At 42.8% G+C, this 144,179-nt stretch overlaps 1 protein-coding gene across 2 annotated transcripts; it reads right to left on the reverse strand.

Annotated features, from left to right (window-relative positions):
- Positions 1–6,933: 6,933 nt before the first annotated feature.
- LOC122561834 (uncharacterized) lies at positions 6,934–105,295 on the reverse strand. Of its 2 annotated transcripts, XM_043714057.2 has the most exons (9): positions 104,831–105,291; positions 56,365–56,562; positions 38,122–38,229; positions 31,526–31,666; positions 31,258–31,407; positions 30,810–30,914; positions 21,243–21,290; positions 16,687–16,762; positions 6,934–9,845 (listed from the first exon to the last, which is right to left on the reverse strand). In XM_043714057.2, the coding sequence occupies exons 1-9, from the start codon at positions 104,892–104,894 to the stop codon at positions 9,743–9,745; spliced, it is 993 nt and encodes a 330-aa protein (XP_043569992.2). In that variant the 5' UTR covers positions 104,895–105,291; the 3' UTR covers positions 6,934–9,742. The 2 variants fall into 2 exon arrangements, with proteins under 2 accessions (XP_043569992.2, XP_043569993.2); XM_043714058.2 differs by lacking the exon at positions 38,122–38,229 and having other exon boundaries at positions 104,831–105,295.
- Positions 105,296–144,179: the final 38,884 nt, after the last annotated feature.

The following is a 144,179-nucleotide window of genomic DNA, read 5'->3' on the forward strand; positions in this document are numbered from 1 at the left end:
GGCTTAGCAGGATTTCTTACACTGACTTCCCCAGCCTGCCTCATTAACTACTCCTCTTGTCCAATAGATTTCTCCCACTTGTCGTAGGAAGTACCCGCCATTGATGGAACATTCTGGGCTCTCTGGCACCGGTGTCATCTTTAACAACTCATTGTGCACTTATCAAGCACTGGCAGTCTGTGGTTACCCTGCGTGGTTTGTGACATTTACCCCAGCCACGGTAGATCACGTTCTCCGCTTTGAGGACAGGGTCCTGGTGGATAGGGTGATGCATAGGAAGTGCAGCCTTTCCCTCAGGATTGGCAGAAGCCACTCACCAGGTTACCACCCTGCTCAGTGCACTCAGCTCTTTGGCGAAATGCCCATCACTTTCTGCTCTGTGAAGGTAAGTGCCATCAGCATCATTTTTCTATATCTTGGAACTCACTATATCTTTGGTGGGAGGTGGATACAGTCGCAATGTCACTACTGCCACCAACATCTCCCCCCACTTGCTTGCTCTCTCACCCACTTTATCATCACTAACCCTTCATGTCATCTGAACTACCTACTCACTCACTCAGGACATCTCTCAGCCCACAATATGGCAGAAAGAGCCAGAATGGGCAGTGGGCTACCTAACATTCTGCTCCAGGGAGAAGATCCTGACCAGAGCAGCTGACTGAATGTGAGAAAACCCCTGGCCTGATATTGGAGGCTCCCCTTTCCAGGAGGTCAAGGCCAGGCAGAGACGCTGTCAGCATTGAAGTGAGCAAAGTTTGTAAGCACTAAGAAGCCATCATTCAACCTCGAGATGCAACCCTGGTCCAACCCATGAGCAGGGTGACTGCCTCTGCATGCAGGATTGCTCTGAGAGATGCTGTACTGTAAGTGGATCATAGATGATGCAGAGAGGCCAGAATGTTTCAATGGATATCAATGTTCATGATCATGGGATGCATATGGTCACTGCCCATGGAGTGTGCACTCTAATGTTGGTGTGCTGTCTCCAAGATGGAAGTCTGGACAAGCAAGCTGAAGTCACCAGGTTCCTGCTCCAACTTCCGTTTTTGGGAATTTTCATCATCCGGTTTCTTTTTTGTCTTTTATTTCTTGTTTTTCTTTTTCATTTCCTTTTTTAAAAGTCCCCCACACCCTACTGCAGAACAGCAGAAGTGCTTATTTCTCCCCATGTCCTGGTGTCGGTGCAGAAAACCTTATTTCATAATCCACCAACAGGAAGAAAAAAAAATCACCCGAGTGGCCAGTGACAAGCAGTGCCCTTCCTTTAGGGGCACTGCCACATGAATTAAACAGTGATGGGAATGGCAGGGATTAAATCAAAATAAGATCAGAGGGGGAAATAAAACACTCAACACCCTGTGGTGTCCACTTCTCCCTCAAAACCTCAAGGCTGGTGGTAGACACCACATGAGATACCTGGGCTCAAGTGTAACCATGGAAGAGGGGCAGGCAATTGGCCCTAATGACCCCCTCTACAGCCCACTGTCTGGACCTGTTAATGGCCAGCCTGGTTAGGAACATCCAGATTTTTCTCTTTTTTTTTGTTTTCCCCCACACTACTGCCTGACAGCGATAGTGCTTATATTTTCCCAGCACCCATGTTGTGTGTGAGCAGGTGTTGGACACAGTGAAAAACAACAGGTGTGTAAATCTTTATTTAAATTCCACCACCAGGAAGAAAGGAATCACCTGAGTGGTCAGTGACAAGCAGTGCCCTTCTCATCAAAGGGCAATGCTACCTGAACAAAAAGGTGAAGGGGAGGGCAGGGATTAAATTGGAGTTGGATGGGGAACTAATACATTCCACTCCCTGTAGGGGCCACCTCTCCCAGAACAGCTCAAGAGTGTTGGTGGATACCGCATGCTCATTCTCCAGAGACACCCGGGCTCTAACGTAACCGCAGAAGAGGGGCAGGCCTAACGACCCCCACCACGGCCCACTGCCTGGACCTGTTTATGGCCAGTTAGGCCAGGCCCAGGAGCAGACCCACGAGGAGGTCTTCAGACCTGCCCTCCCTCCTCCGTACCAGGTGCTCAAAGATCAGGAGCGTGGGACTGAACTGCAACCAAAAACAGAGAAGGAGGTTTTTGAGGAAATCAAAAGGGGAGTGCAAACGTCCACACCCAATATGTACTTGGTCCACGGACTCCTCAGCACCACAGATCAAGCAGTTGGGCTGGGAGTCCGTGCACCACCGCAATCTGGTTGCAGGGAACTGCTGCCTGCAGCACCCTCCACTCCAGATCCCTGAGAGAAAGGGGGAGGACCCCTGCATAGAGAGTCCTCCTCTGGGGAAATATCCAGTTTTTTTTAAAATTATTTTTAAAATTTTTTTTTATTAACCCCCACACAACCGCCTAACTGTGGTAGTGCTTATTTTTTCCCCATCACCCATGTTGGGTGTGTGCAGGTGTGAGACACAGTGAGAGATGCAAGGTGTACGAATCTTTATTCAATTTCCACCACCAGGAAGAAAGGAAACACCCGGGTGGCCAGTGACAAACACTGCCCTTCACATCAAAGGGCAGTGCTGTGTGATCAAACAGTGAAGGGGAGGGTAGGGACTAAATCAAAATAGAGTTGGCGGGGGAAATAATGCACTCCACTCCCTGCGGCGCCCACCTCCCCCTGAACAACTCCAGGGTGTTGGTGGACACCGCGTGCTCCTTCTCCAAGGACACCCGGGCTCTAACGTAACCGCGGCAGAGGGGCAGGCAGTCGGCCCTAACGACCCACTCCACAGCCCGCTGCCTGGACCTGTTTATGGTCAGTTTGGCCAGGCCCAGGAGCAGACCCACGAGGAGGTCTTCAGACCTGCCCTCCCTCCTCCGTACTGGGTGCCCGAAGATCAGGAGCATGGGACTGAAGTGCAACCAAAAGCAGAGGAGGAGGTTTTTAAGAAAATGAAAAAGGGAGTGCAAACGCCCACACCCAATATATACATGGTCCACGGACTCCACAGCGCCACAGAACAAGCAGTTGAGCTGGGAGTCTATGAGGACCCCTGCATAGAAAGTCCTCCTCTGGGGAAATATCCAGTTTTTAATCTGGAAGGTGGGAGACTGTGTGTTATTGAGGTTGGATTAAATGGTACTGAGCAATTCATTCCAGATAATAAGTCTCTGACTGCTCTAACCATAGAATCCCTACAGTGTGGAAACAGGTCAGTTGGCTCAACAAGTCCATGCTGGCCCTCCAAAGAGTAACTTATCCTGACCTATTCCCCTATTACTCTACATTTATCCTTAACTAACGCAGCTAACCTACACATCCCTGAATACTCTGGGGAATTCACCTAACCTGCACATCTTTTGACTGTGGGAGGAAACTCATACAGACATGGGGAAAATGTACAAACTGCACAACAGACAGTCACCCAAGGCTGGAACTGAACCCAGGTCCTTGGCACTATGCAGCAGCAGTGCTAACCAATGGGCCATTGTGCTACTGAGAATCATTTCTCAGCACCCAAGACGGTTGGAGAATATGACTCTGTCGAGAAGGACCTTGCTGGATGTTTAGCCTGGTTTTCCCAAATTTCTCACCAAAGCTCACGTTGTTCAGGATCAGGGAAGATTCTGCCCTATGCTTCTGTCTGAAGGAGTTTGCTAGGCTGACATTTTCCGACATTGCTTGGAGGTGTCGGTGTTGGACTGGGGTGGGCAAAGTCAAAAATCACACAACACCAGGTTATTGTCCAACAGGTTTATTTGGAAGCACTAGCTTTCGGAGTATCCATAACCACCTGATGAAGGAGCAGCGCTCCGAAAGTTAATGCTTCCAAATAAACTTGTTGGACTATAACCTGGTGTGTGTTTTTTTAACTTCCTACATTATAACGGTGACTTCACTTTGCAGCCTAATTTAGTACTACTTTGAAGGGCAATGGGCTGCCCTGACATTGTGACTGGCTCTACAACTGCAAGTTGTTTTTTCAGTGCGTGTGCCTCCCTGATTCCCTTGCGAATTATTTAATTCTTCGCTGTTTGAGAAATGAGGAAATATTCTGCTGCTGAGAGGCAGTGTTTTAACATCACGGACAGCATTGGTTTTTACTGACAGACGTGAGGCCTTTTCCTGAAATGGGAGAGTGGTCCCTTGCAAAGTCAAAGACCCAACTGTTTATTGCAGTTTGTACTCAGGTGGAGTTACATACCATAGAAACAGACACTTTGGTCCAACTAATCCACGCTGACCAGATATCATAAACTGATCTAGTCCCAGCTGCCAGCATTTAGCCCATATCCCTCTAAACCCTTCCGATTCATATACCCATCCAGATGCCTTTTAAATGTTGTAATTGTACCAGCCTCCACCACTTCCTCTGGCAGTTCATTCCATACACACACCACCCGCTGTGTTAAAAAGTTGCCCCTTAGGTCCCTTTTATATCTTTCCCCTCGCACCCTAAATCTATGCACTCTAGTTCCGGACCAAGGAAAAGACCATGACTGTTTACCCTATCCATGCCCCTCAAGATTTTATAAACCTCTATGAGGTCACCCCCTCAGCCTCATTTGATTCTCCCACCTGTCTCCTTTGTTAACCTCCAAAGATAAAACCTGACCTTTCTGTACATCTTGACCATGGGCAAACACCACATATTTTCACAAATTGTCCAGGCAGTCATTTATGGTATTGTTCATTCAATTTACTTTCTGACTGTCTTTCTCTCTCTTCCATTACTGCAAGGGCTCTTGTTTTGCTACTGAGCGTGCTAAATGTGAATTTAATTTATTGTCACATGTACCGAGGCACAGTGAAAAGCTTTGTCTTGCGAGCAATACAGGCAGATCACAGAGTTAAGTAGCATAGTTAAGCAAATAATAGGTAAACAGCTTGAACTTTACTCTGGCTGGGGATGGCCAATATGTCTGTGACCCAAACACAATGCAGACATTTGGAGAGTGAGAGGCTGTACAATGGCAGGGGTTGGGGTGGTTGTGAGGAAGAGGGCTGTATTTTTTTGGGGGGGTGGAACGGGGAGTGGTGCAGAGAAAGATCCTGCAAAAGGCACATCAATGGAATGCTCAGCCAACTGGGATCCCGGAGAACTTATATAGTCACTGAAGTGATGAATTCCTTGCCAATGAATGTTCAGTTAGTTAGTTGAAGGCCACACAAGATCAGAAGCTTCTGCACAGTGGAAAAATATTGTGGATGTTAATGTAAGCACTCTGTGTCAGCTGAGTAATTCCATGTGGAACAGTCTTATTGCATAAGGATTTGCATTTGTGTGTTAACAAAGCATTTCACATACTGTGAATTACTTAAGATGCAAAAATTGTGTTAAAAGCCAAACTGTTTAATTTTACTAATCCATAGAATATAAGATTAGGCTGATGTCCTTTTGAAATGTGTGCTAGTTAATTTTTTAGAAAAAAAAAGCAACTGGTGCTCACATTTATGCCTGTTATGTTTAAGCACTGTGGTTGATAAAACAATTAAAGATTTCCTTTGTCCTTCGGTTTTACATTTAATAGAACTGAGATGGCAATTGAAGATATTGATGAATTCTTGAGATTCTGTTTCTGTGTTAGTGCAAACACCCCATAGGGAAATACAAGTACAGAACACAATGTTACTGCATCATACAGTGAGTGAATCACCAATAAAGGACAGAGTGAGATTGAAAAAGTAGTCTCTGCAAATAAAAAAAAAGACCTTGAGGAAATTTCAAGAGGAGCACTAAGAAAATATTCTATATGCTTTTTGGACCAACTTTTATTGAAAATCTCCATGCATCCCCCACATACACACACACACACACAACCTGGATTTACACACAATTTACAGCTGGATTATTATGATCAGCAAGGATGTTATTGGTTGTAAAAAATATTTTGAGTCTCTCCACATATATACCGAAAGACTTCACTTCAGAAACAATTTACAAGAACGGCTCCAGGAATGAGAAACTTTAGCAATGAGGATAGATTAAAGAGGTTGGGACTGTTCCTTAGGGTGAAGAAGACCGAGAGGAGTTTTGATTGAAGTTTTTGAAATCATGAGTAGGTTGGACAAAGTAGAGAAGGAGAAAATGTTCCTGTTTATAAAAGGAACTAGAATGAGACAGCATAGATCTAAAGTGATGTGCAAACATAGCAAGGATGTAGTGAAAAAAATCTTGTTCACAGAGTATGAAATGCACTAATGTCCAGGGAAGTGCAGGCTAGGTGGATTAGCCATGGTAAATTTAGAGTTATGGGGATGGGAGGTGGGTCTGCTTGAGATGTTCTTTGGAGGATCTGAGCAGACTCGATGGGCTGAATGGCCTGTTTCTGCACTGCTTGGATTCTGTGATTCACTACCTGGAAATGTTGTGCAGACAGGTTGCATTGAGGCATTCAAGTGGGCATCGGCTGACTACTTCAATAGAAAAGGCAGGAGTTAGGCACGGGGTAATAGAATGGGTGCAGGTATGATGGGCCAAATGGCCTGCTGTGCTGTAACCATTCAGTAGTAATTATATCTATATTCTCCCAGTCTACCTATAGATGCAGCCATCTTCGAAAGGCCAGACCACTTTTCATGAAAACAGTTTTTAAAATAATTTATTTCTCAGCAAAAAAAAAGTCTCTCAATTCCTCTGCTGGGAGTTGGAAGCTTCTGTAACCAGCTCGCTGCCAGGCTGGATATATTTGCACAGCAGAAAAGAGAGTGTGTATCACCTGGAAAAGTCAGGTGATACATTCCTGATGAAAGGCTCCTGCCCGAAACAGCGATTTTCCTGCTCCTCGGGTGCTGGCTAACCTGCTGTGCTTTTCCAGCACCACTCTATTCTTGCCACTAACACCTGGAAAAGTCAGGTACCCAATGGAGCTGGTCTATTCAGGAGTGAACGTCAACAGGTTAATACATATACAAATAGCCACCAGAGGGTGCTACTACAGAGTGATGAGGAAACTTGTGACACAATCATGTATCACTTAGTTTGAAACATTTATTATTGCTACAATACAAGGCAATGTTGTATCAGAATTCATACAATTGTAAATGTTAACCATGGATATCATAACATCTCACTATCACTGATGTTCATACGTACAATCAATTGTTTACTCCATAAAGCCCAGTTCTTATCATGATGTTCGACTAAATTTAGATCATAAGATATAGGAGCAAGAGTTTATCTGCTCTCTAACTCATAGATGTTGCTAAGCTTTGAGCTATAGGGAGAGGCTGAGGCTACATTCTCGAGAGCATCAGAAGATGAGATGGGCAGCACGGTGGCTCAGTGTTTAGCATTACTATCTCATAGTACCAGGGACCCAGGTTCAATCCCAGCCTTGGGTGACTGTGTGAGATTGTACATTTTCTCTGTATCTGCATGAGTTTCATCCGGGTGCTCTGGTTTCTCCCGTTGTCCAATTAGATTAGGTGGAGTGGCTGTACCAAATTGCCTGTCGTGTGTAGACTAGGTGGGTTTGCCATGGGAAATGCAAGGTTACAGAGATGGGGTGGGTGTGGATGGGATGCCCTTTGGAGGGCCAGTGTGGACTTTTGGGTCAAATGACCCCCTTCCACTGTATGGATTCTATGTTCTACAGTCATAGACATGTACAGTCAGTCCAACTCGTCCATGCTGATCAGATATTCTACATTTATGTAGTCTTATTTGCCAGCATTTGGCCCATATCGCTCTAAACCCCTCCGTATTCATATACCCATCCAGATGCCTTTTCAATGTTGCAATTGTACCAGCCTCCACCACTTCCTCTGGCTGTTCATTCCATACATGCACTGCCTTCTGCTTGAAAACGTTACCCCTTAGATCCCTTTTACATCTTTCCCATCTCAGCTTAAACCTATGCCCTGTAGTTTTGGACTCCTCTATTCCTGGGAAAAGACCTTGTCTATTTACCCTATCCATGCCCCTCATGATTTCATAAGCCTCCATAAGGTCACCCCTCAGCCTCTGATACTCCACGGAAAATAGCTCCATCCTATTCAACCTCTCCCTATAGCTAAAATCCTCCAACCCTGGCAACATCCTTGTAAATCTTTTCTGAACTCCTTCAAGCTTCACAAGATCTTTCCTATAGCAAGGAGACCAGACAATCAAACGTGGCCTAACTAATGTCCTGTATGGCCAGAACATGAACTCCCAACTCCTATGCTCAATGCACTGACCAATAAAGGCAAGTGTACCAAATGCCTTCCTCAGTACCCTGGCTATTTGTGACTCTGCATGCAAGGAACTATGAACCTGCATGCCAAGGTCCCTTTGTTTGGCAACACTCCCCAGGACCTTACCATTAAGTATATAAGTCATGCCCTGATTTGCAACTCCTGACAAATTAACAAGATCTTACTAATTAGCTCTGCTGCTTGATACTTTGTATTCCTTTTTAAAATTCAATTAAATTCATGTTTAATCTTGTGTTAAACTTTCTTTCTGAGGTTTGCTGAACAGCTCCTTGAATGAGAAATAAATTGACAAGTCGCTCTTATGAAAAGGCTGAACAAACCGAAAAGGTTCAGCTTTCTATTAACATGAATCGAATCAGCTTTATATTCCAATGAAAGCTTTTTTAAAAAAAAGAGCTCTTAGTTACCCATGGAAACAAACTTAAGAGGCTTCATATTTTGCCAGAAAACCGTTTGAAGCATCTGCTTTTAATCACTTAGACGCCGATTCCAATTCATGTCAACTTATTTTATATAGCATTGTTGAATAATAACTTAGCAGTTTTGGGCCAATTGTAAAACTAATGATAAGAATGGCAAGACATAAGCCCAGCCTTCTCATACATTAAACACCAATTTTACATCAAAAATAAACAAGATGCAAACTAAGATCAGAAAACAAACCTACTTGATCTACCAAAAAAAAGATCTGATGACAAACAATGCCCTTTAAAAGTAAGAGCAGCTATTGGTATTCCACAGAACGTTCCATGAAAATTAAATAAAAATATTTTGAAGAAAACATCTTTTAGGAAACAGCTTTTAGAAAAATACATATAAAAACACAAATATTCAGAAGTGGCTCAAAGTTTCCTTCAGGTAAGTTTAGTAGAAATATATATATATCTGTATATAATATTTATAAAAAATTAATTTCAAAGCATTGATCATCTGCTCACCTCTTTGGCACCAATCTGGTGGAAAGTCTGTATTTCATTATTGAACAAGACATTAATTATACATCTTAAGAGTCGAACACAATTTCTCTCTGTTGGCCCCACCACATACAAGATGGAGGTTTGTGGAGCAAGTAATTATAAAGTCTTTAAGAATTGTACAGACTATTTGGTCAACTCCAAGACCAGATATCCTAATCTAGTCCCATTTGCCAGCATTTGGCCCATATCCCTCTCAACCCTTCTTGATCATGTATCCATCCAGATGCCTTTTAAATGTTGTACCAGCCTCCACCACTTCCCCTGGCAGCTAATTTTATACAGGCACCACCTTCTGTGTGAAAACGTTGTCCCTTGGATTCCTTTTGTATCTTTCTCTTTTCATCTTAAATCTATGCCTTCTAGTTTTGGACTCCCCTACCCTGGGGGACACACTTTGTTTCTATGGCCCATGGTGATGGGGATGGAGTGGATCTAAGTGTTTCAGAAAGAGGCGCATATTGATAGTAATAACAAAAGAAAGGAATGGCTCAGTTTAGTGAACAAACATCTCTTGACATGTTCATTCTTTGCTCCATGTTGGACTTGTTTCAATATTTCCTCTTGCTGGCAATGGATGACATTGATCCTCTTTAACATTGAGTGATGAGGGTCAGCTTTCTGTTTCCTGATGTAAAGGCACTGTTTCATTGACACTTGTCACTGTCTGTACCTCGATTGGTGTTGGGTGATATTCTTGTGATCTTCTGCAACTACTGAATAAAAAGGAAAGGACAAAAGGGTTTAGCAAAGCCAAATAAAAGTACTTTCGATAAACTCTGTCAATCAGAAGAATTCAACAAGCCTTTTTTCCAGAATTTTCCAGGACATCCTGTTTACAGAATTTTATTTATTTATTATTGTCACACATAATGAGATAGTGAAAAATATTGTTTTACATGCGAACCAGACAACTTAGCGTTGTCTGATGTACCTGGTTTTACATGACAACCAGGTACACCAGAGTAATAGCACAGAATGCAGAATGAGTTGATGGATTTAAGAAGGAGAGGTATATATTTGGGAATGATAGATATTATTAAAGGATTGTAGAGCCAGGGCCAGGATTTAGAAATGATGACTACAGTTCCTATGGCTAACAAAATATTGCAACAAACTTGATAACTTTCAGTGTTTGTGGACGACCTCATATAGTTCTCTGTTCCATATTTTCTTAGTTTCTGTAAACAGGCCACAGAATTCTAGGAAATAATCTCGAAAATAGAGTTAGGCTATTGACGAACAAAGTCATGGAACAACATATCAGACAAATGGCATCGGAAATCTGGAACACCCCTTCCCTACGGAAAGGTTCTCGATGTGGGATGTTATACATAGATCAAAATTAGAGTGGTGCTGGAAAAGCACAGCAGGTTAGGCAGCATCCGAGGAGCAGGAAATTGCTGTTTTGGGCAAAAGCCCTTTATCAGGAATGCTCATTACTGATGAAGGACTTTTGCCCAAAATGTCGATTTTCCTGCTCCTCGGATGCTGCCTGACCTGCTGTGCTTTTCCAGTACCACTCTAATCTAGATTCTGATCTCCAGCATCTGCAGTCCCCATCTCCGCTGGGGTGTTATACAGTCATACAACATAGATTTGGAGATGCCGGTGTTGGATTGGGGTGTACAACGTTAAAAATCACACAACACCAGGTTATAGTCCTAAAGGTTTAATTGGAAGCACTAGTTTTCGGAGCGCCGCTCGACAACCATCTGATGAAGGAGCTCGTGCTTCCAATTAAACATGTTGGACTATAACCTGGTGTTGTGTGATTTTTAACTTTATACAACACAGGAACAGACCTTTCAGCCCAACTTGTCCATGCCAACTGGTTTCCTAAACTGAATTAATCCCATTTGCCGACATTTGGCCCATATCCTTCTAAACCTTTCCTATCCATGTACCTTTTCAAATGTCTTTTACATGCTGCAATTGTACCTGCCACTACCACTTCCTCTGGCAGCTTGGTCCATGTACACACCACCCTTGATGTGAAAAAGGTACCCCTCAGGTTCCTTCTAAATCTTTAACCTCTCATCTTATACCTATGCCTTCTACTTTTGGACACCCCTACCCTGGAAAAAGACCTTTGCTAATCAGTATATTTATGCCCCTCATGATTTTGTAAATCTCTATAAGGTCACCCCTCAGCATCATAGAGATTCACAGCATGAAAATAGATCCTTTAGTCCAACTCGTCCATGTCGACCAGGTATCCTATATGAATCTAATCCCAGTTGCCAGCATTCAGCCATTATCCCTCTAAACCCTTCCTATTCGTATACCCATCCAAATACCTTTTCAGTGTTGTAATTCTATCAGCCTCCACCACCTCCTCTGGCAGGTCATTCCATATACGCACCACCCTCTGCGTGAAAAGGTTGCACTTTAGGTCTCCTCTACACCTTTCCCCTCTCACCTTAAACCCAAACCCTCTGGTTTTGGATTCCCTCACCCCGGGGAAAATACCTTATTTATTTACCCTATCCTTGTCTTTCATGATCTTATAAACCTCTATCAGGTCACCCCTCAGTCTCTGATGGTCCACAGAAAATAGCCCCAGTCTATTCAGCCTCCTTATTTACCCTACCTATGCCCCTCATGAATTTATAAACCTCTATAAGGTCACCCCTCAGCCTCCAGTGCTCCAGGGAAAACAGCCCTATTCAGCCTCTCCCTATAGCTCAAATCCTCCAAATCTGGCAGCATCATTGTAAATCTTTTCCGAACTCTTTCTAGTTTTGCAACATCCGTTCTGCGTGGGTTTCCTCCGGGTGCTCCGGTTTCCTCCCACAGTCCAAAGATATGCAGGTCAGGTGAATTGGCCATGCTAAATTGCCCGTAGTGTTAGGTAAGGGGTAAATGTAGGGGTATGGGTGGGTTACGCTTCGGCGGGTCGGTGTGGACTTGTTGGGCCGAAGGGCCTGTTTCCACACTGTAATGTAATCTAATCTAATCTAAAATCCTTCCTATAGGAGGGAGACCAGAATTTCGTGCAATAGTCCAAAAATGGCCCAACCAATTTCCTGTACAGCTGCAACATGACCTCCCAACTCCTGTACTCTATGCACTGACCAATAAAGGCAAGCCTACCAAATGCCTTCCTCATTATCCTATCTACCTGCAGCTCCACTTTCAAGGAACTATGAACCTGTACTCCAAGGTCTCTTTAGAACATAGAACATAGAACATTACAGGGCAGTACAGGCCCTTTGGCCCTCGATGTTGCGCCGCCCTGTCATACTAATCTGAAGGCCATCCCACCTACACTATTCCATGTACGTCCATTTGCCTGTCCAATGATGACTTAAATGCACTTAGACTTGGCGAATCTACTACCGATGCAGGCAAAGCATTCCATACTCTTACTATTCTCTGAGTAAAGAAACTACCTCTGACATCTGTCTTAGATCTATCTCCCCTCACTTTAAAGTTGTGTTCCCTCGTGTTTGCCATCCCCATACTTGGAAAAAGGCTCTCCCTGTCCATCCTATCTAACCCTCTGATTATCTTGTATGTCTCTATTAAGTCACCTCTCAACCTTCTTCTCTCTAACGAGAACAGCCTCAAGTCCCTCAGCCTTTCCTCGTAAGACATTCCTTCCATACCAGGCAACATCCTAGTAAATCTCCCCTGTACCCTTTCCAAAGCTTCCACATCCTTCTTATAATGCGGTGACCAGAACTGTACACAATACTCCAAGTGTGGCCGTACCAGAGCTTTGTACAGCTGTAGCATAACCTCCTGGTTCCGGAACTCAATCCCCCTATTAATAAAGGCCAAAACACTGTATGCCTTCTTAACAATCCTGTCAATCTGGGTGGCAACTTGCAGGAATCTGTATACATGGACACCGAGATCTCTCTGCTCATCTGCATTCCCAAGAATCCTACCATTAGCCCAGTACTTTGTATTCCGATTACTCCAGCCAAAGTGTATCACCTCTCACTTGTCCACATTAAACTCCATTTGCCACCTCTCAGCCCAGCTCTGCATCCCATCTATGTCTCTCTGCAACCTACTACATCCTTCGTCACTATCCACAGCTCCACCGACCTTAGTGTCGTCCGCAAATTTACTAACCCACCCTTCTGAGCCCTCATCCAGGTCATTTATAAAAATGATGAACAGCAGTGGACCCAACACCGACCCTTGCGGTACGCCGCTAGTAACTGGACACCAAGATGAACATGTTCCATCAACTACAACCCACTGTTTTCTTTCAGCAAACCAATTACTGATCCAAACTGCAATGTCTCCCACAAACCCATTCCTCCGCATTTTGTATAATAGCCTACTGTGGGGAACCTTATCGAACGCCTTGCTGAAATCCATATACACCACATCAACCGGTTTACTCTCATCTACCTGTTTGGTCACTATGTCAAAAAACTCAATGTGATTCGTTAGGCATGACCTACCCTTCACAAAACCGTGCTGACTGTCCTTGATCAGATTATTCTTTTCTAGATGGTTATAAATCCTATCTCTTATAACCTTTTCCAACACTTTACCAACAATTGAAGTGAGACTCACTGGTCTGTAATTACCAGGGTTGTCTCTGCCACCCTTTTTCAATAAGGGAACCATATTTGCTATCCTCCAGTCCTCAGGTGCTATTCCTGTAGATAGTGATGATTTGAAGATCAATGCCAAAGGCTCGGCAATCTCTTCCCTTGCTTCCCAGAGGATCCGAGGATTGATCCCGTCTGGCCGAGGGGACTTGTCTATTTTCACACTCTGCAGTATTTCTAATACCTCTTCTTTGTGAACTTCAATCTCTTCTAGTCTAGATGCAAGTATCTCTGTATCTTCCTCACCAACATTTTCATTTTCTATAGTGAACACTGTCGAAAAATATTTATTTAGTGCTTCCCCTATCTCCTCTGACTCCACACACAACTTCCCACTATTATCCTTGATTGGTCCTAATTTAACTCTCGTCATTCTTTTATTCCTGACATACCTGTGGAAAGCCTTAGGGTTAACCCTGATCCTATCCGCCAACAACTTCTCATGTCCCCTCCTGGCTCTTCTGAGCTCTCCTTTTAGGTCTTTCCTGACTTCCTTTGTTCCCGACTCCTGTTACACTCCCCAGGACCTTAGCATTAAATGTATAAGTCCTGGCCTGGTTCGCCTCCTATCCTCCCAGATAGGAGTCCCAGCCTATCAACCTCTCCTTATAACTCAAACCCTCTCGTACTGCAACATCCTTGTTAATCTTTTTTGCATTCTTTCCAGATTAATAACACCCTTTCTTAGACTGTGATAGTTAAATCTTTGTTAGGTACAGGTATCAACAGGTTAATGGAGCTTTTCGTAGAATTGCACAGAACTTACAGCATGGACCAGGCTATTCAGTAAAAAGCACTGGGACATGGATCAGCGAAGATTTAAATGAATGGACTAGGAAGTTCAAGGAACTAAACAGTCTACTCCATCCCAATCTTTGGCAAGACTGAAATAGCTGGATTTGTAATAAAGCAAATAACAATGGATATTGGAGATCTGAAGCCAAAACAAAAGAAATGCTGGAGAAACTAAGCAGGTCTGGCAGCATTTGTGGAGAGAAAGCAGAGCTAATGTTCTGAGTCCAATGGTCCTTCCAATGGACTCAAAATGTTAACTGTGTTTTATCTCCAGATAGATTTGTGCTTTATAACACTGTCAAGGCACTGTGGAGCCAAAGTGTGCATATATGTTATTGGAGACAGTGGGAACATCATGGCAACACCACAGTGTGGAAGCAGGCCAATCAGCCCATCAACTCACACTGACCCTTAGAATCTTAGGATCCCTACAGTGTGGAAACAGACCCTTTGGCCCAACAAGTCCACACTGACCCTCTGAAGAGTATCCCACCCAAAACCATTCCCCATTACTCTATATTTACCCATGACTACACCTAACCTACACATCCGTGAACACTATGGGCAATTTAGTATGGCCAATTCACCTAACCTGTACATCACTGGATTGTGGGAGGAAACCCCCGCAGACATGGGGAGAATGTGCAAAGTCCACACAATCACCTGAGGCTGGAAATGAACCCAGGTCCCTGGTGCTATAAAGCAGCAGTGCTAGACACTGAGCCACACCAAAAGAAAAATGGTACCCTCTGAAGAACATCCCACTCAGACCCATCCTATCCCTGTAACTTTGCATTTCCCATGGCTAACCCATCTAGCTTGCACATCCATAAGACCATAAGACATAGGAGCAGAAATTAGGCCATTCAGCCCATTGAGTCTGCTCTGCCATTCAATCATGGCTGATAAGTTTCTTAACTTCATTCTCCCACTTTCTCCCTGTAACCCTTGATCCCCTTGACAATCAAGAACCTATCTATCTCCATCTTAAATATACTCAATGACCTGGCCTCCACAGGAGCAGTGAATTCCACAGATTCACCACTCTCTGGCTGAAGAAGTTTCTCCTTATCTCCGTTCTAAAAGGCTGTGCCTTTACTCTAAGGCTGTGCCCTCGGGTCCTAGTTTCTCCTACCAATGCAAACATCTGCATCTTTGGGCAATTTAGCACCTTTGAACTGTGGAAGGAAACTGGAGCACCCAGAGGAAACCCACACAGATACAGGAAGAATGTGCAATCTCCACACAGACAGTCACCCAAGGGTGGAATCGAACCCAGGTCACTGGAGTTGCGAGGCAGCAGTGCTAACCACTGAGCCACTGATCAGCAACAGTGGCTTGAAGGGCAGAGTATCCCATTCCTGCTTCTAATTCATATGTTTATCAATGAAATTGAGGTACAGACTAGCCATGATTCTGATGAATAACAGAATAGGTTTGCACAGTTTTATCTTGGTGCCACTTTCAAATGAGACTTGAGTAGATGAGATATTGTTACATCATCCCAAAAACCATGATAATGAGATGAATAATGGCAAAAATGTTAACTATTTCCCTCTCCACATGTGCTGAGTTTTTTATTTCTGCTTCCAGTTACTCAGTTTGAAGCTGATTAATACCAAAGATGTTAAAACAGTTCACTGTGCCATTCCTTGGCTCATACTTGGATTAAATCTGTGCTGTTCCAACATCTAATAGTGGAGGGTTCAATGTTTGAGCTTTGTACTGCGCTATTGTAATATATTATCATTATTTGAGAATTGGATTCTAAAGTAGAGGCAAATGGGGTTTTGGCTTTCATTTCTGTGAAGGTGACAATCATCATTTCAACTGAGAAGAAAAGATTCAGACCAATGGAAAGACAATGTATTTGTGGCAGTCTCCAGGCGATCAGAGCTGGGAAAAGGTCAGTGTCCAGGTGAGGCAAAGAGAAGTCTCCAGGGTGCAATAAATCTTGATGTTTGTTTTGAAGTATATTGACTGCCATGTGAAAATGCATTCATCGACTGTCCACCGTGACAATCAAATTACAAGAAAACAACAGGCTTTTATCTACAAACTAAGTGTTACTCTGGGATTTGTCTTGTCCAATTCTACCATCAGCTGGGATTATAACAACATTTATTCTGAGGCAGCTGCACTCCTATAAAAAAGGCAATTCAACAAAGCAATTTTTTATACTTACATTTTCTTTCTGTAAACAAATATCCAAAGAAAGAATAATGCACACAGTGCAATGGTAAAGCTGCTTGTACTGGTACCTTTGGTTGAGAGAATGAAAGACAATGTTGTTAGATAAACAGGAATGAACATAAAATTACATGAAGAAATCACATTCTGTAGGAAGTATGTCATGGGCGAAGATTAATTTTGCTGTGAATTGGGTTGAGGCTGAAAAATAAGATGTCCTGAATGCAAAAGGGAGGATGAAGCATGGGAGATGCAAAATGACAGAGGTTTATGTCCCATTAGATTCCCTGAGAATTTCTGGATTTTTTCTGATGGGGATAGGTGCAAAGCTAATGAGGCTTCGTGTTCCTGCTCCGACCACCTTATTCTCTGGCAGCAGTGCAATATTGGAAAGATTTCAGTGCAACTAACCGCCCTCCATTTGGAAGGTCAGACTGGAGTAAACCACTATGTGTTTTTATTTGGAGCAAGGGATTGCTTTGGAAGATCTATCTATCAGGGCCTGCCTGAGGCAGTAGAAGTGGCCTCTTTGCCTCTGCTGCTCAGATCCTGCCAAAAGATGGTCCTGTTCTAAGGCCAGCTGTATATCTGGGTCATTTAAGTTTGCAACTCCGAATACCATTGTCTTCAAATGGTTGGAGTCCAGGGAATTGCAGGCACAGCACACTCTGCTTGGAGAACACAGGCATAGAACATATGGAAAAATTGACTTTTTGTTTTTAAGTATAGTATCACACTGGTAGGAGATTATTGAGCATTGGAGAATACAGAATCACAGCTAAGATTAGATTCCCTACAGTGTGGAAACAGACTCTTCGGCCCAACAAGTCCACACCGACCCTCCGAAGAGCAACCCACCCAGACCCATTCCTCTACATTTTACCCCTGCACCTAACACTACGGACAATTTATCATGGCCAATTCACCTGGCCTGCACATCTTTGGACTGTGTGAGGAAACCGGAGCACCCGGAGGAAACCCACGCACACACAGGGAGAATGTGCAAACTCCACACAGACAGTTGCTTGAGGCAGGAATTGAACCTGAGTCCCTGGAGCTGTGAAGCAGCAGTGCTAACACTGAGCCACCGTGCTGCCTGCCCACAGAGTTGTTACACAACAGAAGGAAGCTATTCAGCCCATCTTTTGTCTGCACCAGCACTTCAAAAGGAGCCATATGCTTAGTGTTATTCTGCCACCTTTTCAGGTAAGTCTAATTCCCCTTTGAAAGCTTCAATTGAACCTACCTCTACCACACACTCCAGCAATGCACTCTAGAATCTAACTACTTGCTGTGAGATGTAAGCTTTTCCTTGTGTCACTTTTGACACTGATTTTAAACATGTGTCTTCTTGTCCTCAAGTCTTTCATGAGTGGGAACAGTTTCTCCAAATTCACTCTGTCCAGCCCCCTTGTGATTTTAAATACTTCTATCATATCTTCTCACAACCTTCTCTTCAAGGAAAGGTTTAGAAGGATATGGGACAAGAGCAGGGAAATGGGGTTAGCATGGATGGACATTTTGGTCAGCATGGACCAGTTTGGACCAAAGGGCCTGTCTCTGTGCTGTAGGACTCTATGACTTTATGAAACTGTCCTAACGTTTTCCATCTACCTTCATATTGATATTCCTCATCCTTAGAACCATTCCCATGAATCTTACCTGCACTGTGATGAGCATGGATACAATGTTTTAAAGACTAAAATCTGTGCTTACTGAGGTCCCACCCCTTTGAGGATGTAGATCAGATTTGACAATGTGGTCTAAATAGACATACTACAAAACCAGGTAATAAATTTATGTGAAGTAATGATTAGACCACAGTTAAAGGCCTGTGTGCAATTTTAAGAACATAAGAACTAGGAGCAGGAGTAGGCCGTCTGGCCCCTCGAGCCTGCTCCACCATTCAATAAGATCATGGCTGATCTTTTCATGGCCTCAGCTCCACTTACCCAGACTCTCACTGTATCCCTTAATTCCTTTACTGTTCAAAAAAATCTATCTTAGCTCTAAAAACATTTACTGAAGTAGCATCAACTATTTCAATGGGCAGGGAACTCCATAGATTCACAACCCCCTGGGTGAAGAAGTTCCTTTGCAATTCAGTCCTAAATTTGCTCTCCCTAATTTTGAGGCTATGCCCTCTTGTTCTAGTTTCACCTACCAGTGGAAACATCCTCTGTATGTCTAGCTTATGTTTTCCCTTCATAATTTTATATGTTTCTATAAGATCCCCCCTCACTCTTCTAAATTCCAGTGAATGTATTCCTAGTCTACTCAGTCTTTCCTCATAAGCCAACCCCCTCAACTCTGGAATTAACCTAGTGAATCTCCTCTGCAGCCCCTCCAGTGTCAGTACATCCTTTCTCAAGTAAGGAGACCAAAGCTGCACATAATACTCCAGTGCAGCCTTACCAGCACCCTATACAGCTGCAACATAACCTCCCTGCTTTTAAACTCAGTCCCTTTAGCAATGAAGGACAAAATTGTACTTGCAGACAAACCTTCAGTGATTCATGCACAAGGACACCCAGGTCCCTCTGCATAGCAGCATGCTGCAACTTTTTGCCATTCAAGTAATAATCCTTTTTACTGTTACTCCTATCAAAACGGATGACTCCACATTTATTAACATTGTATTCCATCTGCCAGACCTTTGCCGGCTCACTGAATGTATCAATGTTCCTCTGCAAACTTTCACAGTCCTCTGCACATTTTACTCTGCCACTTATCTTAGTGTCATCTGCAAACTTTGACACACTACACATGGTCCCCAACTCCAAATCATCTGTATAAATTGTAAATAATTGTGGTCTCAACATTGATCTCTGAGGCATACTACTAGTTACTGATTGCCAACCAGAATAGCACTCATTTATCCCCACTCTTTGCCTCCTGTTAGTCAACCAATCCTCTATCCATGCTAATACTTTACATCCATGCTAACACCATGCATCTTTACCTTATGCAGAAGCCTTTTGTGCAGCACCTTGTCAAAGGCCTTTTGGAAATCTAGCTACACTACATCAACCTTGCTCATACTGTCTTTGTAGAATTCTAAAAGATTAGTTTAGCACTACCAGCCCTTCATGAACCCATGCTGCATCTGCCCAATGGGACAATTTCTATCTAGATGCCTTGCTATTTCATCTTTGATAATAGACTCAAGCATCTTTCCCACTACAGAAGTTAAGCTAACCGATCTATAATTCCCCATCTTTTGTCTATTGCCCTTTTCAAACAGTATTGTAAGATAGGGTAGTAAAAGCTACCATATGCTATTAGGTAGACAAGGATCAGAAACTGCAGTTATTATGATCATGGACAAATAAGAAAAGCTTCGGAAATGCTGGTAATTAAAAAGCCATTCTGTCCATCCTGCCAAAGCCATCCATCGTCCACATATTTGACTCAATCATGGGGCATGTTACCTACTATATCACAGGAAGACCTAGAGTCACACAGCATGGAATCAGACCCTTTGGTACAATTCATTCTTGCCAACTAGGTTTCCCAAACTGAACTAGTCTCGTCTGCCTGCATTTGGCCCAAATCTGTCTAAACCTTTCCTATTCGTGCACCCGTCCAAATGTCTTTTAAATGTTGTAATTGTACTCACCTCTACCACTTCTTCTCGCAGTTCGTTCCACATATGAATCACCTTTTGTGTGAAAAGGTTGCCCCTCAGTTCTCTTTTAGATCTTTCCCCTCTTACCTTAAACCTATGCCCTCTAAGTCCCTTACCCTTGGGAAAAGACCTTTGCTATTCCCCTTATCTATGCTTCTCGCGGTTTTATAAACATCTGTAAGGTCACCCCCAACCACCCTCAACCTCCTCCAGTGAAAAGAAAAGCCCCCCAGCCTTTTCTTATAACTCAAACGCTCCCGTCCCAGTATCATCCCTGTCAATCCTTTCTGCACCCTCTCCAAATTAATAAAATCCTTCCTATCGCAGGGTGACCAGACCTTATACAGTACTCCCAAGTGACCTCATGAATGTTCTTCCAGCTGCAACATGACATCCCAACTCAATGCTCTGACCAATGAAGACTTGAGCTACAAACAAGAACACCAGCAACTCCAACAGGGAATGAGTTTGAACCAGCCAGCACCTGGTTGGTTTCTTTGGCAGGGGTGTCAGTAACCAGAGGATACTGATTTAAGAATCAGAGTCCAGATGAAGAGAAGCTTTACTTCAGGCAATGTGTTGTTCTAATGTCGAATGCATTTTAGGAAAGGGGAATAGAATAGCAGCCTTCATTCAGGGAGTTGTACAAACAGTCTACTTCCAAAAAAAAACTGTTGGTCAGGCCATGGTGAAAGAGAGGGGAGAGAGGACTAGCACAGGAATGATGGGCAGAATGGTCTCCTTCTACAATTTGCCCTGCCGAAATGACTTGTGGCATTTTACTTTATATGCAGCTACCTTGAGTGACATTGTTAACTCCAAATAAATTCTGGCTAGTTCATTGAGGTGGTGGTAATTCCCCCGATTATTTCAACTTCGACTCGTGATCCTCGAAAAATACACTGTTTTTACTTGCCCCTTACCGACAATTAGTCCGATGTTTCTGTCAGAGGTTACCAGTTGATTGATGTCTGTGAAGAAGAATAATAAAACAGATCTGCATTTATTACAATACTGATGGTCTACCTGATATATTTGCATGACATAGAAGATAAATAGAGCAAGCTGATGATCCAAGGGGGATATTCAGATAACCTGACACAATGATTCAGTTCATCAAATACAGACTTGGGCCTCATTTTGCACTGAGATATGAAGGTCAAAGCTCTTGGAGGTAACTTTCCTCAATAATTCTACTTTCAGGTTGCTGACTGTCAGGAAACTCAGAAAATGTTCTCAATACCCCTTGGGCTGGGTAAGAAGACAAACAAGACAGCTACAGTTTCCTCTCTCTGACTTGCTATTCAGTGAGCCTGGTAGAGTTGGCTGCTGTGGACTGTCAGTTGAGACTTGGTTGTAGTGAGGGCCATACAGGAACGGTCTGGCCGATCTCACTGGTTTAAGATTACAAACTAAAGATGACCACTCAGCAAAGCGTCAGTGCCCCTTGGCATTCCACACCAATATCACTCTGCGCCTTCGACAGCAAAGGATGGAGAAACAAATGCCTGAAGGGACAAAGCGTGGAGGGTTTGTAACAGAATCAAGGATTAATTTCCTGAGATACCCATCACCGTTTCCATCTGAGAAGAAAAATAAACTGGGAAATTGTAAAAAAAAATTGCAGTACTTAATCCATGATCAAAGAAGGAAATGGCTCATATTAGTTGCTCTCATGCACTGGTTGATTCTTGGTGTACTGTCACCTGGTTATCTCAGCATCCCACACCCATACAAATAATCACATCTATACAACCATAGGGATTAGCAGCTGCAGTAGACCATTCGGCCCCTCAGACCTGCACTACTGTTTGAGAAATTTGCAGCCTCAACTTGATTTTCCTGTCTACTCCACCAAAACCTTGGAATCCCTTGTCAATCAAGTAATTAATGACCAGACCTCCCTGAGGAAGAGAATTTTCCAGACTAGCAAGAAAAACAAAAGTCTCATTAGCTCCATTCTGAATTTTTAAAAATTCATTCATGGATGAGGGCATCGCCGTCTAGGCCAGCATTTATTGCCCGCCCCAGGGGCAGTTAAAAGGCAACCACATTGCTGTGGGTCTGGAGTCACATGCAGTGCAGACTAGGTGAGTACAGGAGTTACCTTCCATTAGTGAGCCACAGGGGCTTTTCCTGACAATTGACAATGGTTTCACGGTCATTGTTAGACACTTATTTCCAGATTTTATTAAATTTTACCATCTGCACGGCAGGATTTGAACCTCGGTCTCTAGCTTAACAGTCTAGTGATAACACCAGTAGGCTATTGCCTCCCCAGGTGACCTTGTATTTTTAAGTTGTGTCCCTCTCATTCTGGTTTCTCCCACAAAAGGAAATGTCCTTGCAGCATCCATTCTGTCAACTCCCCTCAGGATCCTGTGTGTTTCGATGAAAATTCCTTGCCTTCTCTTAACTCGAGTGGATATACACAGGAGAAAGTGAGGACTGCAGTTGCTGGAGATCAGAGCTGAAAATGTGTTGCTGGAAAAGCGCAGCAGGTCAGGCAGCATCCAAGGAACAGGAGAATCGACGTTTCGGGCAGAAGCCCTTCTTCAGGAATGAGGAAAGTGTGTCCAGCAGGCTAAGATAAAAGGTAGGGAGGAGGGACTTGGGGGAGGGGTGTTGGAAATGCGATAGGTGGAAGGAGGTCAAGGTGAGGGTGATAGGCCAGAGTGGGGTGGGGGCGGAGAGGTCAGGAAGAAGATTGCAGGTTAGGAAGGCGGTGCTGAGTTCGAGGGATTTGACTGAGACAAGGTGGGGGGAGGGGAAATGAGGAAACTGGAGAAATCTGAGTTCATCCCTTGTGGTTGGAGGGTTCCTAGGCGGAAGATGAGGCACTCTTCCTCCAACCGTTGTGTTGCTATGGTCTGGCGATGGAGGAGTCCAAGGACCTGCATGTCCTTGGTGGAGTGGGAGGGGGAGTTGAAGTGTTGGGCCACGGGGTGGTTGGGTTGGTTGATCCGGGTGTCCCAGAGGTGTTCTCTGAAACGTTCCGCAAGTAGGCGGCCTGTCTCCCCAATATAGAGGAGGCCACATTGGGTGCAGTGGATGCAATAAATGATGTGTGTGGAGGTGCAGGTGAATTTGTGGCGGATATGGAAGTATCCCTTGGGGCCTTGGAGGGAAGTAAGGGGGGAGGTGTGGCCGCAAGTTTTGCATTTCTTGCGGTTGCAGGGGAAGGTGCCGGGAGTGGAGGTTGGGTTGGTGGGGGGGTGTGGACCTGACGAGGGAGTCACAGATGGAGTGGTCTTTTCGGAATATACACAGCAAACATTAACTGTTCTCATCCACTGACTTCCAGTTGAAAATCAGTCTGGTGCGTATTTCAGAATGAGCACATTTCTCTGAAAGCTCTCCTGCAAATCTGGCCTCCTCACTCCACCATTTCTGGGCCTATCTTCAGTTACTAAGGCCCCAGGCTCTGTATCTCCAGAAACATTCTGCCCTTTTTCTCCTTTAGAAGGCCCACCAGGTCTGTCTTCAGCCTACTGCTCACACATCCAATACCTCCACCTCCCAGGAAGCAAGAATTGATCAACATTGAACCTAAACAGGGACAGAGATGACCAGCTTTTGCAGGCCCAAGGATGTTCAATTCGTGTCCTGTAAGGGTCAGGGTTAGGATTAAGGTTAACTCAGTAGAATTATCATCCACGCAGTCAAGTTATAAGCAGAACTCTGGTTTTGAATGTTACACTAGTTACTTCATGACTTTCTTGCGTTTAGTGAAATTTGCCTGAATTTCCAGTCAGGTAAATAACCCGTGGAGGTTACCTACTCAGATCTGTTGCAAATTTGAAGTAGCGCCAGAGCTTGGAGTACCTCCCAGTTCAGGAATGTCATGCCACTACACACTTGAAAACTCATGTGGATTACTCATGTCCTTTAAGGAAGGAAATCTGCCATCCTTACCTGGTCTGGCCTACTCTTCCAACTAGGTGATGTGGTCTTCTCTACACCAGGGAGACCGAACATAAACTTAGGGAACGGCTCTCTGAGCATCACAGCCAAGTCCACAGGGGCCAACCAGGCCTTCCAGTCTCCGCCTATTTCAATTCCCCCAATCACTCCCTTTCCAACATGACCATCCCCGGCCTCCTCCATTGCCAAAACAAACCACAGCTCCTATTGGAGGAACAGCCTTATCTTCCACCTGGGCACCCTACAGCCTGGAAGACTCAACACTGAGTTCACCAATTTGAAATAACCTCCCTCCCCATCCCCCAACTCCCTTCCCAGACCGTCCCCCTCCCTTCCACTGCTCCCTGCCACCAACCAGATTCATTCCTCCCATTGATCAACCAGGTTATACCCTCTACCTGTCTTCACGTACCCCCACTTCACCACCCTGCCCCCACTTCCCCATTTATCTGCAGCTCCAACCCACACCCACCCCCAGCTCTGAAGAAGGTTACACCCGAAATGTCAACTTCTGCACCTCCTGAAGCTGCCTAGCTTGTTGTGTTCTTACAGCCTCCTGCCTGTCTACATGTGACTCCAGACTCTCGGTAATGTGGTTAATCCTTAACTGCTTTCTGTGCAGTTAGGGATGGGCAATAAATGTTGTCCTAACCAATAATGCCTACATCCTGTGAACCAATAGACAGAAAACTGGCATATTTGTGGAGTTATGAAGACCAATCATTGCCCTCCTAGCCCAATGAAAATCAGTTGCCTAACTCTTTCCAGTTTTCTTCTTTCTGTGTCCTGTTGTGTTCCCTTTAAGGACACAGGGATCAGAGGAGGACAGTAACAGGAGGTCACTTCATTCCCTCTACCCTGTTCTGCGATTCAACCAGGTCAAGTTGATCAGGCAGTTCCACCTGCATGCAGACATGTAGACCATGAACATTGCTGTGCATTGTTCAACAGACCATGGAGGACCCCAGGTTAAATATTTGGTTAAGGCTCCAGTTGGTTTAAGAGATGCACAGACGACCTGTTGTGAGGCCGTGAAAATGGAGTCTGGCAGTCCAAGTGTTTAAAACAATCTGCTGGTTATCCTGGAAAATTATGTAAAATTACAGTCTGTGTGACAGATTAGCTTGCTAACTAACGTTTTCACATTTCTGTGTGCCCATTAGTACAATTCACCTAGCTTTGAATATGAATTTCATCAAATACTGTTGGATTCAAAGGACTTTGGTCTGCTTTTCCCTTTACAAAATGCTCCATATCGTGTCTTCTGAATCAAATTGTTTGAGTTCAGTTTCTGTCTAGCAGTGCATAATATAAGATTTGTATCAGATATCTTTGCATTCGTTTGGCCTTATTATTGGAAATTTATCACGTGGCATTTTCCCTCAATGAACCTGACATTGTTCATCCTCCTGAGAGAATCCCTTTTAATGACACTCACTGAGTTAATCGATAACATGTAACAACAACACAACGTAAAAAGCTAATGGTCGTATTACCCAACATTTCGACTGCCTGCCTTCCAAGGTTTCCACTTACAATTAAATCAATGGTTTGTAATAAAACTTTTTTAGGACACTGCACAGTCCCTGTCGTCATGTTACAAACCTGGATGTGAGATCATGCACAATATAATTGGAACATCAATCGCAGAGTACAGACTGGAATGTAAATCAATTTCAGCTTCAATTGTTTGTTGGCTACATCTCAGTCTTGTGTCACTTCTGCAGCTACACATTAGCACAGCAATCTGGACTTGGTTATTTGCAGTTCCTTTTTCTAAATACAGAATCTTAGTGTTTAGTGTCCGATTTTCTCCAATTTTCTCGAAGATGCTGAATTGGGTTATAATTTGAAGGGGCTCTATTTACGTCTGTCCCTCACACCAACAGGCATTCTTCACACATAAGTAACGACAACAGCTCATATTTACATAGCACATCAAAGGTTATGCAACATCCCAAGGCACTTTACATTCAATATTATGAAACAAATTTAAAGATTAGCAGATAAAGCTGTAACTGAACAATAAACTCTCTTTTAAAAAAAAAGAGACAGTTCAACTACAGTCAAGATATGTTGCCATGTGTGCAAATAGTAGGTGAAAGAAACCCAGAGCTCCTTGGATGACAGAAAAGATAGAAATGATGCGAAAGCAGATAAAGTACGCTTATGACAGGCTTCAGAGGAATAATTGAGAATCAGACAAATATAAAAAGTCCAGAAAGGAACTGAACAAGCAATTAAGAAGCAAAGGAAGTCGATGAGAAGAGACTGGCAGCTAAGATGAAAGGAAATCCAAAAGGTTTCTACAGGCACAAAGATGGCAGAAGGTTGGTAAGTGGATGAATATAGAAATTTAAAAAAAAACAAATTTGCAGGTGACACTAAATTAGGTGGTACATTAAGTTGCAATGGAGAAATGAGGAATTTACAAATAGATATGGATAGTTTTGGTGAATGTGCAAAATCTGCCAGCTGGAGTTCAATGTGGATAGTGTGAGTTTATCATTTTGGTTGGAGGATGAGAAAGGCATCTTATTGTTTAAATGGAGAGAAAGTTCAGGGTGGTCCATTATAGTAGGATCTGTGTATCCTGTGCATGAATTGCAGAAAATTAGTATGCATGTGCAGGAGGTATTAAGGAAAGCAAATGGAATTTTGGCATTTATTGCTAAAGGAATGGAGTATAAAAGTATGGAAGTGTTGCTGCAACTGTACAAGGCGTTAGTGAGACCACAGCTGGAGTACTGCATATAATTTTCATCCTCTTACCCAACAAGGGATGGAGTTACATTGGAGGCAGTTCAGAGGAGGTCCACTGGATAGATTCCAGAGATGAGGAGTTTATCTTATGAAGAAAGATTGCATAACTTAGGCCTATACTCTCTGGGATTTTAGAAGAATGACAGGAGATCTAATTGTGGTATAAAAGATGCATAAAGGGATTGACAAAGCAGATGTAGAATGGGTCGTGTGGGGCAAACTAGAACAAGAGACGACAGTTTTAGGAGAAGGGGTGACAGATTTAAAACAGAGATAATGAGAAATTACTTCTCTCAAAAGGGCCGTGAATCTGTGGAATTCACCACCCCAGAGTATGATGGATGTTGGGACAAACACTGAATAAATTTAAGGGAGAAATGGACAGAATTTTAATTAGTAACAGGCTGAAGCATTGTGGGGAGTGGGCAGGAAAGTGGAGTTGAGGCCGAGGTGAGATCAGCCATGAGCATATTGAATAACAGAGTAGGCTCGAGGGGCTGAATTGCCTACTCCTGCTTTTAACTCTTATTTTCTTATTAGGAAACAAAATTGGGGATGTATTCATGGAGGTGGGGGCATGGTTAAGGTATGAAGTGAACCCTTTGCATGTTTCAAAACTAAAAGGTTGCCTGAGTCATGGTGAAAGAGGATGCAGCTCAGATTCTTAAAGAGTTTAAGATTGATTACAATTAAGTATTAAAGTTGATATGGCATTGGAACAAATAAGGTACATCAATAATAATGAAGGAAGTGAGAATGGAAATAATCGAGAGGCTGGCCATAGTATTCCAATCTTCCTTAGAGTAGAGGGTGAAGCCAAAGGCTAGAGAATTGCAAATGTCACTCCCTTGTTCAAAAAAGGGTGTAAAAAAAAGGCCCAGTGACGACTGCTCAGTCAGTTTAACCTCAACGGTGGGACAGCTTCTAGAGATGATCATTTGAGATAACATTAATAATCACATGGACAATTGTGGGTTAGCCAGTGCAGAATTTTTAATGAGGTGACACAGTATTGATGAAGGTAAAATTATCAATGTGCAGTACTTGAACTTCCAAAGGCACTTGGCGAAGAGTAAACAACGAACTTGCAACCAAACATGGACTAAGGCTGATTGTAGCAACATGGATATGAAATGGAATAAATACTAGGAATTTGAATTTAGAGGTGAACAGTTGCTTTCCTGGACTGGAGAAAGGTTGGGGCCTGGCGGTTCCTGATATATATGAATGACCAAGACCTTGGTGTAAAAGGGCAAAATTTCAAAATTTGTGGATAATATGAAAGTTGGAAGGACTCTGAACAGGAGTAGGATAGTGCAGAACATCAAACAGATATGGAGAGGTTGGTTCAATGGGTGGATAAGTGGTTGATTAAATTTAATGGCAAGAAGTGTGAAGTGATTAATTTGGTAAGAAGAATTGAGAAAGACAGCATAAAATAAAGACTAAAATACTAATACTAACAGGACCAAAGGGATATGTATGTGTGTGTGTGTGTGTGGTGTGTGTCTGTGTGTGTGGTGTATGTGTGGTGTGTGTGTGTGTGTGTCTGTGTGTGTCCGTACACACAGATGATTGTAGATAAACTATTAGAGCACATGGTATCCTGAGCTTTATCAATCGGCTTTGAGTTCAAAAGAAAGCAGGCAATGTGAAACTGGTATAACTGGTGAAACTGGCCTCAATTTGTTTGGGCAGACACTTTAGAAAAAATATGAAGGCATTACAGAATATAAAGGTTCAGCAGTTAGCACTGCTGCCTCACAGTGCCAGGGACCTGGGTTCAATTCCAGCCTTGAGCGACTGTCTGTGTGGAGTTTCCACATTCTCCCCGTGTCTGCGTGGGTTTGCTCCGGTTTCCTCCTACAATCCAAAGATGTGCAGGGCAGGTGGATTAGCCATGGGAAATGCAGGGCTAAAGGGATGGACGGATAGGTCTGGGTGGAATGCTCTTCAGAGAGTCAGTGTGAACGTATTGGACTGAATAACCTGTTTCCACACTGTAGGGATTCTATGATTCTATGAGAATTTGCAAAACAAAAGATTCGTTAGAATGGTTCAAGGAAAGAGAGCCTCTCAGTAATGGAGAGAGGTTGGAGAAACTGGGACTATTCATCTTGCAGGAGCGAAGGCTGAGAGGGGACTTGACAGCAATAACTGTTCTCATTGGTGGAAGGATCATGAAGTGGAGGTCACACAAAAGAAACAATAGCAACATGAATGAAAACATGTTCTCACAGTGAGGGATTAGGATCTGGGAAACGCTGCCTGAAAAACTGTGATGGAGGCAGATGCACTTCAGGTGTTCAACAGGGAACTGGATTATTATCCAAAAAAGGGCAGATTTGCAGAAATAGTTGAAAAAGGCAGGAGTGGCAGGGGGTGAATTGCCCCTTCATAGGGGCAAAACTGGTTAGAGGCGAAAAAGAACTGCAGATGCTGGAATCCAAGGGGGCTGGAAGAACACATTAAACAAGGCAGCATCAGGAGGTGGAGAAGTCAACATTTTGGGTGTAACCCTTCTTCAGGACTGGGGGTGGGGGTGAGGGGGAGCTGCAAATAAAGGGGGGATGGGGTGGGGGGGTTGGTGAGTTAGGGATAGGTAGGGGCAAGAGAATCGATGTTTCAGGCATAAGCCCTTCATCAGGAGGGTGATTCTCCAGCTCTTCGGATGTTGCCTGACCTGCTGTGCTTTTTCTGCACCACACTCTCGACCCGTATCCTCTACTTGTGTTCACCTATCTCTACCTCACCATTCTGCCCCTCTCCACACCCAAAAACCTCCTTCCCGCTTTATCTGCAGCTCCCCTTACACCCACCACTTGACCTGATAAAGGATTACACCTGAAACATTGACTTCTCCACCTCCTGATGCTGCCTGGCTTGCTGTGTTCTTCCAGCCTCCTGCCTGTCTACCTTCATAGGTGCAGCACAGATATGACAAGCAGAATGGTCTCTTCAGTACTGTAACCATTCTATGATTCCTTAAAAATGACATTTAACCACTTAAGGAGATATTAGTTCAGATGATAAATTGTTTGGACAAGGAGGAAGGAACTAAGGAGCATCTTAAAGGAATAAAGAGCAATAGAGAGGTGGTGAGCTGTCAGGTGGGAAGTCCCCAGTTTACAGCCCAGGGAACTGTAAGCACAGTCAATAACAGTTGAGTGACGAAAATTGAGATTGCTCAGGAGGTCAGACTTCGAGGACCGCAGATATCTTGAGAGTCCTGAGATGGGAGGAGATTGCAGAAGTAGGGAAGGCCAAGGGAATGAAGAGATTTGAAAATAAGAATGAGAATTTTAAAGTCAAGATTTAGAAGTCACTATGGACAAACAAATCTAGTACTGGAGACAAATGGATCTTGTTCTGACTGAAGGCATGGGGAACAAAGTTTTAGAATGACCTCAAGCTTACCGGGGTAGAAGCAGGGCATTAGAACATTGAAGTTGAGAGGGAATTAAAAAACAGAAGAACTACAAAATGGGTATCAAAAAGATATTAGATGGTAGGTGCACTGGAGCCCAGTCTGGTCATGTCCTCACACTGTGTCTACACATCCACTTCCCACCAGGAATCATTGGGTGACCTAGCTAATCATCTTTCCCCTTCTCTTTTCTGGGGTCAACAAGATTAATTGTAGCATTGAAAACTTCTCCAGCACAGGCCAGGAAAATGGTGAAAAGGCTGAACCAAACAATAATATGTTGTAGCATATATGATAATCCTGAACATTTGGTACTAAATACACCCCAAAGGCTCAAATAGCAAGCTTGTAGGTAAAGGTGAAGGTTCTACCTGACCTGTGGTGCCAATAGAGCCAGTAACGTCAGAGGCTGTTTCTGATGCTGTAGAGGGATTTACTGTTCTTTCTGCCAGTGCTGTCTTGCTGGTTATTGGCTCCGTTCCTAAGTTGGCATTAATATAAGATGAAGAACGTTTACAATTAGCTAGCTTTCACTTTAAACTTCAAAAACGTATTTTCATGGCGTTACATGACCAACAGGGATTGTTCACATTTTATACAGTTTCCCAATACTGTACTGCACATCAGGATGCTATAGTGCTCCAATATCCTCTGAGCTATGTTGTAGTGACAGGCAGGAGATTTAACAGTCCAGCATAAATGGATTTGCAACCATAAAGATAGATTACCATCATCATTAGTAATCTATCATTATGACTGCAAATCCAAGCCCACCCTAGACTACCATAAGGAGCATGAACGTTTTATACACCATGTCTACTGACCTGTCGTCCCATTAGTACTGTAAGTGACTGCTGTTTCAGCTGCTGCTTTCTGAGTGCTGTCAGAGAGACCTGGTACTGGAAATTCTGTTTCAGCTGTTGAGGAACTTGATGGCCTTACTGCTGTCCATGTTGTAGCTAAGGGTCCCAGTCCTACGTTTTGATTAATATATAAATGGGCAATGTTTAGGCTCAACTGATATGCACACAACTTCCAATGAAATCTTCAACAACTTTTCATTTTCTAGACTGCATTTGATCAACAACAAACCTTTGGTGTCTGTACTGAGTGGAGGGCTGGCGGATGTTTGATTGCAGCCTGAAACTGACTCAGGTGGAGCAGTCAATGTTGTCGACTCAATCGGTGCAGTTAATGTTGTCAATGCTGATGATAAGTGGCTCGCTAGAGTTTCTGCCATGTAATAAAATACAACATATTTAGGGTGAGCTCACACTGTTATCTTCATTTTCTCTGTAAAATTGAACTCTGCATTGAATGCACAGGATGGGCTCCTTTCAAACAGGGATCAGGGTTTCCTGGGTAGATATAGACATATTTTAATTCAATTTCCATGCTTGTGCTCACTTGAGGATGGGAACATTCTGGAGGGTGGAATAACTTACAAAAAGCTCTTTAATGGCTTTTTATTTATTTATTAATTGGCAAGGTCAGCATTAATGCCCATCCCTAATTGTCCAGAGGCAGTTAAGGGTCAACTACATCGCTGTGAGTCTGGAGTTCACATTTCAGCCAGACCAGGTGAGGATGGCAGATTTCCTTCCCTAAAGTACATCAGTGAACCAGATAGTTCTTTTCCTGACAATTACCAATTGTTTCATTTGACCTTTTTTTCCTCAGATTATTATTGAATTCAAATTTCACCATCTGCCATGCTGGGATTTGAACACAGGTTCCCAGAATATTTCCTGGCTGTCTGGGTTAATAGTCCACCGATAAGCCACTCACCTTAAAACACCCCCAAACACAGTTATTGCTATGTCACATCTACAGCACAGAAACAGACTATGCAGCCTAACTAGTCCTGGTCAGCTCTTGTTCAGCACATGGGCCTCCTCCTCAACCCTCTTCATCTAACCCAATCATCACACCATTTTATTTTTCTTTCTTTGGTATTTGCTCATTCCACCTCACCTAAAATTGACCTATGCTACTTGTTTCAATTACTCTATGTAGTAGTGAGTTCACTTATCCATTGGATTTACTATGACTATCTTAAATTTACAGAGTTCGAATTCTGGTCTCCTTACAAGTTTTCCCCATAAAAGCCAAATACTGCAGATGCTGGAGATCTGAAACAAACAAGGAATTATGGAGAAACTCAACAGGTCTGGCAGCACCTGTGGAGTCAGAAAAGTAGAATTAATGTTTCGGTCCAGGACGAGTCTTCTTCAGAACAATTCTGAAACGCTAACGTGTGTGTGTGTGTGTGAGAGTGGACAGACCTGCTGAGTTTCCCCAGCAATTTCTGTTCAAGTTGATCACAAGTTGTTCCCTATAAGACACCATGGGAGTATGGCTGTGCAAATAATGTAAAGCATTGCACATTGAAATAATCAGGCTGCATATGACAATGAGAATTTAGAGGGAATACTTTACATATTCCTAGTCTAATACGCATTCTATCTGTTTATAATTGTTTTTCATTTCTTTGTATTCCTTGTTAATTTAATTTTGTACAAAGGCTTAGCTCCTTCATTTCTTTGCAGCAGAGAATGGAAACTAATGGAGAAAGTGAAGTCACATGGTGTGCAGGGTGTTCTTGCTAGGTGGACAAAGAACTGGTTGAGCAACAGGAGACAGAGAGTAGTAGTTGAAGCGAGTTTCTCGAAATGGAGAAAGGTGACCAGTGGTGTTCCACAGGGATCAGTGCTGGGGCCACTGTTATTTGTAATATACATAAATGATCTGGAAGATAGCATTGCTGGCCTGATCAGTAAGTTTGCAGATGATATGAAGATTGGTGGAGAGGCAGAAAGCGTAGGGGACTGACAAAGTATACAGGAGAATATAGATAGACTGACAGTTGGGCGGAGAAGTGGCAGATGGAGTTCAATTCAGGCAAATGTGAGGTGATGCATTTTGGGAAGTCTAATTCTAGAGCAAACTATACTGTAAATGGAAGAGCCTTGGGAAAAGTTGATGAACAGAGGGATCTGGGAAATCAGGTCCATTGTACCCTGAAGGTTGCTGCACAGGTGGATACAGTGGTCAAGAAGGCATATAGTATACTTGCTTTCATCGGACGGGATATTGAGTATAAGAGCTGGCAGGTCATGTTAAAATTGTACAAGACTTTAGTTCAGCTGCATTTAGAATACTGTGTAGAGTTCTGGTCGCCACATTACCAAAAGGATGTGGATGCTTTGGAGAGGGTGCAAAGAAGGTTTACGAGGATGTTGTCTCATAGGGAAGGTGCTAGCTATGAAGAGAGGTTGAGTAGGTTAGGATTGTTGCCTGAGGCAGGAATTGAACACGGGTCTCAGGCGCTGTGAGGCAGCAGTGCTAACCACTGTGCCACTGCATTCAAAACTTGTACAACTGATTTCATTTATTCCATCTATTTCATAGAAACACAGAGAACAGGAGCAGATGTAGGCTATTTGGCCCTTCAAACCTGCTTTACCACAGCTTTGAACAATTGCAGCAAGACATTCCTGCTCCTGTACATGAATTTTTTTGCTATGAAGACATGCCAGATGCTTCCTTCACCGCCTGCTGCAGTTGATGGTGAGGCCACTCAACACTGGAAGAGATATGCAGATTCTACACAATCCTCCTCCATTTCCTTCAAAACTACACTTGGCTGGCAACTGAATAAAAGAGAGGGTTGGGCTTGCAAAACGGAGGCTGGCGTGCTATCATTAAAGTCCCCTCTTTTAACTGCTTAAATTTTAATTTGGTAACTGAACCTGTTGCCACTAAAATATTCCTCTGGATCCACGTGGCTCATTTTGCCCTAGACCAGGTATTTACTCAGAGATGTTACTACTCCAAACACTAATGTTTCCATTAGTTTCCTTTAATGGGAAAGCTCGCTTACCCATTATCGTAGAATCCTTACAGTGTGAAAACAGGTCATTCGGCCTTACAAGATCCACACCGACCCTCCGAAGAGTGACCCATTCCCCTACTACTCTACATTCACCCCTAACTAATGCACCTAACCCACACCATCCCTGAACACTATGGGCAATTTTAGCACTGCCTAACCAGCACAGTTTTGGATTGTGGGAGGAAACCGGAGCACCCGGAGGAAACCCACACAGACATGGGAAGAATGCGCAAACTCCACACAGACAGTCACCTGAGGCAGGAATCGAACCCAGGTCCCTGGTGCTGTGAAGCAACACTGCTAACCACTGAGCCACCATGCCACCCCCCTGTGGGCACTAGCTGCCTGGCAAATTTATACCTGCAGACCAAAATCAATTCGAAGGAGTGCAATCTTGAAGTGGCAACAAATCTAAGAAAATTTCCAACTATAATCTGAAAATCTTCAATCAGTTGCCTTGAAACATTTTCATCCCACCAAAAGCTCAACAACCATTACCATTCTTACTAACTTTCAGCCCTAGTATTATGGAAAATAAAGAGCATGAAAGCATGGGAAAGATTAAAGCATGAAGACCACTGGCAATCTGTGGTCTGTGGAAGACAAGATGGGATAAGGCTAGTGGAATGTTCTTACACCAATTAACAGAGTAAGGTTAAGGCTGAAAGGTCACTATGGTGAGATGAGACAACAGCTAGTAGAGCTAGTTTTCCTGTTAAGTGTTATTATGACAGAATTGGGACCATAAATATTTGGAACATGACATTAAAATATCTAATTAATAGTTAGTAGAGTCAGCTTGAGACAGGAGACTACTGTAATAGATGGAATAGCTAAATATCTATCATGGCAGGTTAGACTGGAATGGAAGATCACTGTAGCAGAGGTGATAATAAATAAAGAGATAATGGGAGCTAACATTATTGTGTAGCTAGAGTGAGGTACTTTGATGAATATAGTTGGACATGCTGATAAGCTAACAGAAACATGATAAAAAAAATTAAAAACCACGGACCCTGAGGTTCGGGGGCATTCGAGAATCTGCTTTCTCTGTGTAACGGTTTTTTGTTTGCAAATAAAAGACCGGCTTCTTGAAGAACTCTCTGTGTCTCTGGTGATTCTCCACATTTTCTCCACGACAGTATCTAGCTCCATTTATGGTCAACTGCCTCTGATCCTTCAAGAGGCAAATTTCAATTTGAGAGGGAGAGGGTACAATCGGAAGTGATAATTTTTCAGTTGAACAAAAGGAACTATGGAGCTATGAGGGAGGAGCTGGCCAAAGTTCAATGGTGCAATACCTTAGCAGGGATGACCGTGGGGGAACAATGGTGGATATTTCTGTGTATAATGTAGAAGTTGCAGGATCAGTTCATTCCAAAAAGGAAGAAAGATCCCAGGAGGAGGCATGGGTGGCCGTGGCTGACGGGGGAAGTTAAGAAAAATATAAAGTTAAAAGAGAAAAAGTATAACATAGCAAAGATAAGTGGGAAAACGGAGGACTGGGAAGCTTTTAAAGAACAACAGAGGATTACTAAGAAGGAAACAGGCAGAGAGAAAATGAGGTACGAAGGTAAACTGGCCAATAATATAAAGGAGGATAGTAAAAGTTTTTTAGGTATGTGAAAGGCAAAAAAATGGTTAAGACTAAAATTGGGCCCTTGAAGACAGAAACAGGGGAATATATTACAGGGAACAAAGAAATGGCAGAAGAATTGAATTGGTACTTCAGATCTGTGTTCACTGGGGAAGACACAAGCAATCTCCCTGAGGTAACAGTGGCTGAAGGACCTGAACTGAAGGGAATTTTATATTTGCCAGGAATTGGTGTTGGAGAGACTGTTAGGTCTGAAGGTTGATAAATCCCCGGGGCCTGATGGTCTACATCCCAGGGTACTGAAGGAGGTGGCTCGAGAAATCGTGAATGCGTTGGTGATTACTTTCCAGAGTTCGATAGATTCGGGATCAGTTCCTGCAGATTGGAGGGTGGCTAATGTTATACCACTTTTTAAGAAAGGTGGAAGAGAGAAAGCAGGAAATTATAGACCAGTTAGTCTGACCTCAGTGGTGGGAAAGATGCTGGAGTCTATTATAAAGGATGAAATTACGACACATCTGGATAGTAGTAACAGGATAGGTCAGAGTCAGCATGGATTTATGAAGGGGAAATCATGCTTGACTAATCTTCTGGAATTTTTTGAGGATGTAACGCTGAAGATGGATGAGGGAGATCCAGTAGATGTAGTGTACCTGGACTTTCAGAAAGCTTTTGATAAAGTCCCATATAGGAGGTTAGTGAGCAAAATTAGGGCGCATGGTACTGGGGGCAAAGTACTAACTTGGATTGAAAGTTGGTTGGCTGATAGGAAACAAAGAGTAGTGATAAACGGCTCCATTTCGGAATGGCAGGCAGTGACCAGTGGGGTACCGTAGGGATCAATACTGGGGCCGCAGGTTTTTACAATATATGTTAATCCTATAGAAAATGGTATTAGTTTTAACATTAGCAAATTTGCTGATGATACTAAGCTGGGTGGCAGGGTGAAATGTGATGAGGATGTTAGGAGATTACAGGGTGACCTGGACAAGTTAGGTGAGTGGTCAGATGCATGGCAGATGCAGTTTAATGTGGATAAATGTATGGTTATTCACTTTGGTGGCAAGAACAGGAAGGCAGATTACTACCTAAATGGAATCAATTTAGGTAAAGGGGCAGTACATAGAGATCTGGGTGTTCTTGTACACCAGTCAATGAAGGTAAGCATGCAGGTACAGCAGGTATGAAGAAGGGTAATAGCATGCTGGCCTTCATAACAAGAGGGATTGAGTATAGAAGCAAAGAGGTTCTTCTGCAGCTGTACAGGGCCCTGGTGAGACCACACCTGGAGTACTGTGTGCAGTTCTGGTCTCCAAATTTGAGGAAAGACATTCTGGCTATTGAGGGAGTGCAGCGTAGGTTCATGACGTCAATTCCTGGAATGGCGGGATTACCTTACACTGAAAGACTGAAACAACTGGGCTTGTATATCCTTGAGTTTAGAAGACTGAGAGGGGATATGATTGAGACATTTAAGATTATTAAAGGATCGGACACTCTGGAGGCAGGAAACATATTTCCGCTGATGGGTGAGTGCCGAACCAGAGGACACAGCTTAAAAATACGGGGTAGACCATTTAGGACAGAGATGAGGAGAAAGTTCTTCACCCAGAGAGTGGTGGCGGTGTGGAATGCTCTGCCCCAGAGGGCAGTGGAGGCCCAGTCTCTGGATTCATTTAAGAAAGAGTTGGATAGAGCTCTCAAGGATTGTGGACTCAAGCGTTATGGAGATAAAGCAGGAACAGGATACTGATTAAGGATGATCAGCCATGATCATATTGAATGGTGGTGCAGGCCCAAAGGGCAGAATGGCCTACTCCTGCACCTATTGTCTAAGACCATGCCTATGTATGTTGTATATCCCATCTCTCTCTCTCTCTCTCTCTCTCTCTCTCCAGGGATGTTATCTCTGTTGTAGGAAGACCCCTTGTCACCAGAGTTGAATCCCTCCAAGATTGCATCAAGGCAGAGTTCACATTTTATAGCTCTTTAAGGACATGTCATGCCAACATAAATTTGGTTCCGTATTAAATGTACGAAGAACAGTACAAAGAATAGTTTAAATCCAAAGTTAACTGATATTTAATATATTAAGGAACTATCTCTCAGTTAAATATTCACTGAATATTCCCCAAATACTGTTACATTTTTTTCTCAGAATTCTATGAATATCATTTGTGTTAAATAATAGCGCACCTGTGGCGATTTTAATGTCCATGGTTGATGCAGTGTAGTGGTCTGAGAATGCTCCTGGAGTAGCTGCCGATGTTGGTGGGTGTACAGATGTTGGCTCTACAGGCGTTGCTGCAAACAGACGACTTTCCAGATTTTCATTCATATAAAACTTGAAAGACGTCAAACAAACTCAGGCCACCCATAATTAGCTATGCATCCTTGCTTTATTAACACTCCCATAATTTCTTTTACTTGGAAAAAATGACAATAAAACAACAACTTTCCCTTGAGTGTCTCAGTTATTTTCCTAGAACAATTTATTCTTCATGAATCCACCAAGTTCTGGCTGGTGGGGGGGGGGGGGGGGGGGGGGGGGGAACTGGAGAAAGGCGCGAGGTCCGGTCTTTTAATACAGAGAGTCTGTCAGTGTTCCTCCTTACAAAAAAAAAGATGAATATGAATTTGGACCATAATATCCACTTGAAGAGACCTGGAATGACTGAAGCCCCTGCAAAAGGAATAGAAATGTCTACAATCACAGGAGAGTTCCAGCGCAGCGAGAGACCACTCAGGTCATGAAGGCCATGGCTCTGTGCAATTATACGTTATCTAGCTCTGAACATTTGCAATCACTTTCTCTTTGAATATTATCCAACACCCTTTTGAAAGCTACAACTGAATCTGTCTCCACCACAACCCTCAGGCAGTGCAGAACAGGTCCAAATCACTTGTGTAAACAAAAACTTTTTCCCTAGGTCAGCTTGAAACCTTTGACTGATCACTTTCAGTCACTGCTCTGTGATCCTCAAAACCTCTGCGAATAGGATCTCCCTATCTACTCGATCCAGATCTCTCATGATTGCAATTTCTTGTTCTTTATTTAATGTTTTGAGAAGGAAATGTTAATTGTTGTAATGTACATCAGGAGGAACCAGGTAATAGTATTGCAGCAACAGTCATTCACAAGTAATATATCCATGCTGGGGAACAGGTGTCTATCAAATGGAACTTGTCATCTTTCAGTTAAAGAGCTACCAATGATTGAAGCATGTGATAGATTTTGCATCATACTGTGCAGTAAAACAAAGGCATAGCCTCTGAGTGGATTAATGTTTCAGTTTTGTTTCTGCAACCTCCATCTCCCCCCCATCCCACTCACCAACCCCCACCCCGCCACCACTCCCATCTCCTATTTCTCATCGACATGCTGCCCTCTGGTGATAACAGCCAGAAACACAGCTGATGAAAACCAGCTCCACCCTGTCGTCACCTTTCTCAACCTGCTCCATCCCCCTCCCACCTGCCTCTGAATTGGGGACTCTTTGTTGACATCCAGTATGAGATATTCCAGAATTTCATTCAATTAAATATTGGGAAAACTGAAGCTGTCATTATTGGTCACCTTGACAAGCTCTGATTCCTAGCCACTAACTCTCTTCCTCTCGCTGACAAAGGGTTGGAGATGAAACCCAGGCTCTTCACAATGCTGCTGTCACATCTGATCTTGAGATGAGCATCTGATACAGATGGTGACTTCCCCAAGACCACTTCTTTCTACCTCCATAACATCATCTGGTCATAAACATTCCTCAGCTCATCTGCTACTGAAATACTTATCCTTACCTTTGTTACTCTAATGTTCTCCTGGCTGATCTCCTACATTCTACTCCCTGTAAAGTCAATGTCATCCAAATATATCTACTGTCTATGTTCTAACTTGCACCAAATCTCATTCACACATCATCCCTTTCTATTGACTCATATTAGGTTCTGGTTTAAGAGCACTTGGATTTTAAAACTCTCATCTGTGTTTTTAAATCTCTCCAAGCCCCTCACTACTGCTGCAATCTCCTCTACCCCATAATTCTCTGAGGTGTGTACTTCCCTCTAATTCTGGCCTCTCGAATCTTCCCAATGTTAATGGCTTCATTATTGCTGCATCTTCTTTGAGTTACCAAGGCCTAAACTCTGAAATTTCCTTCCAAAACATCTTTATCTCTTCTTGTTTTGTCTTTTAAGGCATCCCTTAAAACCACCTCCTTTGACCAAGCTTATGATGAGCCAGCCTAATATCCCAATGTATGGTCCAGTGTCATATTTTGGGTATCAACATTCTTCTGATGCACCTCGAGATGTTTTGTTGTGTTAAAACTGCTACATAATTTCAAGTTGTAGTTGCAAAGGTCTAAAAGGCTTTCATGGTCTAAAGGATCAGAAACACTGCAAGGCTGCTCTTCAACGATTCAAGTGAGTCAAGCAAATTCCAGCCAGAAGGTTAAGGGCAAAAGGTGATGGTCAGGCAAGGGGTACAACAGTGACATCTTAACACAGGTATGGTAAACTCAGAATATTATATCAGGTTCGGAGAACCAGGGAGAAAATCAGGATAAATTAGTGAAAAATTAAATTTAGAAGCAAGCCTGTTCGGAAAAAAAGAACAAGCAACATTTGCAATAATAACCAAGCAGGTTTTTTAGGGGAGATTCCTCTGTGGGAGAACCTAGGACCAGGGTCACTGTTCCAAAATAAGGGGTTGTCCATTGAAGATAGAGATGGAGATTTTTTTTCTACGCAGGGCTGTGTGTCTTTGGAACTCTTCTTCCATTCGTAGCACAGTCTTTAGGTATTTAAGACCAATTCCAAAATAGCCAGAGGTGAAAGGTTATTCGGGGTAGATCTCAGATCAGCCATGACCTTACTGAATGGCAAAGCAGAGTTGAGGGTTGAGGGTTTGACTTGTCTGCACCTGCTCCTAATTCATCTGGAAGCTTGATCAAATATCTTTTCCCCATATCTTTTCTGGTAGATTCCACATTTGAATAGCTAACTATATCACCCATGTTGTAATATTTAAGAGTTGTTCTTTTGTTGGAAGCCTACCATTCGAATGAACACTAGGCAAAAGTGAGGACTGCAGCTGCTGGAGATTAGAATCGAGAGAGTGGTGTCGGAAAAGCGCAGCAGGTCAGGCAGCATCCGAGTAGCAGGAGAATCAACATGTTGGGCAGAAGCCCTACATTTCTTTTGACTCTCCTGCTCCTCGGATGTTGCCTGACCAGCCGTGCTTTTCCAGCACCACACTCTCGATTCTAAAGAGCATGTCATTCCATCAATAATCTGCACTGGGTAACAACTTGCAAAGTCTGACAGGGTATGATGATACATGGTGTGCTTAGTGCAGAAAACACTTTCTGCATATTCCAGCCATTTTTTAGTGTCATTATGTTTCTTGTTCAAATTTAAATATGTTCAGTAACTTGCTGGAGCGGTGACATAGAGAAATACTTCTTGCAGTGCTCTGGTTTACCTGTGAAAGTCAACACACGCCATAATTTTATCAAACATCTATTGAAAACATATCAATGGTTTCACTTCCGGTTTCATGCTTCAGCCACCATCTCTCTGGCTTTCCTTGCTTCCAAAGATTGGGCCACAGACTCCCACTGAATTGATGCACACAATGAACAAAGCACTGCAGTGGATTTCCCAATGCCTTCTGGTGCCATGGCTGACCAGGAGATGTTTATCACTTGCCATCAGAAACAGGTTGGCACTCAACCTGCTCGCCAACATTACCAACACCTCCCATGGCCAACAGGACCTTGAACTCAGAGCTTCTGGACCAGAGGTTGGGGCACTACCCCTGTGCCACAAGACCTATACAGCCACTAATGGGTGATGAATAACAAATATGAAATTTTAAGTGTCATTTATACAATTATTACAAAGTTATAGAAATCGGTAATATGCAATCTTTCTCTCATAATGTAATGGTATTTGACTTGTAAATATATGCAGAATCATTGAATGACAGAACACAGAAAGAAACCTATTTGGCTTGCATTTCCTCCAACAGTTCTTTGAATGAATCAGTGCCTGTCATCTCCTCATTCCCCGCAATATTATTCCCTCCTCCAAGTATTTATCTGATTCCCTTTTTCAAAAATGAGTTACTATTGAACCTACCCTTTTCAAACAGCGTCTTCCAGATCATTAACAATTTCTAAAGTCTGGTTCAAATCTGGATGCAACTTTTAAGTGTGATGCCCAATATAGGCTATGAAATGGTCAAAAGAACAGTCAACAGGAGATGGTGAAGTGGAATGTGAAAACTGCAGCATTTATAGCATGGAAGAAAGTCATTCAGCTCATTGAGTCTATGCTGGTTCTCAGTCCTGTCAACTAGGCATAAGTGGGTACTGCAGATGCTGGAGATTAGAGTCAAGATTAGAGAAAGGCACAGCAGGTCAGGCAGCTTCCAAAGAGCAGGAAAATCAATGTTTTGGGCAAAAACCACAGAACACACCAGATTGTCTCCTTCTTTAAAGACCAAAATTTCCCTTCCCACACGGTTGAAGATGCCCTCCAATGCATCACATCCACATCCCGCACCTCCGCCCTTGAACCCCACCCCTCCAACTGCAACAAGGACAGAACGCCCCCATTCCTCACCTCCCACCGCACCAACCTCCGCATAAACCGCATCATCACTGACATTTCTGCCGCCTACAAACGGACCCCACCACCAGGGATATACTTGCCTCCCTACCCCTATCTGCTTTCCGCAAAGACCGCTCCCTCTGCGACTATCTGTCCACACCCCCCAACAACCCACCCTCCCCTGCTGGCACCTTCCCCTGCCACCACAGGAATTGCAAAACTTGCGCCCACATCTCCACCCTGACCTCTGTCCAAGGCCCCAAAGGAGCCTTCCACATCCATCAAAGTTTCACCTGCACATCCACCAATATCATTTATTGTATCCATTGCTCCAAATGCAGTCTCCTTTACAAGGAGAGTGCTTCAGGGAACATCTCTGGGACACCAGCACCACTGAACTCCACTGCCCGTGGCCGAACATTTCAACTCCCCCTCCCACTCTGCTGAGGACATCCAGTTCCTGGGCCTCCTCCATCACCCCTCACTCACCACCCGACGCCTGAAGGAAGAACACCTCATCTCTGCCTCAGAACCCTTCAACCCCATGGCATCAATGTGGACTCCATCAGTTTCCTCATTTCCTCTCCCCCCACCTTACCCCAATTCCAACCTTCCAGCTCAGCACCACCCTCATGACTTGTCCCACCTGCCAATCTTCCTTCCTACCTATCCACTCCACCCTCCCTCAGACCTATCACCTTTACTCCCACCTCCAACCACCTATTGCACTCTCAGCTACCTTCTCCCCAGCCCCGCATTTTTCTCTCCACCCCTGAGGCTCCCAGCCTCATTCCTGATGAAGGGCTTCTGCCCGAAACGTCGATTTTCCTGCTCCTCTGCGCCCACACCTAGTTTTAGTGTGTTGTTGGGTTTGTGGGCTACCATGATGCCAAGGGATCTGAGTAGTATGGCAGTCATTTCCAAGATGTCTTTGATGTAGGGGAGAGTGGCTAGGGCTTCTGGACATATTTTTTCTGCTTGTTTGGGTTTATTGCTGAGAAATCGGCAGACTGTGTTCATTGGGTACCCATTCTTTTTGAATACATGGTATAGGTGATTTTCCTCTGCTCTGCATCGTTCCTTTATGCTGTAGTGTGTGTTGGCTCATTGAAACCCTAAAACAGCAGCTAATGAACTCGAAAGACCCTATATAGACAATGAGCAAAATACGGTGCAAGGAATGTAACAAACACTACATTGGACAAACAGGCAAAAAAACTAGACACCAGGATACATGAACACCCAACTAGCCACAAAAAGATATGACCCTCTCTCACTAGTATCCTCACATATGGATGAGGAAGGACACCACTTTGACTGGGACAATATATCCATCCTAGGACAAGCCAAACAAAGATATGCACGAGAATTCCTAGAAGCATGGCATTCCAATCATAACTATATGAACAAACACATTGAGTTAGACCCCATTTACCACCCTTTGAGAAAAGGAACAGGAAGTGACTTCACCATAGAAAATAACATCACCACAGGAAATGACATCACCAACCCAAAGAAACCCAAACATATAAATAGAAAGCAGGAATTTTCAGCATTGCTTTGCATAAGGTCCACTGAAGATGTTACCTCATAAGGTAATGAAACATCTGGAAATGAACATTTCAGCTCAGCGAGCAAACCTACATCCAAAACCTCAACCTGAGCTACAAATCTTCTCAAAACCCGATAAAAGTTTGTAGAAACAAATTTAAACAAAGCTTCTTTGACAGCACGGTGGCACAGTGGTTAGCACTGCTACCTCATAGTGCCAGAGACCTGGGTTCAATTCCCGCCTCAGGCAACTGTATGTGTGGAGTTTGCACATTCTCCCCATGTCTGTGTGGGTTTCCTCCAGGTGCTCTGGTTTCCTCCCACAGTCCAAAAAAAAATGTGCAGATTAGGTGAATTGGCCATGCTAAATTGCCCGTAGTGTTAGGTGAAGGGGTAAATGTAGAGGAATGGGTCTGGGTGGGTTGCTCTTCGGAGGGTTGGTGTGTACTTGTTGGGCTGAAGGGCCTGTTTCCACACTGTAAGTAATCTAGTCTATTCTTCTCTCCTGTTATCAGACTTTTGAAAGGACCTCTTTAATGTTAATGTTGATCTCTCTCTGTACCCTCCCAGCAGCTGTAACATTGTACCATGCATTCTGTTCGGTTACACTGATCCATTTGAATAGTACAATCTCTTTGTAAAACATGGTAAACACCACTCTTCGCTGTAACTCAGTACGTGTGACAGTAATAAATCATACCAAAAATGTTTACTGTGTTCTGTTACCACTGCAGCTACAGAGGCTGCCCTCCCTGCACAAGCAGTTGCAGTGCCTCATTAACTAGGAAGTGAGAGTCAGAGGCCAATGATGTGTGCACAATAGTAATAGCAGTGGCTGGAGAAACTGTGCATGTGCTGGCCGACAGAGTGCAGCAACACAGTTCCCATCGGAGGGGAGAATCATAGCATATTTTTCTTTCCCAGAGAGCAGGCCACAAACATCCTCTTAAACCCTGAACTCTAAACACTAAATAGTCAGAGTCTAGACACAGCTGATTTATGTGGATGATTATTTATTACTTTGAAGGGAAAATATGGGTTTGCCAAAAATCGAGAAACATGTCCATTAATTGCAATGGCTTTTCACTGATAACATCAATACACTTGGTGTGGGAGCCAATTTCACATTTAGTATTCAGTGATTTTCTTTTTGGACCCTTCAATTCTTCTGACAAGAGCTTCAGTCTGATCTCAATTGTCTTCTCATACCTAGTAACATTGTGAGACAGAGCTTATATCTGTTTTGGCTAATTTTACCCAAAACACGACTATAACTTGAGAGGTACAGCTCCATTTCAGGCTAACCAGGATGCTCTCTTGGTCATACAACTGCAGACATTAGTCATGGGTCTAGCTGTAGAATTTACAGGTGGGTACATCCTGGAGTGGGATTCAAGTCATGAGCTTCAGGCTCAGAGTTAGAGACTCAATGGCATGGACCCACCCTCTGACAACAGCAACAACCACCCAACGGCTAGTGACCAGGTACCTATAAACTGACCCACAAAACTCTCCATTAACAAAACGACAAGACTGGTTTATTTTTAGATGTTTTTAATTATTGATTCATTTGTCAGTGTCCAGCAACGGCTTCACTTACTCGCAATTGTGAAGAAAATGAGAAGAATAAAAATAGTCATTTGGCAGGACACAATTTGACCATTGCTGCAAAAAAAGGGACACTTTTCATGAAACTTTTTTATCTTGCATTGATCAGGAATTTCACAAGAATATCAACTGAGGATAAACCAACATTTATATTGTATGAGAGGAGAGTGCACCTTCTTGAATGTTGGTTTCCTCTTGAATTGGTATTTTTGCAAAATGTCCTGATGGGTGCAAGACACAAAAAATTGACAAGATGTGGTTTTTTTTAAAGTAAAACTCACAGCTAAAAATAATGACACCAAAATAAAATTGCTACTCAGCCAGAGATAATTACTTTTCAAATCAGTTATATTAACTGACTTGTTTGGAAATGCCATGACACATCTCTTGGGCAGTTGGAACTTGAATGCAGACGTTCTATGCTCAGAGGTAGGAAGGCTACCTCTGTGTTTCAACAATCTCTCTCTATCTTTTACATACAGGGATGGGGGGAGAAATTGAACCTGGGACATTATACCCAGAGGAGCAATAGCCTACTTTGGTAAGCCATTCGGACTTCTGATTGCATGAGATTGTAGTCTGTCCAAAGTGCCTCGTTTTCTGTAGGACATTCTCACCATGGGTTACTGGTATGGAGGGAACATCTGACCACTTTAGGAGATCAGGTATAGGTGTAACTCCCTGTTACACTTGATCTTTGGACAAAATATAAGGTTTGGGGATGGGTAAGGAATCAATTCCTTGGAGGGATCCCTGTGCTGAATACATCCAGTTACTCTATCAGTTTCTCAGCTGCTCATGTAGACACAAGTTGCATTTTTACAATTATATAAGTCAGTGTTGAACAAGAGAGGACATCATTTTAAATGGAAGAAGGTACAGCAAAAATTAATTTTTTGATTCATTCCTAATTGTCGAGAGGGCAATAAAACATCAACCATATTGCGTGCGTCTGCAGTTACGTGTAGGCCTGATCAGGCAAGGATAACAATTTCTTTCTCTAAGGGTAATGAGTGAACCAGATGGGTTGTTCTAATGATCAAGAATGGATTCAGGGTTCTCATTAGACTCCTCATTCTAATTCTTTTTAACTGAATTTAAATTCCACCATCTGCAATAGCAGGCTTTGAAACCATATCATCAGAACGGTACCTGGGTCTCAGGAATAACAGTCTAGCGACAATGCCACTACGCCATCATCTCCTCTGGATGATTGCTGCTTGAACCCCCTAGAATTATATAGTGTATAGTTGGGGAGCATTATATTTTGTAATATAATGAAAGACCTTTTCCATCTGTAACCTGGATCAATTTTCACTTCCTGCAGAGGCAGGAAATAGGCTATAGAGATCAGTGGGAGTCCATTCAACCTCTGAGTTTATTGGCTTCAACAGAGAAGAAAATTGCATGGATATATAATGGGTGATCACCAAAAGTGAAGATTTACCTGAGAGAAAGTGTTTGCAATCTGGTCGCTAACAGTGGTGTGCATTACATATTAATCCTATTCTTGTCACAAACAATGTACAATGCACACACGTAGAGTCATAGTGTCGTAGAGATATATAGCACGGAAACAGACCCTTCAGTCTAACTCGTCCATGCCGACCAGGTATCCCAATCTAATCTAGTCCCATTTGCCAGCACTTTACACCTATCCCTCTAACCCTTCTATTCATATACCCATCCAGATGTCTTTTAAATGTTGCAATTGTACCAGCCTCCATCACTTCCTCTGGCAGTTCATTCCATACACACATCACCCTCTGCATGAAAAAATTGCCCCTTAGGTCCCTTTTAAATCTTTCCCCTCTCACCCTAAACCTATGCCCTCTCTTTCTGGACTCCCCCACCCCAGGGTAAAGACCTTGTGTATTTACCCTATCAATGTCCCTCATGATTTTGTTAACCTCTATAAGGTCACCTCTCAGCCTCCAACACTCCAGGGATTTAGCCCCAGTCTATTCAGCTTCTCCCTCTAGCTCAAACCCTGCAACCCTGGCAACATCCTTTTTCCATTGAGAGCTAGGAATGAAAAATTTGGACAAATATTTCATACATTGTCCAAGAATGGTAAAGCGAACTATATTCATTTTGCACGTAGAGCTTTTTCAGCATTGATTGGGAATCAAGCTGGGTCTAAATCTCTTACGTAGGCACAGTGCCTTTTAATTTGTGGTAGCATACAGAAGTAAAGCTAGATACATTCCATCTACTGGGTTAAACTGGTTTATGCTATCTGTGACCTCTCGAAAAGAGCTTAGTCAATCAAGCCTTTACCTTTTGAAATCTTTGCTTACTATTCATTATGATACATATTTTTATAAGCAGAAATAAAATGCTCAGTAATATTACTTTACATAGGATAATCCAGGTAATGAGTACCATGTTAAAACACAACATTTAGTCATTTGCATATGAATAGGATTGGGTTCATGGGGGAAATGTGAGTCCAGTTTGCTTTGTCTCATTATTCAGTTTCTATAAAGAGGACAAAAAATATATACTGCACAGAAAATTACAATGTAACTGGAAGCTGTCAACTCAGCATGAGGCTAATCTTCAATGGAATTATATTGAATATAGAGCAAATGGGGCAGCACGGTGGCACAGTGGTTAGCACTGCTGCCTCACAGTGCCAGAGACCTGGGTTCAATTCCCACCTCAGGCGACTGACTGTGTGGAGTTTGCACATTCTCCCCGTGTCTTTGTGGGTTTCCTCCGGGTGCTCCGGTTTCCTCCCACAGTCCAAAAATGTGCAGGTTAGGTGAATTGGCCATGCTAAATTGCCCGTAATGTTAGGTGAAGGGGCAAATGTAGGGGAATGGGTCTGGATAGGTTGCTTTTCAGAGGGTCAGTGTGGACTTGTTTCCACACTGTAAGTAATCTAATCTAAAAGTGATGGAGCGGGCCTGATAATCTACATCCCCAGAGTACTTAAGGAAATGGCTCTAGAAATAGTGGATGCATTGGTGGTCATTTTCCAGGATTCTATAGACTCAAGAAGAGTCCCTGCAGATTGGGACAGTAGCTAATATTATCCCAATATTCAAAAAGGGAGATAAAGAGAAACTAGGGAATTATAGACCAGTAAGCCTAACATCGGTAGTGTGGAAAATTCTTGAATCCATTCTCAAGGACTTTATTGTGGAACATTTAGAAAGTAGTGGCAGAATCAGACAGAGTCAGCATGGATTTATGAAGGGGAAATCATGCTCGACAAATCTGTAGGAATTCTATGAATATGTAGGCGGTATGGCTAGCACTGCTGCGTCACAGCAGTAGGGTTCCCAGGTTCGATCCCAGCCTCGGGCAACTGTCTGTGTGGAGTTTGCACATTTTCCCCATGTCTGCATGGGTTTCCTGCGGGTGCCCTGGTTTCCTCCCACAGTCCAAATATGGACTGTGGGCCAGGTGAAGTAGCCATGCTAAATTGCCCACAGTGTTAGGTACATTAGTCAGAGGGAAATGGATCTGGGTGGGTTACTGCTCGGAGGGTCGGTATGGACTGGTTGGGCCAAAGGGCCTGTTTCCACGCTGAAGGGAATCTAAAGAAACTAGTAGAGTTGATAAGGGGGAGCCAGTTAATGTGATATATTTAGCATCGCAGAAAGTAATTGACAAAATCCCGCATAAGAGTGCAAGATTAAAGCCCATGGGATTGGGGCATGTGTTGAGATTTATAGAAAACTGGTTGGCAGAGAGGAAAGTGTCGAAATTAATGGGTCCTTTTCAAATTGGCAGGCTGTAACTAGTGGCGTGCTAGGACCCCAGTTATTCAAATATATTTTAATGATTTGGATGAGGGAACACAATGTAACATCTCAAAGTTTGCAGATGATACCAAGTTGGGTGGGAGGGTGAACTGTGATGAGGACTCAGAGACCTTTCAGCATGATCTGTAAAGATTGGGTGGAAAGGCATATCAATGGCAGATGCAGTATAATTTGGATAATTGTGAGGTTATTCACCTTGGAAGCAAAAACAAGAAGGCAGATTACCACCTGAATGGCTGTAAACTGGGAGAGAGGAGTGTGCAGTGGGACCAGTCGCTGAAGGTAAGCCTGCATGAGCAGCAGGCGATAAAGAAGATAAATGGTATGTGTGGCTTTCATTGTGAGAGGTTTCGAGTACAGGATGTGTTGTAGCAGTTATTTAGGGCCTCGGTTGCTCTCGGGGGGTGCAGCAAAGATTTACCAGGGGATGGTAGCACTAATATATGAGGATAGATTGACTAGGTTAGGATTATTTTCACTGGAGTTCAGACGAATGGGGGTAGGCTCTCACAGAGGCTTATAAAGTTCTAACAGGACCAGACAGAGTAGATGCAGGGAGGTCATTCCCAATGGTGGGTGTGTCCAGAAGCAGGGGTCACAGTCTGAGGAGTCGAGGTGGACCATTAGGATTGAGATGAAGAGACATCTCTTCATGCAAAGAGTGGTGAGTGAGGCTGTGGAATTCATGACCACAGGAAGCAGTTGATGTCAAAATATTGAATGTATTCAAGAGGCAGTGAGATGCAGCACTTGGGGTGAATGGGACCAAAGGTTACAGGGAGAAAGAAGGATGAGGTTATGGAGTTGGACGATCAGGCCATCATTGTGATGAATGGCAGAGCAGACCAAATGGCCTCCTCCTGCTCCTATCTTCTATGTTTCTTTTATGTTTCAGCTAATGCTACCCTAGTAACATTCCATTTCTAGCTCCCAATGTCCTCGTCCATCTTCCCCTTAATTATATCTTAAATCAATTTTGAAAAAGCACCACACATTCCATCAAAACCCACCCAAACAATCACTATTTTGAAAGCTTATTTACTCCCTGAGTCAATCAACAACAACAGTAATAGCTGTGTCCACACTCATACAGACAGATAGATTAGATTAGATTCCATACAGAGTGGAAACAGGCCCTTCGGCCCAACAAGTCCACACTGACCCTCCAAAGAGTAACCCACTCAGACCCATTCCCCTACATTTACCCCTGACTAATGCACCTAACACTATGGGCAATTGAGCATGGCTAATTCACCTAACCTGCTGCTCTTTGGATTATGGGAGGAAACCAGAGCACCCAGAGGAAACCTACGCAGACACAGGGAGAATGTGCAAACTCCTCACAGACGGTCACCCAAGGCCAGAATCAAAGCCGGGTCCCTGGCACTGTGAAGCAGCAGTGCTAACCACTGAGCCACCATGCCATCAATAGCTCACTAGTGTTCATCATTTCTGATATTCGGACTCACTGAGTCCTTTTACCCTTTATATTCTTAAGTTCTCAATTTATATATGTTGAATAAAGATGATCTATCAGGTCCTGTTAAATTAGGGTTTCAGGACACACAGCCAATGCAAACCTCTTTAGGGTGTGAAGTGACACAGCTTTAAACTGTTAAATGTAGTCAGATGTTATTACATTTTGAAAAGCTGTTTACCTGAACAGGTAATAAAAATTATTACTTTGCTTTTGCAGATCATCAGCCATTTAAAAGTTTAAATAATTCAGTTAATGTTTCTTTGTAGCTGATTAGATCCATAATTGAATCAGTAATTGGTTTGGTATTAAGATAACAGCTGATAACAGCATATTTGTCTGGCACAGTCTCTGTTTGATTAATAACATTTTAAATGTATGTTATATGAGCTGCACAAGATGATACACAGTAAAAACTATGCTTGGGAGAACCAGGTGATTTAGGATATATAGTTTTCAAAGCTCTCCACCATTGAGATTTTTCTTGTCTCATATTTGGGTCTGTTATAGAATAATTGATAGAGATTGTTCAATATCATAAGTCAATAATTCCATTATCATTTGGTCATATGTCCACTAAGTTGATAGGAGTTGAACTAAAAGGACTTTGTCCTGCAATATCAAGGCACACAGAATTTTTGAGAAATGCATTTAGGTTTGGAGGAAATAATAAACAAGTTGATCTGTTTGAGTTGAGTAAAGGTGATCTGATAGAATTTTTTGAAAACTTGAAGACGATTGGTAAGTAAAACGGAAAAAGAAATAAAAAGTGCTCTTGTGGCTGTAGAGGGCCTGAGTTCAATTCCCACCTGCTCCAGGGGTGTGTAATAACATCTCTGAACAGGTTGATAAGAAAATAACTTTAACAAGACATGAAGCCTACTCCCATTACCCACATTTCTTAACTGGGATTTGCCAAATCTTTGTTTCATGTAAGATAAGCCCCAGACGAATTGTGCATCCAAATGTCACATCCAAATTGCCCAATATTCGTTGCTATGTGATTCCCATTGATTTGAAAAGTATTTGCAACTGAACAAGACACAGGCTCATAAATGCGTTTCTGCCTGAAGACAGTCCCTTTCTACTGAGTCAAGTTAAACTTGTGTGCGTTCTAGATTAGATTCTCGACTGTGTGGAAACAGGCCCTTCAGCCCAACAAGTTAACACCAACCCTCCAAAGAGAAACCCACCCAGACCCATTTCCCTCTGACTAAAGCACCTAACATTATGGGCAATTTAGAATGGCCAATTCACCTGGCCTGCACAATTTTTTTGGGATTATGGGAGGAAACTGGAGCACCCAGAGGAAACCCATGCAGACACAGGGAGAATGTGCAAACTCCTCACAGAGGGTCATTCAAGATTGGAATTGAACCTGACTCCCTGGTGCTGTGAGGTAGCAGTGCTAACCACTGAGCCACCATGCCGCCCCATAGTGCTGGTAGAGTCATTTTTAATTAAACAGCGTCAAAACAGCAGACAAAACTGACAATGATCTTTTAACGAAAGGAGTAAATAAATCTCTGTACCAGTAAAATAATAAAATCAGCCCATTGAAGCTTAAGTCTGAATTAAACGTGGTCATGATTTAAACTGCCGTATGAAGAGCGAGAAGAAATAAAGGAACAAAAAGCTATTTCATAGGTGACTGCTTCAATAGTATAAAGGTAAACTTATGCTGATGCTGGAAATCTGAAACAACACCGAGAATGCTGGAGAAACTCATCAGCTCTGGCAGCTTCTGCAGAGAAAGAAACAGAGCTAATCATTGGAATCAGGTTTGACTCTGTCAGTTCTATTGATTTTTTTCCAGCATGCTCTATGTTTGACTGCTTCAATGGTATGCCTTCATGTGGGAAAGTAAAGGAACATACGATCAATCAGAAAAATTATTGTGGCAACCTATTTATTTTTATAAGATACATAAAGCAGGGTTTTTATTTTGTTAAATTCATTAAACTTGAGCACACAGAGAGGTGCAAATAAATAAATTAGATTAGATTCCCTACAATGTGGAAACAGGCCCTTCGGCCCAATAAGTCCACACCGACCCTCCGAAGAGTAACCCACCAAGACTCATTTCCCTCTGACTAACGCACCTAACACTATGGGCAATTTAGTATGGCCAATTCACCTGACCCGCACATCTTTGGATGGAAACCGGAGCACCCGGAGGAAACCCACACAGACACGGGGAGAATGTGCAAATTCCACACAGTGCCCGAGGGTGGAATCGAACCTGGGACCCTGGTGCTGTGAGCCACCAGGCCACCTGTGATTCAAGGCATTTTTTTGAGGAAGGATATTTTAAAATTAACTAAGGGTGCTGAGCCAAAAGGTGATCCACTGACAACATGCTGCCCGTTAGGCATGTAGAAAAAAGGAATTCAGGTACACAAGTCTTTCTGTCATTCGGTTAGATCATGGCTGTATCATTGAAGATCTGGACAGGAATAAATATAAAACCTAAATTGGTCACTGAATTATACCTTTTCAAAATAAGCTTACTACAGTGAGGCCCACTAGTGATATAGGGCCTCACATGATTTAAAATGTTATCTTGATCTAAATTCAGGAGCATGGACCTGACTTCACACAAGATATCCAGGGTGCAGGAAATTTAACACACAACGGGAGGTATACAAAGGCATGACTGCCAAAAGGCCATCTCTGATTCCACGATGTTTTAGCACACAATTTACCCAGTCAAAAGTATTGCTCTGAGCTTGTACAAACCAAAAATAAGTGCAAAGAGGAGGATGATTGGTAAATTGTAGTAGTGACAAATCCTTAAAAATTACAGAAGGGGTTCTAGACATTAGTAAAACCCAGTCAGGTATCCCTTGGAATTTAGCACATTACAGCAGTAGCTCAGAGGGTCAATTTTTTTCACACAGAGAGTGGTGAGTTGCCACAGGTAGTGACGGAAGCGAGTGCAATTTCATTATTTTAAGGAACATTTAGACAGGCACACGGATGGAATACTTATGGAGGGTTATGGACCAAACGCAGGTAAATGGGTCTCGTTAAATTGTGAAAACTGGGTGGCATGGGGAAATTGGCCAAAGGGCCTGTTGCCATGCTCTAGAACTTTATGACTCCACGTGCAAATAGTCGAAAGGGGCAAACAGTGAATGGTTTGGCCTAGACACAATTCCGAGGCTGTCTGGTTTGTGTTAGGGTATAACAAGTATGGGATGTTCCATTCTGTCAATTTGGTCTCATATTTTCTTCCACTCTTCCTTCCTTCCTGAACAAGCTGACTCTTGCTGGGTAATAACATACCAGTTGCCAATATCCCAAGTGGTTGCTGTTCAGGCTGTGGTCATTAAACAGGGGGCACAAACTAGGATCTCTGATCTATTACAATATTGAGCAGTTCCTTTAGCAACTGGATTACTGCAGGAGTCATTGACAATGTTTTGTTATAAAACAATTGCAATTGCCAGCTCAGAAACAATAGGTCTCCTTCTGTATGATAAAATTCCATGGTTCTATGAACTCGTTATTTAAAACACCAGGATAGAGGGTATTTTGTAAAACTGGCACAATATGGGTCAATGTTTGGAGCCTGAAAGATATAGAAATGAAATAGATTCTCAGGTGTACCTGTGAGGCGACCTATAACAAGTCACTTCCTAAACTTGATCAGAGTGCGATTCTTTAGTGGGGGTGTAAGGTTAAAAACAACAAAAAAGCTTTCTGTGGACCTAGGTGGAACAGAAATGATCCTCTCTATCCTGCACAATAACATCTTTGTTCCTCAGTAATGTTCCATTAACTGTCCACGTGATTGTAAAGATGTGTAGGTTAGGTGCATTAGACTGGTGTAAATGTAGAATAATAGGGTTGGGGAATGGGTCTGGGTGGGTTACTCTTTGGAAGGTCGGTATGAACTCGTTGGGCCAAATGGCCTGTTTCCACATGGTAGGGAATCTATGATTTGGGTCTCAATCACTGGACAAGCAATAGCTACCGGCAGCTCATTCTTTTTAACCTTCATGGTGTGTGAGCATCACTGGCAAGGCCAGCATTTACTCATCATCCTTAACTGGCCTCGTGAACGCACTGGTGAGCTGCTGCAGTCCATGGGATGTAGAGGTACACACAGTGATGTTAGAGAGGTACTTACAGATTTGTGAAGCAGTGACAGTGAAGGATCAGCTACAATTCCAAGTCAGGATGCTGTGTGGTTTGGAGGGGAACGTTGTGGTGTTCCTGTGTATCTGATGTCCTTGTTCTTCTGGGTGGCAGAGGTTGTGGACTTGGTAGTTGCTGTTGAGCAAGCCTGCTTCAAGCACTATAGTGTACCTTTTATGTGGTACATAGTGTGTGTTGATAGTGGAGGGAGTGTATGTTTATGGTGATGGATGGAGTGCCTATTTTGGACCAGATTCAGATATTCTGGTTGGTACTTGTGCTCCATGCATGGTACCCATTTCAGACCTGAAAAGGAGCCCGGTATAATTTAAACCATTGTACTTTTACCGTTATTTCGAACATACATGACCAGACAAGCTTCATGGTGGATAGGTCACAGATATGGTTGGAGATGCTATTGCAGTCTAAACAGATGAGCCTACAACTATTCTAAAAATACAAACTAATTCCTAGCTGTGGGAACTTAGCACCATGTCCCATGAAACATTAAAGGATAATGTTTATGACTGTAATTACCAGTACGTTAGTTTCACCTTTGCAAATCACCAGAAAATTATCACAGTAGACTTTACACTTCAATGTATCAGAATAATATACATAGGTATTCTTATTGAACTTTGCAGAGTGTTGTGCACTAATGAAAAGGTCCAGGTGTGTCACTGACAGCTACCTATGAGATAAAAATTCATTGTATATGCTATTTGGTGTCCAATTCCAAAGTTGAATTATCTGTATAAGAATTTGGAAATCAATTTAGTTGGAAGCTGATGCTGCAATGTCTGAAGGAATGCGATGTTTCACACTTTCTAGTCTAGATCATTATTTCAGTGTTGTGCACCGTGTTAGATTATTAAGCCCCATAACCTGGTTAAGTACAATGTATCACGGTGCACAAGTCAAACTGATGGAATAGGAATGTAGAATTCACTACCTCGGGGAATGGTTGAAGCAATCAATAGAGATGCAATTAAGGGCAGGTGAGAGCAGCATATGAGGAAGAAGAGAATGGATAGTTGTGATATTAGGTTAAGGTGGCATAATACTGACATGGACCGGTTGGGCTGAATGGCATGTTTCTGTGGAGAAAGTGGGGATTGCAGATGCTGGAGATCAGAGTCGAGAGTGTGGTGCTGGATTCCTGATGAAGAGCTCATGGCCGAAACGTCGATTCTCCTGCTCCTTGGATGCTGCTTGGCCTGTTTCTGTGCTGTACATTCTATGTAATCCAATGCAAGACATGCTACTTACTTATGCACTTGAGATTTGGCTCTGACCACTTGGCTTGTTTAGAGTTGTTCTGACATCGGATGAGGTTTGATGTTCCTGCCTTTCTCTTATAACCACTTTGGCACTTCAATCGGAGTCTCTGACCAACTTCAAAATGTGCGTCCGTTATTTCACTCAGATCTATGTTTTTAACTTTGAAGTCAGGCTTGCTGCAGTGTCCTACAGAACAAAAGTGGCAGAACATGATCTGGGTGCTATTCACATCAAAATAAAATTAAATCACACAAGGGCAATGTAAATCAATTCTTTGATCACATTCATCAATTGTACTTCAAAATAAAATGTGGAGACAAGCACACTATTTTTAGTATCAGACCCAATTGCACAAGATTCTCCCCCACCGGTGTCGAAAATTCAGCCCCAGCCTCTTAGAGCTCTCTCTCTTGCTCGTGCTCTCTTGCTCTCTTTGGTCTCACAATAGGGAGAAAATGTTGCAAGATTTAAAACCCACTCAGATGTTGAAAAGTGAATTTTCTGAGGCCCCAGCACTGATCTTTGTGGGACACCATTCATTCTAATTCAAGTACATACCTATTACCCAGAACCTTTGCCTTCTATTGTTTAGCAATCTTACAGCCAATGTACCTTGAAACCTTATGGAATGCCTTCTGGAAGTGCCACAAAAGTCTATTACATAAGACCAGGGGAGCTGATGGATTAGTAAATTTGCAGATGACACTAAAGTCGGTGGAGTAGTGGACAGTGTGGAAGAATGTTACAGGTTGCAGGGGGACTTGGATAACCTGTAGAATTGGGCTGAGAGGTGGCAAATGGAGTTCAATGCAGCAAAATGTGTGGTGATGCACTTTGGGAAGTATTACAGGAAGGCAGAGTACTGGGTCAATGGAAAGATTCTTGGTAGTTTGGATGTGCAGAGGGATCTTGGAGTCCATGTGCATAGATCCCTGAAAGTTGCCACCCAGGTTGATAGTGCTGTTAAGAAGGCATACGGTGTGTTAGGTTTCATTCGTAGAGGGATTGAGTTCCGGAGCTGCAATATCATGCTGCAACTGTACAAAACACTGGTGCGGTCACACTTGGAATATTGTGTACAGTTCTGGTCGCCATATTTTGGGAAGGATGTGGAAGCATTGGAAAAGGTGCAGAGGAGATTTACCAGGATGTTGCCCGGTCTAGAGGGAAGGTCTTATAGGAAAGGCTGAGAGACTTGGGTCTGTTCTCATTGGAAAGTAGAAGGCTAAGGGGAGATTTGATAGAGACATACAAGATGATCAGAGGATCAGATAGGGTAGACAGTGAAAGTCTTTTTCCTAGGATGATGACATCAGCGTGTACAAGGTTGCATAACTACAAATTGAGGGATGATAGATTTAAGACAGATGTCAGAGGCAAGTTCTTTACGCAGAGAGTAGTAAGGGCGTGGAATGCCCTACCTGCTAATGTAGTCAACTCAGCCACATGAGGGAGATTTAAACAATCTTCAGATAAGCACATGGATGATTTTGGGACAGTGTAGGGGGACAAGCTGAGAATAGTTCACAGGTCGGCGCAATATCGAGGGCCGAAGGGCCTGTTCTGCGCTGTATTGTTCTATGTTCTATGTTCTATGGTGGCATTGCGGTAAAGCCACTGGGCTATTAATTCTTATCCCCAGGTTACTGTTCTGGGCGCCTACTGGCACGTGGTAAAATATGAATTTAATAAAAATCTGGAACAAAAATCGACCAAGTAACGACTGTCAATTACATTTTTAAAAAATTGGTTTGCTAATTCCATTGAGCTAAAGAATTCTTCTGTCCTTACTTGGTCTGGCCTACATATGACTCCAGACACAGCAACATGGCTAAGTCTTAACTTCCCTTTGGACAATTCAAAAATGGCAACAAATGCTGGTCCAGCCAGTGGTGCCCACATCCTATGAATGAATTTTTAAAAATAGGAGCCAAGAGTAGGGCAGTCAGGACCTCTACCTGCTCTGCTATTCGACAAGATTATGAATGAACTGATTATGACTTCAACACTCCATTCCTGCCCTACGTAACCACTGGGTCCCCTATTAGTTAGTAATCTATTGACTTCTGTCTTAAAAATAATCTCTGAACCACTCTCTAGGACACAAAGTTCCTAAGTCTCTCAAATCTCTTGACATTCAATGGGATTATCACCACTGAATCCCACATCATCATTATCATCATTGACCAAATTCTTGACTGGGCTATGCTCACAACACTCTATAGTTTCTGAATGGACCTCCTAAATGTTAATGTTGACCTCTCTCTGCATCTTCTCAGAAGCCTTAACATTATATCCTACACTCTATTCTGTTACCCTGATGCACTTGTATAACCTGTAAAGCAGTTAAGACAATACTTTTCACTGTACCTCGACAATAATAAATCAAATCAAAAACTGTACCACTCTCATAAATACAGCACCAACAAAAGCAGGATATTCTGGGGCAAGTAATTCATCTCCTGCCTCCTCCCGTGCCCCTCACACTCTCCATCCAGCAAAGCTGGTTTACCGTGTGCAAGACGTAAGTCAGGAATGTGATGAAGCGCATTCTCCTCACAAGGCTGAGCTGCAAATCCATCAACACATAAAAAGCTCAGTGTCATCCAGGACAAAGGAACTCACTGCAACGGCAGAGGCATAAATCACGGGCCCCAAAGCTGCTCCAGGCCGCAGCCCCCCAACCTGAGCATCTGAGCATACTGGCACAAACTCCACCTCCCTTCCTCATCCTCAACATAATCACAGCAGCTTCCCCCCCCCCCCCCCCCCCCCCCACCCCATGCCAAGCACAGTGGAGTCTCCTTCAGGACAAAGCCTAGGTTTTTAGGCCCTGTTGCACCCCCTTAGGTCCACACAACATCTTAAAGACGGCCTCCTTTCCTCACTAGCCAGATGCACTGCAATAGCCGACCAAGGTTTCTATGACAGCTCCTTCCAAAGTTGTGACCTCTCTCAACTATAGGGCAGCAATTGCATGGGAACATCAGCTGTATATGTTCCTCCTAAGACACACATCTCCATAGCACCCATCTCCTTTCTGGCCAGCCTTCTGGTGATGCTGGAGCACAGGTCAGTGTGAGGGACAATGAGGGGTTCACCTGAGACATCTCTGAAAACAGCCAGCACACAGTGAACAATCCTGCACCATATACAAAGGAAGCTGACAGCTCAGCAAGAGAATCTCAGGAACCTGAATGTACCAAATGGTCACATGTCCTCTTCTCTCAGTGAACATCAAAGATGCAATATACTCGGATGAGCAGTGGAAGCTATAGCACAACAGTAATGTCATAGAATGAGTAACCCAGAGGCCCAGATTAATGCTCTGGGGAGATAAGTTCAAAGGCAGCTGGTGAAATTTGAATAAAAGGGGAGGGAACGCTAGTCTATTGATGACCAAGAAACCACTGTTGATTGTCATAAATACCCATCTTTTTCACTAATGTCCTTCAGGGAAGGAAATTTGTACTATTCCAGTCTAAATAGAAGTAAGCCATTCAGTTCTTTGAGCCTGCTCCACCAATTTATGTGATCATCTAACTGAGTACTCTGTTCCTGCTTTCTCCCAATGCCTTAAGAACTGTGTCTAAAGTCTTCTTGAAAATGTATTGGCTTCAAACATTTTCTGTGGTAGTGCATTCCACAAACACACCATTCTCTGCTGAAGAAATGTCTTATCATTTCAGTTCTTCGACCTCTGGTTCTGGACTCTTGGGATATTGGGTGCACCCTTCCTGTTTTTACCCTGTCTTGTCCTGTTGGAATTTTATAGGTTTATATGAGATCCCCCTCATCTTTCTGAACTCCAGTGAATATCATCCAAACTGATTCACTCTCTCTTCATTTACCGTTCCTGCCATCTTAGCAATCTGACTGTCGGCCCATAGTATTGTGGCTAACTCTTAACTGCCCTTTGGAATGGCTCAAAGTGAGCTACTCAGATCAAGCGCAATAAGGGATGGATAATAACGTTTGCCCAGCTAGCAACACCCACCTCTCATGAACAAAGAAATGATGATGAACTGAGTCTGTTTTGACCCTTGTGGCCAGGTGGATAATTTCTCTCACAGCATCAACGTTACGGGGTAGGTTAACAGTTTGTGTTACTTTGCATAATTCTGCTTTGTTGCTTTCAACAAAGTTGGTTCTGAGGCAGAACGCCAGGACATTACTGAAATTGTTTTGTTTCTCTTGACACATCTTCCTGTCCTGTAACATTTCTGCACTTAACCATGCCTAAGACATGCCCTTGCTTGACATGTAGGAGTGTGTGAGTTCCTGATATGAAGCTTTGCCAACCTAGAAAATTCCAGAACACAGTTTCCATTTCATTGTCAACTTTGTGTCTACTGTTTCTGGACATGTAACATCCTCAGGTTCCTTATAGAGAAGGGCTGAAGGTATACATTCACGACTACTGATAACCCTCAGGTAGCACACGCAAGTGGCTACTTTTTCAGATGTGGGTATTGCTGGCGAGTCTTGCATTTTTGTCTTTCCCTAGTTGCCCTTGAGATGGTAGTGGTGAGCTGTCTCCTTGAAGTGCAGCAGTCCATGAGCTCGAAACCCACAACGGTGCCAGGGAGAGGATTCCAGGATGTTGACTCAGTGCCACTGAACGATGTGAATGCGCACAAAAAAAGCCAGGTGAATGAGAGACAGTCAGCTATTTGGCTGTGGTAAGTGTCCCAACTGATCTAAAATCGCCGATGAAATGAACACATCTATGTAACAGTCGGCAATAAAGGACTTGATTCTAAATTACTTACGGGTGAAATGGGCATGCTAGTGAACTGGAGAAAACGTGCCACTCCCAGATGTGTTTTTGGGGTGGAGGTTCTTTCCATTCCCCACTGAGCTCACCCCCACAATACACAGGGTGTGCACTACAATTAGCAGTTAACTCATCCTACTTTAATACATATTTAACGATCAACTGATGCAGTTCAAGTTGGTAATATGCCATAAAATGGTTAGTATAGGCAGGTGGACAGGAGTGAAATACTCATATTTTATGCAAGTATTTGCCTTGGGCAGTGTTGTAGGACAGAGAGACCTAGAGGTTCAGGCACATACTTTTTGAAGTCTGCATCACATATAGATAAGAAGACATTTAGCATGCTTGCCTTCATTGCTCAGACCCTTAAATACAGGAGTTAGGATATTGGTAAGGCCCCTTCTGGAATACTATGCTTAAAAATGTGTTGCTGGAAAAGCGTAGCAGGTCAGGCAGCATCAAATAAGCAGGAGAATCGACGTTTCGGGCATAAGCCCTTGTTCTCTCTCCTCATTCCTGAAGAAGGGCTTATGCCCAAAACGTCGATTCTCCTGCTCCAGTTACCCATCAGAGATACTCTCCCCTTTTCCCCAAGAAGATAGCAACCCTTTCTTCCAACCTATATTCACCAACTCACACTATCACTGACTGAATACCATCTCCTGTGTGTCTGCTCTTATTGTTATCTTCCATCATGTCTTCAACATTTCCAAATCGTGCACAAATTTGGAAATTCTGCTGTTTGGTACCATGTCCAGGGATTGAATGTGGTCCCATGTTTTGATTAGGTGCTAACTGAGCCACTGTCTCAACTGTACTTTATCACTCTTACAGCACAGTTCAGAGTTGAGCAGGAGAGTTCACTTTGTACAGGTTCATATTTATACCCTGGCCAATATCACTGAAAAAACACTTCATCTGTAAGTAGAACCATTGAGCAATGTAAATTAGTTGCAACATTTCCTACTTTACAAGTGTCACCACACATCAAAAGCACTTATTGGTGTAAAAGGTGTTTCAGGATATCCAGAAAGGATTTAGGGAGAAGAGAGATATGGATCCTATAGGTGAAGACAGTTTTAGTATGGAAGGGCAAAATATGTCAGCGAAGGCTTGGAGGGCCAAAGGGCCTGTTCCTGTGCTGCATTGTTCTTTGTTCTAAGAAAAACATTTCAAAAATATACACCTTTCTGTTGTTAGCGCCAGGCAGTAGCTGTTTTCCCTGTTTCTGTTACTCATACATCTGGCGTTTGTTGACTAATCAGCCAGTACAATCTGTAGAGAGTTGGGTTAATTACTAAGTGGAATCTGTGCAACTCCAGACAGAGACAGACAAATGAACAGATTGGGCAATTCAGCTGAAATTGACGCAGTGAAATTTGAGCTTGCATTTCTTCAGGAAGAAGAAAGACCTGGACAACAAAGAATTCAATTTCATAGACTCAGCCATTCAGCCCATTATGTCCCTGCTGGTCAACAGAAATCTGACCACATTAATCTCACGTTCCTGCTCTTAGCCCACTGCATTGGAGGCTACAGCAATGCAAGTGAATATCTAAATACTGTTTAAAGTCAGGAGAGTTTCTGACTCAATCACCCTTTCAGGCAATGAGTTCCAGACTGTTTGGATGAAAAGAAATCTCAGCAATAGGGCTCTTAGCATTCTACTATTGATCCCTCTACAAATGGAAAAGTCTCTTCCTACTCTTTTAAACGAGGAGTAAATGGAAAAGAAAGTTTCCTTTACACCGTTTCCATCAAATGCTCCCGGGTGTTACAACCCGGGGTAAACCCTCCTGCTTAATTTAAACCAGATATAAAAGATATAACAGAGAATAATTAACTAACAACTATTCATAACTCCTTCCTCTAACCTATCTTTTAACTTCCCACAATACTAGTCCAATAAAAACCCCCAATTAAGGTTTACCAAAAATTCAAGTTTTCAAAACCAGCCAGACATCAAACCTTCTCTTCCTCACTTTCCTTTTCTTCTTCTTAGGGATTTCTGTTTCACACGTCATTGATCGATCAAGGTATCTTTAAGAGAACTATTTTTCAGGCAGTCTCTACATGCTGGTGGCATGACCGTTCTCCTCCCATCAATTTTCCCCGGGCTTATACCCCAAAGCATTGGATTGTGTCATTGGCTTTTCTGTTTGCCAATATACTAAGTTCAAATTGATTGGAATTTGGTATTTTTCGGGGTAAAATTTAAACTGAATAGCCTAATTCGAATCTGTTTTTGTCTCCAGGCAACCAACTACCCTAACTGCTAGGCTCATGCTACATTGCATCTTGTTGAGAACACTTGGTGCTGACAGGTAGTTCTGTTAGCTTTTAACTTTCGGAAAGGTACAGGTCACCCACATCTTCATAACATGCGTCAGGGACAGGATGGTGTTAAATACAGTGAATGTACAATACAGTACTTTCCTTACTCATTTTAAACTGAAAGTAAATTTCCCTGGACCTTTGTAAGCTAAAAGTAAATGTCCCTCGACACTGTCTTCATCAAACACTCATGGGAGAGGGACAGCACGGGGTTAGGTACAGAGCAAAAGCTGCCTCTACACCTTTAAACTAAAAGAAAACTGAAAGTAAAGTTCCCTTGACTCCATCTCCATCAAACACGCCGAAGACATGGACAGCAAGGGGGTTCGATACAGAATAAAGCTCTCTCTGTTCTTAAAAGGCAAAGTAAACTGGATGTAAAGTTCCTCCAGCCCCAAACCCTGCCAGGACAGGACAGAAAGTGCATTCCTATCCAACCAATTGATGGTCCTCATTATATATCTCTGTCAGGTTCCCTCTCAGCCTCCAATGTTTGCCTCCCCAGAGAGAACGTTGGAGGGGTGGGATTTGGAGAGGGGGATGGTAGTGGTGGGTGCACAGTGGGGGCGCTGTGGACCAACGTTGAGCACTGTGGCTGTGAATGGGAAATTAATGCAAATTAGAATTCCCTCCCACACTGGGACAAAGTGCCATGGCCAATCAGATTGACTGGCAGTTCCTGCAGTGTCCAAAATCAAAAGTGGGTGTTGCCAGGACTGGAGGCAAGTTCAGGAAGGATATTCCATAGAGTCCAGAGTAACATATACGAGGGAATTCTGGCACTTTAGGACAGAGGTGTCGTTTCTGAGTTCTATGGGACTTTAGGAAGCACAGAAGGTGCCTACATAAGAACTAGTGGTGATAGCTAAAACCTGTGGGCGTCAACACCAACCAGTTTTAATTCAACATTTAAATGGCTAGAGACAGAAACCATTCGTCAAGGTTGGTTTACCAGGCAGCAGGAGTTTGCCAGCTTTGAAAAACATTCTAGAAGCCCACTGACCAGTCTGCAGGCAGACACTGGATGTTTAAGGCAAATACAGTAGCCACACATAACATTCATTAATTGCTTTGTTGATCTGTTGACTACTATTTGAAATTTGTATGTAACCAGATGCACCAATTTTTGTCACGTAGGTAACCGTTATAGGTCGTTCTGGTATAACATGCATTTGATTAACTCAAATTGGCTAAACACCGACTGACGAATTATGGTCGCTGTTTGGACAACGTGAAATCTCAACTGACCAGGCTCTGTGATTTTCTAAAGCAATCTTCTACAGTGCTATTTTCTATCGCACAAGGTTGATGAGGGATGCAACTTTCACGTTATAGCAGAATGGTCTGTATTTTGTTCTGGTATCTCTGTGTTTTTCCTATCAAAATTCCTATCACCTTCTGTACTCTCCATCCGGAGGTGGAGAAATCGACATTTCAGGTGTAATCCTTCTTCAACTGAAACGCCGACATCTCCATCTCCTGAAGATACCTACCTTGCTGTTTTCTTCCAGCGTCCTGCCTGTCTACTTTGGATTCCAGCATTTGCAGTTTTTTTCTCTCTAACCAATTGCAAATTTTTGCCTGGTACTTTTAATAGTCGGAGGAATCTCAATTGAAGAATGGTGTCCAATTTGACTTCAGCAAATATGTGAATGCTTTGGAGAGGGCACAGAGAAGCTCATATACATATGTTTTCAAGGATAAGAAGCTTCAGTTATGTGGATGGACTGGAGAGGCTGGCTTTATTTTCCTGTAACAGCAGAACTGAGGAGATTTGAGAGAGGTATTCAAATCGTGAGGGGGCTGGGAAGGTTGGATAGCAAGCAACTGTTTCTACAAGAAAATCTGAAAGAGCTCCGGATGCTGGAAGTCAGAAACAAGACTAGAAATTGCAGGTCTGGCAGCATCTGTGAGAAAGCAAAATGAAAGTTTCTGAGCCAATCTTTGGCCTGGAACATTAATTCTGCTTTCTCTGCACAAATGCTGCCAGACCTGCTGAGTTTCTCAAGAAGCTGTCTCTGTTGGTCATTTGGTCAGGGAGAACTGATTTAAGGTGATTGCAAAGGAAGGCAACAGCAATCTGAGGCAGAATTCTTTTTACAAAGTGAATGCTTCGGATCTCAAATGATTTGACTGAGAACGTGGTGCCGACAGATTCGAGCATGACTTTCAAAAGGCAAGTGAAAAGACCATGAAAAGAAATGGTAGGTCATGGGGAAAGGGTATGGGGAAAAGTTCTAGTATTTGCTCCTGAAGACAGTCCACATGGATAAACCAGGCTGAATAGCCTCCGTCTTTGCAGCAACCCTTTCACAGTGGGTTGAACTGGAGAAACTGGGCCTGTTTCTATTCCTAGAGTAAGGAAAGCTAAGAGGGGATTTTACAATCATGAAGAGTTTAATTAAAGCAAATGAAGTGAAATTGCTCCAATGGCTGAAGTGTCAATAAGGACACACATAAGGGGATTGGCAAAGGAGTCAGTGATAGCATGCGATAAAATATTTTATATGCAACAATTGATTGGAATTTAAAGTGCACTAACTGATCAGGATTTAGATTCCAAGTAGCAATGACAGAGATTTAGATCACATACCACGGAGAAAATTTATGGTGGAGTGGATTTATTTCAAAAGAGCCAGAGCAGACTCAATGGGCAGAATAACCTCCCTCCACACTAACAGAATATTCCATGATACTTCAGCAGTGCAACACCAAGAGAACATCAACCACGATTTTATGTTCAAGCCTCAAGAGTAACTGAAACCACAACCTTCTGACTCAGAAGTTAATCCCTCTGAACCACACTTGACACCTGCAGGACTGATTGCTTCTGAATTCCTGTAATGTCTCGTCGAATTTGAGAGCTACCATTCATTTTCAAAAACCGTTTTGATTTCTGCAACGATATAGAATTGGTTTGACTGATGTCAGTTGCACTAATCCTTTACCCAAGTTAAAGCAATAAACACACTTCAATGAAACTGCATGGAGGCGAGTCTCTCTAAAATCTTGCAGCATCTTCTTTGTGAAGGGCAAAGCTAAAACATCCTGAGGAATATTGTCATGAGGATGATTTTGAAGAATAGCAATTGAATACATTGGTCATTTGTTTAACAGTCTAACGCTTCCAGCTTGGATCTTTGCACGAGATGGAGGAGATACCAGGAATTTGGTCATGTGTGTCCCATTGGGTAATTTTTGGAAATAATGCAAAAATATAGCAACCTTTCGACAAAGTTCCAAAGTGAGCTCTCATCTGCATCCTGTCAGCTTATGTGTAAGATTCGCCCCCTAAGGACCTAGCAGATGTCCTCTCAATTCCTCATTCCTCTCTTCTACTGTAGGTTTGTACATCTACGAGACCACAAACTCATCCAAGTTCTTGGAATGATTATCCAATTAAGTCTTCAGCTGTAACTGGAATGCCTCATTGTGGAGCTTGCTGTTGAACAGTTTTGTCTGTTTGTGATTTTTGAGAAGATTTGTAGCTTAGGTTGAGGTTCAGGTTGTAAACGTACAACCTGAGTTTAGTCTGTTGTTTTCAGGGTGAATCTGACATTGCAGCCATGTCAATATTTTTACTGCATAAATTTTTATTTGTTGGTCTTCAGTTATAGCAACACAACATTACATAAAAATCTGAAGCTTTTAACAGGATTCCAGAGTGTTGTGTACCAAACATTTATCGGGAAGAACACCTTTTGACTTGTGATTGTGGTACAATCTATTGAAAATATTATTAAGGATTATCACATAAACCCAGCTGTGCTCATGCACACAGTCCACATTAAACATGCTGCTCAGCTTCCTCCTTAGAAATAAATACCCTTTCCAGATTTCAAATTTCTGCTAAGATTGAAAATGGTAGAATCACCCACCATAAGAAGTGAAAGGCACTAGAGGAACAGCATGTAAAAAGAACCAGGGGAAAACCACACATGCACATGCGTGTAAAGTAGAAAGATATGTAAAGTATAATATTTATTGCCGATCCCTGGTTGCCCTTGAGAATGTGGTAGTCTTCTTGAACCGCTGCAATCCAAATGCTGTAGGTAGATCCACAATGCTGTCAGGGAGGGAATTTCAGCATTCTGACCTAGTGACAGTGAAGGACTGATAATATATTTCCAAGTCAGGATGGTGAATGGTTTGGGGGGACCTTGCATGTATCTGCTGCCTTCGTCCTCCTAAATAGAAGTGGTCGCAGGTTTGGAAGATGCTGTCTGAGGATCTTTGGTGAATTTCTGCAGTACATCTTGTAGATAGCACACATTGCTGTTAAGCAGGTAAGCAATTGCTGCACTCTCTCTATAGCCAGGGCATCTTTCCTCAGATAAGGAGGTCAAAGGAGGCACATTCCTTAATGTGGAAGACAGGATCATCCCTCTCAGAAATTGGCAGCCCCGCCAGAGGGCTCCCATCTCAGTAGCCTCACCACCGTCACTATTGACATTGGCCATTTCAGAGCTAGCCGCTTCAGGGAGTGGACACCTCCATGGTTGAAGTGGGTTCAGGGAATACCAGGCCCAGACAGATAAACCCTGGCAAATGGAGGAAGTTGAGTTTCGGCACAGTGCACCTGGAGAGTCTGTGACCATTGAAAGATTCTCAGAGACAAAGCCATCCAATGGGGAAGTGATGGGCTAGTTATCGCTAGACTACTAATCCAGAAACGCAGGTGATGTTCTGGGGATTTGGGTTCAAATCCCACCATGACAGATGGTGGAATCTGAATTCAATAAAAATCTGGAATGAAGAGTCTAATGACAACCATGAGTCCATTGTTGACTGTTCAGAAAAAAACCCACCTGATTCACCAAAGTCCTTTAGGGAAGGGAAGTGCCATCTTTACCTGGTCTGGCCTGTGTGTGACTCCAGCCCAACAGCAATGTGGATGACCCTTTAAAGGTCTCTGGGCAATTAACATTGGTGTAGCTGATGGAGCCCATGTCCAATGAATAAAAATCGCAAGCAAAGGTAGTTTCTAATCAAAAAAGGCTTCCACATGACATTCCCAATCTGTCCTATCGTGAATGCAATCTGACTCAGTGATCTCCTCAGAAACCTTTGACATGAATAAATACTGATTCCCTAAGACAATGATGTAAAACCCCAGAGCTCCCAGGTCCCTGTTGCTATCCATCTCTGGTCTGCTGCAGTGTTGACCACATCTGCACCCACTGTCCCAGGTGATGCATGAATTGTTCAGTATCATGTCAGTTTGGCAGCAAGGAGACCCTGGGGAACATTTGCATTTCTCAGCTTGCTCCTGCTAATAGTGATTTGAATAACATTGGGGTAATATGATTCCATAATCTGAACGTCACATTTTCTCAGTATCTACTTAGCTAACTGCAGGAACCAAAAGAATTGGAAAAGGATCAGCCCGTCACGCAAATTCTGCCAGTCACCTAGATTATGGCTGATTGTCCACCTCAAAGCCATTTTCCTGCAAGATCTTGATTTCTCTTGTGATTGAGAAATCCATTTGATCTCTGCCTTGAACACACTCAATGACTGAGCTTTCACAACCCTCTGGAGTAGAGGATTCCAAAGATTCACCACCTACTGAGTTCAGAAATTCCTGTTCATCTGCATTCTAAATCGCTGACCCTTTAGTTTGAGACTGTATCCCTCTTATAGCCCTTCATCCACAGCTAGGGGATCATCCTTCCTGCATCTTACCCTGTCAAATTTTCTGTGTCCTATGATCCTGCTCCATAGCTACCTGAAGGAGCAGTGGTCTGAAAGATAGTACTTCCAAATAAACCTGCTGGACTATAACCTGGTGTTGTGTGATTTTTAACTTTGAGCTTAAATGACATAATCTTTCATTCCTCCAAACTCTGGAGAATATAGACCTAGTCTCCTCAAACTCTCTTCATAAGCTACCCCACTCTTGCTAATCTTTGACATATCTAATCTGTTTGTCAAAAAGCTAGTGCTTCCAAATAAACCTGTTGGATTATAATCTGGTGTTGTGTGATTTTTAACCTTGTCCACCCCAGTCCGACACTGGCCCCTCCAAGTCATACTAACCTGTTTATGGCAGTGCTCTCATCACTACATCAGGAGATAAAAAAGGGCATTCAAAGGTTTCTTTTTAAATCTCTGTCATGACAAAGACATCTGGATAGGTATATGAATAGAAAAGGTTTAGAGGGATCTGAGGCAAGTATTGGAAAATGGGACTAGATTAATTTAGGATATCTGATCAGCATGGATAAGTTAGACCGCAGGGTTTGTTTTCTCTAAAACTCTGATCATTTAACTGCTGTTCTTTTCTCCATCTCATTACAGCCTTGCTCCCTCACTGGTCGCCAATTCTAAATGTCCAACAGAAAGAATTTACACCTCCTTTATTTTGATTAGATTCCTACAGTGTGGAAACAGGCCCTTTGGCCCAACTAGTCCATACCAACCCTCCAGAGAGTAACCCACCCAGACTCATTTCCCTACCTTTACCTCTGACTAATACACCTCGCACTATGGGCAATTTAACTTGGCCAATTCACCTAACTTGCACATCTTTGGACTGTGGGAGGAAACTAGAACAAACCCACACAGACACAGGGGAGAACATGCAAACTCCACACAGACAGTCACCCGAGGGTGGAATCGAACCCGAGTCCCTGGTGCTGTGATGAAGCAGTGCTAACCACTGAGCCACCGTGCTGGCCTTTATCAAAACAGGATCTGAAAACAAGGTCCCAAGTTTACACTGTCTTGCTCTACAGTTTTAGGTCATGTACACTTTTGTGGTTTTCAAAACAGCTGGATAGGCAATCTGACTAACTTAAACTGAGACATCAGGATTAGCTAAAACAGAACTAAACACAAATTGCATATGCTGTTTTGAAAGCCAAACTGAGACCACATTAAATATCTGTTGAGGATTTGTTTGTGTTATTGATGTACTGCACTACCGAATTCACTTTGTGAATTACATTTAGAAGTTTCAAGGTTGTAAAAATGTAACAATTTATTTTCTTTCCTCACCTAGGGGTGTACAAGGCAGGCAAAGCATAGGTTTATACCTACAAAAACAGAAGTTGCTGGAAAAGCTCAGCAGTTATTAAAGTTCTGAGATCCATAATATCACAATAGCCTAGGGAACTGTTCCAACCAAGTCCAGTTGCAGAAACAAACAAAAACTTGTTTTTTTTTAAAAACACGAAGAACTGCGGATACTGTAAATCAGAAACGAAACCAGAAACTGCTGGAAAAGCTCAGCAGGTCTGGCAGCATCAGTGGAGAGACATCAGAGTTAACAGCTCAGGTCATGTGACCATTCCTCAGAGGAAACATTAAAACAGAACTAAAGGGAGAATTAGAAGGCTTCGGGTTAGAGGAGATCACAAAGGTGGTGGTGAAGAGGACAGTCTTCAGGCAGATTGTTTAATACAAGTGGAATCAAGGTGGAGTCATTTAGGAATGGGAATTCATGACTGGGGTCATTATGGCTGCAGGTCCTGCAATGGAGTTGTGTCGCGAGAAACTGAGAAAGCTGTGATGATAATGCCAGTATAGATGTTCAACCTGAAAGTAACAGACAGCTGGATGGGCATTTCAGTGGCAGTGGATATAGGATAGGGACGAAAATTGACAATATTTCCGATCAAGAAAGGAGCAGTCTTTCTGATATAGTTGACATGTTGCATGGGAATAGGTAAGGTGTGTGTGTGTGGTGGGGGGTGTTGATGTAGGGATGGGATTGGGTATGGGGAGTGGGGGAGGAGGGGGGTTGGTGTGGGGATGGGAAGGGGTGTAGGGGAGTGGGAGCGGAGGGGTTAGGTAGGGATAGGCAGGGATATAGGGGAGCAGGGAGGAGGGGGTTGGTGTGGGGATGGGAAGGGGTGTGGGGGAGTGGGAGCAGAGGGGTTAGGTAGAGATAGGCAGGGATATAGGGGAGCGGGGAGGAGGGGGTTGATGTGGGGATGGGAGGGGATGTCGGGGAGTGGGAGAGGAGGGGGTGTAGGGGTGCAGGGAGGAGGGGGTTGGTGTAGTCATAGGAGGGGGTGGAGGGGAATAGGGGAGGAGGGATTGGTGTCGGGTTGGGAAGGGGTGTAGGGGAGCCGGGGAGGAGTGGATTGGTGTAGGGATGGGAGGGGTTGATTTCCTTGAATACCAGGAGCAGCAATTACTGTTTTATATGCTGTTGCATTGTTTTGGAACTTCAGAGAAAATTAAACGTCAAACCAACGGCACTTTGAAAAGGGAGAAGGACAGGCAATAGGCAGCACATGATCAGTGTGGGGGGGGGGAAGAGAGAGAGAGAGAGAAAAACCCACATTGCTAAGTGAAACAGCAGTGAATCTGTGCAGTTACTGCCTTTGCTGTTTGAATTCATGTATCGCTGGACATAGGAGTGGGTCTGGGAAAATTAACAAACAGTGAACAGGAGGAACCTGTTTAGCAGAAGGTTATAGCACCGAAACAGATAAGTGAATAGATTTAAGTGTGGTCTTGCTGTGAGTCTGTAGTAGTGAGTAGAGTGGGTTTTTTCTTGATTATATGTTTTATTGAGATATGTCTCTTGATTAAACTTAAAAATATAAGTCATAAGTATTAAGTTAGCCTGGAGCAGTGTTTGTAGAGGAATAAGACAGTACTATTTTCTGGGTCCGTAGATTGAAAGAAGCAAAAATGGCCCTTAGTAAAGTGATATGCTCTTCTTTTCAGATGTGGGAACTTATGGAGAGTTTACGTGTTACTGAGCATTATATCTGCAATAAATGCCGTTAGTTGTGAATCCTATCAGATCGAATGGATTGGTTGGAGTGACAGTCAGAGGCAATGGGGAATTTACAAGAGCAAGGGGGTGTGATGGATAGCAGTTATAGGAAGGGAGAAAAGTCACAGATACAGTCAGGTAGATGGGTTACCACCAGGACAGGTAGGAGGGGTAGGCAGGTAGTGCAGGAGTCTTCTGTGGCTATCCCCATTTCAAACAAGTACGCTGTTTTGGAAAATGCAGGGTGTGATGGATTCTCAGGGGAATGGAGCACGAACAGCCAAGTTTCTGATATTGAGACTGGCTCTAATGCAATGAGGGATATGTTGGGTGCCAAGAGATAGATTGTTTAAATTAGATTAGACTAGATTCAATACAGTATGGAAACAGGCCCTTCGGCCCAACTAGTCCACACCGCCCCTCCAAAGAGTAACCTACCTAGACCCATTTCCCTCTGAATGATGCACCCAACACTATGGGCAATTTAGCATGGCCAATTCACCTGACCTGCACATCTTTGGACTGAGGGAGGAAACCGGAGCACCCGGAGGAATCCCACACAAATACGGGGAGAATGTGCAAACTCCACACAGACAGTCCCCCTGGTACCCTGGTGCTATGAGGCTGCAGTGCTAACCACTGAACCATCGTGCTGCTCCCATTGTGTTAGGGGATTCTCTAGTCCGAGGCACAGACAGATGTTTCTATAGCCAGCAGCGAAAAATCAGAATGGTGTGTTGCTTTCCTGGTGCCAGGATCAAGGATGTCTCAGGGAGGTGTAGAATGTTCTCATGGGGGAGAGGGCCTAACAAGAAGCCATTGTACACATTGGAACCATAGATATAGGAAGGGAAAAGGATGAGATTCTGAAGGAAGAATAGAGAGAGTTAGGCAGGAATTTAAAAAGGAGGTCCACAAGAGTAGTAATAACTGGATTACTCTCGGTGCTATGAGCTAGTGAGGGTAGGAATAGGAGGGTAGAGCAGATAAATGCATGGCATGGGAGAAAGATTCACATTTTTGGATCATTGGAATCTCTTTTGGGGTAGAAGTGACCTGTACAAGAAGGATGGATTGCACCTAAATTGGAAGGGGACTAATATACTGGCAGGGAGATTTGCTAGAGCTGCTTGGGAAGATTTAAACTAGTGAGGTGGGGGGTGGGACCCAGGGAGATAGTGAGGAAAGAAATCAATCTGAGACTGGTACAGCTGGGAGAAGGAGCAAGTCAAACAGTCAGGGCAGGCAGGGACAAGGTAGGACCAATAAATTAAACTGCATTTATTTCAATGCAAGGGGCCTAACAGGGAAGGCAGTTGAACTCAGGGCATGGTTAGGAACATGGGACTGGCATATCATAGCAATTACAGAAACATGGCTCAGGGATGGGCAGGACTGGCAGCTTAATGTTCCAGGATACAAATGCTACAGGAAGGATAGAAAGGGAGGCAAGAGAGGAGAGAGAGTGGTGTTTTTGATAAGGGATAGTATTACAGCTGTACTGAGGGAGGAAATTCCCGGAAATACATCCATGGAAGTTATTTGGGTGGAACTGAGAAATAAGAAAGGGATGATAACCTAATTGCGATTGTATTATAGACCACTTAATAATCAGCAGGGAATTGAGAAACAAATTTGGAAGGAGATCTCAGTTATCTGTAGAAATAATAGGGTAGTTATGGTCGGGGATTTTAACTTTCCAAACATAGAATGGGACTGCCATAGTGTTAAAGGTTTAGATGGAGAGGAATTTGTTAAGTGTACACAAGAAAATTTTCTGATTCAGTATGTGGATGTAACTACTAGAGAAGGTGCAAAACTTGACCTATTCTTGGGAAATAAGGCAAGGCAGGTGACTGAGATGTCAGTGGGGGAGCACTTTGGGGCCAGTGACCATAATTCTATTAGTTTTAAAATAGTGATGAAAAAGGATAGTCCAGATCTAAAAGTTGAAGTTCTAAATTGGAGGAAGGCTGGTTTTGACGGTATTAGGCAAGAACTTTCGAAAGCTGATTGGGGGCAGATGTTCACAGGTAAAGGGATGGCTGGAAAATGAGAAATCTTCAGAAATGAGGTAATGAGAATCCAGAGAAAGTATGGGTGAAAGAAAAGGCTGGTAGGTGTAAGGCATGCTGCATGACTAAAGAATTTGAGGGTTTGGTTAAGAAAAAGAAGGAAGCATATGTAAGGTATAGACAGGATAGATCGAGTGAATCCTTAGATGAGTACAAAGGAAGTAAGAGTATACTTAAGAGAAAAATCAGGAGAGCAAAAAGGGGACATGAGACAGCTTTGGCAAATAGGGTTAAGGAGAATCCAAAGGGTTTTTACAAATACATTAAGGAGGAAAGGGTAACTAGGGAGAGAATAGGGCCCCTCAAAGATCAGCAAGGCGGCCTTTGTGTGGAGCTGCAGGAGATGGGGGAGATACTAAACGAGTATTTCGCATCAGTGTTTACTGTGGAGAAGGACATGGAAGATATAGAATGTAGGGAAATAGATGGTGGCATTTTGAAAGATGTCCATATGACAGAGGAGGAAGTGCTAGATGTCTTGAAACGGCTAAAGGTGGATAAATCCCCAGGACCTGAACAGATGTACCCTAGAACTCTGTGGGAAGCTAGAGAAGTGATTGCTGGGCCTCTTACTGAGATATTTGATAGTCACAGGAGAGCTGTCGGAAGACTGGAGGTTGGCAAACGTGGTGCCACTGTTTAAGAAGGGTGGTAAAGACAAGCCAGGGAACTATAGACCAGTGAGTCTGACATTGGCGGTGGGCAAATTGCGGGACAGGATGTACATGTATTTGGAAAGGCAAGGACTGATTCGGGACAGTCAGCATGGTTTTGTGCATGGGAAATAATGTCTCACAAACTTGATTGAGTTTTTTGAAGACGTAACAAAGAGAATTGATGAGGGCAGAGCAGTAGCTGTGATATGTATGGACTTCAGTAAGGTGTTCGATAAGGTTCCCCATGGGAGACTGATTAGCAAGGTTAGATCTCACGGAATATAGGGAGAACTAGCCATTTGGATACAGATCTGGCTCAAAGGTAGAAGACAGAGGGTGGTGGAGGAGGGTTGTTTTGCAGACTGGAGGCCTGTGACCAGTGGAGTGCCACAAGGATCAGTGCTGGATCCACTACTTTTCATCATTTGTACAAATGATTTGGATGTGAGCATAAGAATTATAGTTAGTAAATTTGCATATGACACCAAAATTGGAGGTGTTGTGGACAGTGAAGAAGGTTACCTCACATTACAACAGGATCTTGGTCAGATGGGCCAATGGGCTGAAAAGTGGCGGAGGGAGTTTAATTCAGATAAATGCGAGGTGCTGCATTTTGGGAAAGCAAATCTTAGGACTTATACACTTAATGGTAAGGTCCTAGGGAGTGTTGCTGAACAAAGAGACCTTGGAGTGCAGGTTCATAGCTTCTTGAAAGTGGAGCCCACAGGTAGATAGGATAGTGAAGAAGGTGTTTGGTATGCTTTCCTTTATTGGTCAGAGTATTGAGAACAGGAGTTGGGAGGTCATGTTGTGGCTGTACAGGACATTGGTTAACCACTTTTGGAATATTGTGTGCAATTCTGGTCTCCTTCCTATCGAAAGATGTTGTGAAACTTGAAAGGGTTCAGAAAAGATTTATAGAGCTGTTGCCAGGGATGGAGGATTTGAGCTATAGGGAGAGGTTGAATAGGCTGGGGCTGTATTCCCTGGAGCGCTGGAGGCTGAGGGGTGATTTTATAGAGGTTTATAAAATCAGGAGGGACATGGATAGAACAAATAGACAAGGTCTCTTCCCTGGGGTGAGTCTAGAACTAGAGGGCATAGGTGTAGGGTGAGAGGGGAAAGGTATAAAAGGGAATTAAGGAGCAACCTTTTCACGCAGAGGGTGGTACATGTATGGAATGAGCTGCCAGAGGAAGTAATAGAGGCTAGTATGATTGCAACATTTAAGAGGCATTTGGATGGGTATATGAATAGGAAGGGTTTGGAGGGATATGGGCTGGGTGCTGACAGGTGGGACGAGATTGGGTTGGGATATTTGCTCTGCATGGACAAGTTGGACCAAAGGGTATGTTTCCATGCTGTACATCTCTATGACTCTCAGTCGTTTTGTGCTTCAGATTTCCGCAGCCTTTCCCCCATTTAGAAAATACTCAATGCCGCTTTTCTTCCGCCCACACTTTCCCACATTGTAATCTATCTTCCCACAGTTCCAGCTTGCCCAAGTCCTTCTGCAGACTCCCTGCTTCCTCAACACTACCTGTCCCTCCACCTATCTTTATGTCATATTTTTGTGATAGTTCAATAGGTTTTAAGAAATTAGTTTAAAAGGAGGAAATTGAGATGGAAGGGTAGCAAGGTGTAGTGTTTGCATTCCAGGTTTTAAGGTCAAGAGAACTGAAGAGACAGTCTCAACTTCACTGCAATTAAAGTTAAAAGTGGTCAAAATTGGGTGATCACCTGTACTTTTGAGGGTTATGAGGCAAAGGGTGGCAGATTTAAAATCAGGACATTGCGTGGGTGGGAGCCAATGTCGGTCAGTGAACAGAAGGGAAATAGGTGAACAGGTGCAAGTTAAGATGTGGAACGCAAATGTTTGGATGACCTTAAGTTTATGGAGTAGAATGTGGGAGGCCGGCCTGGATGATGTTTCAATTGTCACGTTTAGAGGCAACGAAAACATGAAATCATCAGGGCCATCTTTTGAAATAATTTTAAAACATGACTGAGAAAAGATGGGGAGAACGGTGGCATCACAATGGAGAAGTATCTTCTCAACGCTTTACAAAAATGCTTCAGCTGTAATTTCATTCATTCATTGCCGGTCCCTTGCAGATGAGGATAGCTCTCTTCCACTCTCGGGGTGAGTCTGGAGGTGGCTGTATAGAACGGTGGGGCTACTGCAGGCTCTGTTACACCCATGGCAGAAGGTGGTTATGGGAAGGGAGGGTGGGGCCTTGGCGAGGCAGTGTGCTCCTTTCCCCGGCTTCCGTTTTAACCTGACGGCAAGTCTCGACCCCTTCCTACATGCTCTTCCTCCACTTTGAACGAATTTGAGCCAGCCATCCCAGTTGTCTGTGGGATTGCTGCACTTTGCTAGTGAGGCCTTGAGGCTATCTCTGAGGTGCTTCCTTTGTCCACTTGGGAGTCGCCTCCCGTTTTGGAGCTGGGAGTAGAGGACCTGCTTGGGGACTCCCATGTCGCTCAAGCCCAGTCCATCATAGCTGATCTAGGGTGGTCAGTGCCTCAATACTGGGGATGACTGGTGGTGTCACAGCTGGAGTATTGTGAACGGGATTGGTCTCCTTATTTAGGAAGGATATAAATGTGTTAGAAGCAGTCAGAGAAGGTTTACCACAGTACAGAAGTAGGTCTGATGAAGAGAAATTGGACAGGTTAGTCTAGTCTGGAACTGAGAAGAGTAAGAGGCAATTTGATTCAAACACCTAAGATCCTGATGAGTCTTGATTATGGTTGTGCCAAGGATGTGTCCTGTAGTGATGAGGCTGCTTCTGGGGACACCCAAGAGAATAGGTAGCAGCAACAAGATCTCTGCTGTAAATTGTGATAAAGAATGATTAAAAAAAAAACGACGAACCTTCGAAAACCTAAGATTTTGAACCTAAATATCTTTGTAGCTAAAATGATGCTGAAAATGGCAAATGTACACTTTTCGCTGTACTCATGTATCCCTGTATTTGAGTCTGCGCGACAATGAAACCTAATTCTAAAAATGGAAATAAATAATGAAGACTTATGTAGGTGAAGAAAAAATGTTAAGTAATGTAGATTTTAAAACATTTTTGAGGATCAGCTTTATATTGCGTACACGCATTTAAAAAACAACATCAGATGTGAATGTGCACGGTCGCAATTTATTATGGGAGGGTTGGGGTCAGTAGACACTCTGTTTTTTTTTTAGAAACTTTGCAACTCTTCTTCAGAAGGGACTGGAAGCAGAGTTGTGAATATTTTAAAGTCAGACATTCTTGATAAGCAAGGGATGAAAGGTTACCAGGGGAAGGCGGGAAGGTGAAGACATCATATCAGCCACAATCTTATTGAATGGCAAAGCAGGCTTGAGGGGTGGAGTGGTCTACTCCTCTTTCTGATTTGTCTTTTCATTTCTTAAAGTTCCCATCTGCAAGCAAAGGAAACGTGAGAGACAGAAGAGAGAAAGGAAAACAGGCTAGCAAAGTAAGAAAAGGAAAGCAAAATGAGGGAAGAGGTTGCCATCTGACATTGTTGAGCTCAAGAGCGAGTCCAGAAAGCTGCAAAATGTGCAGTCGAAAGTTGAAACGCTATTTCTCAAATTTGGTTGACTTGGGGGCTTGAAGTATCCTAAATTCGTCAGCACGAACAGGGTTACAAAACTGCTATGCAAATCTACATGGAATCCTGGACATTTACAGGAAAGAAGGCAGTCACTCAGCCCACTGTCCCTCTGCTGACCCTTTAGAAGCTTGATCCCCCCCATCCTGCCCTTAGCTCTGTAAATATGCGTCACTTCAACAGTAAATCTCATTCTCCTCTGTCAATTTCTTGGAACAAGTTTCCCCTGTTCTTTTAGCTGGCACATTTCAGATGGAAATAACATGTCCTGTAAAAGACATTCTCATGTCCCCACAAGTTCTTTTTCTAAGTGTAACAAATACATTTGTGTGAATTACTTCGTGACTGAATAATACCTTTTTTATGTCATGTCCCAACTTGTACCTGAAGCAGTTTACTCATCTTGCTAAGTTACTCAGCATTGGAACAAGCTGCCAATTGGCACAGTTGAGAGGAGCCAATAAGTGACTATGTATTCAAAATAAGCCCAATTTGTAAATTAAACACAGTTGTGGTTGAGAGAGTTTGTCATTCTTGTGAAAAGTATCCAAAAACCTCCCTGAATACTGCAATGTGCTCCCAGTTGTTTTCACATGAAATAGCAGAATTCCGCAGAAACTGCTGGAAGTACTCAACAGTCTTGTGGCATATGTGGGGTGAGAGAGAGAGAGCAAGAGAGCGAGAGAGGGAGTAAGAGAGAGAGAGAGAGTTAACAGACAGAATCTGTTTCTGTTAGGCTCATTAGGACTGATCCATTATTTTACCAAACTTCAATCTATTCTTTCTTTGAATACATATGCAATTAAATCATTTATCCCAGAAAATTCCCTCCAACTGTATTCCACAGTTTGTATCTTTTGAGTGAAAACCCATCCTCTCTGGTTTTCTCATACACTCTGTGTTAAAGTTGTGTTTTCTCTTGTAATAAACCAAGAAGCACTTTCTTCAGAGTGAGCAAACTGCCTTGCTTGGGCTGCATAATTTGGACAACTTGAACTTCAAAACTTCTCCTTTAGAAAACAATTCCAATTCCCTTAACACTTCCTCATACCTGAAATTCTGCAAAAGCAGTACAGTATCAAATTCCAGTAATCACTTGCATGGGCCTTAGTATCTTGGGGTTAAAGTAAATAAGAACATTAAAAACCAGGAGCAGGAATAAGCAGGACTAATTCAGCCTTTCGAGCCTGTTCCACCATTTAACACGATCATGACCGATCTCATCTCAGTCTCAACTCCACTTTCCTGACCACTCTCCATAGCCTTTCAAAACATTACTTATTAAAAATTTATCTCCTCTTTAAATTTACTCCATGTCCCAGCATCTACCACACTCTGTAGCATTGAATTCCACAGATTCATGACCCTTTGTGAAAAGTAATTTCTCATCATTTCTGTTTATATCTGTCACCCTTATCCTTAAACTGTGAGCTCTCATACTAGATTGTCCCGCACTAGGAAACATCCTCCCACTCTAATCTCAACATGCTCTCTACGTCCACTTTGTCAATTGCCTTTAGCATCTTGTATATCTCAAATAAATCTCCTCCCAACCCTCGAAACTCTCACAAGTATAGGCCCAAACTGCTCAATCTCTCCTCATAAGACATAGCTTTCATCTCTGGATTTAATCTGGTGAACCTTTCTGAAGCACTTCCAATGCAATTACATCCTTCTTCAAATAACAGGACCAAACCTGTACATGGTACTCCAAATGCGGTCTCACCATTGTCTTGTATAACTGCAACACATCCCTGGTTCCAATGTGGACAATGACCTCTTGCAAAATGTCCAGATTACAGAGGAGGAAGTGCTGGATGTCTTGAAATGGGTAAAGGTGGATAAATCCCAAGGACCTGATCAGGTGTGCCCGAGAACTCTGTTGAAGCTAGAGAAGTGATTGCTGGGCCTCTTGCTGAGATATTTGTTTCATCGATAGTCACAGGTGAGGTGCCGGAAGACTGGATGTTGGGAAACGTGGTGCCACTGTTTAAGAAGGACGGTAAAGTCAAGCCAGGGAACTATAGACTGGTGAGCCTGACCTCGGTGGTGGGCAAGTTGTTGGAGTGAATCCTGAGGAACAGGATCTACATGTATTTGGAAAGGCGAGGACTGATTAGGGATAGTCAACATGGATTTGTGTGTAGGAAATCATGTCTCACAAACTTGATTGAGTTTTTTGAAGAAGTAACAAAGAGAATTGATGAGGGCAGAGCAGTAAGTGTGATCTATATGTAACTTCAGTAAGGCGTTCGACAAGGTTCTCCATGGGAGACTGATTAGCAAGGTTTGATCTCATGGAATAAAGGGAGAACTAGCCATTTGGATACAGAACTGGCTCAAAGGTAGAAGACAGAGGGTGGTGGTGGAGGGTTGTTTTTCAGACTGGAGGCCTGTGACCAGTGGAGTGCCACAAGGATCGGTGCTGGGTCCTCTACTTTTTGTCATTTACATAAATGATTTGGATGTGTGTAAAGAGGTACAGTTAGTAAGTTTGCAGATGACACCAAAATTGGAGGTGTAGTGGACAGCGTAGAGGGTTACCTCAGATTACAACAGGATCTGGACCAGATGGGCCAATGGGCTGAGAAGTGGCAGATGGAGTTTAATTCAGATAAATGCGAGGTGCTGCATTTTGGGAAAGCAAATCTTAGCAAGACTTATACACTTAATGGTAAGTTCCTAGGGAGTGTTGCTGAACAAAGAGACCTTGGGGTGCAGGTTCATAGCTCCTTGAAAGTGGAGTCGCAGCTAGATAGGATAGTGAAGAAGACGTTTGGTATGCTTTCCCTTATTGGTCAGAGTATTGAGTACAGGAGTTGGGAGGTAATGTTGCGGCTGTACAGGACATTGGTTAGGCCACTGTTGGAATATTGTTTGCAATTCTGGTCTGAACAGGCTGGGGCTGTTTTCCCTGGAGCGTCGGAGGCTGAGGGGTGACCTTATAGAAGTTTACAAAAGTATGAGGGGCATGGACAGGATAAATAGACAAAGTCTTTTCCCTGGGATTCGGGAGTCCAGAACTAGAGGTTTAGGGTGAGAGGGGAAAGATATAAAAGAGACCTAAAGGGCAACTTTTGCACGCAGAGGGTGGTGCATGTATGGAATGAGCTGCCAGAGGATGTGGTGGAGGCTGGTACAATTGCAACATTTAAGAGGCATCTGGATGGGTATATGAATAGGAAGTGTTTGGAGGGATATGGGCTGGGTGCTGGTAGGTAGGACTAGATTGGGTTGGGATATCTGGTCGGCATGGACTGGTTGGACCGAACGGTCTGTTTCCATGCTGTATATATCTATGACTCTATGACACATTGCTGTGGATCTGGAGTCACATGTTGGCCAGACCAGGTAAGAATGGCAGTTTCCTTCCCTGACCAATGACTTGTAGCAGTGCAGTATCACTTCCTTGTTTTTATACACTATGCCTCTATTATAATTCCAAAGATCTGATAAGCCTTCTTAACAATTGTTTAAACTTGCCTGGCCCACCTTCAGCGAATTATGTATATGATCCCTGAGGACCCTCTGTTCCTGCACTCCCCTCCATGTTGTACATTGAGCCTGGATTGTCTCTCTGTGTTTCTTCTACCAAAATGCATTTCCTTACATTTCTCTGCTTTGAAATTCATTTGCCAGGTGTTTGTCCATTTGGCCAATTTGTCAATGTCCCCATGCTCCAACGTCCTTGGGGGTTACAGTAGACCAGAAACTGAACTGGAACAGCTATATAAATACTGTAGCTTCAAGAGCAGATCAGGGACTAGGAATCCTGAAGTGACTAACTCACATCCCAAACCCCAATGTTTTTCCACCAACTACAAGGCAGAGCGAGGAGTGTGATGGAGTATTCCCCACTTGCCTGGGTGGGTGTAACTCCAACAACACTCAAGAAGTCAGATATCATCCAGGACAAAACAGCCCGCTTGATTGTCACCGCTTCAACAGATGTTAACACCTTCCACCACTGACTCTCAGCTACAGCAGTGTGTACCATCTACAAGTGCACTGCAGAAATTCACCAAGTTTCCTTAGCACCTCTCAACCGAAGGTTACTATCACTAGAAGGGCGAAGGCAGCAGATACAGGGGAACATCATCACCTGCAACTTCGCCTCCAAGCCACTCACCATCCTGACTCGGAAATATATCATCATTCCTTCACGGTCACTGGGTTAAATCTTGCACTCCCTCCCTAAGGGCATTGTTTGTCTACTAACAGCACATGGGCTGCAGTGGCTCAAGAAGGGAACTCACCACCATCTTTTCAAGGGCAACTATGAACAGGTGCCTGTCCTCGGATGCTGCCTGAATTGCTGTGCTCTTCCAGCACCACTGATCCAGAATCTTGTTTCCAGCATCTGCAGTCATTGTTTTTACCTAATAAATGTTGACCAGCCAGCGATGCCCATGTCCTGTGAATGAGTTTTTAAAAAAGCTAAGATGGGGAGATCCAAGATGGCGGCGACCCAGCAAGTCTGAGTCTATAGTGCTCCTCCCAAGACTTGGGTAAAGTGGGTCACCCACCCCCACCACACTTACCAAATCATTTATAATAGCTCGTTAATTAAATTAGTTGTTTAATATTAAATTTAAACAATCTAATCTTTAGTAAAAATGACTAAAGGGAAGGGAGCCCACAGCTCTCAACAAGCAGGAACCCCTCCCCCACCCTCTCCAGCTGCAGCCGAGGCGTCCACAGCCGCCCCGGGGGACGTACCTGTGGTGACAAGCCTTGTAGAAATGATCTCCAAACTGGGCGCGAAGATCGACGCTTTCATTGAAGAATCCCGAAAACGAGCGCCGAGTCGGAGGGGCGGAGTTAAAGGCCACGACCTCCGAAACTACAGCTCAATCGGCCGTGGATCGGGTCCGGACTCTTGAACAGCGAGTCCGGACCTTAGAGAATCACATTGACGACCTCAATAATCGAGGTCGTCGAAAAAATATTCGTTTGCTGGGCCTTCCCGAATGGGAAGAGGAAGGCCAGCTTACAGTGTTTCTCGAGCAATGGCTGCCACAGCTTTTAAATCTGGAAGCTGGATCAGGCTGGGTAAGGGTAGAATGGGCCTACCGGGTCGCAATACGTGGGCCCGGCTCGAACCAGCGCCCACGCCCGGTCCTGTTCCGGCTGCAGAGCTACAAGGAGAGGCAGATACTCCTAGAAGCCTCTAGAAATCTTGGAAAAGACCCCCAAGCTATGATCTATAAAGGATCCAAGATCATGTTATTCCAGGACTTTTCCCCAGCTCTGGTCCGAAAGAGGAAGGCATTCGACGAGGCGGAGAAGCGTTTAAGGGACTTAAATATTCAGTACTCCTTACGCTACCCAGCGACGCTACGCTTTAACCATGAAGGATCCGTGTATAACTTCGGATCGCCAGAAAAGGCTAAGGAATTCTTGAACTCTCTTAGATAACTGTAAGACATAATGGATGTTGGTTTGCCTTTCCCCCACTTTGGTTTATATCCCCCCCCTTTTTTTTCTCTTATCTTACTGTTTAATATTATCATGGGGGGTGGGGAGAGGGATTTGATTTTCTCCCCACCTTGGAGTTGTTTTCTTTTATTATTTTATGTATATATGTGGGATGTATGTGTATGTGTGTGTATATATATATATATATATATATATATGTATGTGTATTATATATATATATATATATATAAGCTGGGGGATTTGGTTAATGTTGGTGGGGGGAGGTGGTTACCTTATTCAATTTTACCTCTGACTTTAGGAGCGGGGTTGTTTCTCCCTTGTAATTTTGTATTACTATATTTATATTTAATTATTATTTGTTGAGGTTGCAATTTTATAGTTATATGTTTATATATGGTATTAACATTACCAAATATATCCAGGTGTTGGTATGGGTGGGGTAGGGTGCTCACTGTTAACTCTAGCTTTGTATTATATCTGAATTCTCCTCATTTTATTGAGGAGCGCCTGGGTCAAGGGTGGGGCATTGGTTGGGAGAGGATATGATGGACTTTTGGAGAGGAAGTGACACCCCCTGGGAAAAATATATTTTTTTTATTTAGAAATAGTTTTTTATTGTATTGTTGTGAGTGTATTAGAGAGACTTTATTTTTGTAAATTTTATATGCTCTATGCTCGGGATGTTTTGGATAGGGTTTCCCCTCCCGCGAGGTCTCGGATTTGCCCAAATGATTATGGTTGATCAGTCGGTTAAGTGGTGCACCTGGAATGTCAAGGGGAGTAATTCGCCAGTCAAAAGGAAGAAAATATTATCAAATCTTAAGAAGGAAGGAGTTGATATAGCTCTCCTACAGGAGACACACCTGTCGGATAAAGAACACTTGAAATTACGACAGGGTCGATTTGATCAGGCCTTTTTTTCTTCTTTTAGCTCAAAAAGCAGGGGAGTTGTTATTCTTGTTCGGAAGAATTTCCCTTTCAAAATCCTAAAGCAGATAAAAGACGAATCTGGACGATATATTTTGATTAAAGCCCTCATAAATGGAGAGGAATATGGGATATTAAATTTGTACTGTCCCCCGGCACACCCCTTTAAATTTATAACGGAAGCCTTTTCAAAATTGATGGCTTTTCGTGCCCGTCATACAATTATAGGGGGAGACTTTAATTGTATTATGGATCTGGAAATAGATAGGATTCCCAAGAGTACTGCAGGAGTATCTCAGATCTAGACAATTGGTGAATCTGAACAAAGAATTAGGATTAGTAGATGTATGGAGATGTCTTCATCCAGAGGGCAGAGATTTTCCTTTTTACTCCAATCCACATAAATGTCATACCAGAATTGATATGTTTTTTGCCCCCTCGATTTTTTTAAATTCCGTACCATCCTGTAAAATAGGTAGTATAGCAATTTCTGACCATGCTGCTGTATATATGGAAACTAAGGCGAGGAACAATGGGACATCCCCTCGGCATTGGCGTATTGATCCCTTCCTAATGAAAGATAGTAAATTTGTAAAGTACTTCTTTCAAGAATTTAAAACTTTTTAGAAATTAATTTAGGTACAGCTAGCAACCCATCAATGATGTGGGAGACCATCAAAGCTTACACGCGAGGTTTGATCATCTCCTACTCAGCGACCCAAAAGAAATTGGAGGGAGAACAACAGCGTCTGCTTGAAGCTCGCTTAAAAGCAGCTCAAACAGCATACACTGATAGATCTTCTATTATTAAATTGCAAAGGATTATGATTCTTAGGACAGCTCTAAACACTACGCTTACTCAAACGGCTAAGAGGGAAATACTATTTGCAAAACAAAGGTTATATGAATATGACGACAAACTGGGTAGATACTTAGCATTTCTTGCAAAGAAAAAAAAGGCCCCTCAGATTATTACGTCTATCAAGGAAAGTATGGGTATTTTGACTCATGATTACAAAAAGAGTAATGCGATATTTAGAGAATTTTATTCTGAGTTATATAAATCGCAGGATTGTGAAGATAGGACGAGGAGGATGCAGTCATTTTTTAAAAATTTGACCTTTCCAGGCCTAACTCCGGAACAGGTATCGGTCCTAAATGCTCCTCTAACAGTCCAAGAAATACTTGATGCAATTAGGCAACTTCAGAGTGGTAAGGCACCAGGCCCAGATGGTTTTCAAGCTGAATTCTATAAAGAATTTACAGGAATATTGGCTGGTTCACTTATGGATAACTATGCATATAGTCAGGGCTGTCTCCTGCCTTCGCTGAAAGAGGCAAATATCTCTCTTATCCTTAAAAAAGGAAAGGATCCAGAAGATTGTACATCATATAGACCAATATCCTTGCTAAATGTAGATTTTAAAATCCTTTCTAAAACGTTAGCACTGAGACTAGAAAGGGTACTGCCACATATTATAAAGGAGGATCAGACGGGGTTTATTAAGGGCCGTAGATCATCCAATAATATTAGAAGGGTTTTGAATATGATTCAAGCCTGTCATCAGGGAAAGATACTAGGAGTAGTTGTTTCATTAGACGCGGAAAAGGCATTCGATAGGGTTGAATGGTCATATTTGTTTTACACATTGGAAAGGTTTGGCGTTGGACAGGTGTTTACCAAATGGGTCTCAACATTGTATAGTGATCCCAAAGCAGTTGTGGTTACCAATGGATTAGGTTTGGATAGCTTCAGTGTGGGTAGGGGATGCCGTCAGGGATGTCCCCTCTCGCCATTGTTATTTACGCTAATAATTGAACCACTAGCAGAAGCTATACGAGCTGATCCTAATATAACGGCCCCGAGGATTGGTACAGGTAAACATAAAATTACCTTTTATGCAGATGATGTTCTTCTATTCCTCAGTAATCCTCTGATGTCCGTAACTCGCCTAATCCAAGTTATTAATACATTTAGCGCATTCTCAGGCTATAAAATTAATTTTTCAAAATCGGAGGCTATGCCAACAGGTGGCCTTGTTATGACACCCCACTTAATGGACGGATCCCTTTTTCCCTTTCGTTGGTCCCTGGAGGGCTTCTTATATTCAGGCATTTTTATTACTCCAGTATTTGGTCAGTTGTATAAGGCTAATTTTGTGCATTTACTGGAAAGGATAAGGCAGGACCTCCAGCGATGGGGAGACCTTCCAATTTCCTGGTTGGGTAGAATAGCACTTATCAAAATGAATGTCCTGCCCCGTCTCCTATATCCTATGAGAATGCTTCCGGTGATGCTGCCGAGGCTGGCACTATGTAAATTATATGGCTGGCTGGGTTCCTTTATCTGGAATCATAGACGGCCCCTGATTAAGCTGAAGAAGCTACAGCTTCCACAGATAAGGGAAGGATTGGACTTCCCAGACTTTAGGAAATATCAGTTAAGTTCCCTATTAAGTTACATAACTGATTGGGTCTTGTCTGATCCACAATCAATCTGGTTGGACATCGAGGCCTCTCAAGTAAAATACCCACTTATTAACCTTTTATTTTCAGTCAAGAGGAAAATCATTACAGATCACTGTAAAAACCCTATAATACTAAATACAATTAAGGCTTGGAATATAATGCGGCAAAATGAGGGCAACTCACATAAAACATCCCCCTATGCACCGATAGTGGGAGCATGGGGATTCCAACCGGGGTTTACAGATGCCACTTTTAAACTCTGGAGATCCAGGGGTATCTCATGTTTAGGGGACCTATTTAAGGATGGGATCCTGATGTCTTTTGAACAGCTGCATCAGAAATTCGGATTACCTAATAGAGACCTTTTTCGATATTTCCAAATTCGAGATTATATACAGAAGAAGACTACGTTATTAGATAGTCTTTATAAATCAGATAGAGAATGTAGTGTCCTACGACCAGTGGGGCTATCTTCCGTCAGTACTATTTATCATTTACTACATGATGAAGTATCGGGAGATATGGATAATCTGCTTAAAACATGGGATCAGGATTTGGGACTAGAAATCTCTATAGAAACATGGAATGATATTTGGGAAAACGCTAGAAGAATTACTATCTGTAACAGAACCCAGGCTATCCAGCTGAAGATACTTCATAGGGCCCATATAGCACCGGTTCGACTGGCAAAATTTAAGGCAGGAGCATCTCCAATGTGTCCCAAATGCAAAATAGAGATGGGCACTCTTGTACATTGCCTATGGACCTGTCATAAGATCCGTAGATATTGGACTAAAGTAGCAAGTACCCTGACAGAAATTTTAGGAATGGAAATTAAAGTGGACCCTGTATCTCTCCTTTTGGGCTCTTTGAACTTTCCCTCCCTGGATATGTACGGGAAGAGACTATTTTCTATTCTTTCTTTCTGTGCAAGGAAAAATATTTTGGTGAACTGGGTGGCTGAGGGCCCCCCTGGACTTTCAAATTGGCACAGACTAATTATGGAATGAATTCCTCTTGACTTCCTTACAAATATGGTGCACCGAAAGACCGAATTATTTTATAAAATATGGTAGCCCTTCTTGAATTACATAAATACAGATATTTCGGTTATCCTAACAAGGGCTTTTATTTAATTGAGATTACAAACCTGGCTGGTCCGGGGCCCCTTGGGAGAGGAATCCCACACGAATACGGGTTTTATTACACCTGATGTTAACACATTCCAAACATGTAAGAGACTTAAATATACACTCTGGTTAGTTGTAGGTTAGATTAGTAGATAGTTGAGTTTTGTTTTTTTTTCTTTTTCGGTATTTTTTTTTCTTTTGTTAAATTTTGGCTATTGTATATTTGATTTAATTGTATATCAATGTTTATATTTGAGAGTTTTGTTTATTTTTGTAAACTTGTAAAAATGTTAAATTTCTAATAAAAATATCTATAAAAAAAAAGCTAAGATGGAGTCTGAGACCTTTGCACTGTGAGATCACATACCATGACACATTGATAATATCATGAGCAAGTCTCTTTGCGGTACTGTGATACATAACGAATATTCCCTCTAATGACAAAACAAAATGGTGACTAATATGCTCAGTGAGGGCTGCATTTGAATTAATTCCTCAAATTTAGTGAAGATTATTTCAGAAAAATCTATAACATTTTTCATAGATTGGCTTGGTTTTAGCGTAACACTTCATCTTTAAAGATTAGTAATGAACATCAGTGCCATGGCGTTCATGAGGAAATAAATTCGGGCTTCCTCTCAAGTCATGTGACCAATAGATATTAAGCAACATATGTGGGTGACAAAAACAGAGTTCACAGGCTGAATCTTCCATTTTTTGACTCAGGGTTAGTCTTGTCAAATTCTTAGAGGGTTTCTCTCCATTTGGCCGAATAAGATTTCTTGTATCTTACCAAACTCACTTCATTAAATACCTACCTCAACCCTTTGGCTCACCCTCTTGCCCACTTCTAGCCCCATCCTATCACGCCTTTGTGGAACTGCTCGCAACTCCCAGGGTACCCTGCAATTGACTGGCACCAGTGCAATCTTTAAAAGCCCATTGTCCATGCGGACACCTGCTGTCGGTCTGGAGCTGCCCTGCCTGGATCCTGACATTTGCCCTCTGACAAGGCACAGAAGGGAAAATTGGTGTCTCACTTTACAGACAGGAACCTAGATGTCCTGGTGGATGGGGCAATGCAGAGGCGAGATGCCCTCTCCCCTCAGGACCAGCACAGGAGGATATAACAGCAGGTCATGTCAAGTTGGTTTGAGGTGACAACCATTCAGACGAATGCCCAACACCGTAAGAAAGGTCAATGACCTTTCCTTCTCAGCCAGGGTAAATGCCACTATCTTCTCTCTGAAACCTCCCACTCACTCAATCTTTGCTACTGTACCCACCTCCCATCAACGCTCATGCTCTACCACTCTCATTACTGCATGTGACATCTTCCCTCACTTGCTGTCACTCACCCCAATCCCTGACAACCCGAACACTGCATGATCTCTGCTCACACAGAAACAGCATTCCCATTAATACCCTTTCCCTCTGTGTGAACCTCCCACATCAGTGAGAGGCAGGCACTTCTGGATTCGGGGGTCAACGTTGCAAATGGTGTTGGTGAGCTGATTGCTCTCTTCAGACCCTAGCAGCAGCATAGTGGCTCAGTACTTAGCACTGCTGCCTCACAGGGCCAGGGACCCCAGGTTCAAGTCCAGCTTCATGAGACTGTCTATGTGGATTCTGCACATTTTCCCTGTGTCTGTGCGGGTTTCTTCCAGGTACTCCGGTTTCCTCCGACAGTCCAAAAGATATGCAAATTAGGTGATTGGCCACACTAACTTGTCCCATAGTGTCCAGGGATATGAAGGCTGGGTGGGTTAGCCATGGCAAATGCAGAGTTACTGGGATAGGATGGGTTTGGGTGGGGTGCTCCTCAGTGGGTCAGTGTGGACTCAATGGGCCGAATGGCCTGCTTTTTCTACACTTATAGGGTTTCTATGACTTAGAGCAGTCATGCAACTTAGACATCTCCCAACCTGCACCAACAGTAATACCTGTGCAAACCCACTTTCGTGGCCCTTAATACTGACCTCCCTCTCATTCCAGATGGAAACCAACCCCCAATTATAGTCAAGATGGATGCGTGGCAGTCCAACATTTGGCTCCTCACCGCTTCAGGAAAAATCCTGCCACCAACTGCCCTGAACAGCCAGCTGACTGTGTCCAAATCTCTGGGCTGGAATTGGAGGTTTCTGTTGACTTCACTTTCTGGGATGCTCCCTGACTGAAACCTTGCCTGGAGTGAGGATTGCTGGCAAGCATACAACTGAAATTAAAAACTGAAAGTGCTGGAGAAACTCAGCAGGCCTGGAAGCAACTGAGTTAATATTGCAAGTCCAGAGGAATACTTGCATATCGAGGATTCTTTTGCTCAGCAGGACTGGTGACTTGTGAAGCTGCATATTAATGAGATGAGATTTGCAGTTAACAAGGTCAATACCTAACATAATCCTCCTTAAAGAAAGCAAATGGAATGTTGGCTTTTATAGCTAAAGCAAATATAGAGTTAAGGAAAGACTGTTGCAACAAGGCATTGGTGAGACCGCATCTGGGGTATTGTACACAGTTTGGATCCCCTTAAAGGCAGTTCAGAGGGGGTTCACTAGATCGATCCCAGAGGTAAGGGGTTTGTCAGATGAAGAGAGATTGAACAGTTTAGGCCTGTATTCCATGGAATTAGAGGAATGAGGAGATCAAATCAAGGTATTCGAGATGGTAAAAGGTGTGGACAAAATGGCCGGAGAGCGGATGCTTCCTCTTGTCAGGAATTCTAGGACGAGAGGTCATAATCTTAGGATAATGGGCTAGCAAATGCAAACAGAGTTGAGGAAATACTACTTCTCCCAGAGGGTTGTGAACTTGTGGAATTCACTCCCCCAAAGTGCAGTGGATGCTGGGTCAGTGAGTAAATTTAAGGAGGAGTTAGATTTTTAATTGGTAATAGGTTGAAGGATTATGGGGAGAAGACAGGAAAATTGGGGTGAGGAACATATCAGCCATGATCATACGGTGGAGCAGACTCGATGGGCCGAATGGCCTAATTCTGCTCCTATACCTTATGAATTTACAAACTAATTGGCAAATGCCCACTGTGCAGTAAAAGAATCTTGCCCGGGATTTGCGTAAAAGATGCAGCGATTCCCTCCTGACACTGAGACTGGCCCTGTGGGAGCTCTCGCATGATTCTGACATATTGTTCCCTAAAGCTCACGCCATTCAGACTGCTGTAACATCCTGCCCAACAACAAGTCTACTTTGAATTCCAAACTGTTACCTCTTGTTTCTGTATTCAAAGGTGCTGCCAGTCCTGCTAGGTTTTTCCAGTATCCTTAGTACTTAGCTTCAAAGTGAGGTACAGTAAATTTGAATTTAAAGTAATACATAAAACAAGCATCGGTGATATGAGAAAAAAAAACCTTTCCCACAGTGAGTAGTTAGATTCTGCAATGCACTGTCTAGAGATATGTTAGAGGCAGGTTTAATTGAGGCATTCAACAGGGGCATTGGGTCATTATTTGGATGGTAAAGGTGTGCAGGGGTATGAGGAAAAGAAGAGATTGACATTGGGTAGTAGAGCCAATGCAGTTACAATGGGTCAAATGGCCTCTTTCTGCACTGTAACAATTCTGTGATTCTGTGAAAACCATAAAAAGACGCTGGCAGTTCTGTAAATCAATATCTATCAACTATACCATGAACTGTGTTGACTTAAATCAAGTTAATGACAATTTTTCACTGTTCACAATTACAGATAAGAGAGGCTATGAAGCGTATCTTAATTCATCTAGCCCAAAAGAAAATGTTTCCTTACTACGGTACCCAATTGCTTCTTAAACTAATCGACAATTTTACTTCCATTGTTCTATTTGAAATTTTGTACCACACGTTGATTATTGAGTGTGAAGGATTTACAGCATTAAAGTTATCCTTGCAGTTTAAACCTGTGCCTTCTTCTACACCTGCAGCTGAAGTTAAAGAGTCAGCTGTGGTCCATTTGGTAGCATTCTCACCTCTGGATCAGAAATCTGTCGACGTACACCCGAAACACATGCTCATTATCTTGGCCGACACCCTGAGGGAACATTGCGCTGTCAGAGGGGCGTCTTCCAGGTGAGGTACCTTCTGTCCTCTCAATAGATATAAAAGATGCTGGAGAGTGTTTTCCCTTCTTTTATGTTTCCTTGGGCACGCAAAGGTTTTTTAAAAAATTGATGCTGCTGTTCTTGGTTTGGTTCGCAAGACATCACAGCCACAATATGATCGAAGAGCATTTACAGCAAAGTGCAGTTGGACATGTTTTGATTTAGTGGTTCTCATTCCATTCTCCTCATGCTGAAGGTTTTGCCTTACAGCAGAGAAAGTTACGGGGAGACTGTAAGAGCGGTATAAAAATTGTGGAATATTTTCGTAACAAAAGTAACGAGGCAAGTTGGTCAGCAACTAGAGGGGACTTAAAATAAATTGGCAAAAGGGTAAATAAATATTTCACACTGTGATCTGGAGTGTACTACTTGAAGGGGTGATGGAATCAGAATCAAAAGGAACTTTTAAAAAGCATTTGGGCATGTGTTTAAAGGGAACTTATCTGTAGGCTGATGGGGAAGATGCTGGGGAGTGGGCAGATGTGGGAAAGCTCTTTCAAAGAGCTAGTAAGGAGGGGGCTGAATGCTGTAAGCTCCAATTAATTATTAAAAGGCAAGACAAAATGTCATGGCCCTTTGGTTTTCCTCTGGGTTTGCAGTGGAGATTAATTACTTGTTTGAGTCAGTTCCAGATGGTTGGCAACTCTCTAACTCCACAATTCAGGCTAGTTATGAAAGCAGGCTATCCCCCAAGGATGGGGGAGCATTTGTAACATGGGGATAATGAAATGAGAATCGCAAAACCAAAACATGTCCAACTGCAGTTCGCTGCAAATGCTCTTCAGTCATATTGTAGCTGTGATGTCTTGTGAACCAGATCTAGGACAGCAATAGTAATTTTTTTTAATGTTTGAGTTAAAATCAAACATAAAAACTAAACAGTCCTTCAGGTGCATAAATGCTAATGGGCAGGGTCTGTAATATGCTTATCTGGGCGCTGTAATAATAGATGACTGCCAACATTTTTCCTCGATTGAAGCCAAGGTAAAGTCCTCTTTCATCTCCTATTGTCCTGGAATCTCTTCTCCAAACAGGATACCAAGTCAGGATCCTATCTGGCTGTGATCCAACAGCTTGGATTTGTCCTAAAAGAAATGATGGATGCATGCTTGATGACACACTCCAGGATCTGATCCAGCCATCAACACTTACTGCGAATGACTGATACATTAAACTGTGAAATCCTGACAATTACTTTACTCCTCAGTTTGAACTGAGGGCATTACAGTAAAATGTTATAGAACAATTACTTGTTGTGGAGTCATAGAGATGTACAGCACAGAAACAGACCCTTTGGTCCAGCTCATCCATGCCTACCAGATATTCTAAATTAATCTCATCCCATTTGCCAGCATTTCGCACATCTCCCTCCAAACCCTCCCTATTCGTATACCCATCAGGTGCCTTTTAAATGTTGCAATTATATGCACCTCCACCACTTCCTCTGGCAGCCCGTTCCATAAACGCACCACCCTCTGTATGAAAAAGTTGCCTCTTAAATTCCTTTTATATCTTTCCCCTCTCTTAAAACTCTGCCCTCTAGTTTTGAACTCACCAACGCTGGGGAAAAGACTTTGTCTATTTATCCTATTGATGCCCCTTGTGATTTTATAAATCTCTATAAGCTCACCCCTCAGCCTCCGATGCTCCAGGGAAAACAGCCCCAGCCTATTCAATCTCTCCCTCTAGCTCAAATCCTCCAACCCTGGCAACATCCTTGCAAATCTTTTCTGAATCCTTTCAAGTTTCACAACATCTTTCCGACAACAGGGAGACCAGGATTGAAAAGTATTCCAAAAGTGGCCTTACTAATGTCCTGTACAGCCACAACATGACCTCCCAATTCCTATACACTATGCACTGACCAATAAAGGCAAGCATACCAAATGCCTTCTTCACTATCCTATCTACCTACGACTCCACTTTCAAGGAACTATGAACCTGCACTCCAAGGTCTCTTTGTTCAGCAATACTCCGTAGGATCATACCATTAAGTGTATAAGCCCGCCCTAGTTTGCCTTACCTAAATGCAACACCTCGCACTTATCTAAATTAAACTCCATCTGTCACTTTTCCACCCACTTGTCCTGTTGTCCTCTGAAGTAATCTTCCTCACTATCTACCATCTAATTTTAATTTCATCTGTAAGCTTACTAACCATACCCCCTATACTCACACCAAAGTCATTTACATAAATGTTAAAAAGCAGTGGACCCAGCATTGATCCTTATGGTACACTACTGCTGACACATCTGCAGTCCAGAAAGCAACCCTTCACCACCACCTCTATGGACAATCCCAATAAAGAGATCACCCCTTTCTTATTTCTTAGTAACACACACCTAACTTCGCTGGATGTACTTGCCAGAACATCCACCCTAAGTACAGGATTAATGTTATCCCTAACCAAAAACACCCTCTTTCTCCTCTCTTTCCTTCTTATAGTTGCCAGTCCTGCCCATTCCTGAGCCACATCTCTGAAATAGCTTTTTATCCCAGTCCCATGTCCCCAACCATGCCTTGAATTCATCTGCCTTACCTGTCAGGCCTCTTGCATTGAAATAAATACAGTTTAATGTATCCCTGATGAAGGGCTTTTGCCCGAAACGTCGATTTTCCTGTTCCTCGGATGCTGCCTGAACTGCTGTGCTTTTCCAGCACCACTAATCCAGAATCTGGTTTCCAGCATCTGCAGTCATTATTTTTACCTAGTTTAATTGATCAATCCTACCTTGTTCTCTGCCTTTCCCCTGTCTGCCTTGGCTGTTGGACTTGCTCCTTTTCTCAACTATACCAGCCTCAGACTTATATCTTTTCTCACTATCTCTTTGGGCTCCCCATCCTCCCCAACCCTCCTTGCTAGTTTAAAGCCCCCTGAGTAGAACAAATCTTCCCATCAGTATATTAGTCCTCTTCCAATTCAGATGCAATCTATCCTTCTTAAACAAGTCACCAAAGGAAAAGGTCAATTTTTACATGGAAGAATGATGATGACAACATGTCACTGTTGACAATTTCCTTAAAGTTATACTGAAGGTGAAGCTTGAAGTTGGCTTTTCTCAGGTGTCACTCTGTCCATGTATTAGACTTTCAGTTCTGCAATTGTCAACACCCAAGGATTCAACCTGAATTCCTTTCTTTCTTTATTGAGTGAGCTGAAACCACCAGGAAGTTAACAAACTGAGCAAAACAGCATTTTAAATTATTTAAAACAGCAGCTTCTAAAACTGCATAGCTGCATTCTACAATTTTGGAATGGAGTGAGCCTGTCTGTCGGTAACTACTCTCCTAATTTAGATGAGTGTGAATGACTCATCTCTTGTATTGTTGACACAATCGCAAAGCAGCACCTATGTGTTCAACTGGGTGTGTACTAAGCCATGAGACACAATCACTTTGGACAATGGACCCTGGCTGGGAAAGAAATTCCTCCAGCAACAATCTGATCATTTTAATCTTGACCCACTCCAATTTGCTTATCGAACCAGTTGCCATACTCCTTGCCCTTTACTCCTCCCTGGGAGATCTTGACACCAAGAACTCCTACATACGAATCCTACTCATTGACTTCAGTCTTCAACACTAATATCCCCTCGAGATTGATTAGTGATCTCAGACTAAGCCCCATTCTCTGCAACTGGATCCTCAGTTTCCTGACTCACAGGTCACAATTAATGAAGATTGGGGATAAAATTTCATCCTCACTAATACTCAACACTGGAGCCCCTCAGCGGTACATACTCAGCCCCTACAGAACTCACAGTACACCCACGACTGTGTTGCCAAATACCAGAATAATGCCATTTATAAGTTCACTGATGACACCATCATAGTCAGTTGAATCTCAGATGACGATGAAACAGACTACAGACAGGAGGTGGAAGACCTGGAAAAATGATGCACTGAGAACAACTTAGCACTCAATGCCGGTAAAACCAAGGATCTCATTATTGACTTTCGGTGGGATGTTACTCACGCCCCCCTACACATTAATAGCATAGAGGTGGAATGAGTGGAGAGTGTCAAGCTCCTGGGAGTGGTCATTCACAACAAGCTTTCTTGGACTCTTCATGTGGATGCACTGGTTACAAAGGCCCAACAACGTCTCTTCTTCCTCAGGCAGCTGAGGAAATTTGGCATAACGGCGAATACCCTTGCCAATTTTTATAGGTGCGCCATTGAGAGTATTCTGTCTGGATGTATCACTACCTGGTATGGCAACTATACCATTCAAGATCGGAGATGGTTAGAGAGTGGTGAACTTGACCCGGACAATCACAAAGGCCAACCTCCCATCTATAGAATCCATCTATCAGATCCACTGTCAAGGAAAGGCCGCCAGCATTCTTAAAGATCCATCCCATCCTGGCAAATGTTTTTCTACAACCTCTACCATCGGGGAGGAGGTACAGAAGCCTGAATACATGCACCAGCCGGTTTCGCAACAGTTTGTACCCTACTGTTGTTAGAATACTGAATGGGCTCACAAACTCTTACCATTTGCCTGTACCTGTGTTTTTGTTTTTGTCGCTGTTTACCTATTATTTACTTATCTATGCTACTTAACTCTGTGATCTGCCTGTATTGCTCGCAAGACAAAGCTTTTCACTGTGCCTCGGTACAGGTGACAATAAATTCAATTCAATTATTGAGTCATCAAGTGGAACTCAGAAAGAGGCCCTTTGACCCAATAAAACCATGCCAGTCATCATATCCCTCTCTACTGCAGTCCCACTTTTCAGCACCTGGCCCCTTGCCTTGTACACTATGGTCCTTCAAGTATTCATTTAAATACTCCTTAAATGTTATCATGGTTCCAACCTTTCATGTAGGGGCTTTCAGACACCCACCATCCTCTGCATAAAAATAAAATCCCCTCTAAACTGCTTGCTCCTTACCTCAAATCTGTGGCTCCTGGTTAGTGAACCCTCTATAATGGGAATTTCATTTCACCCTATCTCTCTCTGCCCCTCAGAAGTTTGTAGAACTTAGTCAGGTCCACGCCTGGCCTCTTTCACAAACTGAAATCAACTGGCTCATGGTTATTGTTGGGGAACAGGTTAAATCAAACCAGCAGCTGCTGACTCCAGGAAAGCGAGAAATTATTTCCCATGGGTTTTGAATTGTTCTCGATGCAGATTCCAGAAAGATCATTGAACCCAATCTAAAACCATCCTGGCCCATCCATCAACATCTGTACACTGCTGACATAACCTGTCCTCCCACCCTGCAGCTTACTTCTGTCAGTTTGTCTTCTGCTAGTGTGTGAGTGAAAGTGCACCTGAAACAGCCCGAATCAAAATCAGAAATACGTTTGCAGCTAGGATACTCCCATTCTTGATCCTACTTAACCTCACTGCAGCTTTCAAAATTATCGACCGAGATATCCTCCTACACTGTTCACAATTTAAGAGGGAGTGAGGCCTGCTGAATATACAAGTTCATGCTAGGACACCTTATAAAGGACAAAACTGAAATGACAGCATTGTTTCCAGACACGTGGTTTTAGCATGCAACACATTTGTTGAGCTCATCATGCAAAAACAGTCATAGAGTCATAGAGATGTACAGCATGGAAACAGACCCTTCGGTCCAACCCGTCCATGCCGACCAGATATCCCAACCCAATCTAGTCCCACCTGCCAGCACCCGGCCCATACCCCTCCAAACCCTTCATATTCATATACCCATCCAGATGCCTTTTAAATGTTGCAATTGTACTAACCTCCACCACTTCCTCTGGCAGCTCATTCCATACTTGCACCAGCCCTTGCATGAAAATGTTGCCCTTTAGGTCTCTTTTATATCTTTCTCCTCTCCCCTCTGGTTCTGGACTCCCCTACCCCAGGGAAAATACTTTGTCTATTTATCCTATCCATTCCCCTCATGATTGTATTAACCTCTATAATATCACCCCTCAGCTTCCAACACTCCAGGTAAAGCAGCCTTAGCCTATTCAATCTCTCCCTATAGCTCAAATCCTCCAACCCTGGCAACATCCTTGTAAATCTTTTCTGAACCTTTCAAGTTTCACAACATCCTTTCAATAGAAAGGAGATCAGAATTGCATGCAGTACTCAGTTATTTTGATCTTTTGTAATTGTTTAATTTTTAACATGCAATTAAACCAGATTTGTAGGTTATACATGGCTTGGCAATGTTTTGCTTCCACTGCAACAATAAGGAAGATACAGAATAGTTTGTGTTGTGCCACAACTGATAACATCATGGCAGTTCTGTCAGAGCCAAAAGCCATACTCCAGTCTCAGCATACATTATAGATGCATAGTGGCTCAGTGGTTGGCATTGCTGCCTCACAGCTGGCTCTGGGTTCAATTTCAGCCTCAGGGCAACTTTGTGGAGTTTTGCACATTCTCCCTGTGTCTGTGTGGGTTTGTTCTGGGTGCTCCGCTTTCTTCTCACAGTCCAAAGACATGTGACTTAGCTGGATTGGCCATGCTAAATTATGCATATTGTCCAGGGATGTGCAGACTAGGTGGGTTAGCCATGGGAATTATAGGGATAGGGTTGGACTGGGTGGGATGTTCTTCCGAGGATCAGTGTGGACTCAATGGGCTGAATGGCCTGCTTCCACACCGTAGGGATTTTATGATAAAGACATCCATCCATGGCTAAAAGTCAAAAGTGGGTGTAATCACTCTTATTGCTCACCAACTCCCTTCACAGAAGACGAAAGAATGTTCTCTAGGACTATGAATCTGTTGTCACAGGTGTGCGTGAGGTAGATTCCAAGAGTGCAGACTAGATTAGATTAGATTAGATTCCCTACAGTATGGAAACAGTCCTTTCGCCCAACAAGTCCATACTTACCTTCCGAACAGTAATCCACCCAGACCCAATATTTACCCCTGACTAATGCACCTAACACTATGGGCAATTTAGCATGGCTAATTCACCTAACCTGCACATCTTTGGATTGTGGGAGGAAATTGGAGCACCCGGAGGAAACCCACGCAGACACTGGGAGAATGTGCAAACTCCACACAGACAGGTGCCCAAAGGTGGAATCAAACCTGGGTCTCGGGCGCTGTGAGGCAGTAGTGCTAACCACTGAGCCACCATGCTGCCCTGCTACAAAAGCATGGCTTACCAATATTCAATTAATAACTGAGTGAAATGTTAGAATCAAAAAGAAAGAATTTGCATTTGTATCACTTTCACAGCATCAGGATTTGCATTCTCTGGCCAGTTAGGTACAGTCAGTTCTGCTGTTCTGATCAGTAGTTCCGTTCTCATGCAATCCCGCATTATAAGAAAATCTCATAATAGCAGCACCATTTAAAATTAATGGGGCCAGAATTGTGCTATAACCATTACACGCTTTAAAAGTTCACGCTATAGAGACAATGTCAATCATGTTATAGCGAAATTGCATTAACAAAACATGCATGATAGCAGAACGAGCTGTACTTTCTGTAATATAGACACCATTATAATACAAGAAACATAGCAGCCAACTTACATAAAGCAAGATCCCACAACATACAGCAACATACTATGACTAGATTAGAATGGTGCTGGAAAAGCACAGCAGGTCAGGTAGCATCCGAGGAACAGGAAAATCGACGTTTCGAGCAAAAGCCATAACATACTATGACTAGATCATCTATTTTAATGATATCGGTTGAAGGATAAATAGTGGCCAGACCCTGATCTCTTCAAATAGTGGTATTGGGACCTTTTATGTCCACATGAGCTAGCCTTAACTTAACACCTCATCCAAATGACAGCACCTCCAACAATGCAGTACACACTCAGCACTGTACCGGGATTTTCGAGATTTTCGTACTCATGATCTCTGAGGTAGCACTCCAGACTCCGACCTCCAGAGTTAGAGGCTGGAATGCTACCCACTTAATAAAAGCAGGCACCAAATAACATTGAGGCGGAATGACAAGGGTTACAGCGATTCTGGTCTGTAAGTAAGATAAGGACACAGGTTTCAACACAGAAATGTAAACGAAAAGAAGCTGGGGTGTGGCTTGAGTCTCAAATAGAGGACACTTATGGAAAGCTGATGAAATGCTTCTTGTATATTGTATTAGATAATGAGCAGTGTATCAAGTGACATCTTCCAATTTGCACATTAGACTTGTTTAGAAACAAACAGCAGTTGTCAGCTATTTGACTCCTCGAGTCTGCTTAACCGTACTGTATCCATGACTGATCTTCTACCTTACTACACTTCTTTTTCTTGCCCTATCCCCGTCTCTCTTGATTTTGTTTAAGTCTTTTTAAGGAAATAAAGGAAACATATATTTATTTATTTCAGGCTGCATGCAGACGTTTTCCAACACCAGCCATAAAGGTTTTGAAACCATTCACCAAAATTAACAAGAGAAAAAGACAAAAGCAATTCTAAAACCAAATCAAGATTAGGAAGGACGTGATTGTAGTCAAATTTTAGTTCTCCCATTATTCCTCACCTGAAGTAGGGTCCGATGCTCTTGATTGGATGTAGTGTTGGCTGGGGTGAGATGTTCTCTTATCAAAGAACTAAGGGAGAGATATTCTTTGGAAAAGCTCAGCAGATCTGGCAGCATCTGTGGAGAGAAATCAGAGTTAACGTTTCAGGTCACAAAACATTAACTCTAATTTCTCTCCAGATGCTGCCAGACCTGCTGAGATTTTCCAGCAATTTCTGTTTTTGTCTCAGATTTACAGTTTGCATTGTTCTTTCGGTTTTTACTGAGAGATAGTCATTGTTCTTTTAGATATGCGGCACAGCCAGTTAGTGAGACTGTTTTGTTGAGCTGCTCTATATAGATCAATGATCAATGGAGTCGTGACCAATATTTAACGCATAACCAAACATATCATCTGACTATTATCACATTTCTTGTTGAGGGGAGGCTGTGCACAACTTGCCTGCCAGATTTCCTATAGTGACCACATTTCAAAAATTTACTTTACTGGCTGTAAAATACCAAGTATGGAGGTTATGAAAGATGATATACCAGTGTAATCATTCTCTGTACCTTTCTTTGTGAACTGGCATTGATCCTCTGTCCAATGGGATTGCATGTTGAAGTGAAGAATCTAGAATTTCTGACAAAACTCTAGCCCCTGAATATGGAGACAATCTCTTGTATCGGCAATAATCACAGTGTTTTAGAAAGGGAAGAATATAACTGCTGAAAACATCTCTGGCTGCTGTCTGACCACACTGACAGACACAATTTATGATAATTTGAAGATCATGAGAAACACTAACCACACAACCACCAAAGGCGTCATGAGACATTTTAGCTGTACATTCCTCACATTATGAACTGTAGGAATGATCCCGAAGCAAAGTCACAAACTGCCAAAGAGCAGGGAAGTATTTTGTTATCGCAGTTTGTAAAATTAATACAATGTTACTGTCTCACAAGTGGATCGCAAGCACATAACAAATCATTATATCAACTGTCCTGAGTTGTAGCAATCAATCGTCTCTTAAATATTTCCAGGGCTTCTTTTCCCCCTTACTATTTCATCTGAAAGTTTATTTACATGTACACACCCTGTGTGAAGAATTTCTGCATATCAGTCATAAAATGATATGCAAGCTGCAAACAAATAAAAATTATTACAATTGGTGTTGCTGATCGTGGAGATGGTATTATCGCTGTACTGTATGTCTGAAGACCCTGGTAATATTCTGGGACCTGGGTTCAAATCCTGCCACAGCAGATGGTGGAATTTGAATTCAATAAATATTTGGAATTAGGAGTCTAATGATGACCATAAAACTATTGTCAATTGTCAAGAAAATCTCACCTGTCCTTTAGGGAAGGAAACTGACATCCCTTACCTGGTCTGGACTACGTGTGACTCCACACCCACAGTAATATGGTTGACATTTAACTGGGTAACATGACACCCACATCTCGTGAATGAATACAAAAAGCTCTACTTAGCTATATTTCACAGTTTAATTTTCAGTAATATTGTAAGTTAATTTTCACCATGTTCTTACCAGTCTCATATAGTTCTATAAGATAATCTCAGGTTCTCCCTTCTTTGAATGAATTGTCTATTTTCACACCAAAGTCAGAGCTTTGGCAATAGACAATGACATCATTGGTTCTATATTAAATTCATTTGAATAGCTCCACTGTTTCTTCGCAGCCAGAATAAAATGCAACATTCAAGGAACAGTCTGAATAGAGCGCTGTACAAATGAATCATTACCTCGAATTACTTTACAGAAAACATTACCAGGGGCACGTTTTCTTTGAAGTGACTTGGAAACCTATCCCTGTTTAACTGGAACTGGCACTAACTGCTGGAAAGCCATTCTAATAGCTTTGAGAGTGTACCTGCACCACAGAGATTGCAGTGATGCAAGAAGGCAACACAACATCTCCCTCTCAAAAGCAACCACAGATGGGCATTAACTGTGACCGTGACCTTGCATTGCACACTGATATGTTACAAAGTGCAGGACTGTGTACTGAGGGATGCACTAAAGCTTGGGGCAGCTGCTACCAAGGGACAAACCACCGCCTAAGGTCTTTCTGCGGGTCGGCTATGTTTTGAGATGCCCTAATGGCTTTAATGGGAATACAAGTAGTTTCCTTTCATGTTTAGAAAATACCTGCTCTATTACAATTGAATTGAAAGACTAATGAGGAATGTCAAAATTCCTCTGTATTTTCTGCAAGTGCAGACAGAACTGTTTTGTGCTTGATGCATTTACTTACAGATAATTTATGAATAAAGTGTTTATTTAAAATAAAACAATTTGTGATGAAAACATCCCCAAGAACAGTAAATTCAGAGTTTTTGAATCCAGTACATTGGTGCATCTTGGAGATCGAGGTATCAGAATGCTGAGTCCTTCCTTCCGAACTGTAAGTCAAGTATTTGTGACTGCCTGCAACTCACCTCCTGACTCCCTAGTGCCTGTCCACCGTCTACAAGGCACAAGTCAGGAGTCTGATGGAATAGATCTCAATTTCCTGGGTGAGTGTAGCTTCAACAATGCACATGAAACTTGACACAATCCAGAACAATGTAGTCCTGATTGGCGCCACATTCACAAATGTTCACTCCCTCCACCACCGATGCTCAGTAGCACCAGTGTGCACTCTCTACAAGATGCACTGCACAAATTCACCAGAGCTCTTTAGACAGCACCTTCCAAACCTACTCCCACTTCTATCTAGAAGGACAAGGGCAGCAGATACATGGGAACACCTTAAAGTTCCCCTCTAAGCCACTCACCACCCTGACTTGGGACTATATCACTGTTCCTTCAGAGTTGCTGGTTCAAAACTCCCTTCCATACACTGGTGTGCATACATTGAATGTGAAGAAAAATATTTTCACCCAGAGGTTGGTCAGAATCTGAAAGTCACTTCCTGTAAGGGTGTAGAGATAGAAAGCCTTATTAGATTGGAGAAGTATTTAGATGTGCACTTGCAATATCTATAACTCTAGACTCCAGCGGTTCAAGGCGGATGCTCACCACCACATTCTCAAGAGCAAGTAAGCACGGGCAATAAACGCTGGCACAGCCAACACTGCCCTCATCTCAAAAATAAATGTTTAAGGATCCTCCCCTTCACATCAAGCCTTCCAAAAATATGTTGGTCCTAAATTTGCTCCCTGCCTTTATTGCATTGACCTCTGTCATTTACACTGTGCCTGAGAGAATAATTCCAAACACTCCCTCGGATCTGGTCATGCTTATCCTAGATTAATTTCCCAGGCAGAGTTGCACTTACAAACAAAAATAACTGTGTGACTCTTTGGGAAGAAAGGAACCTCATTGTCCTGAATATTTTGTTGATAAATGAGCAACGACGACAGCTAACCCGAGGTGGTAACCAGATTCTACATGCGAGTCCAAGTTTAGAAATTCCCAAATACGGTACAGAGGCAGGGGAAGGACTTACATTTATAAAGCGCCACCGGTGTCACAGGTACATAGGAAGATAGTGTAGGAAAACGATCAATCCACATTGTGTCACACTGACCAGGGGCCATAATCTCTGTGGGTAAGATTAAAAATCACACTACTTCGGATTATAGTCCAAGCTAGTACTTCTAAATAAACCTGTTGGACTATAACCTGGTGTTGTGTGATTTTTTTAACATTGTCCACCCCTGTCCACCCACCGGCGTTTCCAAGTCCTGAGGATAACAGTAGCGTTGCTCTGTACAGATAGCATTTCATTGCATTTACAATGTGCTTACCTTTAAAAGCAAAGGTTGCCTGAAACATTGACCAGAGCAGAAACAGCTGCTTAATCCGAGCCATGTGGAAGGGGATCGACAGCAGCAGCTCAGTATCTTCTTCTAATCCCAGGTCGCAGTCCTTCCATCCTCGGGGCCCCTCGCTTCGTCCCCCCTTTTTAAACAGATCTTTTTCAAGGAGATTTTCAGATGATCATTACCCAGGGCCGTCCCCACCAGTCTTACGCTGCGAAGGCAGCTCATGGACATTGTGTAACTTTCGCTTTCAGTTTATATTATCTGTCTTTAAAATCACACCCTCTTCCCGTTAACCCCTGCAACGTGAAGTTCCTAGAAACCCATGAAAAATCGGGTTTTCCAATCCTGAAACCAGGGAGTGGGCAGCTGGAACAGACTCAGGAGCAGAGGGCATGAACAGGAGGTTTGGCCTTCCCACTGATAATGAGTTAAAACGGTTCAGTGGAATGCAGTACTGGGAAATGAACAAGGGCGTTCGGTTTCACCTCACTCTACCCGTACGCCACAATGGACAACAGTATAAACGACAAACATGTGCACACCAAACCGGATTTACTGGACTTTCCCCGTTCAATTTCCTTATGAACAAGGCTCTCAGAAACATGGGATATTCCCTGCTGCAGGGCTCATTTCACCTCCAACCTTCCTGTTAGCAGGAACATTCTGCTGACTTCGACCCCCCCACCTCACTGAAGCTCATTTCCTGGCGCTCAGCCCTTAGCCTCCTGCTCTTGTACAGAGCTGAGTGTTGGGGACAAGGTTGTGATTTGGCTGGTCTCTGTGTCTAGGTAAAACAAGGACTGCAGATGCTGGAAACCAGATTCTAGATTAGAGTGGTGCTGGAAAAACACAGCAAGTCAAGCAGCATCCGAGGAGCAGGAAGATCGACGTTTCGGGCAAAAGCCCTTCATCAGGAATAGAGGGGTCTCTGCGTCTGTGTGTGTTTGGGTAGGGAACAGAGCCGGGACTCAAGAGGGTAATCTTGACATGGAATGATGTGGCAGGCAGGACCTGTTCAACAAGCATTCAAAAATGACTTTCCTGCTCCTCGGATGCTGCCTGGCCCTGCTGTGCATTTCTAGATTAGTGTGGTGCTGGAAAAACACAGCAGGTCATGTAGCATCCGAGGAGCAGGAAAATCGACGTTTCGGGCATTTCCAGCACCACACTCTAATCTTAACTCTAATCTCCAGCATCTGCAGTCCTCACTTTCGCCCTGTTCAATGAGCACCAGGTAGAGCCAACTCTAGGACGAGCAGATGTCAGGTAATCCACACAAACCAGAAAGTCAAATGCAGAGAGGCCCTTTACCAGACGATGGATTGGAGAACTATAGAGTCCCTACAGTGTGGAAACAGACCCTTTGGCCCAAGTCCACACTGACTCTCCAAAGAGTAACCCACCCAGTGAGGATTGGAGTTCTTACTCAGACTATTTCTCAGGATATTGTTGGAACATGGACTGTTCCACTCTTAAACCTTGGAGCCATTCTAAGGAATCTGCAGGAATCTCTTGTTAACCTACAGTTGCATCCTCTGGTGGATAACCCCTGTCCTGTAAAACCATAAATTCTAGGATAATCTCTTCCCATCAGACTTAGTAGCAGAAGTAGGCCATTCAGCACATCAAGGTTACTCCAAGATAAAAAAAACAAACTGCAGATGCTGGAATCCAAGGTAGACAAGCAGGAGGCTGGAAGAACATAGCAAGCCAGGCAGCATCAGGAGGTGGAGAAGGATTACACCTGAAACATTGACTTCTCTACCCCCTGATACTGTCTGGTTTGCTGTGTTCTCCTGGCCTCCTGCTTGTCCATCAAGTTTGCCCACCATTCAAACATGGCTGATATGTTTCACAGGGTGAATGTGGGTACCGCAGATGCTGGAATTTAGAGTCAAGATTAGAGTAGTGCTGGAAAAACACAGCACGTCAGGCAGCATCCGAGCAGCAAGAAAATTGACATTTCGAGCCAAAGCCCTTCATCAGGCCTCATCCCTGATATGTTTCACAACCCCATTCTCCTGCCTTCTCATTGTAAATCTTGCTCGCCTTACTCATCAAACACCTATTTATCTCTGTCTTAGATACACACAATGACTTGGCCTCCACCACCCTCTGAGGCAATGAGTCCCACAGAGTCAGCACCCTCTGACTGAAGAAATTCCTTCTTGTCTCTGTTCTAAAGGGTTATCCCTTCACTTTGAGGCTGTGCCTTAGGACCTAGTCCGTGCTTGTGGAAATATCTTCTCTAGATCCGCTCTGCCCGGGCCTCTCTGTATTCTGTAAGTTTCAAACAGATCTCCCCTCATCCTTCGAAACTCCGAGTACAGACCCAGAGTCCTTAAACGCTCCACATATGACAAGCTCTTCATCGCCGCGAACATTCTCATACACCTCTCTTGGACTCCTTTCAATGTCAACACAATCTTCCTTAGATACGGGACCCAAAATGGCTCACAACATTCTGAATGCGATCTGACCAGAGCCTTATGCAGCCTCAGCAGTACATCTCTGCTCTTGTATTCTCAGCCTCTTGAAATGAAGGCTGACATTGGCTTTCCTAACTATCAGCTGAACCTGCATAGTAACCTGAAGAGAATCCTGAACTAGGACACCCAAGTCCCTTTGTGTTTCACTTTGAGAAGCCTTTCCCCATTTTGAAAATAGTCTATACCTTTGTTCTTCCTAACAAAGTGCACGACCTCACATTTTCCCAGTTTGTATTCCATCAGCCACTTGTTTGCTCACTCTCCAGGATGTCCAAGTCCTTCTCCACCTCTCTACTTCCTCAACTTTACCTGTCCCTCCATCTATCTTTGTGTCATTTGCAAGCTTAGCAATAATATCCTCTGTTCTTTCACCCAGTTTGTTAATATAGAAAGTGAATAGTTGTGATTCCCAATAGTGACCCCTGCAGAACCCTACTAGTCACTGGTTGCTAACCTGAAAAAGACCTCTTTATCATCATCATCACTCTCTGTCTTCTGCCAGTCAACCAATCCTCTAACCATGCCAATGCCATGCCCCTAACACAATGGGCTCTTATCTTATTTAGCAGTCTCCTTACTAAAGGCCATCTAGAAATCCAAACATATTGCATCTACTAGCTGTCCTTTGTCTGTCTTGCCCGTTATCTTATCAAAGAATTCTAACAGATTTGTCAGGTATAATGTCCCCTTGACAAAGCCGTGCTGACTCAGCCCTATTTTACAATGCACTTCCAAGTACTCCACAATCTCATCTTTAAAAATGGGTTCTAAACTCTTAACAACAACTAAGGTCAGGCTAACTGGCCTATAATTTGCTGTCTTCCTTCTTAAGCGAGGCTGCTATATTAACCATTCTCCAGTCCTCGAGGACCTCCCTGACTCCAGTGATTTCTGAAAGATCACCACCAATGTCTCACAATCTCCTCAGCTAACTCCTTCAGAACCTGCGCCCAAACCTCCTCCCTCCCCTCTATCCAAGGCCCTAAAGGAGCCTTCCACATCCATCAAAGTTTTACCTGCACATCCTCCAATATCATTTATTGTATCCATTGCTCCCGATCCGGTCTCCTCTACATTGGGGAGACTGGACGCCTCCTAGCAGAGCGCTTTAGGGAACATCTCCGGGACACCCGCACCAATCAACCCCGCCATCCTGTGGCCCAATGTTTCAACTCCCCGTCCCACTCTGCCGAGGACATGCAGATCCTAGCCTCCTCCACCACTGCTCCCTCACCACCCGACGCCTGGAGGAAGAACGCCTCATCTTCCGCCTCAGAACACTTCAACCCCATGGCATCAATGTGGACTTCACCAGTTTCTTCATTTCCCCTTCCCCCACCTCACCCCAGCTCCAACCTTCCAGCTCAGCACCGCCCTCATGACCTGTCCTATCTGTCTATCTTCTTTTCCACCGATCCACTCCACCCTCCTCTCTGACCTATCATCTTCATCCCCACCCCCATTCACCTATTGTACTCTATGCTACTTTCTCCCCACCCCCACTCCCTCTCATTTATCTCTCCACTCTGCAGGCTCCCTGTCTCTATTCCTGATGAAGGACTTTTGCCCGAAACGTCGATTTTCATGCTCCTCGAATGCTGCCTGACCTGCTGTGCTTTTCCAGCACCACTCTAATCTAGACTCTGCTTTCCAGCATTTGCAGTCCTTGTTTTTACCTAACTCCTTCAGAACACTAGTCCCGATGATTTATCCACTTTCAGATCCTTCCACCTGCCCAACACCCTCTCCTTTGTGAAGGTCACCACACTCACCTCTGCTCCCTGACAGTTAGCTTAAAAATAGCTAGGGTGGCTAATAGTAGTCACCATACTTGACATTAACTGAGTAAAGAGCTGAAAAATGTGTTGCTGGAAAAGTACAGCAGGTCAGGCAGCATATGAGTAAAGCAGATTGTGTCTAAGCTGTAACAAACACAGCAAAAGACAGAATAATTTAATTTGTGAGGTTAATGTTGGTGATCCTTGTGGAACAGAATGCATAACTTAGTCTGCAGGATTGAAGTCATTTTTAACTAACACAACTTAACCATTTCTGCGGCGATTGTAATAAGGCCAGCCAGGTGGAATATGAGTCCCAGGATTGGGGCTATTAATCTGGTACAATCGGGGAGCCTGGGCTGACAGATAAAAAGAGGAATGTCAGAGACATTCTGACACTCTGGGTGCTGACTCTGAGGGTGCTGAATCAGTGTCGAGGACTTCCACTTTGTCCACGCCAGGCCAACACCAGCTCCTTCACATCGTGGCTCCCGTGTGTGACAGAGGGTGACCTGGTGATGGGATAACAGCCTCTGTGGAATTATTTCAGCCTCATAGAGTGTGGATAAATGCTTTTGTTCACTGCAGTTTGTGCACTGTGACTTACCATTGTCATGTGACCCCCCCCCCCCCCAATGCATGCCATTAAAGCTACAAATGGATGAAGGCAGCAGAAATGAGCTGCTAAAATTGTGTGAATGTTGAGACCTGTAAGAGAACATGGTGTTGGTAATTAATAAGAATAGTCACTTTGTACAAATGGGTGAGTCTGTATGACTTTCATATTTCCAGTCCCTGCTCCTATGAAGATAAAAAGCAATTTGACACAGGATTTGAACTTCTTTTAGTCTCAATCACAAATTATAAATTAGTCACAGATTAACTCTGCTATCACTGTTGGGAAAACCTGCTGAATTGCATTCTGAACCTCACTGAGAAGGAAAAAAGCCAATCAGGAGAAATCTGTAAAATTCAAAATGGGTCCTTTGGAACCATACACTAACTCTTCTTTTTGAACCAGCATGTGTTTCACATCAGAAAAGAGGAAGAAAATTGATCGGTATTACTGAGTCATCCAGATGAACCTTAGGAATTTGGATAAATGCCAGATGATTTCATCAGAGGTAGGATTGACTGAGAAATAAGAAAACCTACTGTGAGACCGCATCTGCTGAGAGGAGAGAAGCTTACTCTCAGGAAAACTAAATTAGTGCGCAAAGGCTCGGAGGTTGACAATCATCAGCTCGAGAATATTGAGCAGAGAATTGATAAGACTTTACACAATTCTGAGAGAGGGTTAGGCCTCACAGGAATAACATTTCGTAGAAAAGGTTAGAAAAAAACAGATGCGACAGTACAAAGAGTGGAGTACAGGATGTAAATATTATTAAAGAAAACATGTCAAAGAAAATAAAACATAGTCATTCTTGGAATAACAGTGCTCCAATTGGAAGGAGCAGAAGCATTTGGCAAGCATGGGTCCAGGGCCAAAGTGACAAATGTGTTGTAACTGTTAGGATGATGACTGCAGGAGAGTATCGAGTGAAGGTGAGCTGTCAAGACGAGCACTGGGGGGGGTCAATCTGTAAAGCCCCTCTAATTTGTGAACCAAAGTTAAAGCTGTTGATTGTAAAGTTGAGGTTACAAGTTGGAACAAGATGCAACCACCAGGAGGAAAAACTAAACTGTTGGGTCAATGCAATATGACAAATAAGGATCTGCAGTTCCAGCAGACACTAAGCAAGCTTGCTGATAATTCATGGACTGGCAATAATTACAAGAAATTAGCCAAAATCACACAACATCAGGTTATAGTCCAACAAGGTTTATTTGGAAGCACTAGCTTTTGGAGCACTGCTTCTTCATCAGCTCCTGAAAGCTAGTGCTTCCAATTAAACCTGTTGGACTATAACCTGGTGTTGTGTGATTTTTAGCTTTGTACACCCCAGTCCACATCAAGAAATTCTCTAGTTGTTTCGTTAGCTTTAACTTAGCCACATTAAGTCATCAATTTTAAGCAATTAACCCGCATGATTGAGTTTATTTTTTTAAAAAAATAATTTTTTTCCAAGAATCTCCAAGAAGATCGCATATATCGACACAGACATCAAGTTTCTGCAGAAATGCGGGAAAGCAAGATAGATCCCAAAAGGATTACGGATCACGAACCCACCCAAGTCGACCAACAACACAGACTATGCAGAGAGACTTTGCCACCGCACCTCTCGCAAACTCCTCAATCATCTCGTGCACAAAATCTACAACAGACACCACAACCTGGAAATTAAGATGGAGTCCACACTCTCAGCCTGCACTCAGGATACAGCAGTACAGTCACAGGATATTGCCAAACAGGCAAGGCGACAAATACACACCACAAACAAGAAACTGGAGACACTTGGCATCACCACCAGCAGTAGCCAAGCCCACCCTGGCACCACGGTGGAAAACGTTATCAACCCAGGAAAGTCGATCATCAACTTATTGGACCGCACCCTTCAACAGGAAGTTGAGTTCTTAGCAGGGGTCTCAATTTCTGCCCCACCACCAAAACGGACCCCAGTGGTCTTGTAGCAGACACGGAGGAAGTCATCATGAATGAGACTCCGGGAATTCTTTCAAGATGCCAGCAGTGATCCCAATGAGCTCATTGACGAACCGGAACAGTCATCACAGGGATCCATAGAGGAGTGACCAAAGATGGGGTCAACTTGGATCCCATTGGAGGGCCGCTGCCCTGGGCTTGACATGTATGCTCAAACCGTCAGGAAATATATAAATACAGATTCATCAGCTGCATCCACAAGGTAGAGCAAAACATCACCCAATCACAACGCCATCCATGTTCTCAAAACCAATCGCAATATTGTCATCAAACCAGCAGATAAAGGAGGAGCTATCATCACTTAGAATAGAATGAACTACTATAAGGAAGTGTATGAACAACTGAACAACCAGGAACACTACAGGCAACTATTGGCCGATCTGACCAAAGAACACACTCATTAACTTAATGCATTGAACAAGACTTTGGATCCAGTCCTTCAGAGTTCCCTACGCACCCTCATCTCATGTACTTCTTGGATAGGTGACTCCTATTGTCTTTTGAAGATACACAAAGCCAACACACCAGGACATCCCATCATATCAGGCAATTGGACCCCTAGCTTCTGTCGCGACACTACAGACTCCTTACAGACACTCAGCACCTACGGACCAGTCGAACTGGGAACATTCCTCATCACAATGGACATGTCAGCAGTCTACACCAGCACCCCCAACAATGACAGCATCACAGCAACAGCCTCAGTACTCAATACCAACAACTGCTAATCTCTGAGCACCGTCCTACAACTCATCCACTTTATCCTTGACCACGTTTTCACCTTTGACAACCAATTCTTCATCCAGACACACAGAACAGCTATGGGGATCAAATTAGCACCCCAATATGCCAACATTTTCATGCACAAGTTCGAACAAGACTTCTTCTCTACGCAGGACCTCCAACCAACACAATACTCCAGATATATTGATGGCATTTTCTTCCTCTGGACCCATAGTGAGGAGTCACTGAAACAACTACACAGTGATATCAACGAGTTTCATCCCACCAACAAACTCACCATAGACTACTCTCTAGTATCAGTCTCATTCTTGGACACATGCATCTCTGTCAAGGATAGACACCTCAGCACCTCACTCAATTGCAAACCCACAAATAACCTCATGATGCTACACTTCTCCAGGTTCCACCCGAAACATATTAAAACAGCCATCCCCTATGGACACCCCACGCATACAAAGGATCTGTTCAGATGAGGAGGAACGTGATTGACATTTGGAAGTACTCAATATGCTCTCATAAGAACAGGGTACGATGCTCAACTCGACCGACAATTCCAACGTGCCACAGCGAGAAACCGTAATGACCTCCTCAGGAGACAGAGACAAGCTGCAACAGATAGGGTACCTTCATTGTCCAGTACTTCCCAGGAGCAGAAAAACTGCGCCATGTTCTTCGCAAACTGCAACACATTATCAATGAGGATGAGGACCTCGCCAAGACCTTTCCCACACCTCCACTTCTCGCCTTTAAACAACCACCAAACCTCAAACAGATCATTGTTCGCTGCAAACTGCCCGGCTTTCAGGACAACACCATACAACCTTGTCACAGTAGACCATTACACGTGGGGACACCACCCACCATGTTCATGGCAGGTACACATGCAACTGTCAACGTTGTCTATCTCATGTGGTGCAGGCAAGGATACCCTGAGGCAATATACATTGGCAAGACTGAGCAGAGGCTACAACAATGGATGAATGGACGCAGCACAACAATCAACAGACAGAAGTGTCCCCTCCCAGTCAGGGAACACTTCAGCGGTCTGGGATATTCGAGCTTAGATCTTCAGGTGACCATCCTCCAAGGCGGACTTCGGGACAGGCAACAATGCAAAGTGGCCAAGCAGAGGCTAATAGCCAAGTTCGGTATGCATGGGGATGGCATCAACCAGGACCTTGGGTTCATGTCACACTACAGGTGACCCCACTACACTATACACACTCTCTCTCACACCCACATACACACACACACACAAACACACACACAGACTCTGTTGCATACACAAGCTGTCTCTCATATGCTCACATACACAGACCTCACACGCACACCTACACACGCACCTTCTTACATACATATACCCCAATACACTCACATAAAGACACACACTCTCTCACAGACAGTCATACCCCCCCACACACACACTCACATACAGTCACTTGGTCTCCCCTGCAAAAAAACACATACATATAAGTTTGTGGGCTGAATTTGTATTTGCAGAAGTACATTTTATTTTGCTCAAAGACTGCATAACTCCATGCAAGGTTCTGTAACTCCCACTTTAGAAATAGAATCAATCTGATCTAACATTGGGACACAGACAGACTGTAACTTCACACCCTCAATGCATTATCTGCGCTGAGGTGACACGTATTGTTAAAAGCCATCTTGAAAATGTAACTTCAAAAAGTTCTGGGATTTACGTATGAAGGAACCAAAACTAACATGATCATTCTAAAAGATGAAAGACTTATGCTAAATCTGTTTAACATCACAGTCCATGACACTGCAATCCTGTTGCTATAAATTCTGTATCTCAGAATTCTGCTCCACAACCACCTGATGAAGGAGCGGCGCTCCGAAAGCTAGTGCTATCAATTAAACCTGTTGGACTATAACCTGGTGTTGTGTGATTTTTAACTTTGTCCACCAGAATCCAAAGCCAGCACCTCCAAATCATGTTTTATTTTCGTTATGTGTAATGATCAAGCAATTAAGGTATTAATATTATATTCTATTTAATTGTGGTCAATGTAAGATACCAGTTTAACACCATGTAGGCCTTTTGTTTGTTCAATGAAATGTGCCACAACTGCCTTAGGCCCAAGAATTTATGATTTAATTACAGGACAATTCCTGGGGAAGACCCACTTTTACATTTTATGGCTTGTTTGTTTAAAAAATATGAGGCAATGTTATGGTTTATTGTCAAAACAAATGCTGTGAAAATAAGCTAGGTTTGGGAAGTAATTTGACACTTAGCAAGCTACATTATGTTTAAATGCCGAATGTGTGATATAAAACAGTACAAGAACAAATTACAGTATTATCGTAACCTTTCAAATTAAAGTGCTTGTATTATAAGTTGGTACACATCATTCTTTCGTTTTATGTGATATGTGCTGTGAGCCAGCATTCTGTAACCACTATAACAGTTAAAGAATAGCAAGTCCTAAAGGTTGATTCAATTGACTGTCCCCAAAAATCAATTCCATTCCAATTCTGCCTCACAATAGGGATTGGGTTTTGTTGCTAGGTGGACCACAGTAAACATCGTGACATATTATGAGCTGCTTTGCTTAAAGCTCCAAAGATTTTCAAGGCACATTTGACTACATAAAATGAAAACTAAAGTAACTATGATAATTATGGAGACAGAATATGTATCACAGAGTCACAGAGATTTACAGCACGGAAACAGACCCTTCAGTCCAACTAATCCATGCTGACCAGATATCCTAAATTAATCTAGTCCCACTTTCCAGTATTTGGCCCATATCCCTCTAAACCTTTCCTCTTCATATACCCATCCAGATGCCTTTTAAATGTTGTAATTGTACCAGTCTCCACTACTTCCTCTGGCAGCCCATTCCATACACATACCACCCTCTGCTTGAAAAGGTTGCCGCTTATGTCCCTTTTAAATCTTTCCTCTCTCATCTTAAACCTATGCCCTCTAGTTTTGGACTCCCGCACTCCGGGGAAAAGACCTTGTCCATTTACCCTATCCATACCCCTCATGATTTTGTAAAGGTCTATAAGGTCACCCCTCAGTCTCTGAAACTCCAGGGACAACAGCCCCAGCCTATTCAACCTCTCCTTATAGCTCAAACCCTCCAACCATGCCAACATCTTTCTGAATCTTTTCTCAACCTTTTCATGTTTCACAACATCCTTCATATGGTGGGAAACTAGAATTGCATGCAATTTTCCAAAAGTGGTCTACCCAATGTCCTGCACAGCTGCAACATGACCTCCCAACTCCTATACTCAATGCACTCACTAATAAAGGCAAGCATAACAAGCCTTCTTCATTTACCTGCGGCTTCACTTACTCCTGAGTGATTTGCAAAGATTAACCAATAGAAATAACAGTGGCAAAAAGTTGTAGTTGAGGTTAAAAGTGGGGCTGAACAAAGAGAGTGAAACAAAGGGAGTGAACCACAAAATGTCTAACCCAAGCAGAACACAACTTGAGTTTGTTAAACTTCAGATGCAGATGAAGCAGTTTGACAGACAAAAGGAACAAAAAACATGAGAAAACTCAAAAGAGAAAGGGAACTGTTTGAACTCAAACTCCAGATATAGAGATTAGCAAGAGAGCAAAGAGATAATGCAAGAGAAAGAGAACTTTGAAATAGAAATAAACAAGGGAAAAAACCAACTAAAGAAAAGCTTATCTGAAAACAAACTGAGTGCTGGAGGTCTCAGAAGGTGAGGCAGTATCCATGGATGCTGCTAACATTTCAAGTCTAGATGTCTCTTCATCAGAGTTGACGTGAATTGTGGAGGGAGCAGTATTTATGCAATAGCTGGTGGGTGTGGAGTGTAGGATGCTGGGGGAGAAAGGATGTTGACAGTTCAGATTAAGTGATTGGAGTGTGAGAATGGCAGAACTATGGTGTGTCTAATTATCAGACTGGAAAGGACAGACAGTCCCCAGGAGTGGGGGGAGGGGAGAGAGGACATGGTGACAAAGAATGTAACAAGTAAAGTGGAAAGAGAGGGAAAGAATGAGAGTGGGTTCACAATTTGAAGGTGTTGAACTGAATATTAAGTCTGGAAATGCCTAATCTGAAGATGAGATGTTGTTCGTCCTGGGATTCACTGGAGCACTGTAGGATACTGAGGACAGATAATGTGGACATGTGAGCAGGACACTGTGTTAAAATGACTGGCTACAGGAAGGTCAGGGTCCTGCTTGCTCACAATGAATGTGTTCAGCAAAATGGTCACCCAGTCTGTATTTGGTTTCTCCAATTGGGTGCAGTGAATACAATACACAAGATTAGAGGAGGTACAGCTGAAATGCTGCTTCCACTGCAAAGACTGTTCAGGTGCTTGGACGGTGAGAAGGAAGGAGATAAAGGGCAGATCTTGCACCTTCTGCAGTTACGTGGGAAGGTGCTGTGGGGGTGGCGAGAGTCAAGGAATGGACTAGGGTGTCCCGGGGGAAACGATCCATGCGAAATGCAGACGGGGGAGTGATGTTCTTTGCTGGTGGCATTTTGCTGAAGTTGTCTGAAATGTTGGAGAACGATCCTTTGAATGCGGAGGCTGGTGGGAGGAAAAGTGAGGACAAGGGCGACCCGATCACACTGCTGTGAGTAATGGGAAGGGGCAAGGGCAGAAGCACGGGTGATAGTTTGGATGCCGTTGAGGGCTCTGTCAACCACAGTGTGCGGGAAACCAAGGTTATGGAAAAAGGAAGCCATGTCAGTAGCGCTGCTTTGGAAGGTGGCATCATCCAAACAGATATGACATAGGCAACGGAACAGGGAGAATAGGACAGAATCCTTACAGGGCGTGGGGTGTGGCCAGCTGTAGTGAAGGTAGCTACGGGAGTCAGTGGCATTGGATTGGATAGCAGTGGACGGTTTATTTTCTGAAATGGAGACATATCAAGAAAAGGAAAGGAAGTGTCGCAAATGGGCAATGTAAAAGTTATAGAGAGTTAAAGGAAAGCTTAGGTTAGATTCTTTAAAAGAAACTGGTACAGTCAATAGAAATTATAACATTAAGCGCGCAAATAGTATTAGAAAACCATTACGTTTTCATTGCATTAAGGCAAGGCATGCAAAAACAAATTGTTGCCAGTGGAATGGTAAACTAGTGAGAGTAATAGGAACACTTGAGATGTATTCAGAATAGACAGTACACATAAAGGAAATGCGTGTGAAAACAGTAACAATGATGCACATGAAACATATGCCCTCAGTACCTACTCGAATGTGGAGAGTAGCTAAGGACAGTCAAGGGAATTCTTCCTTGAGTACTGGCACAGTGTGTCAGATTATTGGAGATAGAATCTTTGTCTCTAAAGGGGGAAGTCACATTATCCTCCCACAGCACAAGTAAACAAACTAATATTTTGAAAGTTATTCGGGTAGATCAGCCATTCATGGTGACTGATGACACAACTTGGTTTCCAGATAGTTTCAAGAAAGAGGAAGTATTAATAAGGAATCTTGATGAGATTTATGGACATTTTCCCTTGTATGAAGTTAACTTATCAAGTAACTTAGTGGAACTGTCACTGTGAGAATAGTTCCTATTTACATATTGAAGGATGGCTTTCATTTCTAGGAAATGATTTACAAATATGATATTTTTGGCATGTCAAGGGAGCCAGTTGAAGTGAGTGAAATAGAGATTTTCCAGGATTTATCCTGGGTTTCTCCATTTGTAAGGTGGACCCCATGATTATGAGCTGAAAATGTGTTGCTGGAAAAGCGCAGCAGGTCAGGAAGCATCCAAGGAGCAGGAGAATCGACGTTTCAGGCATGAGCACTTCTTCAGGAAGGCTTCTTGGATGCTGCCTGACCTGCTGCGCTTTTCCAGCAACACATTTTCAGCTCTGATCTCCAGCATCTGCAGTCCTCACTTTCTCCCATGATTATTGGGTTAAACAGGATAAAATGAAAAAGAGACTAGCCCAGGACCAAGATAGGTTAGTATAAGGAAATGCAAGAATGTCAGAAGTGGCATTAAGAACTAGGCTCTACTAAAGAAAAAAACCCGTTTCAAGAACCAGTTTTCACACTTGAAACATGAGTTGTTAATGAAGAAATGAAGTGGTGACAACACTTTAACACCTGTCGCAGGAGATCTGGCAGCAGCCAGTAACTTAAAGGGAGATATTCCAAAATGGACAGACTGTCTATGTGATGTGGTCAAACATGTGTTCTGTACAAGACACTGAAACAAAGGCAGCTGTTCTAGGCCCAACCATCTTCAGCTGCTTCATCAACAACCTTCCCTCTATTTTAAGGTCAGAGTGGAGATGCCTACCGATGATTGCACAATGTTCAGCACCATTCATGACTCCTCAGATATTAAAGTGGTCCATGTCTCAAGCTCAGCAAGATCTAGACAGTACCCAGTTTTGGGCTGATGAGCTGCCATTTCCAATAACTGACAATCTAAAAATCACGTCTTAACATTCAAAGACAAACAATCACTGAATCCCCACTCTCAACATCTTGGAGGTTACCGTGACCAGAAATTGAACTGAACTCACCATATAAATTAGAGCTACAAGAGCAAATCAGAGGCTAGGAATATTGCAGCGATACATTCCAAAGCCCGTCCATCACCTACAAAGCACAAGATACGAGTGTGATGGAATGCTCCCAACTTGTTTGGAGAAGTTCAGCTTCAACAACACTAAAAGTGCTTGAAACTACCCAGGACAAAGTGGCCCGGTTGATTTGTAATATATCAACAAACATCCATCGTCTCCACCATTGACATTCAGTAGCAGTAGTGTGTACTATTTTACAGGATGCAGTGCAGGAATTTATCACAGATCTTTCATGTTCATAATATTGACATAATTCAGTGCCAATGTTTTGTTTATCCCTTTCCCTTAACTCCAGGAAGCACATCAACTGGGTTCTTTCATAATTTTTCCATGATCAACCGAATTGCATTGAAAATGCATCAAAGTTTCATTTAGAAACATCTTAACCAGCTACTACATTTGTACCATGGATTTCAACCAGTTTCAAAACTATCCTCCTCAATGCTTCCTCCTTACCCCTTCTTCCATAATCGATATTGCCATTTCTGATGAATAAAGTTGCATTGAGAGAGCTTCGCTCTTTTTACTCAAGTCATTTTCTAGTTTATCTGATGGATGTACCATAGCCTTCTGCACAGAATTATTTCCACGCACTGATTCTTCAAAAGTGGAGACTGTGTAAAAGTGGAGATTTTACAACTTCCTCCTAAATGTTTGTTCACTGTCTTACTTTCCAATTCTTTTTCAAATTTGATGATCTTTTCATTCAGTTTAGCAACAGCTCTGGTCTTTTTTTTGTCCTGGTGCTAAGATGGCTGACATCGAACAACCATAACCATCATCCTTTGTGCCAGGTATGATTCAAACGAGTTGAGAGTTTGCTCTGATTCCCACTGACAACAGTTTTGCTGGGGCTCTTTGATGCCACACTCAGTAAAATAAGGCTTTATGTCAAGGGCTGTCACTCTCACTTCCCTTTGGAACTCAGCTCTTTTGTCCATCTTTGAAACAAGTCTGTAATGAGGTCAGGAGCTGAGTGGCCCTAGCAGAACCCAAACTGGGCATCACTGAGCAGGTTATTGCTGAGCAGGTATTACTTGATAGCACTTTTACTTGACACCTTCCATCACTTTACTGATGATCGAGACTAGACTAATGGGGTAATTGGTTGGGAGGAGGTGGGTACTGCAGATGCTGGAGATTAAGTGTCAAGATTAGACTGGTACTGGAAAAGCACAGCAATTCAGGCAGCATCTGAGGAGCAGGAAAATTGATGCTTCGGGCAAAAGCCCTTCATCAGTAATGAGACTGGGAGCCTCTGGGGTGGAGAGATAAATGAGAGGGGGGTGGGCTGGGGAGAAGGTAGCTGAGACTGCAATAGGTGGGTGGAAGTGGAGGTGAAGGTGATAGGTTGGAGAGGAGGGAAGGAAGATTAACAGGTGGGACAGGTCATGAGGACGGTGCTGAGTTAGAAGGTTGGAACTGGGGTAAGGTGGGGGGAAAGGAAATGAGGAAACTGGTGAAGTCCATGTTGATGCCATGAGGTAATTGGTTGGGTTGGATTTGTCCAGCTTTTTTGTGTACAGGACATTACTGCGCAATTTTCCATGTGGTCGGGAAGATGGCAGGTACTGGCATGCTCGATTTACGGGATCTAGTGGATCTAGTGGATTGTTAATCCACAGAGCCATGTTCTGGGGACCTGGGTTCGAATCCCACATGGCAGAATTTGAATTCAATAAAAATCTGGAATTTAGGGTCGAACGAGGATACATGAAACTGTTGTTGGAACCCCTTATCTGGTTCACTAATATCCTTTAGGGAAGGAAACTGCCATCCTTACCTGGTCTGGCCAACATGTGACTCCAGATCCACAGCAATGTGTCATAGAGTCAGAGATATATACAGCATGGAAACAGACCCTTCAATACAACTAGTCCATGCCGACCAGATATCCCAACCCAATCTAGTCCCACCTGCCAGCACCCGGCTCATATCCCTCCAAACTCTTCCTATTCATATATCCATCCAAATGCCTTTTAAATTTTGCAATTGTACCAGTTTCCACCATTTCCTCTGGCAGCTTATTCCATACACGTACCACACTCTGCGTGAAAATGTTGCCCCTTAGATCCCTTTTATATCTTCCCCCTCTCACCATAAACCTATGCCCTCTATTTCTGGACTCCCCAATCCCAGGGAAAAGACTTTGCCTTTTTATCCTATCCATGCCCCTCATAATTTTGCAAACCTCTATATTTATCAATAAGGTCACACCTCAGCCTCCGATGCTCCAGGAAAAACAGCCCCAGCATGTTCAGTCTCTCCCTATAGCTCAAATTCTCCAACCCTGCAACATCCTTGTAAATCTTTTCTGAACCCTTTCAAGTTTCACAACATCTTTCTGATAGGAAGGAGACCAGAATTGCACGCAATATTCCAACAGTGGCTAACCAATGTCCTGTATGGCCGCAATATGACCTCACAACTCCTGTACTCAATACTCTGACCAATAAAAGAAAACATACCAAACGCCTTCTTCATTATCCTATCTACCTGCGACTCCACTTTCAAGGAACTATGAACTTGCACTCCAAGGTCTCTTTGTTCAGCAACACTCCCTAGGACCTTACCATTAAGTGTGTAAGTCGTGCTAAGATTTCCTTTCCCAAAATGCAGCACCTTGCATTTATCTGAATTAAACTCCATCTGCCACTTCTCGGCCCATTGGCCCATCTGATCAAGATCCTGTTGTAATCTTCGCTGTCCACTATACCTCCAATTTTGGTGTCATCTGCAAACTTACTGCCATGTGGGATTCGAACCCAGGTCCCCAGAACATGGCTCTGTGGATTACCTCTTATGCTCGCATCCAAATCATTTATGTACATGACAAAAAGTAGAGGATCCAGCACCGATCCTTGTGGCACTCCACTGGTCACAGGCCTCCAGTCTGAAAAACAATGCTCCACCACCACCCTCTGTCTTCTATCTTTGAGCCAGTTCTGTATCCAAATGGCGAGTTTCCCTGGTATTCTGTAAGATCTAACCTTGCTAATCAGTCTCCCATGGGGAACCTTGTCGAACGCCTTACTGAAGTCCATGTAGATCACATCTACCACTCTGCCCTCATCAATCCTCTTTGTTACTTCTTCAAACAACTCAATCAAGTTTGTGAGACATGATTTCCCATGCACAAAGCCATGTTGACTATCCCTAATCAGTCCTTGTCTTTCCAAATACATGTAGATCCTGTCCCTCCAGATTCCCTCTAACATTAAGTGTGTAAGTCGTGCTAAGATTTCCTTTCCCAAAATGCAGCACCTTGCATTTATCTGAATTAAACTCCATCTGCCACTTCTCGGCCCATTGGCCCATCTGATAAAGATCCTGTTGTAATCTTCGCTGTCCACTATACCTCCAATTTTGGTGTCATCTGCAAACTTACTGCCATGTGGGATTCGAACCCAGGTCCCCAGAACATGGCTCTGTGGATTACCTCTTATGCTCGCATCCAAATCATTTATGTACATGACAAAAAGTAGAGGATCCACCACCGACGTCAGGCTAACTGATCTATGGTTCCCTGGCTTGTCATTACTACCTTTACTTGTCCTTAGGGCGGCACAGTGGCACAGTGGTTAGCACTGCTGCCTCACAGCGCCAGAGACCCGGGTTCAATTCCTGCCTCAGGCGACTGACTGTGTGGAGTTTGCACGTTCTCCCCGTGTCTGCGTGGGTTTCCTCCGGGTGCTCCGGTTTCCTCCCACAGTCCAAAGATGTGCAGGTCAGGTGAATTGGCCATGCTAAATCGCCCGTAGTGTTAGGTACAGGGGTAAATGTAGGGGAATGGGTGGGTGGCGGGTCGGTGTGGACTTGTTGGGCCGAAGGGCCTGTTTCCATACTGTAATGTAATGTAATCTAATCTAATCTTACTAAAAATGGCACCACGTTAGCCAACCTCCAGTCTTCCGGCACCTCACCTGTGACTATTGATGATACAAATATCTCAGCAAGAGGCCCACAGAGTTCTCGGGTACACCTGATCAGGTCCTGGGGATTTATCCACCTTTATGCATTTTAAGATATCCAGCACTTTCTCCTCTGTAATATGGACATTTTGCAAGGTGTCACCATCTATTTTGCTACTTTCTATATCTTCCATATCCTGTCCCAGGATAGATGTGTTATCCTGGCTAAGCAAAGACATGCCAGAGAATTCCTAGAGACCTGGCACTCCAACCACAATGCCATAAACAAACACATAGATCTAGATACCATCTATCAACCCTCAGAAAACGAACAGGAATTAACATCACCACAAACCCCAGGAACCCCATCCAGGAGAAAGATATAAATAGAAAGCAGGAGACAACAGCTTCGCTTCACTTGGAGGTCGCCACTGATGATGTTACCTAGCCAGGTAATGAAACATCTGGATATCAAACCTACAGCTCAGTGAGCAAACCTACACCCTAAACCTCAACCTGAGCTACAAACCTTCACAAACCTTGCAAAAACCTGGGATTGTAGATTACTCATTCAGTAACATTACTCATTCAGTAACACGCTACTGCCATCTATTGTCTAGCTGAGTATGCCAGTTCACGTCAGCCAGTTCAGGTTTCATGCTGACATAGTTACTGTTATTTTGGTTTAAGATATTGGTCTTAGACCCAGTCTTCTTCCTTTGAAACTGAATATAAAAATCAACTATGTTGTGGTCACTTCTATCTAGGAGTGCTTTAACTTTGAGGTCATTCATTGATCCTATCACATTACACAATTCCAAGCCTAATATAAATGATCCAAAATGATCCGAAGAGACCATGTTGAAAGCATTCTATAAACTCTTTGTCTAAGGCTGTTACTGCCATTTTGATTTTTCCTGTTTACATGTATATGTTTACATGTAAATCACCTATGATTACCAACATCCCTTTATCATAAGTATCTAATGTTTCTTCTTGTACACTTTGTCCTACCTTGTGCTTACTGCTATGGTTACTGTGGCCCTGTAGACCACTCCCACAAGTGACTTTGTTTCCCTATTATTCCTTATCTCTACCAATATCAAGCCTACATTCCAGTTTCTGGAACAAATGTCATCTCTTGCTATTTAACAAATGCCATTAATGATTAAAAGTGCTACCCCTCCATCTTTGTCTAGGCTCCTATTTTTCTTGAATGACATATACACTTCAATATTCAGGACCCAATTTTTATTATTCTGAAGGCATGTCACCATAATAGGCATCAAATCATATATCTTTAATGTGTGCTATCAGTTTGTTTACTTTGTTATGAACTTGACATGTATTCAGATACAAAGCCTTTAGTTTTGGACATTTTGCTATCTAAGATCCAGTCTTGACTCAATCACATCTCCCATGTCTTCCTTGGTTACTTTGTTTCTATTCTTTGATATAACATATCTTTCCATATTTGTCCCCATTACTTATTTTAAAACCTTCTCTACTTCCCGATAGATGTGATTCACAAGAACACTGGCCTGAGCACAGTTCGGGTGTAGACCATCCCAATGGTACAGTAGCCCACTTTTCACAATACCGGTTACGGTGGCCCATTAACTGGAACCCACTTCTTCCATGGCAGTTTTGAGCCATGCAATAATCTCTTTAGGTTTAGGTATCTGATGCTAATTTGCTCATGACTAATAATTTAGGGAATATAATCTTTGAAGTTCTGCTTTTCTAAAGTGCCTCACTCCTCATACTTCCAATGCAAAACCTCTTCCCTATGTCTACTGATGTTGTTGGTGTTTAGACGGACCACTGAATCCTCTTTCTCCCACTACAAATGCCTTTCTGCCCCTAACTGATTGTTCCAAACCCTGGCACAGGTAGGCAACAAAGCTTTCAAGCATTGCAGAAGAGAATGGTGTCAATCCTTCTTACTTTCACCTGCTAGTCCCACATTCTTTGTTACCCCCACTTCAATGACTTCCTGTTCCATGGTCAGTTTGCTCATCTATCCTGCAGCTCTCACTCCCGTCCAAACATGCTGAGAGAATCTCAAATCCAGTAGACAGAGGCTGACACTTCTGCCTCCCCATTCTTTTATCTGCCTCATTCACAGGCACACCTCCTTATCCTGACCACTGACAAAACCCTTTCCTAAGTGATATACCATCCTCCTAGTACAAGGAATCCAGCTAACTTCTCTTCTCCCTATGATAGGGTCTGTTGCTCAGCCTCTCACTCATAAACTCTGAGTCAAAGCCTCTTAACCCCAAATAATTGCCTGAGACATTTTTTTGGGTTAACCTGTTTTTCCTATCAACCTTTTCGGAGATGTTATTATACACCTCTGGAGCAGGTGGGACTTGAACCCAGTCCTTCTGGTCCAGGGGTAGGGATACTACCATTGTGCCACAACAGGGCCCTCACCTGAGACTTGTTTGACCTGGATCACAATGTAATCCAGGTGCTCTCACATGTTGCCACTTTGATAATTCACCTGAACTACCGTCCTGAATGAGTTTAAGTTATTTAATTATAATATTGAATGACTTCTGTTGTCTTTCATGTGTATGATTCACTTTATCATTGATTTATATTCAATGTTAACATTTAAGAATAGGAAAAAATTTAACCACTTATCAGAAACTTTCCAAACAGCTAGCTCCTTCCTCTGTAATAGACCAAGTTGCAATTCCAACCAGCTCCAATGATTCTGCCTCTGACTGCCTACCTCAAGTCCTCGCCTCAACTCCCTATGAATCCCCATAGAATAATGCAGCCCAGAATAAGACCTATCAGCCCATCATGCCTATGCCAGCTCTCTCCTGGAATTATCCAATTTGTTCCACTGCCCCCTATATTTTCCAGTGTCCCTGTAAGATTCTTCAAATTCTCTTTTAATGTTACTACAGGTATCCCCCGCTTTTCGAAAGTTCACTTTAGACCACTTTACTTTGTCGAAAGACCCACATTTGTACCTGTTTTCAACAACCGAAAGAAATCCGAAGAGGTGTTTTGCTTTTACGAGAAAAGGCGAAAAGTGAAAGTAGCGTTCAGTGTTTGTTTTGCAGCGAGCTGTTATAGAGGTGGCGCGCACCCCGAGCAGCAAGAGTGGCACCGTCAACCGCCTTCCACGGAACTGTTAATAGATTACCCTCTTCCTCTCTCTCTTACATCCCAGTCTTCTGCACCTCCCACCACCACTCCAACCTCTGACAACCCAGCTTCATGTACCATTATCACCATCACCACTTCTCAGCCTTTCAGTGTGTTTGCTGTCTTTCCATTCTGGTAAGTGAAATGACACTGTGCATACATTATTTCTATGCTATATAGGCCGTGTATTATCATATTGCGCCTGTTTTTACTATATGTTGGTGTTATTTTAGGTTTTGTGTGTTATAATTTGGTAGGTTATATTTTGGGTCTGGGAACACTCAAAATGTTTTCCCATATAAACCAATGGCAATTGCTTCTTCACTTTACACTATTATGAAAGGTTTCATAGGAATGTTTTACTTTCGGATAGCAGGGTTACCTGCATGGAGTCTGCTCTCACCATTGGTTCAGACAGTGCATTCGAAGATACAATAACGTTTCCACATTTGTTGTGTTTGATTCTTTTGCCAATCAACCAGCTTGATCATTTTTATTTTAACCCAGCTGATCAGAAATGTTATTTATATTGCAGCATACTATTGTGCAGTGGGACCTGGGTGTCCTTGTGCATGAGTCACAAAATATTGGTTTGCTTTAACTAAAAAGGTAATTAAGAAGGCAAATATAATATTGTCCTTCATTACTAAAGGGATGTCGTTTAAAACAGGGAGGTTATGCTTCAGCTGTATAGGGTGCTGGTGAGGCCACACTGAGAGTACTGTGTACATTTTGGCCTCCTTACTTGAGAAAGGATGTACTGGCACTGGAGGGGGTGCAGAGGAGTCTCCAGAATTAGAAGTGTTGGCTTATGAGGAGAGATTAAGTAGACGGGCACTGTACTTATTGGAGTTTAGAAGACTGAGGGAGGATCTTATAGAAACATATAAAGTTATGAAGGAAATAGATACGACAGAAGCAGGGAGGTTGTTTCCAAGAGAAACTGGAACAAGGGGGCACAGTCTGAAAATAAGGGGAAACAGACTTAGGACTGAGTTGAGGATAAACATCTTCACTCGAAGGGTGTTCTTTTTGGGCCAGAGGTAGGGCCACTACCACTGTACCTCAAAAAACCTCACACTCTCTAAATACCATTATTTAGATCAGGTTCTGTTTCTATATTCCATTGAAACTGTTCATGATTTTAAACAGCACCAGCACATTTCTGCTCAACTCTTTCTGCTTTGAGGAGAAGAATGCAAGTTTCTCTCATTTCCCAACCTAACTAAATCCCTGATACCATTCTGGTCAATCTCCTCTGCACTCTCTCTGAGGTTTTTAATCCATCTTAAGCCTAGTGTCCAGAAAAGAACACCATACCCCATTCGGACCTAACCTATGCTTTATAAAAGTTAATTCTACCTTCCTGAGTTTAGAATTCTGTGTATCTATTAATGAAAGCAAAGATCCCAAGTCCTTTTCAATTGCCGTCACCACTTGTCCTACCATCTCAGAGTTTAATGGCCATATGACCCACCCCTGTGATCCATCCCCACCCCCCAGGATTTATTTTTGTTTTTATTATTCATTTACAGGATGTGATTGTTGCTGGTAGGCCAACATTTATTGTCTTTGAGAAGGTAGTGGTGAGCTACCTTCCTGAACCACTGCACTCCTCGTGATGTGGGGACACCCACAGTGCTGTTGTCAAGGGGTGTCCCAGGACTTTGACAGCCAGGAAGTAGCTGATATAGTGTGTGACCTGGAGGGGAACAAGAAGGTGGTTTTACCATTTGGTTTATATTGCCTCTCCCCATTCTTCCTATCCAAATACGTAACATCACATCTTTGAGTTTCATCGCTTCCCATTTCATCAGTTGGTCAACGTCCTCCCGAAATGTGTTACTATCTTCCTGATTGCTTGCTATATTTCTAAATTTTTGGGGACCTCAGCCATTGAAAAGGGCCTGTGCGTATGAAGCTCCTTGTGAGCTCCTGCGTGCAGATCTAAGTTTCCTATTTCCTACAATTGTTCTACAGTCTTTAAAGTAAATTGCATGCTTTTAAAAATTAGTAATAACTCTGTTTTTTTGTTTTTTCCGTGGTTTACCTATTACTTGCTTATCTATGCTACTTAATTATGTGATCTGCTTGTATCGCTCACAAGACAAAGCTTTTTACTGTGCCTCTGTACACGTGCCAATAAATTCAATTCAAATTCAATTCAATATACACTCTCCTTCAGTCCAAAAACACTATGCTGCTATTATTCTCTGCGTTTGGTCCATTAGTTAACTTCATTTTCACAGTGTTACTGTTCCTTTAATCCCCTTTAGACCCTAACTATTGTGATAAAATTATCATACAGGAATTACTTCTATCCAATGTATTATGAACCACAACATTTTTTTCAAAGAATCTATTTGTCATGAGGCATCTCTTTTCCCTAAGCTTTTCTCATTTACTCCTTCCAATGTGTCACCAGTTTTAAATATGTAAACCTAGAAAGGAGGAATCGGGTATTCAGCCCTCAAGCCTGCTCTATCATGCAGCAAGGTCACGGCTGAAGTGACTGTAATCTCAAACAATCCCATTTCTACCTGATCCTGGTAACTATTCAGCCTCCTGCTAAAAGAGAACCTATTCACCCTTGGCCTTTAAAATATTCGGTGGCTCTGCTTCTACCGGAAAAGTTATAAAGATTTATGAGCCCCTGAGAGAAACTCAACTTGCCTAATCTCTGTTTCCAATGGGCACCTCCTCATTTCTAAACGCTCTAGTCTTGGATTCTCCCATTCCATATCCGTGACAAGACCCCTCATGCTTTTACATTCTTCAATCAATCAAGTCTTTTAAATGTTTATTTCTGGTTAACCAGCAGCAAGTGTGTGATAGTACTGTGATAAAGAGGCCCGATCATCTTTCTTTGGTCCTTGCTACAAACCGCCTTTGTACAGCACAGCACCAGGGAACAGACATATTACTCAGTGAAGATTCAACATAGAGTCTCATAATTTTGAGACTTAATGAGTTGTTGTTTCACTATATTGCAACGAGTAAATATCGTAATGTTAATATTCCTTTATTACATAATGTATGGGCCAAATGGTGGGAACCATACTTTGATGACTTTCCAACTTGTTGGATTTAACCGTCACAGCAATTTTTTAAAGGAACAGATCACAATTTAAAAGTAGAGGGCAGATTGACCTAGAGCTCCTGGTACAATAGCTGATATCTATTGCAACCACATGTTAAATAAAAAATACCGTTGTGAGTAAGGAGACCTGGAATGTGATGGGAATAATACAAAGTAAAGACTCATATCTCTTGAAATTTCTCCCTGCTCGGAATGGAAATGACAAAATTGCAATCAAAAATGTAAAAATGGCACCTTACCGAAACCAGGTCAAAGCACCTAAAGTGGAAGCTTCATTGAATCTCCTGTTTACACATTCAGATTAAATTGCTTCAGCAAGTTATTACCTTTGAAGTAATACACTGAAGAATTGGATCAAGATTGTGGCCAAATTTACTTCAACAAATGCTTGTGGCTCAATAAATAATGATTTCCTCTTTCTGCAAACTACTTCAGACTTGTTGCTGCCTCAGACACATCAGTTCAAACAGAGCTCTGTATCAAAACAAAGAAGGAAAGCTAACAAATGTTGCAAAATAAAAGGGCAGATCAATTGTCCTGTGCCAACTTTCATCCCGGACCAGATTACTGATTGATTTGTTTATATACTGTACTGAAGGTGAGGTGAGATGGGTACTGTCCTTACCTCTGGGCCAGAAGCTCTAGGTTTGGGTTCCCATTCCAGAGCTTGTTGGCTAAGGAGCGTGCCTTAATGGCGTGGCTGAACACATTGATTGACAGCTTGTAAATCCATACATTACCTGCCATGGCAGACAGTAAGATTGGGAGAGTTTCCTGGTCAGTCACCCTGCAGAAGGGATTAGCAAATCATGACAGTTCTTTCCCTATAAATGTGGAGCAATCTCATGGAAATCCATGGGCCAACTCTTGGAAACAAAGAAGTCGAAAAGACAGGAACAAAACCTTCTGGATTTAGAGGTCTGAGTGCTATCCTTTGATCCACTACTAACCCAGTTATATCCAATAACTCAATAGTTGAGTAATTATTATCAGTCTTGGCCTGCAGGTAATACATTCAGGCAACTTTCATCTCAAGTTTTAGTTTACTCACCAACAACATAGGCTTCAAGTCTACCAATCTGAATCGGAATCCCTATTTTCACCCGAGATAAGACAAGAATTTACCTTTGTACCTTCATCTGTTTTATTGGACCAACATCTAATGCTGGAGCCATCCCAAAAGACACAGCTCAACAAATCACAAAGGCAGCATTTGAGTGAATCGACACAGGAGCTGTGCCCCCTTTTTCAGTAAGTGAAATGTTTAAAGGTCGATTGTGTTTGAAAAGCTACCAGGAGATATTAAGTACATAAAGTTAATAAATGTTATGAACTCTTAAGACAACAGTCTGGTCTGTGTTATGACTTGGTTGAAACTCATAATGGTGGTCACATGACTGTGACAAGCTGGGAGGCACATTGGTACAGATCGCATTTCTATCCCAAGCATCCTCCTTTCATACAAAAAAACTCCATAAAATATATTATCAAGTACATTTTGTGTTATCCCAGTTACCCAATAGTTCTCATGCATTAGTAATTCATTATTCAGTCTCTGCTTAGAGAATGCACACAGTCTTTAAATTGTGCTGGTCTCTTAATGTTATGCATGCATGTTGTTGCTGGCTGTTCCTCGAGGTGATGCTCCTCCCCATGTAATTTTTGCTGTCAGGATGCCTGTTGATGTTCTCTTTCCATTGTTAGCTTGCTACTATGGATCTCTGCGTCAAATGGTCGAACACTGAACAGCGCAAGTGGTGAGTGCCTGATCAGCCGCAGGCAGTTGAGGAACAGCATCTTCAGATGTGCATATATGCCCGTAGTCACAATAGTATATCACTACATAAAATGAAAGTGGCAAGTAGTTTACACAGGTCTCACGTTTCCACTTGGGCTGACTCTTATTCAGTGTTGAAGGTTTGTACCCTGACTGGCTCTCCTATGCTTAAGAGCTGAAAATGTGTTGCTGGAAAAGCGCAGCAGGTCAGGCAGCATCCAAGGAACAGGAGAATCGACGTTTCGGGCATAAGCCCTTCTTCAGGAATGAGGAAAGTGTGTCCAGCAGGCTAAGATAAAAGGTAGGGAGGAGGGACTTGAGGGAGGGGCGTTGGAAATACGATAGGTGGAGAGAGGTCAAGGTGAGGGTGATAGGCCGGAGTGGGGTGGGGGCGGAGAGGTCAGGAAGAAGATTGCAGGTTAGGAAGGCGGTGCTGAGTTCGATGGATTTGACTGAGACAAGGTGGGGGGAGGGGAAATGAGGAAACTGGAGAAATCTGAGTTCATCCTTTGTGGTTGGAGGGTTCCCAGGCGGAAGATGAGGCACTCTTCCTCCAACCGTCGTGTTGCCATGGTCTGGCGATGGAGGAGCCCAAGGACCTGCATGTCCTTGGTGGAGTGGGAGGGGGAGTTGAAGCGTTGAGCCACGGGGTGATTGGGTTGGTTGGTCCGGGTGTCCCAGAGGTGTTCTCTGAAACGTTCCGCAAGTAGGCGGCCTGTCTCCCCAATATAGAGGAGGCCACATCGGGTGCAGTGGATGCAACAGATGATGTGTGTGGAGGTGCAGGTGAATTTGTGGCGGATATGGAAGGATCCCTTGGGGCCTTGGAGGGAATTAAGAGGGGAGGTGTGGGCACAAGTTTTGCATTTCTTGCGGTTGCAGGGGAAGGTGTCGGGAGTGGAGGTTGGGTTGATGGGGGGTGTGGACCTGACGAGGGAGTCACGGAGGGAGTGGTCTTTTCAAAACGCTAATAGGGGAGGGGAGGGGAATATATCCCTGGTGGTGGGGTCTGTTTGGAGGTGGCGGAAATGACGGCGGTGATACGCTGTACATAGAGGTTGGTGGGGTGGTAGGAGAGGATCAGTGGGGTTCTGTCCTGGTGGCGGTTGGAGGGGTGGGGCTCAAAGGTGGAGGAGTGGGAAGTGGAAGAGATGCGGTGGAGGGCATTGTCGACCACGTCTGGGGGGAAATTGCGGTCCTTGAAGAAGGAGGCCATCTGGGTTGTACGGTTTTGGAACTGGTCCTCCTGGGAGCAGATGCGGCAGAGACGAAGGAATTGGGAATATGGGATGGCGTTTTTACAGGGGGCAGGGTGGGAGGAGGTGTAGTCTAGGTAGCTGTAACAAAAGACCATAAATGTATAAATGGATTGGCTCCAGTTGTATCCTTCAACATCCAGCTTTCACATTACACAACAAAGATATCTGTAGCAGTCAGTTGACTGACAGCAGATATTGGTTGACGGTCTCTTCCCAGAAATGGAGATGGTGAAATTGAGGAAATAAACAGAGAGACAGAAATGGATTGCATATTGCTCAGGGAAGGATGCAAACTGGAAAAAGTTTGGAACTGAAATAAAGACTGGACCAAATATTCTACAAAGAGTGATGAGTAGCCATAACTTGTATAGATTTCTGAATCAGCTGTTTTTTGGTTGGAGGAAATGAGTGAAGTTAAAAAATAAAAGCAATCTTTCCGATTACGGCTGAAGGATCCCTAGAAATGGAGAATTATAAAATTCCTCTTCACATTACACCTGGATCAGTTGCTCATTATGTAACTCACAGGGGTTCAGGAATTGTAAATTTCCTTTCTGAAAAATGTACAACTGTAAATTCTCTCTAATAAATTCTCTGCTTAAAGCCAATCAGGTTAACTGAAGAAAATATGTTTTCCACGCTCACAATCTACAGGTTTATCAAGTTGCCTTCATAATATTTTGTAGAAATGTAAACACAGAGTTAATGACTTTATAAAGATGAATAATAAACAGTACTAGACCACGTCAGAATGATGGAAAATGTGCTTCTTTTTTGAAATGGATTCTCCAAAGGTTTAAGCCTCTGAGCATGGAATCTTTTTGGCCATTCAGCCCAATTCTAGATCTTTGAAAGTTCAAGCAAGTTAAACTGCACACTCCCATTTAATTTTCCCCATAGCCATAATACTTTATTTTCTTTTTAAATACACGATGAACTCAGACAAAAAATGTGGGGCAGTACAATGTTTCAGCGCTGCCTTACATGCCAGAGACCTGGGTTCGATTCCACCCTCAGGTGACTGTCCTGTGTGGAGTTTACACATTCGCCCCATCTCTGTATGGGTTTTCTCTGGGTTCTCCAGTTTCCTTCACAGATACGCAGGTTAGGTGAATTGGCCATAGGATTACAGGGATAGGATAGGATGGGGTGGTGTCTGTGTAGGCTGCTCTTTGGAAGGTTGATGTGGACTTGATGGGCCAGAAAGGCCTGCTTCTACACTGCAGGGATACAGTAATCCATATAAGGAGAATTCTAGGTAGGATAAATGATAAAACCTTGCATTTCTTTTATGGAATTGCCATGGTCTGGAAGATTAGGATTTTACTCATCTGTGTGGCAGAGCACCATGTAAGTTGTAAAATAGAAGTACTCATCTTTCAAAACATTATAGTTCCTCAAAGATTAGCTGTCAAAAATGTTCTTGGTTAAAATTTCAGTTCAGATGAAACAAATATATTGGTTATTTCTATCAAATAGATATGGATTCATGCCACAGTGATGTGTTTGAAAGTGTAATAATTCTGCTATACAGAATCCAAAAGAAACAAACCAGTAATTTACTCAAGCAATTTGTGACTGCCATGTGATTTCATTTTATGCTTTTTAAACTGGCAAATATTTTATCTAATTATTATTGGTGGCGGTTTTGTGTTTCAGCTTTAGAATTCACGATATTCTGGAACATGTGTTATGCAATTCCCTTGTTATTTTTAAACATACAAAACTTGCTTAGATGCAGCATGTCAATGTTATTCAGGTATTTGGCTGAGAGTGAGGGCTGTGGGTGAATGAGCTAACTGCACATGGCACTGTGATACAGAAACTATTCAAGTGCAAGGGAGAGTAAGAAGGAATGTAATGGTAGTGGGTTACAGTATAGTGAGGGGAATCAACATTGTTCTCTGTAACAATGAGTCAATGTGGCTATGTTATCTATCCAGTGGACATCTGGTGTGGGCTGGAAAATAACTTGTTGTAGGAAGGCAAGGATTCACTGACTGTGGTCCAAGTTAGTACCAATGATATAGGTAGAACTAGGAAAGAGGTTCTGTTGAGGGTGTATGCTGAATTGAGAAGCTGAATCTCAAAGGTAACAATCTTTGCTTTATTGGCCTGGGCCACATTCAAATTGGCATATAATAAATAATATTAGCAAAGTACTGATGTAGGAGAAGCTGGTTCCAATTTGCTGGACACTAACATGGGTCCTGGGAAAAGTGAGTTTCTCACTATTGAGACATTTCCATCTGAAACATAATGGGACTGGGATTCGCGAGAATGGAATAATTGGGAAATAAAGAGAGCGATAGACTAAACAGGGTGGTGGGACGGTGGAATGAGTGAGCAGGTACACTTAGACATGATGTTTCCTCTTGTAGGACAAGCTCGAACGAGAGGTCACCATTTTGGGATAAGGGCTAGCAGACTTAAAACAGAGATGAGGAGAAATCATTTCTCACAAAAGGTCAGGAATCCGTGGAATTTACTACCCCAGAGTAGGGTGGGTGCTGGCACAGCGATTAAGTGTGAGGAGGAGACAGACAGACTTTTAATCAAGATGAGAGTGCTGCTGGAAAAGCATAACAGGTCAGGTAGCAACCGAGGAGCAGGAAAATCAATGTTTCGGGCAAAAGCCCTTCATCAGGAAGGGCTTTTAATCAGTCATGGGTTGAAAGGGTATGGAGAGCGGGCAGGAAAGTGGAGTTGAGGTTAAGATGAGATCAGCAATGATCGTATTAACAGGAGGAACATGCTTGAGGGGCTGAATTGCTTACTCCTGTGCCTTGTTGTTACCCTATATATTTGAGTAGTAGTTGAATTTTTGTGACTACTTTTAAAGTTAAATTTAAGGGGTCAACTATTACATAGATACTATTTTTGAGAGGCTGCAATTCATGCACGTCAAAATGGATACAGTATCATTAGCAGAAGCCCAATTGATCCTGAATTGATTGGGTGGCACGGTGGCACAGTGGTTAGCACTGCTGCCTCACAGCGCCAGAGACCTGGGTTCAATTCCTGCCTCAGGCAACTGTCTGTGTGGAGTTTGCACATTCTCCCCGTGTCTGTGTGGGTTTCCTCCCACAGTCCAAAAATGTGCAGGTCATGTGAATTGGTCAGGCTAAATTGTCTGTAGTGTTAGGTGTAGGGGAATGGGTCTGGGTGGGTTGCTCTTCGGTGGGTTGGTGTGGACTTGTTGGGCTGAAGGGCCTGTTTCCACACTGTAAGTAATGTAATAAAAAAAGTTAATTATGGTAATTATGAATACCCGCAATGGATTTAAAGACCAGGAGCAGAGCTGAAAAACTGGCTGACTGTAAGACCAGGAACAGAGTATAGGTTGATCTATTATCTGTGAAGAACTAGGGTTGACTTTTATATGAGGAATATGGAAAATCCAGATTATTTGGCCAAAGATAAGGGGTCAACTTTCACATGACATTGACTGTTACCCAAATATATACAATATATTCTTCTGTTAGAGTGTGGAAAATGAAGCTCTGAGAATGGTAGAGGGGGGCAGAGAGATAAAGCATATGAATGCACCAGAAGCCAAGACTGATACAAAGATAATGAAAAGAATCAAAATCAATAGCTTTCTATCTGAAGTTGTAAGTATTCATAACAAAGTTGATGAATTGAAATCACCCATTGAAGTGAATAAGTATGATCTGATGGTCACTCCAGAAATGTGATTGTGTTCTGAATATTGAGGGGATTTAGGATGCTCAAGAAGAATAGGAAGGTAGATAAAGGCAGAGGCCAGCATTCCTAATCAAAGATGGCATTAATGTAATATTTAGAGTAGACCTCAGTTCAGAAGATCACGGTGTGGAATCAGTTTGGGTGGCGATGAAGGATAGTAGGGGAAAGAAGTTACTTGTGGTAGTGATCTAGAGGCCTGCTAACAGTAACTACCAGTAGTGGGATGGATTATACAAGAAAATGTAGTGGTTATTTTTGATAGAAGTCTATCAATAAATATAAGTGATCTTAATAAACTGGGTAAATTAGATTGGCAATTGTAGCCTTAATGAGAGGTTTTGAAACAGTTTCTTACAGCAGCACATTCTGGAACCAACCAGAGAGCAGGCTACATTAGGCTTGGTATTGTGCAATGTGACAGGATTTATTGAGGACCTCCGAATAAAGGCACCTTAGGCAGAAGTGACCACAAAATGATTGCATTTTACATCCAGCTGGAATGAGAGAACAGTCATAGAGTCATAGAGATGTACAGCACGGAAACAGACCCTTCAGTGTGAATCCAAGACAACTATTTGAAGCTTAAAGAAGAGCAACTAAGGAGGCTAGCTGAAATGAACAGGGATACTAGACTAAGGAATAGGTGATAGATATACAGATGGATATGGGGATATTTCAGAATATATATGTCTGACTATAAAAAGAATTTACGGAGAAGGGCCCACCATCCATGGTTATTTAAAGGAATTAAGGAAATAATCAACTTAGGGCAAAACTGAGAGCAGGTCATATAAATAGACAAAATGTAAAGAACAGAGAATGACTAAAAATTAAGCAGGAGGAAAAATTAAAGTATGTGCCGAAAGCTAGTTAGGAATGTAAAAACGAATAACAGGAGTTAAAAAGGAAAAGAATGATTGAAGTGATTGTTAGACCATTAAACCATAAAACACAGGAGCAGAAATTAGGCCATTCAGCCCATTGAGTCTGCTCTGCCATTCAATCATGGCTGATAGGTTTCTCAAGCTCATTCTCCCATTCTTTCCCTGTAACCCTTGATCCCCTTGACAATGTCTCTACCTCCATCTTAAATATACTCAATGACCAGGCATTGAATTCCACAGATTCACCAGTCTCTGGCAGAAGATGTTTCTCCATATCTCCATGGTTCTCTAACGAATAAGAGTGGGGAGTTAAAAAGGAAATATTGAATTGAATATCAAATACGGCAAATTCTGTTTATCTGCGAAATTATGAATTTCACCTACCTGTGTCAAAAGTAAGTATTGGCAAAATTCAACATCCGCGGACAGGAATTGCACACCTGTAATATCTTTAACCTATTTCTAAAGAGCACTGCAAGGGTTCTCAGGAATGGGACCCTGCAGATATGGAGGAATGGTTTTGTTTTCTTCTGTCTTCACTGTAGAGGATACAAAAAAATTCCCATAATAGATAGAAATCAGGAGTTGGAAGGGAGAGAGGTACCTGGTGAAATGACAATCAATAGTGAAGCAACACTGTGAAAACTGATCGAAATGGATACTAACAATATACTCAGGCCCTGATGGATTTCACCTGAGGGTTTTAAAAGGGATGCTTCATGAAGTAGTAAATGCCTGGGCATTCATTTTCCAAAGTTTCCTAGACTCTGGCTAAAAATTAGCTCTCTAAGTCAGGAAGGCAGGTAGGCAGAAATGTGGCTAGCTGGCAGAAAAGCAGACAGCATTCATAAATGAATCGCTTACTGACTGACAAAATATGAAGAATGGAGTCTTGCAGGGGTCAGCATTTTATAACATGGAAGCAAAGGCATAGTAGCTGAATTTGCAGATGACACTAAAGGGCAAAATAAAGCAAAATAAAAGACAAGAACAGCCTGACATTATCAAACAGAGTGAGGATGTAAGGGCTTAAACACAAAAGCCCACTGATGGAAAATTACTGAGAGGCTGGTTTATAAAATCATGAGGGGCATAGTTAAGGTGAATAGCAAAAGTCTTTTCCCTCGGGTGAGGGTATTCAAAACTAAGGGGCATATTTTTAAGGTGAGAGGAGAAAGACTTAAAAGGAGCCAGCGGGGCAATTTTTTTCACAGAGGTTGGTTTTTATGTGGAATAATCTGCCAGAAGTGATAGATCCAGGTACAGTTAGAACATTTCAAAAAACATTTGAATAGGTACATGGATAGGAAAGGTTTGGAGGGATATGGGCGAAATGTCGGCAAATGGGAGTAATTCAGTTTGGGATACTTGGTCGGCATGGACTGGTTGGGCTGAAGGGTCTGCTTCCATGCAGTATGACTTTATGACTGCATTGACACAAATTACTTTATCCTTCCTTGAGAAACTGTGGGAGCCTGTCTGCAGCTGAAATATGAGGGGTGAAGGGTTGTATCTCATTACCCAGTAATTCTATCCGTTTTCCCTGTCCTACACTAATTCGAAAACAACAGCCCACGAAATCCTTCCCATTTGCTTTCATTTAATTGTATCTCATAGGTTCCCCCCCCAAATTGCTTCGACTACCGCATCTCTTGTATAATTTATAAATCGCTGTTGATTATAGAAAATGTAATTTATCCAATCTACATTTTTATTAATTGTTACCCACCAAAAGAGAGCTGACTCAAAGCCTGCTGCAATCTGGTTACGAGCCTTGAATTCATCAGGTACTCCCCTAGGGACTCCTACCGAGTCGAGATAAATCCTGTCATCAAAAGAAGTATCTAACAGTAATCTCTTACCCCTTCCCTTTTTCCCTACGATCTTTTCCTTCTCAAATGCCAAGGTAAATGGAATTGCCACTTGTACAATTGCACATATCCCTCTGCAATTTAGTCTCTGTCCATGATTTTACTAAGACCCAATCTCCTGGCCGGATGCGGTGAACAGTGAATTCAAGGGGCGGAGTCTGTGCCAATAGTCCCTGTTTTCTGAGGAAAGATAAAGAGGAGGACAAGCCCAGTATATACTTCTTTAAAAACAAATCTTTAGTTTCGGGAATTGGCAATTCTCCATTCGTTCCCAGATAAGGTAATCCAAATAAGATTTCATAGGGGGATAGTCCCAAATCTTTCCTCCGCCAAGGGACAAGCCCAAAAGGCATCCTTTAAATCTATCACACTAAACCATCTGTATTCATGAGGGATCTTACTTGACAACATATAGGGGTTTGGTACCACTGGATGCCTGATCTGTACTATTCGATGTAATGTTCTCAAATCCTGCACTAATTGATAAGTTCCATCAGATTTCCACACTGGTAGAACTGAGGTATTATAAGGAGACATACATGGCTCCAACAGTCCATCTCTAATCAGTCCTGCAATTACTGGCTGCAGTCGTCGTTTACCTTCTATGGGAATAGGGTATTGTTGCTCACAGACAACGTCCCCTTTCCGTTTTAAATTTATTAAAAGGGGAGGGATCTGTAGTTTTCCACGATTCCCTTCCCTAGCCCATACAATAGGGTCTATCTCTCTTTCCACATCCTCTGTCAACATTGCCAGTTGTACAACTAATTCTTTTTCCTGAATTCCAATCTCCAGTCCTAAAAGGATAATTAAGTCTCTCCCCAGTAAGTTACTTCCTATATCAGGGAGATACAGCAGTTCCCTTATGACCCTATCCTTTGGACCTTCTATCATCATAGGTTTAAATACTGGAACAGTAAATCCTTCGCCTTTTACCCCCGAAACAGTAATTGACCGTGTCGACATTTCTACCTTCTTTGGTTTAAAATTCAGCGATGACTGTGCTGCCCCCGTATCTACTAGGAAGACTACCTCTTCCCTACAGGGTCCCACCTTCAAGTTTATCTAGGGTTCCTGGTGGGCCCCCGAGGGCAGGAACCCCTGACACCCCTATTCTTCATCAAAATTCATAAGCGGAATTGCCCTTTCTTCCCTTAAAATGCCCTATCTTTCCGCAATAATAACATCCTGCCTGTGGAGACTTCCATCTCTGCCCCTGTCACCCAAACCCTCTATCAAATGCTCCCCCTTGTCCTCTCCCTCTCCCTCTCCCTCTCCCCTTTCCTCTCTGTCCTACATGCTGCCACCCGCCACTCCGGTTGCTCACTATTGGTTCCATTCTTTTCTTAACTACCTCATCAACCGTAGCTACCATCATTTTCGCCTTCTGTTTTTGTCTCTCATCCTCCCTCTTTACAAACACTTTCTGTGCCTCTCTTAACAATTCATCTAATGGTTTTTCACTCCACCCTTCTATCTTCTGTATCTTTCTCTGTATGCCTGGCCATGCTTTTGTCACAAAATGTACTTTCAAAAGACCCTGTGCCACTGGGTCCTCAGGGTTCATTCCAGAATATTTCCGCATTGAGTCCCTTAATCTTTGCAAGAAAGCTGAGGGAGTCTCATCTTTCTCCTGTCTAACTTCAAAGGCTTTAGTCAAATTCTGTGACTTTGGAACTGCCTCTCTTATTCCTTTTAGAATCAGGTCTTTCAATTCCCTCATTTCTTCTCTATGCACCGGGTTTTGGTTTTCCCACTGGGGGTCTCTGAGGGGAAACTTCACCTCTCCCTGTCCAGCATCCCCATCTCCAATCAGGTGTTTCCTGTCCCATATTTTAATGGCAGCTCCTCGTATAAGTCCCCTTTCTTCCCCAGTAAATAGTATATTCAAAATAGACATTAACTCCGCCCAGGTATACAGACTGGGCCCCAGAAATTGATCAATTTGTTCAGACAACCCCACCGGATCCTCAACCAGGACCTTCATTTCATTTTTAAATGTTCTGACCTCCCCACTGGTGAGGGGGGCACTTACAAACCCAATCTCTTTGTCCCCTATTGGTACCTCCCGAAGGGGATAAGTCGTTACGTTCTTCCCCTTTTTCTTTTAAAAGAAATATTGCAATATTTCTAGCTCCCCATAACTGGGCGGCACGGTGGCACAGTGGTTAGCACAGCTGCCTCACAGTGCCAGAGACCCGGGTTCAATTCCCGCCTCAGGCGACTGACTGCGTGGGTTTCCTCCGGGTGCTCCGGTTTCCTCCCACAGTCCAAAGATGTGCAGGGTCAGGTGAATTGGCCATACTAAATTGCCCGTAGTGTTAGGTAAGGGGTAAATGTATGGGTGGGTTTCGCTTCGGCGGGTCGGTTGTGGACTTGTTGGGCCGAAGGGCCTGTTTCCACACTGTAATCTAATCTAAAACTTCAAACATCAATTCATGCTTGACTAACCTTTAAAGCCTGTTCCTACCTTATAAATATATTTATATATTTACGTTCATTTCTTCAGTATTTAATATTTAAAATGCAAAATGCATACAGTTCCCAATTTTGAAATTCACTGTAATTACCCAGTTTTGGTCCTTTAATTTAAATCCAAAATTAGTTTTCTTAAATAGTCCTGACCAATCATTGCTCAATTACAATACTATAAGTCGTAAAATAATCAGAGCTGCCTTAAAAGAATTTGTCTATTCAAGTTTTTTTAAAAAAAACTTCTAATGCATGAACAACGGCTGATTCCAAGGTCACAGATATTAACCATAGAATTTTGCTTTTACTACAATCTAATGTTGAACTGAAACTTCAACTGTCCTCCATAAATCGCTTTTATGTAAAGATAAAAGAGATTAGTTAGAAACTGATAGTAAGGCAGTCATGATCTGAAAAAAGAACAGGAGTTATCTGTTTTTTTCATAATCTCGATAGAATCCCTGACCTTAAAAGAAATCATGTTGAGTTTCCATAATAAAAATCAGATTCAAAACAGTCCTGGAACTCAAGCTCCAGGGAATAAAACACAAACATTCAATCACCAACAAACAAATGTTCACTCAAACCAAATCACAAAGGGTTAAACTTCCTACCAGCTGTACAGCTCTTTTCATTCTCTCTCTCTCTCGCACATTGACATATAAATTCAGATATTTACAAACCCAGTCTTCGTCCGATCTGTACTTTGGCCAGAAGACAGCGGGACGAAGAATGGATTCCTTAGTCCATACAAAGCAACAATATTTAATCATCTTTCTCCCTTGTACAAGTATTATTTTGCCAATTCCACAACATCCTGCCCAATGGACTTTCTGGAGGTATGTTGTAAGGGACCACACCTCCATTTCCATTGCCTTTTCCTTACTTTGTTTTTCCGGAGGCTTTTTCCTTACCCACAGCACAATCCATATTGAATTCCTTCGTTAGTCCCTTATTAACTACTAAAACTCAATCCCGGCCACCAAGGCAATACTTAAAAGTCAATTTTCCTACCTTGGTCTGTGCACAGAGTTGCCTGGCCCCTTTTTGCCGTATTGTCTATCAACCTCCCGTCACTGTCAGATTCAGATGTCTCTCTTGTGGGATTCGTACCAGTCGCCCAAGGGAGCAGACCAAACTGGGACACGAGACCGCTCCTCAATGGGGAATGGGACGCATCTTCCCAGTGTCCAAGGCCAGCCACTCCCCCCAGCGATGGAAGAAAATCCCGGACGAGCCCCCAATTGTGAGAAACAAAGCTCACTCACTAAACAATTGCAGTCTGAGACATAAATCTGAACCAGTAGGGTCCTTTATTTGTACACTTGCAAGTGGGTGCAATGTCTAATGCCAGGTAAGGCAATGACAAATACACATCAAATCCAACAAACTCTCGAAATTTATACAATTTGAGTTCCCATATATTTTTTCTTATTTCATTGTTTGCCCCCCCCCCCCCCCCCTCCGCTTTCATCACTCATTTCCCTAAAACCTATCCCACAACTTCTGTTTATCTGGCCTTGTCCGTGACAAATGCCTATCTCTGGCTCCCATAAGGTTGTTTGACGTCATCCCATCCTTTGCTTACCATTATCTACTCCCTCCATCTGCGCTGCCCCTCACAGCATCTTATCACTAAGCCATTTTAATTGGGGTTTGTTCTTGTTTCTCTGTACAAGTGGGAAATCTACTGTTTATATAGGCCTCTCCTCACAGCATTTTATCTCGTGCCTGTATTTCTACCATTGTTTTGTAATCACGTCTCATGCTGACATTCCATTTTTTAACGGATTATATACTTCCTCTATGTAGTTCCCATTCTTGTTAACTCAGCTCTTAGCCGAGAAACAATCCTCTGTCTCAGAACTTATAATTGCAGAAATAACATTAATTCACCTATATTCCACACTAACCAGACTATTGAATGATCAATCCCAGACATTGCAAATAATCAATTTGCAGACACCAGTTTTGTATTTTAAACAAAAGAAAAAAATCACACAACACCAGGTTATAGTCCAACAGGTTTAATTGGAAGCACTACCTTTCGGAGTGACGCTCCTTAACCACCTGATGAAGGAGCGGCACTCCGAAAGCTAGTGCTTCCAATTAAACCTGTTGGACTATAACCTGGTGTTTTGTGAGCTTTAACTTTGTACACACAAATCCAACACCGGCATCTCCAAATCATTAAACAAAAGACTTAGCTATTTATAAAATACATAATTACTTTAGCAGAGAAGATCAAACTACATTGTAATCTAATAAATGTCTATGTTTTCAACTGGATTCAGTGTTAAAAAACAAAATCTACTTGGCCTTTCACTGCAAAGATAGATGGAAAAGCATGATGCAGAGAGGACATCATTGCAGATAGATGTGATGGTTTATGTTCATGGCCAAACATGGCAGATGGAATATAGTGTGAAAACTTGTGAAATGTTTTCATTTGATTCTGAGGTGGCCTCTCATTGAAGCATAAGTCAATATGTTGCAGACCTGATTTTAACAATAAAACAGAAGTTTATTTTCCAAAATAATAGAAATAAAATAGAATAAAAACAAACATAGATTGAAAGTATCATTTTTGACCTTTGGGTTATCAAGTTTTTGTTTTACTTAATTTAAGTGACCGTCTCACCTCATGTCCATATATTAGCCCACAGCACTTTGGATTCATTCAGAACATTCCTCATGGCAAAGAGTAATAAAGGAATTCTCTTATTCCAATCGTTAGGACATTCTTGGAAATAAGCTCTAATCATGATCAAAGTTCAATGTCATTTTTGTTGGCAGGTGTGAATTGTTTAATTCCCAAGCTAGTCATAATTTCTTTGAATATTTTTGACAAAAATTTAATCTTTGAACTTACGCATTTCTTTGGGTAACCCATATCTTGTATGAAATTGAACTAATGGGTCCATTACCACTTTAGCAGTATTTTTTTCCTAAAGGTGTTGATTCAGGAAATCTTGTGGAAAA

Source organism: Chiloscyllium plagiosum, unplaced genomic scaffold (assembly GCF_037043375.1).
Source record: "Chiloscyllium plagiosum isolate Xiang-an unplaced genomic scaffold, Cpla_swu_hap1 HiC_scaffold_23, whole genome shotgun sequence".
NCBI classification, from domain to species: domain Eukaryota; kingdom Metazoa; phylum Chordata; class Chondrichthyes; order Orectolobiformes; family Hemiscylliidae; genus Chiloscyllium; species Chiloscyllium plagiosum.

What these genes read in the sequence shown, in the direction of transcription:
- LOC122561834 (XM_043714057.2), bottom strand. Translation starts at nt 104,894, where the DNA reads ATGGCTCGGATTAAGCAGCTGTTTCTGCTCTGGTCAATGTTTCAGGCA. An exon ending in CAGTACTAATGGGACGACAG is followed by an intron (nt 30,915 to 31,257) that starts GTCAGTAGACAT and finishes ATGCCAACTTAG; the next exon opens with GAACGGAGCCAATAACCAGC. An exon ending in AAACATCGGACTAATTGTCG is followed by an intron (nt 16,763 to 21,242) that starts GTAAGGGGCAAG and finishes TCTCAACCAAAG; the next exon opens with GTACCAGTACAAGCAGCTTT.